The sequence below is a fragment of the Myxocyprinus asiaticus genome, chromosome 49, assembly GCF_019703515.2.
Source record: "Myxocyprinus asiaticus isolate MX2 ecotype Aquarium Trade chromosome 49, UBuf_Myxa_2, whole genome shotgun sequence".
Lineage (NCBI taxonomy): Eukaryota > Metazoa > Chordata > Actinopteri > Cypriniformes > Catostomidae > Myxocyprinus > Myxocyprinus asiaticus.
In genome coordinates, this window is record NC_059392.1 from 13,079,440 (window position 1) to 13,196,915 (window position 117,476).

General features: G+C 39.1%; 2 protein-coding genes and 1 pseudogene across 5 annotated transcripts; 1 reads left to right on the forward strand and 2 right to left on the reverse strand.

Annotated features, from left to right (window-relative positions):
• Window positions 1–865: 865 nt before the first annotated feature.
• On the reverse strand, window positions 866–47,512 carry LOC127438578 (TLE family member 5-like). 2 transcript variants are annotated; one of them, XM_051694263.1, is made up of 7 exons: window positions 47,077–47,512; window positions 17,067–17,155; window positions 14,878–14,941; window positions 11,979–12,023; window positions 6,212–6,274; window positions 5,498–5,572; window positions 866–2,057 (listed from the first exon to the last, which is right to left on the reverse strand). In XM_051694263.1, exons 1-7 carry the CDS (start codon window positions 47,101–47,103, stop codon window positions 1,830–1,832), a joined length of 591 nt encoding a protein of 196 aa, XP_051550223.1. In that variant the 5' UTR covers window positions 47,104–47,512; the 3' UTR covers window positions 866–1,829. The 2 variants fall into 2 exon arrangements, with proteins under 2 accessions (XP_051550223.1, XP_051550222.1); XM_051694262.1 differs by having other exon boundaries at window positions 866–2,060.
• Window positions 47,513–49,749: 2,237 nt separating this feature from the next.
• LOC127438574 (guanine nucleotide-binding protein G(q) subunit alpha-like) lies at window positions 49,750–92,047 on the reverse strand. 3 transcript variants are annotated; one of them, XM_051694252.1, is made up of 8 exons: window positions 90,921–92,047; window positions 70,060–70,244; window positions 68,144–68,298; window positions 67,335–67,463; window positions 66,474–66,602; window positions 58,117–58,246; window positions 54,425–54,578; window positions 49,750–53,908 (listed from the first exon to the last, which is right to left on the reverse strand). In XM_051694252.1, the coding sequence occupies exons 1-8, from the start codon at window positions 91,054–91,056 to the stop codon at window positions 53,718–53,720; spliced, it is 1,209 nt and encodes a 402-aa protein (XP_051550212.1). In that variant the 5' UTR covers window positions 91,057–92,047; the 3' UTR covers window positions 49,750–53,717. The 3 variants fall into 3 exon arrangements, with proteins under 3 accessions (XP_051550212.1, XP_051550213.1, XP_051550214.1); XM_051694253.1 differs by lacking the exon at window positions 67,335–67,463 and having other exon boundaries at window positions 90,921–92,039; XM_051694254.1 differs by lacking the exon at window positions 66,474–66,602 and having other exon boundaries at window positions 90,921–92,038.
• LOC127438082 (guanine nucleotide-binding protein subunit alpha-15-like) lies at window positions 92,031–102,538 on the forward strand (annotated as a pseudogene).
• The last annotated feature ends 14,938 nt before the right edge of the window (window positions 102,539–117,476 follow it).

Here is a 117,476-nt window from a genome sequence, read left to right on the forward strand (position 1 = left end):
GATTTTATTTTTTTAATTTTATTTTTAGCTTTACGGTAATGAGAATCATGTGGAAATGTCCTTAATTATCATGAAAATAATGTCGGAATCCTAAAAATCCTTTGAACATTCTTTGAGCAAAATAGAATTCCTGTAAATACAGTAATATTTACTGTACTACAGAAAAAATACATTAATAAAAATTATTCTATTAAAATCAACTCGAATTAAAGACAGTTCAACAAATACTACAATTAAATATACATTTACGATTAATTTTGTTTTTTTCAGTTTATTCGCATTAGAGTAATAAGATATATTTTTGCATTACGGTATTGAGAAGTGGGGGGAAAAGTCCTTAAAGGGATAGTTTCATTTTTTACTGAAAAATGAAAATTCTCTCATTTACTCACCCTCATGCCATCCCAGATGTGTACGACATTCTTTCGTCAGCTAAACACAAATGTAGATTTTTAGAAGAATATCTCAGCTCTGTAGGTCAATACAATGCATGCCAATGGTGGCCAGAACTTTGAAGGTCAAAAAAGCATATAAAAGGCAGCATTAAAGTAATCCATATGACTCAGTGGTTAAATCCATGTCTTAAACGATATGTTAGGTGTGGGTGAGAAACAGATCAATTTAAGTCTGTTTTTACCATAAATTCTCCTCCCTGCCCAGTAGGTGGTGATATGCACAAAGATTGCGAATTACTAAAAACAAAAGAAGAAGAACGTGAAACTGGAGACTGATCGTAAAAGGACTTAAATATTGATCTGTTTCTCGCACATACCTATCATATCGCTTCTGAAGACATAGATTTCACCACTGGAGTCTTATGGCTTACTTTTATGCTGCCTTTATGTACTTTTTTGAGCTTCAAATTTCTGGCCACCATTGACATGCATTGTATGGACCTACAGAACTGAGATATTCTTCTAAAAATCTTCATGTGTTCAGCAGAAGAAAGTAAGTCATACACATCTGGAATGATGAGAGAATTTTCATTTTCGGATGATCTATACTTTTAATTGTCATAAAATTGTCGGAATGCAAAAAACAGTAAAGGTCACAAAAAAACACTACATTTTCTTAAAGCAAAATATAATAAAATAAATTTCACTTTTGATTTTTGGGTTAAAAATGACCTAGACATTTAAGATTCACCCTTCTAATGTTTTCTCAAGCTACAACTGTGACCCACTTTGCAGTTTAAGGTAGGATAGATCTGCAACTTCTACAAAGGGCAACGCAACAACAGACATGTCTTCGAAAAAAACAACAATCCTTTAAACTCTAAATGGATTATGCTGCAGCTAAGTTTTTCGATTCAAAGTTGCTTTTAGAGTAACTGCCTGGAGCCAAAGTGCTTCTGACTAAGTTATTGTAGATTATAGCTTTAAAAGGTGAAAGATTTGAAGAGGGAGCGAGTGAAAAAAAAGAGAGAGGAAGGGAGGGGGATTTTAACACAATTATTACTGGAGGGAAGATGGTCCATTAACAGGTACACCATTTTCTAGACCACTCTCACTACGAGGATAAGAAATATACAATATATATATAGATATATATATACACGCAGGCAAGAAAGAGTGTAAATAAAATAAAATCAAGCATCCGTAACACAATAATAAGGTGGTGTAAAAATACATTTATAAAGCTGGTTGAATGAACTTGAAATAATGAGGTTAGGCATCTGAAGACAGTAGCAATGTTGAAGAAGGACAGAAAGATGGAGGGAGAGTGTAAAGGAAAAGAAAAAGGAATATAATTGTGTGAGTATCTGGAACAAGTGCCTCTACATTGAGCTCTGGATGATGATTGGACGAAAGAACGGATATGGCCGGCATCTAGTCGGACTTGTCTCCGTCTTCTTCGCGGTGGCTGTCGGAGGTCTCGCGCGTGCTCTTGTCCTCTTTGGCCAGCTGGGCCTGCGAGGCCAGGATGCTGGAGAGGGAGAAGAGGCCGGAGCTGGAGGTGACCGCAGGGAGGCCGGCCGGTTGGCTCAGGCCAAGGGGGAGAGGAGTCATGGGCAGTGCCAGTCCCTGAAGCTGGGAGAGCTGGTGAGCCTGGAGCTGCTGCTGCAGAATGGAGACAGAGAGAATGTGTTGTCACTTGTGTCAAATTTAATGATAGTTTTCTATATACTTAAACATATTGTTTTACCTTAATTGCTTCAGCTTGTATTATTCTCACAAATAATTTGCTTTGGGGAAAAAAAAACATCTGCTAAATAAATGTACATATAAATGTCTAATATTTAACTTGATGAACCACGTTTGAAGCCATTGTAAAATAGCTTACACATGTACATCTTAATGAGCCTAAAAACATCCTGTGGTAAATGACTGCACTTTTATTTTTATTTTATTTAATTTTCATTATTTTGTCAATATAACTTGTTAAACTAATAAGAACTGTTGTTATTATTGAAGTGGTCAAAAAAAAATATATTTTTTTTTTTTTTTTTGAGTGATTACCTCTATGTATTGGTATTGCAAAACCACCAGCTTTTAATTTGTATTTTACTTGGTTTAACCACGGCAGCCATCTTTGTGTCATTGCACACTACACACTTTGGTTATACAGATGTTTATGGAAACCTCAATATCTCAGCTCAGGATGGTCCTAGCTCCTTGGAACTAAAACTGATCTCAAGAGCACATTACAAGGTACATGTACATATAAATACATGAACATTTTGCACATTCTTGTTCCTTAGACTTAGAACTTTAGTCGTAATGTAATGATCAAGACTGCTGAAAGTTCCACTTTTAGGGTCCCAGTCCTAAATTCATTTAGGGGGTACCTATGCAAGTATAGTGTGCATGCAGAACATTTCCGGGTTGAGACTTCTCTTAATTTTTTGTATGGGTGCGAGAAAGTGCAATTGTTTTTAACATTTCCCCTCACTTTCGGGTTGATTATCTCTGGTGGGGGACCAGATAGGTACCTGAAATTTTCACAGAAATTAGTCCTCTATGGAAGCCTTCTACTGTAAAAAATGTGAGTTTGAGATTCCACTAGTTACAGAGCTAGGGCTAGTAGAAATCTGGGGAAAAGCCTACTTTATTCATGCATTTTGAGAAATGAACAGATGTAATATAAGCATAACAAATAATAAAAATGAACAGTATTTTACAGTAATTATGTTTTTGACTGATGTACAGAGCGTACGGTGGCAGTAGTCAACTTGGCAGGTGTCAGTTTTCTGAGAACATTGTTCATGATTTCCCACGCTTAGTCCTCAGTAGATATCTTGAATGATGTTCTTGGTCCAGGTGGGTGGAAGAATTTTACAAAAACATCAAAGTTTTCCCCCCTGATGTCCTCAACCAAGCCTAACCACCACTGGTCATCATAGACACAAGTGACACAGTCATTATTCCATAGGATCAGGGGGACAGATTTCATCACTGCATGTTCTTCAAACTCTTGCGATGCAGATGTAAAGAAGCACCTGATCGTAGTCTCTGACACCGCCTCAAAACGGTGACATTTTCTTGTACCCGAAATTCTCACTCTTATCGAACCTGTCCTTGAGTTTCAGTTCATGAAGTTCAGTTACTTCCTCGCTTTTGACGTAGATGTATGTAACCTCCTTAATCTTCTCATTGCAAAAGAGGAACATATCAAAAGGGGTGAGGTTTTGACCCTCTGCTGTCCTCTGCAAACTGGCTTTTGTTGTTTACGCTTAGTTGTTCCTCCAACCCAGTCACATGCATTTTTTGCCATGGGATGTTGCGAAGAAGTTCCATTCAGCTTTTATACCAAAGTCTAAGCAGAGCACTAGTGAAGGAACAAGGGATCCTTCCCGAGTTAGGAAAGAAGGTATCGGTATTGAGCTTGAATTCCAGGTACAAGAAAATTTCAGTTTTGAGGCTCATAAATCATTAGATTGGCTAAAAACACGTTAGCTTTCCTGGATCAGATGACATCATCAGAAATAATGTAGCACGTTGTCCAGCTTCATGGAACCCTAAACCAATCATATTAGGATTCAGATCACTGCAACCAGAGGTGGAAATCATCCAAATATGGGCAGAGAGGATCGTTCACTAATTACATATGGCCACCAGGAGATGGCACCAAGTACATGACAGATTCAATGATGGCTCAATTGACAGAATGGAACTGAATGAAATCTCGTTACTCATGCCTGCATTCTTTGGAGAGAGAGCATACCTTTAGTCATTGTTGTAGTTGCATGTGTAATTAGTTCTTATGTACAATTATTATGTTTTATTTGTGTGAAGAGGCTTTTTAACACTTGGAAACATTTTTGGATTCTAGGATAAATTATTTTTGTAATGCTATAACTTTTGATTGCTTTGTCATATCAACACAAAGTTTTACTCAATTACGAGTGACATGATTGGAAACACCCAGAGATATGACAAGTCAGAAAAATAAGAAAACAAGTTGATATTTGGCTCTTTTTTTTTTTTTTTTTAGCAGTTTATTAGGCTGAGAGTCTCAGAGTTAATCATAATCTATATCATTAAAAATGTTGAAACTTTTCTTTAAAATGATACCAAACATGACCCTTCTTGTTATTTTGTCGAGTTATAAGCCTTTAATTTTGGGTATGCCACAGAAACACAAAAGTATAATAATATATACTGTACAAACAGTGAAATAAACAATAGATATTTGAATAGAACATATTTGAAGAAAAAGAAAATTCAAGGTAAATATCACTTATGAGCAGAGTATTTTTATTGGGCGTCATATCCAATCATGTTGTCATTTTGCAAGGTTATGCAAAAAATTTGAAAATATTACTTGGTGTGTATTTAGGATACATAAAATGTTAGTTTTTAAATTATCCTTGGCAAGCAAAAGGAGGCTGCCATTTTACTTAAACATTAAAAATGTCATTTCAACCATAGAATTTTTATTAAACACAATACAGAACTTGATGTGCTGGAAATTACACTGTGGTGGGAATTTCCATGACTTTCATAAAAATGAAATAAAATGAAATAAATCTCATGTACATCCACTGTTGGACATTGTTAGTAGATAAATAATAATAATAAAAAAAAGTTGTGTAAAAAACAAAAACAAATAAAAACATTTTAACAATTACTTTCTAGAAGTCCACAGTGCTAAATGTGCCCAAAGTTTAAGACACCCACATATTTAGGACTAGCATATTTTGTTTATTTAATTTTTTCATCTTTATTATTTTGTCAATATAGCTTGTTTACTTAATCAGAACTGTCGTCATTTTACTTCTATATATACAGTATGCTGCTTCAATACTGTGAGCACTTTGTCAATATAAATGCATAGTTTTTGTCATGCCAACAAAGCATGCTAACTAAAATTGGAAAGAGCCATACAAATACACAAATCAGTGTGAAAGTAAAACCCATGGCAACAACACACAAAACTCATCAATAACACCCCCTACTTTATAAACAATTAAATTGCCATAAACTCATTTATATTCATTTCCACAAGCTTAGCCTATAAACCTGTACATGTGCACCCACACACACAAAAAGCCTACCCGTATGATGGAGTTCATCTCTGGTGGGGTGACCTGTTTGGCCCTCTCTATCGCCCCCAGGACCTGCTGCTGGTGCTGAAATAGACAAATCGCATCATTTCATGGCACCTCATAGCATACAGTATGTAATAACCCACCCATTTTTACATTAAAATCATACAATGTACAGTAAGTATGTACAAGGGTACATATTTGCTCTGAAAATGATTAAATTAGATTACAATATTTAACTGAATGATTGAAGAATCATGAATGCCTGACTGAATCATTTGATCAAGAATTGGTTCAATTCAATTATTTTAAATGATTCATAATTTTTTCCAAAAATATGCTGAAAACACAAATGTAAATTGAGGGACAATTTACAGAGACAATACTCCAGGCTCAAGAATTTAGATAAAAAAAAAAAAAAAGAAATAAATGCACAATACCCCTCATTTAACTCCTGATTATAGACATTATAATAGGTTTATGGTTTATGTAATCAGTGCATTAAATTTTCAATGCAATCGATCTGAGAATGCATTTTACACCATAGTATTTACTATCTAATATAATACACATTAAAATAAAGTGTTAACTCTGAATGTACAGTAAATCAATCCAATAAATCAGAGATAATAAATATGCTCATTGTGACTCAATGTGAACATTTACAAAAGACATGCTACTAAAGCTGTAAATGTTCAGGTAACGGTGTATCTCTCTCTGTACCTCTTGAGACAGGTATGGCAAGACTTGAGCACAGATCCCGTTTAATCTCTTCACAATCTCTGCCTGCAGGGGGAGAGGCAGACAGACAGACACACACACAGTTCAGCAAATTCTTCCCTTTCAAAGCAGTCAAAAATCCCCACTCAGACCCCAAAATATAAGCAGTCCTCTACAATATCATTTTATTACATATGTGCACCTCAGTAATACTGACAATATTAAAGTGTGTAATTTCTGCGGTGCTAGCATCACCAAACAGAATTAAAAAAGCAATAAAAAAAAAAAAGTAAAATAAGCTAAGATAATACAATTTATTATAGCAATTAAGATATGCACATTTGTGCTGTACACATACACTGAAATTGAAATTTTTATTTATAATTTTTGGACATTTTTATATTATTTGAAATATTTTGCTTACAGTTGTGCTCAAAAGTTTGCATACCCTTGGGAATTGGTAATATATGTACCATTTTTAAAGAAAACATGAGTGAGCAGGCAAAACACATTTCTTTTATTTCTTATGGGATTCAAGTGTAGGTTATAACAGAATGGCACAATCATAAAACAAAACATGGCAACAAAGAAAAAAATTAAATGACCCCTGTTCAAAAGTTCTCATACCCTTAGTTCTTAATAATGTGTATTGCCCCCTTTAGCATCAATGACAGCATGCAGTCTTTTGTAATAGTTGTCTATGAAGCCCCAAATTCTTGCAGGTGGTATAGCTGCCCATTCATCTTGGCAAAATGCCTCCAGGTCATGCAAAGTCTTTGGTCATTTTGCATGAACCGCACGTTTGAGATCTCCCCAGAGTGGCTCGATGATATTAAGGTCAGGAGACTGTGATGGCCACTCCAGAACCTTCACCTTTTTCTGCTGTAACCACTGGAGGGTCAACTTGGCCTTGTGCTTAGGGTCGTTGTTGTGCTGGAAAGTCCAAGAACGTCCCATGCGCAGCTTTCGTGCAGAAGAATACAAATTGTCTGCCAGTATTTTCTGATAACATGCTGCATTCATCTTGCCATCAATTTTCACAAGATTCCCAGTGCCTTTAGAGCTCACACACCCCCAAAACATCAATGAGCCACCAGCATGCTTCACAGTGGGGATGGTATTCTTTTCACTCTAGGCCTTGTTGACCCCTCTCCAAACATAGCACTTATGGTTGTGACCATATTACAAATTACAGTATGCCAGAAGCTGTGAGGCGTGTCAAGGTGTTGTCGAGCATATTGTAACCGGGCTTTTTTGTGGTATTGGCACAGTAAAGGCTTCTTTCTGGCAACTCAACCATGCAGCTCATTTTTGTTCAAGTATCGTTGTATTGTGCTCCTTGAAACAACCACACCGTCTTTTTCCAGAGCAGCCTGTATTTCTCCTGCGGTTACCTGTGGGTTTTTCTTTGTATCCCAAACAATTCTTCTGGCAGTTGTGGCTGAAATCTTTCTTGGTCTACCTGACCTTGGCTTGGTATCAAGAGATCCCCGAATTTTCCACTTCTTAATAAGTGATTGAACAGTACTGACTGGCATTTTCAAGGCTTTGGATATCTTTTTATATCCTTTTCCATCTTTATAAAGTTCCATTGTCTTGTTACGCAGGTCTTTTGACAGTTCTTTTCTGCTCCCCATGGCTCAGTATTTAGCCTGCTCAGTGCATCCACGTGAGAGCTAACAAACTCATTGACTATTTATACACAGGTACTAATTGCAATTTAAAAAGCCACAGGTGTGGGAAATTAACCTTTAATTGCCATTTAAACCTGTGTGTGTCACCTTGTGTGTCTGTAACAAGGCCAAACGTTCAAGGGTATGTAAACTTTTGATCAGGGCCATTTGGGTGATTTCTGTTATCATTATGATTTTAAAAGGAGCCAAACAACTATGTGTTAATAAATGGCTTCATATGATCACTATCCTCAAAAAAAAGTTTTTTTTTTTCATGATCAGTCATATTTTCAAAATCAATGCCAAAATTTCACAATTTCTGCCAGGGTATGCAAACTTTTGAACACAACTGTATGTTTAAAAAATTGAAAATTTTTGAATGACTAGGTTGTTAATATATTATAGAATTGAAACTAGAGATAGTTAACATTTCCTATTAATCGGCCAAGCAGCTACAGTTCTCAGCCAATGATCTCCAAATATCGACCAAACATCTGCCAATTTATCAGCATGGCTGATATACTGGTTTATGATCACAAAAAAACTATTGGTAGATTATAGAATTCAAACTAGGAACAGTAAACATTTCCATTAATTGGCCAAGGGGTACAGTTCTCAGCCAATTCTGATCATCTCCAAATAGCCAAATATCAGCCAATTTATCAGCCTGACCGATAAATTGAGAAGGGTATAGCTGCAGGCATTGCTCCAAAAAGGGGTGTGAGCTCTAAATTGCCACTGAAGATATAGGGAGCCCCTAACCTAAACCTTTCCCTAACCTTAGCCATGACTGGAAGTGATGCCCCCTTATGGAGTTGGCGCAACCCCCTTTTGGAGTAACCCTGCCCTCTTTTGGAGATAACGCCCCCATTTGGAGGTCTTCGGCCTGCCGCTATACCTACTTGGATAAACTGGTCTATCATTACACTATAAAAATATATTGATAACCATAGAATCTAGGAATATTTGACATTTCCGTTAATTGGCCAAGCCTGGCTGATATATTGGTCTATATCACACTAAAACTACTGGTGGATTATAGAAATGGAAGTAGAAATAGTTAACATTTCCATTAATTGGCCAGGGGTACAGTTCTCAGCCAATGCTGATAATCTTTAAATATCAGCCAAACATCTGCCAATTAATCAGCCTACCCGATATATTGGTCTATCATTACATTAAAACTATTAGTAGATCAAAGAATCAAAACTAGGAATAGTTAAAGTCTCCGTTAATTAGACAAGCACATACAGTTCTTAGCTGATGTTAATAATCTTCAAATATCGGCCAAACATTGTCCTATTTATCAGCCTGGCTGATATATTGGTTTATGATCACACAAAAACTATTGGTAGATTATAGAATTCAAAGCATGATGTTAATATTTCCATTAATTGGCCTAGCGGTACAGTTCTCTGCCAATGCTGATAATTTCCAAAAAGCCAAATATCTGCCAAATTATCAGCCTAGTCGATGTTTTGGTCTATCATTACACTAAAACTATTTGTAGAGAACAGAAATGAAACTAGGAATAGTTAACTTTACCATTAATCGGCCATGGGGCACAGTTCTCAGGAAATGCCGATAATTTCCAAATATTGGTCAAACATATGCATATTTATCAGTCTGGCTGATATATTGGTCATCATTACACTAAAATGGTAGATTTTAGAATTAAAACAGTTTTCTTGCATTTAGTTAATAAAACTAAAGGAGAAAAAGGGGAGAGCGCGCTCATGTCAGAAAAGCATGATTTATCCAAGTACTGAAAAAGCCTTCAAGAGCTAGAGAGCAAAGTGTAGTGAGACAAAGAGGGAGAGTGAAAGAGATAGGCAACAATAACCCTGTTTCAACAGCTTGCCATGCTAACACTTCAAATAGCATGCAAGAGAGAGAGAGAAAGAGAGAGAAGAGAGTAGTGTGAAATGAAATGATTGTATACCAAGCACTGGCATGGCTTATTCTTTGCATTTATACCCTGCATTTCCCCCTCTCTCCCCTTTGCCGGCTGATGTTTTTAAGCATATTTAACCTGGGTCACATAAAGGGGCAGGGACTGATGAATTGTGTACGTGAGACTGGGTGAGGTGGCAGCAATGGCGCGTGCCTAGATTTCTGCGATGACATGCAGTCTGTCAATCTGTGTGCCCCTGACATTGAAAATCACATCCAGCCACTGTTTGTGCAAGTGGTCACTTACTGTCTGGGTTATATGTAAGACAGAAAAAAAGGATGGCTGATAGGATACTCTTCTTTTTTTTTTTCTTTAATCAAATATGCAACATTTCAAGAGGTTAAATGCTATGTAAACAAAAGGGTTTAAAGTCACATTACAGCTGAGAACATAAGAAACAACAATAAACCAATTTTTGTAGATATTCATTGTTAAGGTACAGTTTTGTAACAGATATTATAATAATAAACCGAATTATAAACATGATAAACAAAATAGCATGTAACTATAACATGTTATATAACTAAAGCATGTTAGTTTACATGTTTGCACAGCATGTTAAATTAACTACTAAATGAAAAATAACATCAGCTGTGTGAGCTTTTAAAGTAATGTCCTATGATTATTAACAATTAACATGTACTGTAGGTGCGTGACAGTGCAGCCAGACTGCTCCTGTCTGTACCTTTAACTCAGTGGTTCTCAACAAGTTTTGCTTCAGACCCCAGATTTTATGTTGGAAATCAAATGGCGACACACCATAGTACAAACGTAACCTGTATTTAATGTATCCTGGGTCGCATTTCCTTTTATGTTGCATAGTTTTGTTCATGGTTTTCAAGTACAAGGACATGCATCAAGTGACATTTTTGTTGTTTTCTCTCCCCCCCTTTTAAAAATTGAAGGGCATATTTACTTATATGAGCCCATTATTATCCCGTTTGTTTCCTAATTTCAAACATAACGTACATATTACACAGGAGGAAAGGCTCCTCATTACCATGGTTAGGTCAGTGCAGCTAGTCTTAAATAATATTAATAATAAATTGTATTATTTATGAAAAAATAAATACTAGCTGAAACACATCTTGAAACATTAACTACAACTGCCACTGTTGATATAAAATGAGGTCTAATAGATTCTACCTTTAGATTATTTCATATGAAACTATAACATTTTGTCAAAATATAACAGTTACTTTTACTCGTAAAATCGTGAAACAATTTTGTAAAGGTGATGATGTGTAATGATTTTATTTAATTTTTTGGCGCATAGCACATTGTTGCTCTTTTCCTCAGTGCTGTTTGGCATGTCAGGGCTGCCTACTGTTTGATGGGTTTGACTTGACTTCCTCCATAACACTTTAAACTCAAAGTCTTACTAGAATTGAAATTGGTCACATCAGTTTTGAGGTCTGAGCTCCGCAATATCGAGGGAAGCCCAGTTGTTGTACGTACGCGCCAGAGAGAAGAGCAGATCATGATCGCGAGCTGGTTCCGTTACACTCGTGCGAAAGTGCAGATGAGAAGCCTTTAGCTGATTGCGAGATTATCATTACATCTGCCTCGGCAGTCCTAAATAGGCTATCACTTGGGCGGCCGCCGAAATATCTTCAATGGGAGAACCATGGCATTGTTCTTTCCCTGCTGTTCGTGACCCAGTCTGAATAGACCTGCGACCCACCAGTTGAGAAACACTGCTTTAACTCACACACACACACTCACTCACTTATGTCAGACCCCCTCACCTCACTTCTCTCTGACATTTTCTCCGCTGCATGTGTGTGTGTGTGGTGCAAGTTGACGAGTCTGACAGGCAGTCGAGGAGGAAAGGAGATGCGCACGCACAGGTGAGATTCTCCGTCCGGTTGCATTTTTTTCTCAATACCGTAGATAAGCAAATGTACATGGTATGATAACCGTCAATTTTTATACCGTGGTATACCGTGAAACCAGTATACCGCTGCAAAACTAGGTACAGTAAATACAAGTGTGGTACACCGTTGACACTTCTGTGTGAAGACAGTCTATGTACTAGGAAATGCATTCAATAATGTTCAGCAAATATGATGAAACATAAAATGAGTGTGCATGAAGTGCAATTTGTTATCTGAGATGAGTTAAGTGAGAGAGGCAGACTCACCTGCTTGTGCATTTCAATGTTCAGCCCATAAGACATCTCATAGTACTGCAAAAAAAGAAACAAAGTTAGACAAGAATACACCATTTAATTTTACAACTTGTATACAAAAAACAAAACAAAAAAAACTGGGAACTGGGCCCAAACATAACAGATGTGCAGGTGTATGGGTGCATGTACTGAGTGCTTAATCAGAGGTTCTCAAACATTGGTGTTGCTACCATGGGGTCGTGGGAGAATTCTATGTACTTCTTAATAGTATTTTTTTTTTTTTCACTTCAGCATTCAGGAAAAAGGTGGATATCCATAGGCTGCACGTACACATAAAATATGCAGCTTGTCTTGTGCTTAAGATATTATGTAAAATGTAGGCTTCAACGTAACCTGAATGCAAAGGTAAACTTAAAATATCCACTCCCGTACACACCTGGAGGAATTTTGGTTTGCCGCAAAAGCGGAATACACAAAAATTGGTGAGAGACAGGATTCAGCACTCTTTTTGCATCAAGACCAAATACCAATTCAAGCGGTTATGTAATTATTCCTCTGAGATACTAAAGTGTACAATTCTGTGACATAGTCAGGGATGTGGGGAAACCATGGTTTTAATACAGTAACCTGACTGTATCCATATAGTAATTTTACTATGGATTAACAATGGTTAATCTATTGCTTACTATGGTTTTACCATGTTATTTGTAGTAATACCATAGCCATAAAATTATTACTTTTATTATTACTACTATAGTTTTTCATTTTCCTGTATTATTACTGGTTTTACAATGTATATCAAGTTTAAAATATGGTTAATGTAGTAAAACTATGTAAAACCATGGTAAATCTATTGCAAGGGCACGCAATCTATTACGAGGTCACGCAAACTACTGCAAGGGCATGCAATACCCTTGCGAGGGAATGCAAAACTTATTACAAGAGAATACAAACTATTGCAAGGGCACGCAAAACTTATTGTGAAGGAAAGCAAAACTACTCCAAGGGCACACAAAACTTTTTGCGAGGAAATGCAAACTATTGCGAGGAAATGCAAACCGCGAGGGAAAGCAAAGCTTATTGCGAGGGCACGCAAACTATTGCGAGGGCACGCGAAACTATTGCGAGGGCATGTGAAACCTATTGCGAGGGAACGCAAACTGTGAGAGAACGAAAAACGTATTGCGAGAGAACACAAACTATTATGAGGGAACACAAAACTATTTCAGAAAAAAATTCCCACACTGTCCTCTATGGGGCTCCGTAGGGTCACAAGAAATTTGTAACAGAAACGATGGGTTGCGGAAAGGTTGAGAACCTCCTGTTTTATATCGTAATTTTCTTGCTGATCACCCAAACGTCTACAAGCAGACTCAACTATAACACAACCTCAGCAACTAAATGAGATTGTAGTGCACCAGAGATGGAGCCAGAGTTGAATTCAGAGTCGGCTTTGCAAAGCAGCAGTGGGTCTCTAAAGCAATTACCACCCACGCAAAACAGACGCCCACTCTCCCTATCTTCAGTGGGTGCGGACAGAGCAGGGGAACCCGATAGGCTATTAGAGGGAGGGGGGCGCTCTGGCTGATGCACGTGAGAGCTCCGCCGCACAGATTAAATGAGATTAAGCCGCTCAACGGATCAATTAGAGGCGGAATATCAGACGGAAACATGGGGCCCGGGCCGGAGACAATGAGGTTAGAGGAGGTGGAGAGAGGAGGGGAGGGAAATATCACAGGGGTGGGGGGGTGGGGGTTTGTGTAGAGAAAGAGAGAGAAGAATATGGACAAAAGGAAGAATGATAGATAAGGTAAATGGGGGAGAAGGGGATGGGGAAGTTTATATAATAAAAATACAACTGTTCATTGTTAGGTCAAGTTAGTTCATAGTGAATTAACTAATGTTAACTAATACAACTTTTGATTTAAAGATGTATTAGTACATGTTGAAATTAACATTAAGATTAATAAATGCAATAAAAGTATTATTCATTGTTAGTTCAGCTCAAGGCACATTTCAATCTATCAGCAAAGTTGAGCTCATACGCTGAAAAAAATCATGCAATAATAATAATAATAAAAAAAGAGGCTCTAGGGTGCGAGCAAATTGCTTATACATCTGAATCAAAGTCCCTATGCATCACCTTATATACAAATTACGTTTCAAACTGCAATTAAATAAACTAAAATCGTGGATGGCTTACAAGTGCGAGTTTGGTAAAACAGATTGTACCGATTGTACTAGCAATCACTCAACTACATCACCTAGCAGTACTTGCATCATGTTTGTTGTGCACTCAAGCACATCGTACGCGTAGATGCATTTTCTAATGGCAAAAAATAGTTTCACTGCATGCTTTTTATCTGACATTTAGGAGACGACCATTTTGGTATTTCTACACTAGATGGCACACAAAATCATTTTTTGCCAGTGAGAAATACAAACTCAGTAAGAATGTTATTTTAGACATAAAAATGGTAAATCTCAGATTTTTCTTCACGTACCCCCATCACCTCCTCACATACCCCCAGTGGTAAGCATAACCCAGTTTGGGAAACACTGCAGTAGACTACTTAAATATAAAGTTTTTCTTAATAGGCTACACATTTTTTATGTAATCCCCCCACCCCCCCCACCCCTATTTTATAATGAAATAATTTGTAGTTAAAATGTTTGTTTCTTTACATATAAGAGAATACCTCCAGTCAGTTCCAAACAGTGAGGTGTAGATATTCTAAACTGAATAAGACAAAAATGACACTGGTATCAGATTGTGATCGGTATTGACTGATACTGGGAGTTTAGGTATCAGTCGATAGGTGCATCCTTAGTTCCTTGTGGATGTGAATACTTCGGCCACATCTAGCCTAAGGCACATTCCTCTAGAAGAGAGTGTTCTCTGCAGACTTACCATGATATAATGACGCTGCATTTCTGACTTCTCGCTGGCCAGCTTGTCACATTCGAGTTTCAGACTAGAAAGACCAAACAAAAAACACTGGTGAAACAAGTATACACTAGACATCTACTATATAACTAGAGTCTGAAGAGGTCAGACAGCTTGAGACTTTTATTTTTTTGGGCTTCTGCCACTTTTTATTGGCCAAGACAGTAGATGGGTACAGGAAATTAGTGATGCTGTTGCAACTAAGAACTACTCTGATTATCGATTAAAGCTGAAGTGTGTAATTTCTGCGCCACTAGTGTAACCAAACGGAATCGCAAAAGTAAACGATTACAAAAACTTTTTCTAACAGGCTTTTCATTATAGATTTTTAGCGATTAGTTGTTGCAGCCCTACACTAAATAAATGAAGGAAAAAGTGGGTGGAATGGAATCAGGACATGACACAGGCTGGAATTATATCTGTTTCCCACATGAGCACCATGGATCAATGTGCCTTGAGCATGTGTGCCAACCACTAGGCCATTGCTCCTGTCATATTGGAATGTTTCAGGTTCAATACAAGTAAAAAACAAAAACAAAAAAAATTATAAAAGGAGGATTTATAGGCCTCATTGCTCGCACACGCTTTTTCAGTTCTGCCCACAAATTTGGATTGAGGTCAGGGCTTTGTGATGGCCACTCCAATACCTTGTGAAGTTATAATAACTCTGTTAAAATGTGTTTTATTTGCGCTATAAAGTTGTTTAAAATCATAATTTTGTATTCATCATGGCAAGTCGTAAAATTAGATATACTATAACTTTACACAGAAAAGGTTAGCAAGCGATTTTATCACACTAAAATCGTGTTAACACCCAGACTGTTTATGTCTTGTGGCTATACTTTTGAAACTGAGTATTTTAACTTATACGAATTGGCCCCATTCACTTCCATTGTAAATTCCTTACTGTAACCTCAATTTTTGCTGTTTTAAAAAAAAAAAGGAAGGAAAAGTAAAAAAATATATATATTTTTTGCGGTAATATACATTATGCCACAAATGCTGTCACTGAGCATAAATTGTATTAAACCCAGAAAATTCCTTCAAGAGACCAAGTCAATGAAATACACTCCATTGGGTTTGCCATTACTTATTTTGTTCCCAAAGAAAACAAAAGACATGGAATTTCCATCATAGTGAAAAATCGAAATCAATTAGCAGTTCCATATGGAAAAGGATTATGCTTGGTGTCGAACTGGAATGGATCCAGTGTTCATGCGAAAGCAAGCCAAGAGAAAGTATCTCATCTATATAAGAACAAAGTGACAGCCTCTAAATTCAATACTAGAGGGTTCAGTGGCGTATGACAGCATGGCTGTGTTTCTTCATACCTCTCCAGACTGCTGCCTCCACTTATCCCAAAAAAAAAAGAAAAAAAGAAAAAAAAAAAACCTCTGCTGCTATGACTGTGTAACATATATTGGGGGTTGTCATGGTGACCATCCTCCCTGCTGCCAGGCTACCTGTGATTGGCCATGCCAGCCACTGATTGGCCGAGACCTCCTGAAGGTTCCAAAGATGCTCTCCGAATAAAAAAAAAACACAAAAAAAAACAAAAATAAAAAAAAACCCCCAGACACATTGGAGTTTTATTGCCGTTTCTTTCTGCCTCCAAATCGCTCCTGCTGTCAACCTTATTTTGATTTATGTATTCCCTGATCTATTTATGCATTTGTAGACAGGAGCGACAGCTCAGCTAGGCTCTGGGGACTGCCTGCAGTACATTTCCTTTAAAAGGCAGAACACAGCACCAAAAAAAGCCCTTGTCTTTTGAATCTCAATTGAAGTCAATGGCGGTGAATGCGCGCTCTGAATACACATACAAAATGTAGTGCCAATTCTTCTATGTACCAGGGTTAAATGAGGGTTCGCTCGTTGTCATGGGAATAGGCAGGGAAAGACATGTTGCCTTAAAGACGGGGTCGTGGCTGCGTCTGTGTCTTTTAAAGAGTCTTCAGTCACCTTATAGAGTCAAGGCATCAGACAGATCATAGTAGCCATTCCCTGTTAATCGGCATGGGAAACGAGGCACTGGGGGCCGCTTGTTAGATTCAATTAAAGCGATGAAAATATACACCAGCTAATAGCTAGTTTAGTCGCACAGCTTTGTAGAGCACTGCCTTAAGGTATTGAAAGCATGTGTGTGTGCTTACCTGTGGTATTGTGCTTGGAGGAACTGGAACTCGTCCTTTATGCGGTCGCACGAGTCTGATGTTGTGAACTTTAGCTGCTGTGATGAAGCCTGCAATGAAACAAGTTTACAGTAGTCAATCGCATTATTCAGTGCACGAATATTATAAGGATAGTTCACCCAAAAAGTTTTATTGCTAGGCAGAATGTTAGCCTATATAACAAAGTGTCACATAAACAGTCGTAGTGTGCACGTGTCGAACGCTTAACAGCCAAAAGAGTATACTGTAAAAAGGCTGAGCGTTCAACCATGTGCAAGACGGAAGAACAAGTGGAAAAACAAAGTATACCTTAGGCCGAAACAATCTGGAATAGCATACCGGATCCTTGGATTAAAAAAAGAAACTGCCAGTTTGTCAATCTAATACATCCATGTAAATCGATATATATTGTGCATGTCAGATATTGCCTTGGGTCCCAAAATCACGACACAAATTTTAAGCCCCCCCCACCACCACCACCTCCAATATCCCAATTTAACCCCTGTATATATCACAGCATCAGCTGGGCATTCAGGGTTTGGATCACTGCCCCATTTCAATGAGAATGCCAAGACCGGCAAATTCCGGCCAAAACAGATGAGGCCTTTGAAATGCAGAGAATTTTGCAATCAAGTTTGAATTCACCAAAGTGTAACTCTTGAAAAAGCACCAAATAAAATGTTGTAAGACTTTATGCAACATTCAAAACTCATAATTTAGTGCGTCTGTCATGTTTGGAGCTTGATGTCATCCAGGTTTTTGAATAACATGTATTCCACTTGCAGGCAAGCTTATTTCCCTTGTGTGGGGGACCACACCTGCAGGGAAAATGCAGATGTTATTGAAACCAGGTCTTCCAGATTTCAGTGTAATTCTAGTAATGCTGAAAAAAGACAACCGCTGCTATTGCTACCCAATTTCAGGCTGCAGAAAATGAACCATAGTAGGGATGTGCATTTTAGTCATTTTGACTGCTGGAGTACTTGACAGATAATGGTACAGGGAGTCCATGTGATGGATGTTTTTGGCCATTGCATTGTGCCTAGATTATTTTTTTTGGTGTTTCTTGCTTTTTTCCATGTTTGTTTGTATTTTTAAGACAGTGTGTCAAGTTAAAAATAGTTCAACTTTTCAAAACGCATCCCTATGTTCAGTTCCATTCCATTCTATCAGCTGATATCCATCTAGCAGATTTGAATGCAAGAATGTGTCGTTTGTGTCACTCCAAATAATTTCCAAACAGTGCTGAATGCTGTTGCTGCCCAGCGCTGGAAGTCATCATGTACAGTATCCATGTACGGTTTCTCCAATCAATCGATTACACAAAACACAAAATGCCACGTTAACAAACAGAATTTTAAAAATGAAATTAGAAGCTGAAATAGAGTTGAATATTTATGCCCATTCCTAAATCATAGAGTAGGGCTCACGATAAGATACGTATCGCAATACATATTTCACGATTTATCATGCAGGTTCATTTTTCATCAATCTCACACCTCATAAAAGATTCTATGACCACTAGGGATGGGAATCGTAAGGAATTTACAAATTCTGATTCATCTTAATGACTACGTTTACGTGGACACCAGAATGCGGGTTATTGCGAGAAAGTGGTGTTCCTGTTTAAATGCACTGTATAAGCTGCGTACTTTTTTACTCCCATATACTTAATGCCGCTCATGCGCTTACATGACCACATGGCCATGTTCTCAAGAAGAAACCTGGATGTGTTATACCGCTTTCTCTTAATCCCTTAAACGGTGTAAGGAAATCTGCGTTCTTCTTTACATGGCGTTTCAGAACACCGCTTTCTGCAAAAACCCTTGAATAAACCTTTTTCTGAAGTGAATATAAACATGGTCCCTTAATTAATCTAGTTCCTTAATTCGATTCACGACACTTTTAGTACTTTGGAGGAAAAAATATTTGGAAATATGAACAACCAGTCAGTAATTAGTCTGATTTAAGGCTCACGAATTGGACATGTTGAAATGAACAACTTGCGGTTCAGTAAGTTTTTGATTCAGTGAAAAGAACTGCCTGAAAAGGTCATTCGTTCTGAAGGTAACATTGTACGTTTTGTGGTGTAGAATCAAAGGAGCTGCCTTATAAAAGTAATTCGTTCATGAATCGAAAAACACTGGTCGCTAATTACGTTGCTTGTTGTAGATTCAAAAAACTGGCTCATTGGACTACACTGATCGCACATATAGCACAGTGTTCCGTCCATATTGGCAGAATAATGCTTGTTCGAGAATAGTTAAAACCGTAAGTTATGAAAATCATATCCGGTTCCGGTATTTTTTTTTAAGAACACGTTCTCGGTTCATTACTGAATTATTGGACATAATATGAACACACAGATTAATAAAAATACTGATACAGGGATGTAAAGTATTGATACAATATAGTGATTAAAAGGTACCGTGATCTATCTATGATTGTATCTGCACAGCCCTACCATAAAGCCCTAAGAGTAAAGACAACTTGCACAAGAAGATTACAAAAGAAAAAATCAACCCCAACATGAGCACTAGTCCATCCAACAGCATGCTAGATTTAATCATGTTTTATAGAGGTGTCTCATGCCTCCTGAACAGTCAAGCAGCTGATTCATCGTTATTTTCCTAATCGCCAACACGTTCTTGACTCCTTTCAAGTGTTTGTGTTTTTCCGTTTAAAAAAATCCCACTCTACAGGTGATAGCTTGGCGGATGAAAATCTCAAAGCCTGCAGTACAAGCGGACCAACCTTTAACACAAACTGTGTACTTAGTCCGAGCTCTCTGCACTCTGCTACATATGAAAGAGTGGCTTGTGTCAACAGCGAGCACTTAGTGCCCAAACACTTGATCTTTTGCATTTGGCATTAAAAGTAGTCCTCATATCTTTGCGTGGCCACAGGAGATCTGGTTTCCTAAGGGAATACTAGGCAAAGGGGCAAATCGGGATTGGAAACGTTGTTGAGTCAATAGCCTCTGGTGGAGAGTCCGGCAATGGAGAGATCACGGGTGTTACGTATGCACAATAGACGCTTTCAACGGCAGCCATATTGACCATCTGGATGTAGAAAGTTTTTCAGGCAGTGTACAGTGTTAGATGTGTGAAATTGTGAGTGGACTTAAAAATGGTCATAATACATTAGTGTGATGAAACAGATTTACACATGCGATGTGAATTTAACAAGCACTTTTGTGGACCTAAAGCTGTACTATTGAGGAAAGTCCACATAAAAATAATTTTTCTCTATGAATTCAATGACTACGAATTTGGCAAGTGATGAAGACCTTCAAGGTTGCAAGGTTTAGTCTAATGATTTTAAGCTTAAGAGCAAATACCATATTCACTTAAGAAATAACCCACACTCACATGCACTCATGCGTGCAAACACATAAGAGCCAAAATATGGGACAATCCCTAATTTGACTCTGCTTCTGTATGCTTCTCCTTTGAGATGCAATTAAACCATTAAAAGGCTTTATACGCTGGTGGGCAAATCATCTTCTGCGGGTAAATGGGATTCATCATTCCTGTAATTTACAGTCGGGCTTCCCACCGAATGGTTAACAGAAAAATAAATGTTCTCGAAAATTCTCTTTTTCACCCATAATGACAGTAGTTTTTTTTTTTCATCCCAAAAGATTTCAAACAAAGGCCCAGATGTAGTTATCTGAAGAGAAGAAAGACTTTCAGTGAAAGATGCCAATGCCAATGCCATACCAATCGAAGAGGCACAAGGACCACTAAGGCCAAATCATCATCCCAAGTATTCCTGTGTTTTTATAGCTATGTTCGAAATAGCATACTATTTTTTCAGGAATATATAGTTTATAGTATGTATATGGTGCAGAGCATGTGAATTTTCTGGATGCATGGAATACCCAAATGACCTACTACATTTGTCAAAATGAGCAGTATGAAACTGTGCACAGTATGTCCCACAATAAGCTAGACTTGACCTTACATATCCAATATAATGAATGATCTTAAAAGTAATATCAGTCACAATCTTTTTCTTAACTCATTATTTAAACAGACTGCAAACAGTTAGGCGGTTTTAACATAAAAGTGGATTAAAAATGTGAAAGAACCGTTTTTATTTACGCAATGACAACTGAATGCCACTTGCACAACTACTGTTGCAAAACTATTGTTTCCCATCAATGTACAGTTGAAGTCAGAAGTTTACATACACCTTTGCGAAATACATTCACAATTCCTGACATTTAATCATAGAAACTTTCCCTGTCTTAGGTTTGTTCACTGATCACTACTTTATTTTAAGAATGTGAAATGTCAGAATAATATTAAAGAGAATGATTTATTTCAGATTTTATTTCTTTCATCACATTCCCAGTGGGTCAGAAGTTTACATACACTTTGTTAGTATTTGGTAGCATTGCCTTTAAATTGTTTAACTTGGGTCAAACATTTTGGGTAGCCTTTCACAAGCTTCTCGCAATAAGTTGCTGGAATTTTGGCCCATTCCTCCAGACAGAACCGGTGAAACTGAGTCAGGTTTGTAGGCATCATTGCTCGCACATGCTTTTTCAGTTCTGCCCACAAATTTTCTATTGGATTGAGGTCAGGTCTTTATGATGGCCACTCCAATACCTTGAATTTGTTGTCCTTAAGCCATTTTGCCACATCTTTGGAGGTATAGTTATGCTCAAAAATTTGCATACCCTGGCAGAAATTGTGAAATTTTGGCATTGATTTTGAAAATATGACTGATCATGCAATAAAAACTGTCTTTTATTTAAAGATAGTGATCATATGAAGCCATTTACTATTACATAGTTGTTTGGCTCCCTTTTAAATCATAATGACAACAGAAATCACCCAAATGGCCCTGATCAAAAGTTTACATACCCTTGAATGTTTGGCCTTGTTACAGACACACAAGGTGACACACACAGGTTTAAATGGCAATTAAAGGTTAATTTCCCACACCTGTGGCTTTTTAAATTGCAATTAATGTCTGTGTATAAATAGTCAATGAGTTTGTTAGCTCTCACGTGGATGCACTGAGCAGGCTAGATACTGAGCCATGGGGAGCAGAAAAGAACTGTCAAAAGACCTGCGTAACAAGGTAATGGAACTTTATAAAGATGGAAAAGGATATAAAAAGATATCCAAAGCCTTGAAAATGCCAGTCAGTACTGTTCAATCACTTAAGAAGTGGAAAATTCGGGGATCTCTTGATACCAAGCCAAGGTCAGGTAGACCAAGAAAGATTTCAGCCACAACTGCCAGAAGAATTGTTCGGGATACAAAGAAAAACCCTCAGGTAACCTCAGTTGAAATACAGGCTGCTCTGGAAAAAGACAGTGTGGTTATTTCAAGGAGCACAATACGACGATACTTGAACAAAAATGAGCTGCATGGTTGAGTTGCCAGAAAGAAGCCTTTACTATGCCAACGCCACAAAAAAGCCCGGTTACAATATGCCCGACAACACCTTGACATGCCTCACAGCTTCTGGCACATTGTAATTTGTAATATGGTCACAACCATAAGTGCTATGTTTGGAGAGAGGTCAACAAGGCCTAGAGTGAAAAGAATACCATCCCCACTGTGAAGCATGGTGGTGGCTCACTGATGTTTTGGGGGTGTGTGAGCTCTAAAGGCACAGGGAATCTTGTGAAAATTGATGGCAAGATGAATGCAGCATGTTATCAGAAAATACTGGCAGACAATTTGCATTCTTCTGCACGAAAGCTGTGCATGGGACGCTCTTGGACTTTCCAGCATGACAACGACCCTAAGTGCAAGGCCAAGTTGACCCTCCAGTAGTTACAGCAGAAAAAGGTGAAGGTTTCTGGAGTGGCCATCACAGTCTCCTGACCTTAATATCATCAAGCCACTCTGGGGAGATCTCAAACACGCAGTTCACGCAAGACGACCAACGACTTTGCATGACCTGGAGGCATTTTGCCAAGATGAATGGGCAGCTATACCACCTGCAAGAATTTGGGGCCTCATAGACAACTATTTTTTTCCTATGTTGCCATATTTTGTTTTATGATTGTGCCATTCTGATATAACCTACACTTGAATATGAATCCCATAAGAAATAAAAGAAATGTGTTTTGCCTGCTCATTCATGTTTTCTTTAAAAATGGTACATATATTACCAATTCTCCAAGGATATGCAAACTATTGAGCACAACTGTATGCTTGGGGTCATTGTCCATTTGGAAAACCCATTTGCGACTGAGCTTTAAATTCCTGGCTGATGTCTTGAGATGTTGCTTCAATATATCCACATAATTTTCCTTCCTCGTAATGCCATCTATTTTGTGAAGTGCACCAGTCCCTCCTGCAGCAAAGCACCCCCACAACAGGATGCTGCCACCCCCATGCTTCACGGTTGGGATGGTGTTCTTCAGCTCGCAAGCCTCACCCTTGTATCTCCAAACATATCCATGGTCATTATGGCCAAACAGTTCCATTTTTGTTTCATCAGACCAGAGAACATTTCACCAAAAAGTAAGATCTCTGTCCCCATGTGCAGTTGCAAACTTTTGGAGCAGTGGCTTCTTCCTTGCTGAGCAGCATTTCAGGTTATGTCGATATAGGACTCGTTTTACTGTGGATATAGATACTTGTCTATCTGTTTCCTCCAGCATCTTCACAAGGTCCTTTGCTGTTGTTCTGGGATTGATTTGCACTTTTCACACCAAATTACATTAATCTCTAGGAGACAGAATGCATCTCCTTCCTGAGTGGTATGATGGCTGAGTGGTCCCATGGTGTTAATACTTGCATACTATTGTTTATACAGATGAACACTGTACCTTCAGACATTTGGAGTATGCTAAGTTGCGAGAAGCGGGATAAAGTTAGTTTTTAGTTCGATATTCCTATGGTGATTTACTTTTACCATCTGAAAAGTCCACACACTGTGCTAAAACTTTGCTAGCATCCAAGCATTCATTCAAATGACTTGCATGTTAGAGGTGAATAGGGTTCGGGTCAGTTTTTCAAGTAGGACTTTGGGTTTGGATTTGTAATTAATGAAAAAAAAAATAGGCCTACCAAACTTCTTTTGCGCACATGCTCTCACTCACAAACGCGCAAATGGATGAGCTAGGGGCCGTTCACACCGAACGTGCGTCTCCTCTTTTTTCCCCATTGTTTTCCTACGTAAACATGCTGGACGAACGTCTTTGACTGTTGACCGCATCTAGTTGTTTCTTCAGCTTCTCGCTCAGGACCGGAACATTTTAAACACTGTGTCAAGTTAAAAAGAACTTCAAGTTTCAAAAATGCATGTCGATACACCTACGTTCTATTTTATTCATTGCGCTGCATCTAGATTGTTTTTAGGGCAGGAGTCACAAAAACGTCCTGAACAATTCAGGCTGCAAAGAGGTGACCTTTACATTGCTTAACATTATACCAGATTGTTCTGCACCAAGCAAAGTTTCAGCGGTTGATAAATGGTAAGGCAATGATTTTTTCCCTTCTGCTCTAGTGTACTGAGGGGCTTCCGTGCCTTCTTAAAACTGTGTATGTTTAAGAGAATGTATCTTAAATATAAGTGTATGTTGTATACAAGTGTATTTTTTCACTTGGTTATACTTCTGCGAGTGCAGTAAAGGCAAAATATACTTATATTCAAGATCTATCCTCTAAAAGCAAGTCTAAATATCGTATATGCTGCTTCTTCGGTGAATGCATCTTTTTTTTTTTAAGGATTTTTGGATATTTTACAATATTTATATTTTTAATATTATATTCAACATTCTCAGATCATTTTTTCTTCTGCATTATAGCTGCTAAAGAAAATGTATGTCGTTTTAAAGGAGTTTTAGATATTTATATTGGAAAACAAGCCAAAACAAAAACAAATCAAAAACGTATTTTGTTGCAGTGTATAATGGGGCAAAGACTACCCTCTCTCACCTGTCTGTTCACTTTAATCCATCTTTAACTCACAAAAAAACAAACTCTCTCTTATTAATAAAGCTGCGTATTGCCAGTTTTCTTCACAATAAGAAATGCACAGTGACACATATATTATGATTCAATAAGTCACGAGACATCACGTTATAATCTAGCTGCAGCAAGCGCGCGCTCGAGGGATGAACGTCCCCACAACAGAGTGCATCAGCCAGGTGCAGTTTCAATCTCTCCCCATTAGATCGGGACATTCGCGCAACTCATAGAAGAGGCGCTGACCGCACAGAGAAATGCCAGTTTCGGAGTTTGTAGTTATTTACGTGACCTGCTTCTGAATTATTTGAACTTTAATAAAGCTCTAACGCATTTAATATATAATTAATATTTCATATGTAACGCTGGGGTGTTTCCTTTAAAGACTCTTGACATGCAAGTTTTGCTTCAGTGGGGCGGCAGCTCTGGCTCCACTTATTCCACAACAAGAGTGCTTCTGTATTTACTTTTTTGTATTTTTGTAGAATTCCCCTCATACTTTGCGGTCTACATCACCTGAAGCTGTTTGGAAAGTTTAGAGTGCATCTGGACTGTGAGCTGTGTAATTCTTCCTTTCCTCAGTCAGGCGCGTGCTGCAGTAATGCTCTCACGCGTCATCTTTAGAGTTTAATCTGATCTCATGTTACATTAAATGAGATCAAACGATTCTTCGACAAAAAACATTTTTGTTGACATTTTTTTTTTTTTTTTTTTTACTGTCGACGTTGCCGATAATGTCGATTAATCATTTCAGCCCTAGTGCCTACGATGCTTACATTAAACACAACTTTATAAAGGGTGTAAGTGATTTCGGATTCGGGCTTAAAATCTGACAGTACCGTTTGGGCCAGATAGGGCTGGGCCACACTGTCTCGTGTATGGGTCGGGTTCGGGATTAATTTTAAGGCAGGTGCAGACCTCTATTGCATGTTCTATATAAACAGCTATTTTTATTTTTAAAAAATATTCTAAAGGTTGTAGTTTTTTTATGTATAACATACATGTCAATTGAATGAATGCTTTGACACTGTCGATGTTTTAGCACTGTTGGTAGAATTTTCAGACAGTCCTTTACGTACGCTAGTATAAATTCTAACTAAAAATCTTGAAGTTAATGAGCGCATTATCGGTGTAAGAATAAACCGGTCGACAGAGGTAGATTTTTGCCCATTACGCCGATATCGTGTGACATGTAAACACCAACACCGGCGTTCTCACTGGCTTATTCAATGTGCGCATGTTGAGTGCATGTCTCTTCACGGATTGACGTCAAAAGCGGAGAATAACGTGATTATTTCAAATCTCATGTTAACACGGTTTTCTTGTGTTGTCAGATTTTTTTAAATAAGCTGATTTTTGGGTGTAATAAGCATATTGGTGTGCATGTAAACATGCTCATTGATTCATTTTTACCGCATTTGTCATTCTAAAAAATAAAAAGGCAAGATGACTTAAGAGTTTGTGGGCAAACCCAAAATATTAAGGTGTATTAATCTGTCATGAGCCTTTTTGTTCATCATTTTAACTCAATTTTGGTTGGTAAATCTTTACAGCAAATAGTATTATGTTAGCAAACATTTACATACCAAATGATATTTTATACTTGTACAGAGAACAAAATGGTGTAGACCCACCAGTGGCCCTTTTTAATCTTTCAGTTTGCACAGTTGCACCATTTTTTTCATAAACCATCTGCAAACTCATCAACTTCATCGATGTTCATTCTTAAAGAAGTGCAAAAAGCTTTGAGCAACATTTGTTTGTTTAAACTAAAATACTGTGTTTTCTCAAAGTGGCAGAAACAGCATGGGGGCTTGTAAACTGGAAGCTACCCTGCAGTTCAATGGCGCGGTGGAAGCTAATCATGTTTGGGGCAGGAATTTGATTTAGATGATTATCTAGTCATCCAACCTTAGTCACTGCAACCCTCACCCCCTTTACTCCATGAGGAACAGCGTCATCCCACTTCCGAGGCGAGCCAATCCGACCGCTTTAAGACGTTTGAAAGTGGATTATTCACCCTTTATCACTTCAGGCGCAGCGCACTCCCAAACACAAGCTTCCTTTCACAGGAAAGGCCGATGGTGGCAGTCAAATTACAGACAAATAGCTGTAACACAGCATAAAGAATGCACATCACAGCAGGTAGGGGGTAGTGTAAGAGAGGGAGAGAGGGACAGAAAGGGCAGGGCTAAACATTAAACAGAATGGTTTAACCAAAAATGAAAAATCTGTCAATTTACTCACCCTCCAAAATTAGTAGTTTCCAAACCACTATGATGTTCTTTCTTGCAGAACACAAAAGGAGATATTTAAATGAATATTGTGGGCCATCTTTTCAATACAATGGCAGTAGATAGTGCCTAACTTGTTATTGTTATTAAGGCATAAAAACACGTGTACATAACCAATAAAAGACGCAACACTGGTTCTGTCAACTGACCTGAAACTCTCTCACACTGGTTCCAGGCCAGTGGGCCATCTGTATTGTCAAGTCCTGATCGGGAATATCAGTCACAAGAAGAGGCACAAAAAAAAAAAAAAAATAGCACAGTGTAGACTGCTAGCAGGTTTAGAGCACACGTTTGAAAATTAAAAACAGAAGGGTCAAGGTTATTGTGAGATTACAGGCAGAACAGAAGTGATTGTGATTGATGCCGTGTTGGTAAAGAGCTTGGTGCGGGTCAGAGACTCCAAAAGACAGCCGATTATTCCCGAACCTGACACGGCCATGGGAGATGAGGAATTGTCCGCAAATAATCACACCTCAAAACTAACCTTCCAGATTTCTAGACTTAGATCATGTTTCAAAAAAGAAAAGAAAAATGGATGATTAATATTCTACTCTAGTCTTTAAAAGAGGATTCCACTGCAAAAATTACTTCTAGTACTTATAGTAGCCATTTAATGGAATATTTCAGGTCATATAGAAGTTAAGCTGCATGAACAAAATCTGTGGCATACTAGTGCTGGGAGATATGTAAAAAATATTTTTGCGATAATTGCCTTAAAATATATTGTGATATCCAATTATATAATCAACGCCCCTGCTGAGGGTTGGTGAATTTTTTTGCTTTATTGATTTTGCTTTAAAAACTTAATTTATTGAAACACGAAACACGAACAAAAAGACATTTCTAAATTCAAACTGCACTTTAAACCAAAAAGCAAAAAATAACGAAGTGATCAAAAAATCTTATTTAAACACCTCTCCAAATCCAAACATTTACCGTCTCCAATGGCTCCATTTGCCATCACGCAAGCATCCGTCAACACAGATGGAAAATTACTAGGGCTGCCCCCAATCAAAGATTTTCCTAGTCGACTAGTAGGAGTTAATTTAAGCCATTAGTCGACTAGTCACATGTTTATGATATTTTTTGGGGTGGGGGGGGCATCAGAAAATGGTTTGCGTTCCAGGGCTGAGAAAAAATGTTATAAGTAACATTGCTAACACTGTTCTACATTACAGAGAGATACTAAACCGTAATAATGAGCCTTTAAAATATACATTTTACAAGCGCACACACGAAGCGAGCCACATCAACACTGGCAAAAGCGGTAATGATTCTGAATGTGTCAAAAAAACCAGCAAGGCGACTGTCTGAACATTTTGTTAATTTAAAGAGAGAAATGCACATTAGGGTTGTGCCAACAGACGATGATCTCAGGGATCGACGATGGTCAGAGTGATCGCCAATACTGATGCCTTTGATGATGCCAAGACGATATTTGGCTCGTTTTCCCATGTATTAAATTATTATTATTATTATTAGGCTATTATTAACAAATTAATTAGAGCCTGACCGATATGGGATTTTTGAGACCAATACCAATTTTAGAGAGGTTAAATTCACCGATTACCGATATGGGGCCGATATATTTAATTTTTGAGCTGGAATAAAAACAAGACTTTTTCTATGTGGATTTTTCACCGATTTTGCACTGATATGACTATGCAAAAGGTACTCAGAAGGCTGTTTTCTTAAATATACAGAATATTTGACATTATTATTATACATTGTCAAAAAATTCTAGAAATGAACACTGAGAAAATAAAGAATAAATTAATATAATAAATAGCTAAATAAACATCAGTACTGTATGTTTAGTATAAGTCAGTTGCTGACCATTTAAATAAAGAATAAAAATAAAACAGCTAAATAAACCAGTACATTTTAGTATCAGTCAAATGCTGACCATTTAAATAAAGAATAAATAGCTAAATAAACAGTACTGTTTAGTATCAGTCAAATACTGACCATTAAAATAAAAAATAAATAAAAATAAAATAAATAGCAGTACTGTTTAGTATCAGTCAAATGCTGACCATTAAAATAAAGAATAAATAAAAATAAAATAGCTACATAAACATCAGTACTGTTTAGTATCAGTCAAATGCTGACCATTTAAATAAAGAATAAATACAAATAAAATAAATAGCTAAATAAACACCAGCACTGTTCAGTATAAGTCAAATGCTGACTATATTAATACTGCCTAGTCAAGATAAACAGATAAGCAGCGGTGTTACACCCTATTCTGCTACACAAGTTCAGGGGAAACTTTGAACGGTGGAAAACCAGACTTCTAAATATTACATATAAATGCAACGACTGGAAATGTTCGGTTGAAGGGGGTACCAAACTGTGAATCCTGAACAAAACAGTTTGGTGAATACGTTTACTCATTAGCTTCCACTCAGCTGACAACAAAAGTAGCTACGTGATTAGCTAGTTAGCTATAAGCTCGTTGTCATGGAGAGTAAAAGACGGACAATGTTTATTTTACTTTCCAGCATTGTGTCTCACCAACTAGGTAACAACGTAGTGTGAAATCAACAATCATCAGACACATTCCACCACCGCACCATTGTCTGTTGAACTTCAAAAAGGTGCCCTGATGTTTACCTTTCAATCTGCTACATTACTGACTGCACTGACAAACTATAGATTCGGAGCGCGCTCTGTTGGACAAACTACGCTACGACACCAATTCTAAAGCATTGTTTTCTGCATTACATGTTCTGAACAAAAGTTTTCATATCGGCGTATATCGGTAAAATATAGGCCGATACCTATATATCGGTGAAAGGCTAATATCGGTCAGATATATCGGTCAGGCACTATTACATACAATTACTTTTCTTTGATGCTTGCATTTATTTCTTCAAAGTATAGTTTATTCCCAACTTTGCTACATAAATTAGATATCGTTTTCCAGCATAAGTGCATGGTTTGTGGTAAAAATGAATGCTCACTAATGTGACTGTTTGGACAGTTTACTTATTTAGTATACTAATTCAGTATAGGCATCGATAATTTGCACTCAGTTGATAATGTATGTTCATGCTGTTAGACCTAAAAAAGAAAACAAATCGCAAGCAGGTGCATACACAATACAATGGGGAAAAAAAGAGAAAAACTGTGCACACTGTGGTATAGCTTGCAAATGCAAATCTTTATTAGTTTTGGTCAAAGACCTTCTTCAGGCATTCAGTTTATTTATCTGAATATTCTTCCAGTTGTAAGGGAAGTATATCACAATTTACTCAAGTAGTTTCACCAGTGATACTGGTTATGCGCTCAACTGAACCAGAGAAGGTGGTGAACAATATTTTTAGACTAAAGCTTCATGTCAAACCATTTTTCTTGACCTCTTGGACAATTCAATTCACAAAAGAACCTCCAATGGCAGCCAGAACATGCGATGACAGTAAGTTTCTCACTTTCTTTGAGACCGAACACACTAAGAGTGTTTGCTAAATAAAAATTATATGCAATGTGATGCACAAAAAACAATTTCATTACTGTTCTGCATTAATGTTAAAAGCTTTCTATTCTCATTTCATAGCGCAACTGATGCCTTTCTTATAGGGCATTTTCATGGGCATGGATTATGATCATTGTAAACGAACAAGCATACGCCCCCTATTTACGAATGTTTGGAATTCACTAACTTACACACGTTCAACTAACAAATCTGGGGAGTAAGAAGCGTTTGTGAATCCGGAGGAAAGTTTTCTGGAATTGGTTTATTTTACATGCAGTTTACTCCAAATTAAATGAAAGTTTCATGAATGAGGCCCAATCTGTTTTCAAACGAAAACCTATTAATGTGGAGGTGGCCTAAGACATTAAGTACTATACTTTATGCGGTTTTCCTTCATTCAAAACTGAGAGATGAGTAAAAACTATTTTCTGTGGTAATAGACAGATGCTATCAAAATAGATTAATTTGCATTTAACCCAGGATATTCCTTCAAGGCACACAGTTCAGATCATTAGCCACCATTAACCTAATTCTTCCAGCAGGACACTGCTAACAATCAACATCCAACAAAATGATCAACAAATCTTTAGTTCTGGAAGGTTTTGAAGATGGAAGTGCTTCAGGAAAGTTTCTTTAGCCTGGTGTGTCTCTCTACAGGCAGGTCTGAGCAAGGTGCTGCCACATTAAACAGTCCCCCACCAGGCTGCTTTGTTCCAGACCACTGCTTTACTCAGGGGCACAGCTTTCCCACAGTGCAAGTCCATCACTGCCAAAGAATACTGATGCAGCCCATCTGTCTCACCACACACACACACACACACAAACACACAGATACATATGTGAAACATACAAAGCCTCTAACGCCTGTTTTACACCGCATGCTGAACCAGGACAGAAGCAGTGCATATTTTTTTCTGCGTCTGTGTTAACAAATGAATGTATTTACATCGGAAGCAGAAGCACCGCTTCTGCAGCGGGAGTTTCGGCGTCGAGTCTATTTTCGTAGCGCAGATCACACTGAATTAAAGTGACACTGCACTGTTGAAGGACATCATGAAGAGGAGTTGATACGAAAAAGTAGATATTGCACAGAATAAGCATATATTTGTAGTCTAGTGTGTTTTTAATTACAGCTCACAGGAAAACCAAATAATAATAATAATAATAATAAAATAAAATCACACAAAACAAAATTCTATTATTTCAATTATATACACCGGCGGCCAAAAGTTTGGATAATGTACAGATTTAGCTCTTATTGAAATAAATTGGTAATTTTATTCTCCAAAGTGGCATTCAACTGATCACATGTATAGTCAGGACATTAATAACGTGAAAAATTACTCTTACAATTTGAAAAAAAATTACTTAAATTACTTGTTCTCATCAAAAAATCCTCCTCGTGCAGCAATGACAGCTTTGCAGTTTTACAGCCTTCAATCCTCAAAACAATGATCGACTGACGAGTTCCCTGAGAAAGCTGTTTCTTTTTTGCCATTTTTGACCTTAAGACATGCCAGTCTGTTGCATACTGTTGCAACTCAAAAACAAATACAAAGACAATGTTAAGCTTCATTTAACGAACCAAATAGCTTTCATCTGTGTTTGATATAATAGCAAGTGATTTTCTAGTACCAAATTAGCAATTTAGCACAATTACTCAAGGATAAGGTTTTGGAGTGATGGCTGCTGGAAATGGGGCCTGTCTAGATTTGATCAAAAATGACTTTTTTCAAATAGTGATTTTTTTTTTTTTTTTACATCAGTAATGTCCTGACTATACTTTGATCAGTTGAATGCCACTTTGGTGTATTAAATTACCAATTTCCTTCCGAAACAGCAAAATCTGTACATTATTCCAAACTTTTGGCCACCACTGTGTGTATGTATGTGTGTGTGTGTGTGTGTGTGTGTGTATATATATATATATATATATATATATATATCTCCACACACACACACAGTAAAGTGCAAACGTTTTAGGCACTTGTGAAAAATGTTGCATAGGGAGGATGTCTTCAAAAATAATGCCATAAATAGTTTTCATTTATCAATTAACATCATATAAAATCCAGTAAACATAAAAAAGCTAAATCAATATTTGGTGTGGCCACCTTTGCCTTCAAAACAGCCCCAATTCTCCTAGGTACACCTGGACACAGTTTTTCTTGGTTGTTGGCAGATAGGATGTACCAAGCTTCTTGGAGAATTCGCAACAGTTCTTCTATCTATTTAGGCTGTCTCAATTGCTTCTGTCTCTTCATGTAATCCCAGACTGACTCGATGTTCAGTGGGGGGCTCAGTGGGGGCAATGCCATCTCTTGCAGAGCGCCCTGTTCTTCTATTCTAATCTTTTCTATTTGCAAAAGTACTGTTTGGGAGTCTAACATTTTTTTTTCCTATTGACACACTAAAGCTGAAAATATAAATAACCATCTTAAGACAAATGTTTTTATGAAACATCTTAAATGCCTAAAACTTTTGCACAGTACTGTATCATTTAAAACTACAAGTCATAGGCTTAAAAAAACAAAATAAAACTGCCCTTTTATATACTATTACATTGAGAGCAGGTCTAAAGGGTTAACAGCAATACCCATATACAGCTGAGTGTTGCCAAATGTAAACAAATGCACGCACAGCACGTGTAGTCGGTAAATTCAGAACTTACCTCAGTCTCAGAACTTACCTCAGATTTCATGACGATCAGTCTTGTTACACTTATCAATAGCTCACTCCTGATAACCATTTTATAACTTTATTTTCTGTACAGAGCACAGCAGTTTCTGCAGCAGAAACGCTGCTGGTGTAAAAGCACGTGTTGTTTGCAGCGAAACTGACGTGACGCACTGCTTCGTTTCGTGATGTAAAGCAGGCATAAGCCACAAGCAACTGGCAAAAAACCTGCACTAGTAAAAATAATCCTGCGACGCAATTATCCCAGCATACGTCCTTCACACCAAAGGCCAGGAGGAACACAAACAGCCAGACAATCTAATTAAGCCATCCAAACCTTGTCCTTTCACCACAGTACAGGCCTGGCCTATTTGTGATGGATGCTGTATTGTCAACGTCGAGTCTTTTGAATTAGTCCGAAATTTTCATTCTGCTGTCAAATTCATGGAAATACAGAAATCAGCATCACTCGAACACTTCCTCATCCTCTCCATATTAATTTTCGTAGTCCAGAAAGGTGCTTAGAGATTTATTTTTGATGCTAATCAGCGGTTATGCTATCAACGACCAAGACTTCTGCTTCAGTGCGTTTTTGCAGCTGTGGAATTGAACACTGATTTTGTTGCTGCTATGACTATTTACCAGCTTCTTAGCACTAACTGATTCTTTGAAAGTCATTTGTTGTGTTTGCTAAGGCAAGCATCACTTTCATTATTGCTCATCCATAGGATTTTAACTAGTGATGCACCGAAATGAAAATTCTAGGCCGAAACCAAAAATTCTGGACACTGATTATTTTAAATAAGACTTTGTTTTGAATTACTAGGGATATACTGAAACAACAGAGCAGCACTCATTCACTGAAGTGTGCTGTGCATGCAGATTATATATTTACTTTAAGCACAGCCTTTGCGATTCACAAAACTATTGTATGGCTTCAAGAGGCTATGAATACAATGAATGAGTCAAAGTACTTTAATGGTGCTTTTGTGCTTCTTTAATGTCATACTGGAGCTCGACAGTAACAGCCATGACACAGAATAACACACAATACCGGAGCACTAGATAACACTCTTTATTAATTACACAGTGGACTTTAATGTGCAACATAAACAATGCTTTTTCTCCATGATAGTGTTTTCGGATTCTGTTTAAATTTTATTTTCTTCTCTTTGGCCAAAAATCGTTTGAAACTTTTCAGCAGCTGAAATTTCGGTGCTTTCTCAATTTGAACAAACTCCTAACCCTAAATATTAAACTTCTAACTCATTCTGCACATTTGTGGTACAGACCAGAGGTTCCCCAACACTGGATTTTGCCAATACCGATAACAAAGATGGTGGAAGAAAGCCAATAGTGATTAATTGCCCAATAGTTTTTAAAATCGATATATTGAATGTGTTAAAAATGTTTCTTAGTCTTTCTTAACTGTGACAGGGCAGCACAGATATAGAGGCTAACAGAAGAGTAAAATATATGAAATACCAGAGGCCATTTTATTTTGTCCCAACAGCAAAAAATGTAATTACATTTTTTTTAATACGGTTGATAACGGTTCAGGACCTTAACAAGCCTGAAATACGCCAGGGACTCTGCACACACAAACAGATAAGGGAAACTAAATATTTTATATATTACCTATTTATTCACTAGATGAAGGGTTTTATACATTTCACCAGCTAACTTTGTTTTATTATTCACAAGATGATGTTGCACGCTAAGACGCAATATGCTGACAGGGCATAGTTCCATCTACTTGCATTTTTCTTTGCACGCGTTTGCTTCAAATTAGAACACGATGATTATTTAAATCAAAATCAAAATATGCACTAAAATTAGGATAAAAATTAGGGCTGGGTATTGATACAGATTTTCTGAATCTATTCCAATTCAAAAGTTCTCAATTCGACTCGATTCTGATTTCAATTCAATTGGAGTCCGATCTATGTATTCCTTCAATAAACATGTCTTGAAATTGCATATATTATACTGCATGTAGCCTATATATTTTGTTACATGTTTATTGTTTACATGCTTAATTTGCATTATTGACAAGTATTCACATTGATTTGTAGAACACATGCTAAAAACCGTCACTATCATATAGCGAGAAATTTGATAGCATATGCAAGTGATTTACTTGCATTGTAAAGGTTTAGCCGCATAGAGAAAAAGATCGACCTTGGGATTTAAGAACAGATACAGAGATTGCGATGCATCTGAAAAATCTACATCGTTACCCAGTCCTAATAAAAATATAGATAAATAGGAGCAAATATGATCAATTATAGCAGATATAGGCCTAGATACAGAAAATCCCCAGAAGTTGTCAGGGTTTGTTTATATTTCACCTCAAAAGGCTGCCGTTATACTCTAGAACCCTTCAACACAAAACAATCATCTAACTATCATCATTGATTTTTTGCAGATAACGGCAGTTCTAAAAGAACAACTATTGCCGCCGACTGATCAGAAAAAACAATAAATCGGTCAACCTCTAGTACAGACATGAATGATACCTTAAATCGTGCCGCTTATGATGTGATCAGAATTACGACTGACGTCTGGCGGACAAAAAAATGGCCAATAATTTAAAAAAACGCATAGACAGAGGGACCAGAGACATATCTAGAGACCAGAATGTCATAATGGGCGTGTCACTGTACAAGCACATGCCGTAATGTGTCAGAGCCTGTGTGCCATTGACCTCCAATGACATTTATTTTTTAAATCCATATTTACATTTAAAAATTCTTGCATGCATGAACATGCATATTTTTGCAATCTTGACAACAAGGGTTAAACTGCAAAGTGGGCCTCTTTAAATGCGCACGTGTGCATGCGTTGGTGTGTAAGAAAAAGAGTTTATTTAATGAGCAAGATGTGGGAAAACAGGGATTATCCGCTGTGTTGTGGGATTTGAGGGGAAAGACAGAGGTCTGTCCTGCTCACTCGAGCAGACTTAATAAATCTGCCCAAAATGCCCCTCCCAAAGCATCAGGTTGGGAACAATACACACACTGGTGTGTGTCTGTGCATGTGTGCATTTCAGTGCCAAATCTTGCGTCTCTTTCGAGCTATTACTGCAACAATGGCTTTTAGAACAGACTCCTTGAAAAGCAACAATCAATGGAGCACTCCAATTCACAAATCTCAACCATTATTACATCACTTTTCTGGATCTTGATTTAACTGCACTGTAAACAAAATGGAGGACAATATGCTATTAAATGTCATCTCCTTTCCTTCATGCCGCACAAAGAAACAATATATTGTGGCAGGTATTTACGAAGGCTGCATGATGACAAAATCATAATAGTTGATTATTTCCCTTGATATTGTAATTCCGATTAACTTCGATTAATGGAATTTACATACAAATACGCATTCTGTGTGGGGCATCTGCATGCCATATTCTTTATGTAGGCTACAAAACCAAAACAAGCCAAAAAACTGTGTTCCTGAATATAGCTGGTTTACAAAAACAAATGTGTTTTTCAAATGTTGAACAAATTATACAAGAGTGTAACGAACATCGAGTTCACCTAAATGGAAAGCTGTAATTGAAACTTTTCACGATTAGTTAATTTTGGCAGCTGTAATTGTAAACTTGATTCGGTTAGGATTAATGCAGCACTACCACGCATTACTAAAATGTTCGCACAATGCGAACAAAATATTTCAATTTTTTGAATGCAAAAACAGCTGAATGCGCCAAAATTGTGGCCTCTCATTGTGGCATCTCGGATGCGTGACGTTTAACCCATAATCCATACTTTTACATGATTTTAGCTATTTCCATTGGGTTTTTAGAGACTACTCCAATTAAAGAGCATAAAGCATGCGGTCACCCTATGCTTCACACTCCATTCACTTCAATTCAAGTGAACTTTCACCTGTGAATTTGGACGACGAGAAGACGTTTGACCAATAGAAGATCATAACGACACAATGAACTCTGGGTTCAATAAAAAGAATGCATTTTTCAAATATGCATGTGTGGCAGTGGGGGCGTAGTCGAGCATCCATCCGGAGAGAGGGAAAGCGGTAAGGGCGCTTACACCCGAGCTAGATTATGTCTATCACCTGTCTCTAATTCCAGTGAGCATGGGGAGAGCGGCATATAAACGGCCACGCCACCAGCACAGAGTCTGTCACAAGGGGGCCTACAGTGCTGGTGGAAGCTGATGTGTTTATGTTCGTGAAACTAATGAGTTTGAGTGCCTAAGTGCCTCTGAAACTGTTGAGTTTGTGAAGCTGTAAAGCATTGAAGTGGCCGATTAAAAGCCTTACCCGAGTCTGGAAAAACCCGCTTCCCTGTGTCCTCCTTCCCTTCTGTTTGTGGAGTCCTTCACACTGGTGCCGAAACCCGGGTTTGAAGTTGGAGGAAGTACACCCCATGGAGTCCTCGCAGTTGGTAGACATCCTCCAGTCCATCGCCGGCCTACACCAGTCCCACCAACAATCCCTGCTTGAGCTTCACCAAGACCAAGATCACCAGTTCTTCGAGATCCTACGAGCTCAAGCAGAGGACCGGCATGCGATCCGGAGCCTCCTCAGCCAGGAGAGAGCCCCGGCCATGACCCCGGACAACCACAGCCCCCTGCCCCCACCCACGCTCTTGAAGATGGGGGCGGAAGACGACCCAGAAGCCTTCCTCGATTTTTGAGTGCACCGCTGAGATCTGGGGCTGGCCGCGTGACCAGTGGGCAGCAAGGCTCCTCTCGTTGCTGTCCAGGGAAGCCCAGCTTGCTGCTTAACAACTGCCGGTGGCTAACCTCCTGGCTTATGAAGACCTGAAGAAGCCCATCCTGCAGCGGGTTGGCCGCAGTCCAGAGCAGTACTGCCAGCTCTTTCAATCCATGAAACTGGAGAGGACCGGCCACCTGTTTGCTTTCTCCCAACGGCTCCGAGATGCATGCTGCAAATGGCTGCTGGCGGGGGATCGCGACATTGTGGGAGTGATCGACCAGGTGGTGCTGGAGCAGCTAATCCATCGACTGCCAAAAGGAATGTTGGAGTGGGTCCAGTGCCACCGCCCGGCGTCACTGGAGGAGATGTCAGACTGGTGGAGGACCATATGGTGGCTTACCCGAGGGTGGAAGAGCCCTTTTACTCTCTCTCTCTCCCCTCCGCCTGTGTGTTCCCCGTTTTTTTCCACCTCCCCTCTTCCGTCTCACTCTGTTCTCTCTCCAGAGCCCGTTCCTGCCCCACGGAGGCGCCTTGCCACCAAGGCCAGTTCCCCATGCTCGGGGATTTGCACCACCCCTAGCATCTACAGTGCCCCGCCGCTCTCCCCCTCAGGTGGAAGTGTCTGACAATGCAGGTGTGGGCGTGGCTCCAGAGCCGGGGCCGTCTTTGTCAGGTCCACATCAGGATGTCGTGAAGGGGGAGAGGCTGCGGCCCCTCCCATCCTCAGGGGATTTCCCTTTGGAGCAATCGTGAGATGAAACCTTCAAGCATGCCTTCAACCAAGTGAGAGTGATCGATGGTCAACAGCTCCAGCCAGGTGTCGCACTTTCATATCCCTATTTCGCAGTTATAAACGAGCGGTTGTATAGAGTGACGGAGGATGCTCAAACAAAGGAAGATACAACCCAGCCCTTAATACCGCGGAGCTGCCGGGAAATGATGTTCCAGGTGGCTCATTATAATCCGATGGTGGGTCACATAGGGGAAAGAAAAACACTGAACAGACTATTAGCCCGATTTTATTGGCCGGGCATTGGCGGCGATGTTCGCAGGTGGTGTGCGGCATGCCGCGAATGTCAGCTGGTGAATCCACTGGCCACGCCAAAAGCGCCATTGAGCCCCCTTCCGATGATCGAGGTCTCCTTCAAGAGAATTGGCATGGACCTCATCGGGCCATTAGAGCGGTCAGCACGCAGACATCGCTTTGTGTTAGTCCTAGTGGAATATGCAACACGATATCCGGAAGCAGTGCCTCTACACAACATCTCGGCAAGTAGTGTTGCGGAGGCACTCTTCAAAATAATCTCCCGGGTGGGGATTCCGAAAGAAATCCTCACCGATCAGGGCACAACCTTTATGTCACGGACACTATGCAAGCTTTACGAATTATTGGGCATTAAGTCAATTCACACCAGCGTTTACCATTCACAAACAGATGGCCTAGTGGAGCGATTTAATAAAACTCTTAAGAACATGATTCGTAAGTTCGTGCACGAGGATGTTAGAAATTGGGACAAATGGCTCGATCCCCTGTTATTCACAGTACAAGAGGTCCTGCAAGCCTCCGTTGGGTTTTCCCCTTTCGAGCTGCTGTATGGGCGGTGCCCCTGTGGCATGCTTGATGTCATACGCGAAGCTTGGGAGGAGGGACCTTCAGCCGGTAAGAATGAAATTCAATACGTTGTTGATCATAGAGCAAAACTCCACACCTTGAGGCAACTAACACAGGAGAATTTGCTCCAAGCTCAAGAACAACAGAGCCGACTGTATAACAGGGGAACTCGGCTGCGGGAATTTGCACTGGGAGATAAGGTACTTGTATTAATCCCCACATCGAGCTCCAAATTACTCGCCAAGTGGCAAGGACCCTTTGAGGTCACACGACGAGTGGGGGATCTCGATTATGAGGTAAAGCGAACCGATAGAGGGGGCACATGTCAAATATATCACCTCAACCTCCTGAAACTGTAACGTTGGCTACGGTAGTTCCGGAGAGGGCGGAGCTCGGGCCGGAGGTGAATACAAAACCTAATCATATCACCCCGGTCACTTGCGGAGACCACCTCTCACCGTATCAGGTCACAGAGGTTGCCAAGTTGCAACAGGAATTTGCAGACGTGTTTTCCATTCTACCAGGTCGTACGAACCTCATCCAGCACCACATCGAGACCGAGCCGGGGGTGGTGGTACGTAGCCGTCCCTACTGTTTGCCCGAGCACAGAAAGAAAATAGTTCGGGAAGAATTGGATGCAATGCTCGATATGGGGGTAATAGAGGAATCCCACAATGATTGGTCCAGCCCGGTTGTTCTAGTTCCTAAGAGCAACGGGTCTGTACGGTTCTGTGTGAATTATAGAAAAGTCAATGTGGTGTCTAAATTTGACGCATACCCAATACCTAGCATTGGGCATTGCTCGATTTGATTCGACATTGGATTTGACAAAGGGTTATTGGCAGATCCCCTTGACACAAATTTCCCGTGAAAAAACAGCCTTCTCCACACCGTTTGGATTACACCAATTTGTGATGCATCTGTTCGGTTTGTTTGGGGCCCTGGCCACGTTTCAGCACCTCATGGATCGAATTCTCGGACCGCATACAGCTTACGCCGCTGCCTATTTAGATGACATCATTTATAGTAATGATTGACAGCAGCATATGCAGCATCTGAGGGCGGGTCTGAGGTTGCTGCGACGGGCAGAGCTCACAGCAAACCCCAAGAAGTTGGGCCACGGTCAGGTGCGTCCCCAAATTGACAAGACTGCGGCAATTGCGACCTGCCCAAGACCCAAGACCAAAAAGGGGGTGAGACAGTTCCTGGGGCTGGCTGGTTATTATAGGAGGTTTGTGCCTAATTATTCGAACATCACCAGCCCGCTGACTGATCTCACTAAAAAGGGAGCTCCAGACCCGGTCCAGTGGACGGAGCAGAGCCAACAGGCGTTTACGCAGGTTAAAGCCGCACTTTTACATGCACCTAATTTCTCTCTCCCTTTCGTATTGCAAATGGACGCTTCAGACAGAGGGCTGGGGGCCAAACTCTCACAGGTGGTGGAGGTGGAAGAGCGCCCGGTGCTGTACATCAGCCGCAAGCTCTCCTTGAGGGAAACAAAGTACAGCACCGTGGAAAAGGAATGTCTGGACATCAGGTGGGCAGTCCTCACTGTCCGCTACTACCTGCTGGGGCGGGCCTTCACCCTCTGCTCGGAACACGCCCCACTCCAATGGCTCCACTGCATGAAGGATACCAATGCGTGGATCACCCGGTGGTATCTGGCTCTCCAGCCCTTTAAATTCAAGGTGGTCCACAGACCATGGGCAGATGGCTGTCGCCGACTTCCTTCCCAGAAATGGGGGGTGGGGGGGGGTTGTGGTAGACAGGCTCCCCGGCCTGAGTTGGGTGGTGGGGATATGTGGCAGCGGGGACGTGGTCGAGCATCCGTCCGGAGAGAGGGAAAGCGGTAAGGGGGCTTACACCTGAGCTAGATTATGTCTAATTCCAGTGAGCATGGGGAGAGTGGCATATAAACGGCCATGCCACCAGTAGAGAGGCAGAGAGAGTCTGGCTCAAGGGAGCCTACAGTGCTCGTGGAAGCTGATGTGTTTGTTCGTGAAGTTAATGAGTTTGAGTGCCTACATGCCTCTGAAACTGTTGAGTTTGTGAAGCTGTAAAGCATTGAAGTGGCTGATTAAAAGCCTTACCTGAGTCTGGAAAAACCCGCTTCCCTGTGTCCTCCTTCCCTTCTGTTTGTGGAGTCCTTCACAGCATGTTTTTATTGTTGTAGGCAATTATGATATATTTTACCAATTTGAATATAAAATTATTTGTTATTTGTGATTTACTATTTATTAAAACCAGAAGCCCTTGAGCGTGACATCATATCCTGTCTGAACTAATTCGCATTCTCAAAGCCTAGTGTTACTGTGTCTTTATGGATCAAAACAAGGAGGTATGTCTCGTTATAAATACAATCACAAGGATACAACCATATCTAAAGAACCTTGTCATGGTGGAGTTTAAAGAAGAGGATGTTAATTCATCAAAAATGCTGATGGCACTTCCTTTGCGGCACTATATGATGGGGAAATGTTGTAACCTTTCACGTTACTGTACAACGTGAAGGCAAGACATAGTACTTTTGTTTTTCACTCTACGGTGAAAGTCTTCGTGTGAAATGGCTGTGGTGGGCGCCGACTTAACAAAAAGGCTGCATGTAAGTCTTGGTGGATGACTATGCCAGGGTGAACAATTCATGTCATTAGCCATTCAGGCTGGTCAGAGTAAACACCTTCTGCGTCAAGCCTGGTGAAAAGTCATTGCTTTTCAGTGCCGTGGCAACAAAGTAGTGCTGCTTAAAACTAAGGCCCACATTTTCACATGTTCCCTGTTGGTCATTCATTATCAGACTGTGAGGTGTGCAGTTTCACAATCTCAAATCAAACACCTGAAACAAGACAATTTAAATCTTTCCTCATTTTGTCACTGTAGCATGAAACAAGATTAGAAAAGTGAAAGGTGCTGTTATAGAAACCCAGATTTTTTGACAATTGAACTTCCATGACTTTCCCAATAATTTGTGATGGTACGGATTTCTAAACATTGCTTTACAGAGATCGCACTCACAAAAAGCAATTTCTATAATAAAGATTTATAGTCACTAGAAATTTGTGTTACTTTTCCCTGGCATTTTAAGATCTAACTAGATGTCGGCTTCTAGGGGTGGGGGAAAAAATCGATTCAGCAATGCATTGAGATTCATACTCAAACGATTCTGAATCGATTCTCAAAAGAATCAGAATCGATTCTGAGTTCAGTTTAAATCACGGCAGAGCAGTTGCGCACGCCAAAGACAGATGTAGAAACAAAAACACGAGTTAAGTGCATTCACTAAAGTCAAGTGCACAAACACTACTGTTTGCAGACCAGCTGTCTCAAACACATGACCATTTGTGCCCGAATGAAACTACGATCCCGAAATTCTTTCACAAACCCATGCACATAGCAACGGGAGAGTTTTTTCGTGATGAGAAGCCAACAAACAACATGAAAGATGAGCTCGCACCCATTATTGCACTGATTTGCACACAACAGGGGAAAACACAGAAGAAAATAATGACGAGACAACGGTTCGGGAGATGTTGGTGATGTTTTCATTCCCCGATGCCTTTCTCTACTCTTGCGCGCTCTCCATTTCAGGAGTGGTACACCCCTAATTTTTAAGAGTTGCTCCTAAATTTCCGTGTTAGGAGCTACTTTTAGCCTTAAGATTTTTTGTGAATACGGGCCCTTGCTTAAAGCAGATTGAAGGCCTTGTTTGGGTTTGTTTACATTTGAATTTTTGGACAATTGGATTTGAATAGTCTTGGGCTGTTTGAATGTTACGTCACTGTAATGTGGCTTGGAATTTTTAGAAAACCTTAAACCAAGTCTGTAGAATAACAGTATGGTGGCTTAATTAAGCCAACATAATTAATTTCTATGATTTTTTTCAAGGCCCTGAAAAAAAAACAATCACAATTTCAAAGAGCCCATAAATATGCTATGATGAGCACAGTTTTCTTTCCTGTGTTGGCGTATTTTCTATTGAAACAGAAACTTGGGACGGGACATATCAAAAAGGCTTGCTTCTTCTTAAAATAACCAATAGCCCTTCGATCACATAACAGCTGTGAACCATGATTTGTTACTTGTTATTACTAGTTAGAAGTCATGTTTCCATCCAAGTTATACAATTAATTTACATGCAAAATTTAACTAATCGCAAAAACAATTTGCAAATACAGCAGTGTTTCCATCCCATGTCTTTACAAGAACAAAATCGTCACTTCTGGAGGAATGGGCCCAAAATAGAAAAGTTAAATCCACTGTTGCCGTTTTATTAAATGTAATAAACTACTTGCTATGCGATGATATTGGCAAAGTCACAAGACTTTTTTGATGCGTATCTACACTCACTTAACACTTTATTAGGAACACTATGGTCCTACTAAAGTGCCAGACGTGGTCTTCTGCTGTTGTAGGCCATCCGCCACAAGGTTCAACATGTTGTATATTCTGAGATGCTATTCTGCTCACTACAATTGTACAGAGTGGTTATCTGAGTTACCGTAGCCTTTCTGTCAGCTCAAACCAGTCTGGCCATTCTCCATTGACCCTTCTCATCAGCAAGGCATTTCCGTACGCAGAACTGGATGTATTTTGTTTTTGGCACCATTCTGGGTAAACTCTAGAAACTGTTGTGCGTGAAAGTCCCAGGAGATCAGCAGGTACAGATATCCGCAAACCAGCCTGTCTGTCACCAACAATCATGCCACGGTTGAAATCACTGAGATCACATTTTTCCCCACTCTGATGGTTGATTTGAACATTAACTGAAGCTCCTGACCCGTATCAGCATGATTTTATGCATTGTACTGCTGCCAAACAATTGACTGAATAGATAATCACATGAATAAGGAGGTGTACAGGTGTTCCTAATAAAGTGCTCAGTGAGGGTATATTCCTATTCAAAATCATGTAGGAATACATTTGGTACACTTGTTTCCACTGTTTTCACGCATGTCTTCTTATGGAATAAAACATTTATCCACCTCATGCGAGCGTATTTGGTTTTTATGCTCATTTTGGAGATATTATTTGCATCCAGCATTTTTTATGCAATATTCCAAAATGTGCATACAAATAAGTGGATGGAAATCCAGCTAGTGGAAATTTGTATTAAATTAAGGGGCATTCTCATTCTTCAGAGCATTTTATTGGACAAAAATTTGGATACGCCCCTGAGTACAAGAGGAGTCATCAATATTTTGTTACAGTTCATGGAAAAGAAATACTGTAACGTTTAAAAAGCGTGTATCTGCTAAAAGTTCATTCTTTTAGGAGTGCACTAACTATTAGACAGTCTCATAATTAATTGTCTAAAAGCCACAAAATTCGAACCAGGATGGGCATTTCTAAACTATTCAATGAAAGTAGGGAATCTCAGGCTATGTTCAGACTGCAGGCAAATCAGATTTTATCAGGCAGACTGTCCGCACTATTAATTGCAAGTGATCAAATCAGATTTGCACATTCAGACATAACCAACCTATCTGCATGGGTTGCTTTGGTAACGACGTAGGCGTAACCACGTGACAATGCTTTCAAAACAGATGCGGAAACAATGGAGGTGCATCATCTCGCTCTCCAAATAAGTGCCCTGTCCAGTCGCGGTGCAGAACTCCTCCGTCGCACAAGAAAAACTCAGCGACAGAGGAGAATGGTAAATATTGTGATGTTCCGTGCTGCAGTCACAGATTTTTGACGTCATCGTTGTGTGTCGCGTTAAGAGTGACGCAAAAGACAATTTGAAATCCGATTTGAGCAGCCAGAGCATCCGGACTGAGACACATGTAAAAAAATCAGATTACAATCGCATTTGAAACCACCTCTCGATGTGGTTTGAATCAGATTCTGAAAAATCAGATTTCATGTGGTTTTTTGATGTCCAGACTATCAAAAACTCATCTGGATACAATCTGGATATGCAAAATATCTGATTTTTAGTGGCAGTCTGAACAAGGCCTCAGTGTAGCAATCAGTGGGCGTTTCCAAACCAGGATGGGTGTTTCTAAACTAACCAATGAAAGTAGGGAATCTCAATGGCTTCAAAATGCCCACTGATGGGGAAAAGCCCATTTTTGTTCTGCAGAGATACAAGTCTCCAAAATTCCAGGTTTTCCATGACAACCCTGGTATTCCTCTAACAACTAGCCTGACTGCGGTAAAATATGACAAAATAATACGTTTGCAAAGCACTCCAAATTATCTCGCTCAAAACCTCAAGACTTCTAAAAACCAATGTGACTGCTTCTAGAACTAACAAATATGGTACAACTTGAATTAAGAGAGCACAATCAAAATATCTGCAATGTTAGCTCATTAATTAGTAACAGCATGCAAGAAACTTGAGGTGTGGTAACCATATTGACTTACCACATGCAAAACTTTAACAAGCAAAGCTCTGAATATGTCTAGACATATCACGAATGGCCTGACCACAGATAAACCCACTTTCACTACTTACCAAGGTTAGTTAATGTAGGTTGATCAGAAAGCAACACTCACTATGTGCAACCCAATCCATAAATGAGTTTATAATCTTCTATACTAAAGTGATGGTTGCAGGCTCTCTCTCCTTTGGTCAGATGATCAAGTTTTCTGCTTATCTTGCATAATGCAAATATATGCCATAACTGATTTACACCCTAGATTTTTTGCCAAATGTCTAAAAAACTCTTGTATTCTGCCAAAAAAAAAAAAAGAAAAAAAAAGAAAAAAAGTACATTATTTAGCTTATCGTATGCTGACATAAGAATCTGGCATTCATCCATTTCCCTTCTGGCTGAAATTGTGTCTATTTACCATAAAAAACTAATTCAACATTACATACTGAAAGATGTCAACATATACCATGTAAATAATTCTTCTAATGAGTCGGGGTGCTCTGAAATATCGCAATACCATGCACAGTTGCAAAGCACAGAAAGGTTTAGCAGAGGAAGCGACTAGACTTAAGAGGTTTAGGATTTAGAACTGACTAGATTTAGGGGTTTTAACATATTTATTTTGCCAACTTACACATATCAACACAAAATTCACCAACTGTTAAATGTTACCGCCACTCCATTCACACATCTACATTGTTCCCATTTGCCAAATCACTCTGCCAAAACATGCATTAGTGGATTATTTTGACAAACGTTGTGGTTGATAAATGAGAAAAGACTAGCATAATAAAATGCATGATAAATATTTAATCTTCGCGATAAGTTTCAGCTTGCACACAGTTGCCTCTCCTGCCAATGCTAAGCTCAGCCCAGCTAACAACATCAACATAGCGCCACAAAACGGCTCGATTAACACTTACCGAGTGCCTGGATTGTGGAAACATCATGTCAGTTTTTGTCTTCGGGGTCTTGCCTTCTCCTCGTCAAAGAACAGTTAAGCGGTTTGAAGAGACGAGGTTTATATTTGCCTGTGTTTTCTTTGTTTGCTCGCTAGCTGAGGCTCTTGTGGCAGCTACATGCAGCTCGCGCTGCTGCTATGGCAATAAAGCAGCCTGGTGTGTGCCGCACTGAGCGCGCTCTTTAACACGCATTCGGTATGGAAAAGAAATCCGTTTTGCAAATCGACGATTTGCTGCAGTCGGGTGGGCTTATGTTGTATTTCTTCTCCGTTTGCAGGTTGGGAATGAGCTCAGATAAGGACTCGTCTCTCCTCCTTGGTTGGAGGAAATCAAGTGGCTGGCTGTGCAAAATATGAAGTGGAGTTTTAGGAGATGATGGCTGCTGCTGCTGTCTGTATGGATGGTGAGTAAATGTGGAGGTGTTTCAAATCCTATTGAACTGCCCTACCTAGGCCACATTCACACTAAAACTCCAGTTATCAGTTTCCTAACGTCATCGTTTTCCAAAGTATGCTAATGGAGAGCGTTTTCGAAACGCTCAGTTTCTGGTGCCGGATAACACCATTATAATGTGGATGAGAGGCGAAAAACGAAAATGTATTAGTGTGGATGTGGCCCCCAACAGCATTAGTACGGAACCCCTAGAGTGGGATTTTTGTTCTGAAATAGGTAACTATTGTTATTACAGTCTGCAATATTAGGCTACTATAGTAAAAATAGTTAAACTGTGGTATTTGTATATTAAAACCATAATAACTTTCAAATTAGGATGTTTATTGCCATAGTTTTTGTTTTCTTGTACTATCACTATGGGTTCACTTCAAATATCATGGTTTAAATATGGTTACTGTAGTAAAACAATGGTAAATTTATTGCAAGGGAACGCAAACTATTACGAGGGAACGAACACAAACTATTGTGAGGGAACAAAACGTATTACGAGGAAACGTATTCAGAGGACACAAAATTATTGGAAGGGAACACAAACTATTGCGAGGGCACGTAAAACATATTGCAAGGGAATGCAAACTATTGCAAGGGTACGCAAAACCTATTGTGAGGGCACGCAAACTATTGCGAGGGCACACAAAATTTATTGCGAGGGAACGCAAATCTTATTACAAGGGAATGCAAATTATTGCAAGGGTACGCAAAACCTATTGTGAGGGCACGCAAACTATTGCGAGGGCAGGCAAAACTTTTTGCAAGGGAACACAGACTATTGAGAGGGCGCGCAAAACTTATTGCAAGGAAACTCAAAACTTATTCAGAGAGGACGCATAACTTATTGTGAGGGAACGCAAACTATTGCGAGGGCACGCAAAACTTATTGTGAGGGAACGCAAACTGTTGCAAGGGCACGCAAAACTTATTGTGAGGGGACGCAAACTGTTGCGAGGGCACGCAAAACTTTTTGCGAGGGAACACAAACTGTTGTGAGGGCACATAAAACTATACTGGAGGGAACGCAAATTTCAGGAAATTTTTTTTTTTTTTAAAAATCCCGCCCTGTCCTCTAAGAGACAGTACATTCGCACATTCGAATATTCGATGTAAACGTTTAAACAGCATGTTGTGGGAATCGTCTGAACATTCAATTCAAAGTTTGATTAGATCGTTTGGAACGCGAACACGATTTTGTGTCTACCATTGCTCTTTTATAAATCGTTTTCAGACGTTTTTGACCGTCGATTTCAACTGTTTAAACGTTTAAATCGAACAATTGTTTTCCCCCCTCCCCCAGCACCTCGTGCTGGAGCGCTGTTTTTTTTTTTTTTTTTTTTTTTAACTGCGTGTCAAGTAAAATAAATAAATAAAATAAAATAAAAAAAAATTCAAAGCGCATATTGAGACGTCTATGATTATTTTGATCATAAAGCGATTCTATTGGCTAAAAGAAGTATTAATATCACATGGAATTGCTGTATGACTACTGTTGTCTTAATTGTGTAAATATAACAAAGAATAACTTTTAAATTATATGTCACATATCATATTATTAAACCGAAGATATAAATGGTGAAATTAAACTTTCTCTGTTCTGTTTTCTCCAGTTAGCTAAGCCTGTTAGCCTATTAGCATAGCCACTGCCGGCTTCTCCTATTCATCACATTTCACGCAGACAGGCCTGTGGCGTCATTTTTATATCACAAGAACTTGAATTTGAAAAAGCCTCCGAATTCATGATCTTGAAAAATGACTGGGTGTAATCTGATGTTAGCCTGTGTGTTCGTGCCTGTGGTGTTGGGTGACATTGTAAACCCATGCCTGGTGTCAAAATTTTAACTTTCACTCTTTATCTATTATTCTGTCCAAAAATTTAATTTATATTCATTTCATGATTTTTGGTAGACCCTTACAGAAACTCACAGTGGTAAACACAGTTTCAAGGCTCAATTACTTTAGTAAGCATAGTTTTTGATATCAAGAAAACTGGATCTCCTTCAAATAGTGTATGATCGAATCTTAATTTAATTTTCTGAAGATTGTTATAACTAATATCAAATAAAGTCGCAAGTTTTATTGTAGTAGCAATAACTGCAATGTAAACTATGGTAAATATCTATAAGATGACATCTTGCTCAGCTTTCATTAAGGTAATGCTGTAAATGAAGCCCAGCACAAAACCAGAAGTATAGGAACAAAGTTTATTCCAATTTAAAATTGATATTTTTTTCTTTAAAGGAGAAGGCTATGAAAGTCATTTTCATGTATGAATGAGGTTCAGGCAACAGTGGTTGAAATGAAAGATACAAAAAAGAAATATGTCTAAAATACTGTAATGAACAATAATTAAGCCCCTTGTCAGCAGGGTTTCACGTTAATACAGTTTCTCCTTTACCCAGCCCTCTCCACCGAAAACAACCACATGCAATTAAAATGTAATTTCTTTTAAAAACAGCAGTTTGTCATCTTTATTCTTGAATACAGAATAAAATTGTCCTTTTCCTGTTGCGTTATTTACCATAATCACATACTTAATGTTTATTTGTTTTAAAAACCGGACCATAAAATACACTAGTCCTTTTTTAAATGATTTCCACAACATTGGCACTTGTAAAGAGTCTGGCTCTACAAATCAAAGGGATTGGCACACTCAATATAGTACATCATTTACATTTGGTATGCTTTTTAAAAAAAAAAAAATTAAAAAAAAATAAAAATAGAGCAACCAACTGAACAAGAAATACATTACAAAGTAATACAATACTTTGATTTTATACACCACTACACAAGTTTATTTTTTAACCTGTTTTATCAAAAACAAATGTATTATATTAAAGTGTCCTACATACAATTGTTCAGGTAATGCATCGACATCAGAAAATAAAGTAAAAGATAGCTTCATATTGTACGCATCCATCACAACAGTGTGGACCTCAAGCAAAAGCATAATTTCTATTCATTAGTGTTTGCATCTCTCCAAGTACCAGGAACAAGTTTGGAGGAACAGATTCATCACAGGAGTGGAGTCAGTTCCATTACTTACGGCAGAGTAGGTTCAGTGCATTGACCCAGGGAGGAAAACATATCAACCTTCACCACAAACTTTTGAGAATGACAAAAATCTTAAAAACACTATGTTGATGGACAGCACTTCAGAAATCAAATCTATTTTTACCATCTGCGCAACAAATTCTAATGTTTTTGCTGTACTTCAGTACTTAATGGGTACAAAATGACTAGCTTCAGTGTTTTCTGCAGGATAATGAATGAATGAATTTGTAGTTTCTCAGGTGCAGATTAGGCCTAGCCCTTAATAATAAAGCCTGTATATACACAAGCGTCAAACTTCCACACGTTCAAAAATGCCGTCATAATTTGCAGTACCTCCACTTTTAAATTGCAACAAGAGTTCGAAATTGGCATATTGACAACTGACAGTACCATCCCATCCAAGTAAACGTACAGTTTAAAATGGAATATGAAGATTCACCCAGAAACATTACTGTATGCAATGGGATATTTGAGAAACGAAAAATAAACCAAAAAAAGCAGCTTAACTGGCCTGGTATGGGAGGGTTGTTCAGTTAAGAATTCGATGTTCTGACAATTTGGCAAAACAATAAATGCAAAATGCACTGTAAAGTTTCAAATGCATACTGTATGTAAAGAAAGCTTAAGTGATTATTTAAATGCAAAGAACGGCAAATATATACAGCTATGTTTGTGGGAAAATGCATACGAATTGCATCCTTTCAAAGATGTGCAACCCGACACTTCCAAACAGAACAAACTGTCACAGTTAGAGAAACTTCGTAAAATACATTCAATAACAGGTAAAACAAACTGGTGAAATTTTTTTTGTCAATAAGTGACTACGTTGACTGTGTTTCATATATTTTGTTAAAAGCGCGGCTTTTGTCTCTTCTCAGGTTCAATGTAGATTCATATTTTCTCAAGCTTCTATTTTGTCAAGATATAATACAAAGCCAATTCAACAGAATAAGACAGAGTCCCTCTGTGAACATGCGCCAATGTGCAATAAAACTCTCAAGTTGTCCAAAAACAGTGAAATGTACGGTGTGCCATAAAATGACTAGTAAACGAGCCTCAAGAGTAATATGTTCAACCGTTGTGGCCCCAAAACCATACATGCACGACACAACTGTGAAACAAACACCGTTTATCACAACCAAGGAAAGCGGTTAACACTTAACCTCTCAATTTATTGAATTAACTTGATTGTACTCTGGAGAAAGCAGTCAGTCCAAATGCATTAGCTTACTTGAGATAACGAATAACACTTTTTTTTTTTTTTTAAAAGGAGGACTTTATCCATTCCGAAGATCGCGAGGACCTCACATGACCAGAAATATCTTTAATTTCAAGGTGTTCCCTGGACGCATTGCAAGCTGAACCTATGGAAATTGCAGGAGTCACCACGCTGTCCCTAATTCTTATACCCACTTCAGCGTACCTATTGCTCTATAGTCTTCATAGAGTCCTTTCATTCTGTCAGCTCCGCCCAAAATTAGCCCTTATGAAAGTATGAAAACTCACCTGAATTACGTTGTAAAGACCAAAAAACCAAAACAAATTTATGAAACATACTAAGGAATCCAAACAGCTATCAAGCAAGAAGATAAGGTACTACGAAACCGAGAGCAAACTCTCAAATTACAAAAATGCAAGCAGAGACCAGTTAAATTCTCAATTTCCTATTTGCATAAAGCGACGTTCATGAAGTGGAAATTCAACTTCCCATTTAAGCATTTCAAATATTCAAAAAAAAAAAAAAAAAAAAAAAAAAAAAAAAAAACAGAACTGTGACAATCAATTACAAAATACCAAAAGTAGATCACTTGCCAATGGATTTTTTACAGCAGTACAGACTCAATCCCCGCTTTCATTGTAGTGCGGTCATGCGGAAAAGTGAGTCCAATTTTCCACATCATTATATATCTGGTCCATAAATTACATAAATAAACAAATTGATTTCACTCTATATAGCACTTTTGTACTGCGCTGCCCAAAGAATTAATGGAACGAACATATTTATGAACATCTGAATCACTGGATATTCCGATTTCAAAGTTCCTCACCACATCTACAAAAACTCCTGACAACAAAATCCACGCAAATATTCATGTTATACTGTGTAGAAACTTGAATGAATTGGCTGGGAAATCCTTTTTGATTTCTCTGTTCAAAGACCAAAAATTAAATTGATTTGTGACGAAGCATGTAAACAAATCACAATCTTTCGCAACCTTCCGTAAATATCTTAACATACTAGCTCTATCCCTTTAATTGTACTGATTATATACCCAATACTGGCAAATATCGAACTTAAGAAAACAGTATGCCTCATGAAGAGAACATTTGTGAACACAAGGAAGTGGGTAGCCTGGCAAATGTCGCAAACAATTTCGGGAAGGAGGAACTTTGTTAGAGTTGTAAAAACAAAATCCAATGACATTTAGAAAACTGGTGTGGTTTTCATTACTCATTTAATCTTCCTAGTATTACAGAAAAAAGTCATGTGGTGCATCATCTCTCTTTAAAGTATGCCAGTAGTAATGGATAAACTTGAATCTCTATACATGACCCCTAATATAGTATTAAATCAAATCTAATCGCCTCCACCTCCTCTAGTGTCGTAGCATCTAATGGCTAAACTTACACCTGGTTAAATTCAGTGATACGAGGTGAAGTTTAGACTCAATGAAGAGCACAGGATGTCCTTTAAGAATCTTGCCCACTCTTCATTACGGATGCGTGCATCTTCACCCAGAGTGTTTCCGTTAAGTTCGTACCTCAGTTCCACTCAGGTAGAGCTCACCTGCAGCCCATCTACCAAGCAAATTAATGCCATTTATCATTAGGCACCACTTAAATGGCCCAGCCCTCATGATAAACTGAGAACCAACAAGGGAGAGAAGATGATACATCTATTAACTGGAGGGGTATGCCAAGAGTCAACTCATCCAGAGAGAAAAACAGGCAAATAAAAAGGACTAAGAACATGAAGATCCAGTGGCTAATGGGGTGAAGCGGTCAATTATTGTGCATGTGTCTAATACATAGAAGTGTGTAGTGCTTTCAGCCATATGTGGGCTGCAGGTGTCTCTCTCTCTCTCTCTTTTGGTCTCTCCCTCTCACACCAGGTTATACTCTTTGAGGTTGTGCTGCAGGATGGTGTCCTTGACCGCTGCGAAGACGAAGCGGATGTTTTCGGTGTCTGTAGCGCAAGTGAAGTGCGAGTAGATGATCTTATCGCTGTCCGGGTTCAGGTCCACGAACATCTTCAGGATGAACTCGCGGCCTGCCTGGGCGTCCCTCTGCGGACCTGTGGGTTGGTGGAGAGGTTAGTAATAAATTCAACTAGCCCTCATCTAAGCTAGGCATGATGACCGAGAACCAACATGGAACATGTGCTCTTTAGGGGGCATTCAAAAGTAAAACTAAAAATTAAATGAAACTTAAAAGCTAACTCAAAAATGTGCTCTTTAAGGGGCGTCCACACAAGGGTTGTTATTGTATACGAAGACGAAAACTAAAAAAAAACTGAAATACCAAAACCAAATATGTTGTTTATCAAATGACGACAGTTATCTGCAAAATCCATTTAAGACAAATTCTGGAAGTAATCTGTTCACCCCTAAACAAGTTCACTAAATACAAAACTGAATTAAAAAAAAAGTGAATCTGGAATGCAAGAACATTTCCTGTGTGAATGCCACCTCAGAGTGGAGGAATCATCATGTTGTATTTTCATTTCAACATGTAATTGAGGTTCACATGTCTACCACATGGTGTCACTGCAGGCTTTATCTGAAACTTAAATTGTTAGAGAAATATTTACCATCAAATTCAGGGAAATAGTCCACCAAGTGAGAGTACATGATCTTCTCCTCCAGCAGGTCCTTCTTGTTGAGGAATAGAATGACTGAAGAGTTCTGGAACCAGGGGTAGGTTATGATTGTGCGAAACAGCGCTTTGCTCTCCTCCATTCGATTCTGTATGATTTAAAACCAAAAAGTCCATAATGAGAGGATGGCCCTGCTGTGCTTGCATTAAGGGCTAATGCATCATTGAGCATAACTGTGGTTTGATTGTATTATGGCTAATGGGGTTCTATAGTCATCATTGGCCACAGAGCTCTATAGGAAACTATTAGGAACATGGTTTTTCAGTTTTTAAACCATTTGCAAACTAATTATCAAAAAGACCTTAGGGAAACTGATTTGCAGAACTCTATCAAACTAAAAAAAAAAAGTATGATGGCATTACCATTCAATTTGGTCATGTACCAGTACACTGGTTTTCTCGACTCCTACCACAGTAATATCACATTTTTTGGACATGTACCATGGCAATACTATAGCGTTTTGGATATGTACCATGGCAATACCAGTTTATAGAACATGAACCATGGTAATGCCATAGTTTTTAGGAATGTGAACCATGGTTGGTTGGTTTGTTTGGTGTTTATTGCCATATCAGCTACAATGGTTATTTCATGGCAAATACAGCTGGCGATCAAACAATTAATAAATACAACACACCTTGCAAAAACAATACATAGAAAAAAGACTATTCAATCCAGTACAGTAAATCAATTCTATAAAAAGATCCTTTAGTTGCACTTTTGATAGAAATTCCAAGAACTTTCCTGGGCACATCTTACAAAACAAGTCTTTCAAGGTTTTTCCAGATAAAAAGCGTTGTCTCATGATGTTAAAAAATAGGGCAGGTCAGGAGCACATGCTTCACAGTCAAAGGGGTGTTACAATATTGGCATTTTGGTGGTTGTTCACCCTTCAATAAATACCCATGGGTCAGTCTAGTGTGGCCTATACGACACCTTGTGTACACCACTTGGTCTTGTCTAGATTTTAAGGGATAAGTGTATCTTATTCCAACCATAGGGTTTATTTCAAATAGTTTAAGACATCCTTCCCAATCCATTTGGCATTTATTTAAAATATAGTGGTTGAATAGGGGCTAAAGGTCCAAGGGTGGGATTCTGCACTCTTTAATTCTTTCTGTGAGAGCTTTTTTAGCGACCGTGTCTGCTTGCTTATTTCCAAGAAGATCGCCATGTCCCGGAATCCAACAAAATATTGTGTTGTAATTTTTCCTCTACAGCTGATTTGCTTTCATTAAAATATCAACAATAATGGGATGTTCCATCTTCAAAGATTCCAGTGCTTGAAGACAGGATTTTGAGTCAGTGAGTACAATAAAGTTCCGCTCTTTTACATTTTCAATATGTTCCAGAGCCAGAAGTAGAGCACGGGCCTCTGCTGTAAAAACGGAACTTTGGTCTGGGATGTGAATGCCATAGTGCAGGTGACATGAACCATGGTAATGCCATAGCTTTTAGGATGTGAATCATGATAATACAATAGATTTTAGGAAGAGTACCATGGTAATACCAGTTTTTAGGATGTGTACCATGGTAATACCAGTTTTTATGACGCGTACCATGGTAATACAATAGTTTTTAGGACTTGTATAAATAATTTTTAGAATGTGTACCATGGTAATACCAGTTTTTAGGACAAGTACCATGGTAATACCAGTTTGTAGGATGTGAATCATGGTAATACAGTAGTTTTTAGGACGTGTACCATGGTAATACCAGTTTTTAGGACTCGTACCATGGTAATACCAGTTTTTAGCATGTGAATCATGATAATACAATATTTCTTAGGATGTGAATTATGGTAATACCAGTTTAGGAAGTGTACCATGGTAATACCAGTTTTTAGCATGTGAATCATAATACAATATTTTTTAGGATATGTACCATGGTAATACCAGTTTGTAGGACGTGTATCATGGTAATACAGTAGTTTTTAGGACGTGTACCATGGTAATACCAGTTTTTAGGAAGTGTATAATGGTAATACCAGTTTTTAGGACTCGTACCATGGTAATACCAGTTTAGGAACTGTACCATGGTAAATGACAGTTTTTAGGATGAGTACCATGATAACAGTTTTTAGGTTTGGTACCATGGTAATACCAGTTTTTAGCATGTGAATCATAATACAATATTTTTTAGGATATGTACCATGGTAATACCAGTTTTTAGGACGTGTATCATGGTAATACCAGTTTGTAGGATGTGAATCATGGTAATACAGTAGTTTTTAGGACGTGTACCATGGTAATACCAGTTTTTAGTAAGTGTATAATGGTAATACCAGTTTTTATCATGTGAATCATAATACAATATTTTTTAGGATGTGAATCATGGTAATACCAGTTTTTAGGACGTGTACTATGGTAATACAATCGTTTTTAAGATGTGAATCATGGTAATACAGTAGTGTTTAGGACGTGTACCATGGTAATACCAGTTTTTAGGAAGTGTACCATGGTAATACCAGTTTTTAGCATGTGAATCATAATACAATATTTTTTAGGATATATACCATGGTAATACCAGTTTTTAGGACGTGTATCATGGTAATACCAGTTTGTAGGATGTGAATCATGGTAATACAGTAGTTTTTAGGACGTGTACCATGGTAATACCAGTTTGTAGGATGTGAATCATGGTAATACAGTAGTTTTTAGGACGTGTACCATGGTAATACCAGTTTTTAGGAAGTGTATAATGGTAATACCAGTTTTTATCATGTGAATCATAATACAATATTTTTTAGGATGTGAATCATGGTAATACCAGTTTTTAGGACGTGTACTATGGTAATACAATCGTTTTTAAGATGTGAATCATGGTAATACAGTAGTGTTTAGGACGTGTACCATGGTAATACAATAGCTTTTAGAATTGGTCCCATGATTCTACTAGTTTTTAGGAAGTGTATAATGGTAATACCAGTTTTTAGGACTCGTACCATGGTAATACAATAGTTTTTAGGACGTGTACCATGGTAATACCAGGGTTGCACTTTATTTTACAGTATGTGTACTTTCAGTATACTTTGTGTACTTACCAAAGAAAGTATGGGGTAATATAAGGTAACTAACTACATGTACTTAATATGGGTTAAGGTTAGGGTTAGTACTTTGTAATTACTATAGTTGTTGTAATTTTATAGTATGTAAATGTAGAACAGTACTGTAAAAAAAAAAAGTGCTACCATTACCAATTTTAGGATGCGTACCATGGTAATACCATGGATTTTAGGTTGTGTGGTAATGTAATACCATTTTTTTTTTTGTGTTTTTTTTTTTGTCTTCACAGACCAAGTGTTCAGTCCAGTCAGCAACAGTAACTTTCAATACCCATAAAACAATTAATAAAACAGTATTACTGGGTTAACCGGTATTGTTTAAAAATCCTATATTTCGTGTGGGGAAAAAAACAATTCAAAATTCACTGAACCACCTCAATATCCTTGTTCTTAAGATAAAAATCCATATAGACGCTATGAGAAATTAACCAGTTAAGGAAGATGAGGGTGTTAAGTCTAATCAAATCTTTTTGCTTCTGTACAACATCTGGGACAACTTTCTCTTCCACATACTCAAACCAGTTCAGACACAAAAAAAAAAAAAAAACCCCACACACATTACCTCATTGTCAGACTCCACGAGGACCTGGTCATATTCGCTCAGGGCAACCAAGAACATGATGGATGTGACGTTCTCAAAGCAGTGGATCCACTTCCTGCGCTCTGATCTTTGCCCTCCAACGTCCACCATCCTGAGATGGAGGTAAGAACGTATGAGTAGACATAAAGGGAACCATTTTCCACTGACACAGTGCTGGTGCCCAATCAGGCCCCATTCCACACATTTCCACTGAAAAGGTGGGTGTGATAACATGCCCATGTAAAGTTGAAAAAAGAAACACCAATTTCATTTGGTTAGGATGAAGCAAAACGTATCTAGATTGCTCCCATTATAAATCAACGAATCGTCTACACTTAAAAGCACCCAAATTGCATTATAAATGTATATAAAATTGTGTGTTGATTGATTAGTATGAACCCCAAGTAACGGTCATTTGGATTCAGTGGAAATGCCGGCTGGTTCTAAAACAGGTTTGCAGATCCCTTGGCCAAGCACCTGACGCAAACAACATTTTGGTGGAAAAGAGGTACTAGATTCGTCTTCAAGTAATAATGTTCCTGTTTACACTCTTAGCTGGTTTTAAAACATTTAGTTGCACAATTGAATTGGGAGTAATAATTGTTTGGACAGAGCTGATTCATAACCAATTGCAAATTAAATGTAGTGGCCTTGCATGCCACCAAAAACTAATAGGTCTTCTACTCAAAGATGGAATCACTTGTCATACAAAATTAGATACTTCTTAAAAATCACGCCAGTAAATATTAAATTAGCATTCTGCCAGAAAAATCATGAGGTTAATCTTATTACATTGGGAATTTATTCTTGCCGACATACACAAATTAAGTTGGGTCAGTGTGCGTTTTCCAGGTTATTAACCGTTTGGATAATAGAATCAAACTTCAGTGTTTCTTATGAATCAAACAACAGAAGCTCTAACCATGACAGCAGAGGCAGGATGTCACCAATCTAATGTCAAATTACAGGACTACTGAGATGAGAATATAGCATGCAAATATTATTTTATTTGCAATCGTGGTGCTGGAGAATTTGAGGGCGAATGTACTTCTCTGCAGTCATGTACGTAGCAGGGCAATAGATGAAATTTTCACAACATATTTGCGACTATTTTGCCGGCGATGGAACAATATAATCATTGTGATATTCACAATGGTGCGTAATGAATGATATTACATTTCCTAAAAAGTCTGACACTAATTTAGCGATACTTCCTTGTCTCGTGACTCGAGTTTGAGAGTCAAGACCGATATTTTAATAGCAACTTCGATTTACACTAACAAAAACAGCATTACAGTTGGTAATTTCGATTCATTTCAGTGAATCGGTTCAAACCGGCCATTTCATTTAATTGATTCAAAACTGAGATTCAATTATTTGCTTGCATCACTCAAATATTCACATCCTGCAAGTCCCTGCATGTAATTTCTCATGTATTAAAATGTTTCATATATTTGTTATTGAAAAATCTATTTGAAGGTCACATACAAATAGTCAAAAAGCTATACTGTACATACTGCAAAAAACATACTGTACATACACTTTTTTACAATATACTCGGAGCATTTTATTAGGTACACCTGTAAACCTTATTCTTGCCATTATCTAATCAGCCAATTGTCGCACCAGTGCTATTCATAAAATCATGCAGATACGGGTCAGGAGCTTCAGTTAATGTTCACATCAACTATAAGAATGGGGGAAAAATTTCTGTAACTGCTGATCTCCTGGGATTTTCACACACACAACAGTCTCTAAAGTTTACTCAGAATGGTGCCCAAAAAAACATCCAGTGAGCGGCAGTTCTGCGGACGGAAATGCCTTGATGAGAGAGGTCAACTGAGAATGGCCAGACTGGTTCAAACTGACAGAAACGCATCACAGAATGCACAAATGAAAGCGGAGGCTGCAGTAGGCATAGGCTCACCAAAACTGGACAGTTAAAGACTGGAAAAACATAGCCTGGTCTGATGAATCTCGATTTCTGCTAAGGTAAACAGATGGTGGGCCTACTGCAGCATCAGCTTTCAGTTCTTGGCTGATAGAATTGGAACCTGACATTGTTTTTTGCTGTTGTAGCCCATCTGCATCAAGGTTTGACGAGTTGTCCATTCCGAGAAGCTATTCTGCTCAACCGTACAGGGTTGTTATCCGAGTTGCCGTAGCCTGTCAGCTCTCACCAGTCTGGCCATTATCTGTTGACCATTATCATCAACAAGGCGTATTCGTCCACAGTACTGCCTTTCACTTGATGTTTTTTTTTTTTTGGGGGGGGTACCATTCTGAGTAAATTCTAGACACTGATGTGCGTGAAAATCCCAGGCAATCAGCAGTTACAGAAATACTCAAACCAACCAGTCTGACACCAACAATCATGCCACGGTCCAAATCATTGAGATCACATTTTTCCCCATTCAGATGTGAACATTAACTGAAGCTCCTGACCTGTATCTGCAGGATTTTACGCATTGCAGCCACACAATTGGCTGATCAGATAATCACATGAATAAGTAGGTGTACCTAATAAAGTGGTCGGTTAGTGAATATTTTATATATATATATATATATATATATATATATATATATATATATATATATATATATATATATATATACATATATATATATATACTACTCTCTCTCTCTCTCTCTCACACACACCAATCAGCCACAACATTAAAACCACCTGCCTAATATTGTGTAGGTCCCCCTCGTGCCGCCAAAACAGCGCCAACCTGTTCTTCTCACAATTGTACACAGCGGTTATCTGAGTTACTGTAGACTTTGTCAGTTCGAACCAGTCTGGCCATTCTCTGTTGACCCCTCTCATCAACAAGGCTATTCCATCTGCAGAACTGCCACGCACTGGATGTTTTTTTGTTTCTGGCACCATTCGGGAGTAAATTCTAGACACTGTTGTTTGTGAAAATCCCAGGAGATCAGCAGTTACAGAAATCCTCAAACCAGATCATCTGGCACCAACAATCATCCATGCGATTATCTAATCAGCCAATCGTGTGGCAGCAGTGCAATGCGTAAAATCATGCAGATACGGGTCAGGAGCTTAAGTTAATGTTCACATCAACCATCAGAATAGGGAAAAAATGTGATCTCAGTGATTTGGACCGTGGCATGATTTTTGGGGCCAAAAACAAAAAACATCCAGTGTGAGGCAGTTCTGTGGACTGAAATGCCTTGTTGATGAGAGAGGTCAACAGAGAATGGCCAGACTGGTTCGAACTGACAAAGTCTACGGTAACTCAGATAACCGCTCTGTACAATTGCGGTGAGAAGAATAGCATCTCAGAATGCCATTCTGAGATGCGGGTTGGCACTGTTTACACAATATTAGGCAGGTGGTTTTAATGTTGTGGCTGATCAGTGGGTGGGTGGGTGTGTGTAATATATATATGACTGATCATGCAAAAAAGTCTGATCAAGTCTTTTATTTAAGGATAGTGATCATATGAAGCCATTTATCATCACATAGTTGTTTGGCTCCTTTTTAAATCATAATGATAACAGAAATAACCCAAATGGCCCTGATCAAAAGTTTATATACCTTTGAACGTTTGGCCTAGTTACAGACACACAAGGTGATACACACAGGTTTAAATGGTAATTAAAGGTTAATTTCCCACACTTGTGGCTTTTTAAATTTCAATTAGTATCTGTGTATAAATAGTCAATGAGTTTGTTAGCTCTCACTTGGATGCACTGAGCAGGCTAGATACTGAGCCTTAGATTGTGCTCCTTGAAATAACCATACAGTCTTTTTCCAGAGCAGCCTGTATTTCTCCTGAGGTTACCTGTGGGTTTTTCGTTGTATCCCGAACAATTCTTCTGGCAGTTGTGGCTGAAATCTTTGGTCTACCGGACCTTGGCTTGGTATCAAGAGATCACTGAATTTTCCACTTCTTAATAAGTGATTGAACAGTACTGACTGGCATTTTTAAGGCTTTGGATATCTTTTTATATCCTTTTCCAGCTTTATAAAGTTCCATTACCTTGTTACGCAGATCTTTTGACAGTGCTTTTCTGCTCTCCATGGCTCAGTATCTAGCCTGCTCAGTGCATCCACGTGAGCGCTAACAAACTCATTGACTATTTATACACAGACACTAATTGCAATTCAAAAAGCCACAGGTGTGGGAAATTAACCTTTAATTGCCATTTAAATCTGTGTGTCACCTTGTGTCTGTAACAAGGCCAAACATTCAAGGGTATGTAAACATTTGATCAGGGCCATTTGGGTGATTTGTTATTTTGATTTAAGGAGCCAAACTACTATGTGATAATAAATGGCTTCATATGATCACTATCCTTAAAAGTTTTTTTGCATGATCAGTCATTTTCAAAATCAATGCCAAAATTTCACAATTTCTGCCAGGGTATGCAAACTTTTGAGCACAACTGTATATAATTATATATATATATATATATATATATGTGTGTGTGCGTGTGTGTGTGTGTGTGCGTGTGTATATTTAGCTATATCACCCAGCCCTAATTCGGAGACATTCCTCTTTAGTTCTGACATACAAATACAACATGAAATTAAAGTGACAGTTTTAAACTGTATATTTCTCAGTAAGGAAGCAAAAGTAACACACAAAAACATGTAGACATGCCACAAACAAAGAAAGAGAGAAGTGTACGGTTTCAGATATGCAACATCCACTCAAAGACAAGGAGAAAAGTGTACATGACAGAGCTAGGAGAAAGATGAGATGGCGTGAATGAGGGAAAGCTTGTTCAAAGACCTGGGCGCAGAATTAGTAAAGCCCCGGGACAGATGGAAAAACAGAAATGCAAAAAAAAAAAAAAGTATTAAAATGAGAAAGGATGTTTTCAATGAAGCAATAAAGGCCTATTCACAAGACCTTGAATCAAAACAATGCGTTTCTGGACATTTTCACACTGTGAACAAAAATTGGTTTAACAACAGAACAATGCTTTTTCCTGGAGGAAAAAAAAAAAAAAAAAAAAAAACCCTCATGGAAAGAAGATACAATCTTTCGAGTCATGTGACTGGAACCAGTATTCGAGTCAGGTGACTAGAATTGGTATTCCTGATAGACAGCTGTCAATGGGGCTAACAGCAGTTGATATTGCTAGTCTCCAAGTACAAAGACTCATAACAGTAACAAAGTGAGCAAAAAGTGATATGAAAAGCAATTTCTCATGCAATGGAACTGTGTGCAAGATACATTTATGATACCTACCAAGCAACATGTTATTGCAACAGCGGTACTAACTTCTAACAGTATACCTCTTATGTTGGCTTGACAAAGCTGTTATTTCTACAAACTTGTTTTTTCCCCCCAAAATCCTTAAACAGAGACCTACATTTCTAACACTAACTCATCCAAGAGCTTTCAAGCTACATTCACCAAATTCGGCAAAGATCTTCAGACAGTTCTAGAATAGTGTGCTATATCTTTCCTAACTGATCGGACTTAAGGTTTACACAGTGGATTATCAAATATAGAAAAAAATACCTTAGATTTACATTTACAGAATATTTAAATGAGTCAACGGAATGCTCAATTCGAACTCCATGTCAAATATTTAAAATGTAAACAAACCCACACAAGGCCTTTAAACTGCACTCTCTCTGTATAACCATTAAACTTAGTTTAAACTAGTTTTAAACATTCAAAGAAGGCTGTCAATCATCAAAGCTTGTCAAACTACCCATCTATTTGTCCCTATAAAACTGCGAAATATACTTATATTATACTATCACTATAGTACTGCATTACAGCAAAGGAAATTTGTATTAGATGCCTCGTATTTTGCATTACAGTAAGTGAAATCTTTGTTTGGCAAGCCGTAGGCCATTTTATTTTTTTCAAGCAAAAGAAATCTGTTTGAGAATGTTTTTTTATTTTTCGTTTCACTCTTGGTGTGAACAGAACTCTCGCCTGCATTTTGTTTTGCATTTTCATTTCATTGTTTAAATAGGCCTTAACACTACACCAAAAATAAGTGCATAGCTAGAATGTGGGCCATTCTAAGCTGAGACACTCATATAAAAGGGTAAAACTCACTGCTCCTTATTTAAATAAAAAAAATATTGACAAGACTAAAACAGAAGGGAATCATCACAATTCTCAGCTGTGCTATTTTTTATTTTATTTTTTTTACTACACCTGCACTACAGCTCACTCTGTGCAAACATCAGAGTAGGACTTTATGTAGGCAACAGTCTCGCTACCTCAGTCTCTAGTGACCAGGTATAAAGCTTTGATAAATGGACTCCTTCAGGAGCTACAACTGAAAATAAAGCCTCTTCAGCCAGCCTCCATTCCTGCAGGAGGTATAACTGACCTACTTACGAGGATAAGCTCTTTTATTCTGAAGGACGAGGAACCAACGAGAGAAAAAAGACGGTTCAACATTTTTAAAAAAAACGTTTCAACGGTTGGGGTTCAGGAGTTTGACCATGTATGTTACCTAACCAAATTACATAACCTTACTATTTCATAATATCACCTACAGCTTATTTGCATTAATGCTTATAGGTGTCAAGGTAGTACGATTAACTTGGCATTTACGTGGAATGTGATCTTTCCACCTCCTTAGCAGTTAAGCAGTTCTGAATAAAAAATAAAAAATACAAAAAAGCAAACATGTTAATTCAACGTGTCTAGCATGGAGCAAGAGGGAACCTTTCGAGTCTAACCATGTTGTAAGCAAAGTTATTTCTGGCGCCAGGGTGCGTAGGAGGGGGTTTGACACACTGGCTTCCAATCGATTTGCAGGCTTGTGTGATCACCTCTGTTCAGATTCTCGCTCTCTCATCTCTGCTCTACATAAGGAGGGTTTGTGGAGGGTTTCTCGCTGCCGCATCACCTGCCTAGTTGCGTTTTGTAGACATTCCCCTCTGCGGGTCTGAACTCAAACTCCTGCCTGTGTGGGAATGTTTTTTTTTTTGTATGGAATGTATTTGGCTTCCAGCCAATCAGTTGCAATGTTTAATGGGTGAAAGTACCTGTATGTCTTGTTCTTGCTATTGTCAAAGAACACAAACACTCTGGCATCCAAGATAAACTGACTGGTTAAAAAAAAACTCAACTGTGAGTGAGGTTTTGTGGTCATACTTCAAAGACCATCAATTATACGATTGGAATACAGAACAAAAATGTAACAATACAAAAGGTTTTATACAGTATCAGTAGTATTTCCAACCCAGTTGGGTAAACGAGTGGTGAAATAATGAATCCTTCAGGCTTGGTTCTCAAATATAACAACTTTAAAGACTGAATTATACAACAAGTCAATAAAAAAAAATAATAAAAAAAGTCAATACCACATTTGAAAAACAAACAACACTACAGGCTTTTGGTACAATATCATTAGTACGGGTGGTAAAATTACAAATCCAGTAACGGCGAAAGCTTAGCTCTCAAATACTGCAATTTTTTTAAACAATAAATAATCAGCCAAGTCTTCACTAAAGTAGGATTGGTAACTTCATACTCTGGTGCTGTCGGACTGAACTTGGGAACTCAGATGCAAAACAAAAATGCTGTTGGTAGTAATGCTTTTGTTGCAACAGCAATCGAAAATCAAAAAAACAGTACTGCGAGTTAAAAGCTAATTATCACCGTTTTAATTTAATTTGTGTATATTTTGAAAATTGTTATAATTAAGATTGCTTAGCGGCATCTCAGTTTTTGCTGTTGAATTAAATTCAAAGAATCGATTTTGGAACAAACACAAAAATAATTGGTGTATTGGTGTTAACTACAAAAACAATGTGACCCTAGAACCTGTTGATTGGGAGAACAAGGATGAACCATTATGGTTTAATAATCTGATGGCCACAATTTTAACCCAAGAATGTATTGAAATATATAGTACTTAAAATATATCAAAGACAAACTTAAAAATGTTAACTTTAAAAAGTGATAATCCAAAGAGGCCATTCTGACTGAACGTGTTCTTGCGCAAAAAAAGACGCACATTATATAGAACACTATAAAATTAAAACTTGCATTTCTTTAACTTGACACGGCATCTACAAAACGCAGCCCTCGTGTGAGATGTGGCGCAACGGTAAAAACGTCCGTCTCGTACATGTTTGCAAAAACAGACAGATGAAAAAAACACATTGAGGGAACGGCCCCCAAGGACGACCCTAATAGCAACATCACAGAGAAGTGGATGTTGTGCAGCGTCACAAACAAATAAGAAATAAAATAATTACAACATTGCCCAATTAACCAAAACCAAAAAAAAAACCCAAATCAACGCATAGATTTACAGCATGCAACATGAAAATGAAGAAATTAAAACTGGGGGAAGACCCATCTAACATCATAATGTTCTACCTGAAAATGATGCTTTGCAAGTCGAAGGGATATTCAATAATCCCTGTGGTTGGGATGCGAACCCTAAGCACGTCTTGCTGAGTTGGCAGATACGATGGGTCTGCGATACGATCCAAATCACTTAGATAGCTAGAGAGAAAGAGAGAGTAGGAAAGAGAGAGAGAAGAAGAAAGAATCAAGCATGGCAGCAGATCCCCCTTAAGGAGCCCGAGAGCTTTGAAAGAGCAGTGGTGTAAGAAAATGCCATTCACAATCCTTTTGTGTGACGGCACATCCTCCTGCTAATTCAACCAACAATCTCTTTCAAAAGGTTAGTCATAACCCTGACAGGACCTGAACGTTGTTCAACATTTTACTTGGGTTCTTTAAATGAATGGTTCACCAAAAAAAAAATTCTGTCATTGTTTACTCACCCTTATGACATTCAGAATGCAAAAATAGTGTGTAGTCTTTAACCACTCACGCTTTAGTGTGACTTACGGTGACAACATTTTTGAATATGGACAAGATGTGATCTTAGGCAGATGGGATGATTCAGTTGTTAAAGACTTAATTCAGTCAGTTCTTCATAGAAACCTATTGTATGACTTTAAAAGACTTGGAATATAGTGTGCAAGTGGGCTACTTTTATGGTGTTTTTGTAGTTTTTAGAGCTTTTGCCTTTCACGGGAATACAACCGGTTTAGACCTTCATGGAAGGGGTGAGTAAATAACAGTTTTTGGATGAACTATTCCTTAAAAGATCAAGTTAAGCCCTGTGTGTGAGAATGCGATTAGGAAAGGCAGCAGCGCAGTTGCAACAGCAGGTTAAAGGTCAGGAAACAGCAGCGACAGTGAGGGTGTGCCGTGGATCGGCGCTACCTGAAGATTATATTCTCCAGGTCAAAGGGATACTCTATGATGCCAGTGGTTGGCACTCGGACCCTCAGCACATCCTGCTGGCTGGGCACATATCCCGTAGACGATATACGCTCTAAATCGCTAAGGTAACTGTGGAATGAATCGGTGAGAAGACAGAGGCATGTACATGTGTATATATACAGAACTACACAATAATGAGACCCACATGGAATTTGCACTCACATTTTCTCTGTTGATTGTTTGGAAAAATTTGTCAAATGGACTGAAATATGTAAAAAGGCTAAGAGTACTGCACTCTTATTTTGGGCAAAAATATTCAAGTTTTGCCTTTTAAACCTTTCATGGCGCTCTGCGATACTTGATTCTGATTGGTCAGTTGCACCAGTCTTACAATGTTAGCTAAACCATATAATTGACAGCTGTCCCAAGCAAGCCAGTTTCTTAAACAGCTGTGCTATTTTCATGCCTTGCATATCCATTTTTTCTCACAAATTTCAACTCAAGGGTTGGGGTGTGTGTAGAATGTTTTGAATGACAGGGACTCAAATTGTTCAAGAAGAATTATGCAGGTGTAGATTCCGTGTGGGTGTAACTATAAGGTAGCTATGATGCTATTGTTGACATAAGGGTGATTTATTATTTCTAATTGTGATACTACCAGTATAAATATACAGCTGTGGCTTATTACATGTCTGACAACAAAAACTTGTAACTGACTCAAAGTAGAGATTTAGCATTCAAAAGAACTCAATAATTCAAAGCAATTAAGTTAAACAGTTAATGGCCACTGACAGCACAAACACACTTACTATTTAGTGGAGTCAGAGAGCTGGTACTCTCGTCTGCGGTCGTAGGCTTCCTGGATACCTGGATCTGTCCAAAGCATCTTTATTGCACTGATGTAGGGCTGGTCAAATGAGCAAACCTTCTCCACGTCAACCTCTCGAACCAGAAGAGCATTGGACTGTGGATGAAAACAGCCCATTTTTTTACTTTAAGGGACAGTTATTCCAAAAATAAAAATTGTCAATTTACACCCTCATGTTTTTGAAATAATTGCTGAAATAACAAATTGGGTTAAGAACTGTCCAATGCATTATTAAAACCTGGAAGGATAGTGGTGAACCTGAATGTGGTCGAAAAAAAGTTGAATGATCGTCACATCGTGTATAATAAAAAAAAAAATATTCGGCAGTAGAACTGACGGCTATGTTCAATAGTCAAAGTAAGAGCATTTCCACATGCACAATGCAATCACTCATTTGTTAGTGAGGCTAATCGGAAAAAAATACTTCAGTTTGCTAGGGAGCATAAAGGTTGGGCAGTGGAGCAAAGGAAAAAGGTCATGTGGTCTGATGAGTCCAGATTTACCCTATTCCAAAGCGACGGGTGTGTCGGGGTAAGAAGGGAAGTGCATGAGATGCACCCATAATGCATAGTGCCCACTGTACAAGCCTCTGGAGGCAGTGTTATGATGTGGGGTTGCTTCAATTGGTCAGGTCTAGGCTCCGCAACATTATGCGGCAATAAAATGAAGTTAGCAGAGTACCTGAATATACTGAATGACCAGGTTATCCCATCAATGGATTTTTAATTCCCTGACGGCACGGGCATATTCCAGGATGACAATGCCAAGATTCATCGGGCTCAGATTGTGAAAGAATGGTTCAGGGAGTATGAGGAATCATTTTCACACATGAACTGGCCACCACAGAGTCCTGACATTAACCCCATTGAAAGTCTTTGGGATGTGCTGGAGAAGACTTTACGGACTGGTTCAAATCTCCAGTCATCAATACAAGAACTCGGCCAAAGATTAATGCAACCCTGGACGGAAATAATCTTTCCGCTTTGTTGACTTGTTGCTGTGCTCCATCCAATGACGTTTGATATCTGGTCTGTTCTCGCACATATGCACTCTTAAAACCCTATAACAATGCCGCTGGTGTGTTTACATGACCACATAAGCCACGTTTTCTGTGAGAATCCTGTGTGTTAAACCGCTTTCTCTTAATCCCTTAAACGGCATAAGGAAATCTGCGTTCTTGTTTACATGACGTTTCGGAACGCAGCTTTCTGCAAAAACCCTGGAATAAACAGTTTAAGTACATTTAAATGTGGTCACTTACTTACATTTTGGGTTGTTTCTCACCAAAACCTATCGTATGCTTTAAGACATAGAAAGTGATGCACGAGCCACATGGACCACTTTTATAATACTTTTGGATCCTTTTTCTGAGCTTTAAAGTGAGACTTTCAACTGCATTGTATTGAAAAGACAGATTGGGACATTCATCAAATGTTTTCCTTGTGTGTTCCGCATAAGAAAGTAAGTCATACAAGTTTGGAATGAGATAAGAGTGAGAAAATGATGACAGAATTTTCATTTTAGGGTGTACTCTCTCTTAAATGGCTATGTAATACTAATACAGAAAGGATTAGAACCAACAAGGTCACCAAAGTTGTCAAGTTAAAGTTCAAGGATCGTCGTTAAGAAATGTTAAAAAATTTTTAAAACCAAAACATGAGAATAATTAACTGTAATTCTGCACCCAAGACAGACAGCTGACTATGGTGTAACAGCAATAAAATGTACAAGCCAGGCTTGTAGTTCTTTTTATAGCCACGTTTAGAGCCTATCTGGGTATGATTTGCATATCAGCGTGCATTGAAAGCATGATTACAGTACAGTGAAGATAGTGATTGCTCTGAGTGCAAGAGTCACCTTGTTTTCTTCGTATTTGAATGGGATCTTGAGGTGCTCGGTGGCACGGATCATGGCCTGCATGGAGGTGAAGATGTTCTGGTAGACAAGTTTGGTGAAGCCACGTTTGTCCTCGTCAGTGTAGCCCGTCCCATGAATGATGCGCATCTGTTTGATGAACGTGCTCTTGCCGCTCTCTCCTGTGCCTGAAGAGAAAGTTTTACAAAAATCTTTGTAGAGTTCAGGAGTACAAAGAAACTGTAAATGAGAACTCAAAGGGGGTATTTATTATAGCTTTCAGGTCATGAAGTCTAAATGTAAATGCCCAAGACACATTAGAGACAAATAGTAATCTGATCCCTCAAACCACCTCAGGAGAAGGCATGAATACAAGACTCAGAATACAAGTTTATAATGCATTTGGTTGTTCAGGCCACATACGCAAACTTAACTTCTTCCAAAAAGAAATTACGCATGCACAGACGGACCAAATAAATTAAATAAAATATATATATATATATATATATAAAACACCCAGTTGTCCTCTATAAATCTCTCTCTACTGTTTGATTTGATTTGGCAAATTTAACACTGTTGTCTTTTGTACAGGAATCAAAGTAATTTTAGCCATGTCGAATTAAGCATAATTTCACTACCTACCATTATCAACATGGAGCAAGGTATGAATTTATAAGTCAGGGCTCTATAGTGCAAGCATTTCATTCGCATTTGCGAGATAAAATTACTGTGCGAATGAGAACAATTATTTGGGTACACCAGTGTGAGTGACATCTGACACACGATCAAAACCATATGCAACTTACACATGGTCTACACAGGACGAGCACGATGTTGTGCCGCAAAGCCTTGAGGCTATCTACGTTAGACGCGTTAAAACGAACATTTTAATTTTTATTTGACTTGTTGCCAGGAGTAGTGCCAGCATGTGCAGCACAAAATAGAACAGGGTACCCGTTTACTGTCAGCACGATGGACGCCACTGATTATAATGGGAGCGATTTGCTTTTGTCGAATCGCGCCATGCCTCTCGCGTTTGGTGTACACAGGGCGTTACATTTAACAGTGCTATTGTCATCTTTTCATAGATTTAAAAGTTCAGAAAAGGGTTCTGAAAAGCTTTTTCAGTTGTTGGTCTTCATCGTTGTATTTGTTTAGTATTTTAGTGCTGAAGCTTTTAAAGGGGTCAACGTAGAGGCGCATCTGACAGCGCACTGTTTTACGTGCCCTTATAGCGACACTGAACACTGCAATCAGACCAATTATGCTTTAATAAATACTTTCAGTAGAAAAAGGCTCCAAACTATATTGAATGATGTCAACTGGATGTTGCGCGCCAACAATATTACTAATCTAACAGGTACTGAATGCAGAGTAAGACCGAGGATCGTCCTGTGAATCCAAGGACTTAGTTAAGGGCATAATTTTGCGCCAGATATGCGCATAAGTGGTTTTGTGCGATTGCGCTTGCTAGCAATCGGATCAGAGTGTCTGATCAATGTCTAGTGGACATGCAGCCTAATTAGCCTACATAGGGCTGCCTCATCCGACTAGTTGACTTTGAACTATGTTATGCACATCCATACTTTAGCCTAAAAAAAACATTAAGCTTACTGGGTGAATATCATGTAACAATTAATATTCATGAGCAAAGCATTTACCTTAGTAGGACTAAATCACAGCATTGAGATATCTAATAAAATATGTAGTTTATAGTCACCTCAATGAAGGCATATTTCATATATTTGACTGTATATTCATATTTGAATGTTCATAAACTGATCTGTTAAGCAATATTTAATGTTTACAAATAACTAATCAGTTACTATAAAGCATACCCAATACATTTGTGTGGTAGATGATGTTCATAAGATGATCAGCCACATCTGCTGCTGCATTTTTGACTGTGCCCCTAAAATTCGGACTTGGGGCATGAATGCTCCAAAACAAAATTGTTAGCGTACAGCTCTGTAAGTTTGTGCACCACGAGATTATTTGCCCACTGATCTAGGCCAATTAACCGGACCTTGCATTTAACAGAACTAACAATGCTTAAACTTTGCACAAAGCAGTAATTTGAGAACAAATTTCACTTGAGCTTCACCTTACCCTGGTTGTAATAGAAATTCTAAATTGGAAAAGTTGTCATTAGACTTTTCCAAGAAAGCTTTTGTATTTCCTTGGTCATGAGGTCTTTGAGTAAAAACTTTAAGCCACCCCCAAAGTTCAACAATACGACTTCTCTGGAACTTGGGAGGTCTTGGGTGGATAGAGGGAAAAACAAGTCGAGCAGCTTTCCAGTTTTCAAAATTCATCACGTCCTTAACAATGGTGTCAACAGTTGAGATAGTTATGCTTCGATTGGTATGATAACCAGTTCTGCAGGTTTTATCTTGGTGTAAATTAAATTCACGTACTGACATCCTTGACAACTTATTTAATTCAAATAAACAAAATTTGCTGAACTCAAAACAATTATTCTTGCATAGCTACATGAGAAGCCCTTTTCCAGTAAGTGAGCATATTTAAACTACTCAAATCAAGCATCCCTAGTTTTTGAAACCTTAAACATAAAACTAGATTTTTACATTTTCTGAAGAAACATGGTGCTTGCCTGTGCAAAACTTGTAGCTAGGGGTTTGGGTTAGACCCCTAACCCTTAATATGAACAATAGTGAGGCTTGCCTTAGCAAACACCACTAATTTAACTCATCTTCACCAATTAATCCTCTTCACAGACTATTTAATTTCTTAAGGCATATTTCTGCAGAATCAGCTGTCTTTGTAAAAATGTAATGGAATATCCCACAGTACTGTGATTTCAGCGGTGTTTCTATTCAGTGAAAGGTGTTCTGGGCTTTATCACATTTCACAAAACACAAAAATATTTTAAATTAGTCTCAATTACTGTATATCACCAGGCTCCCATTTACAAATTTTTTTTTTTTACACAAATTCTAGTGGTTAGTGCATACAATCCAGATATGCCGAGATCATGTTGGAGACGCAGGTTCGATTCCTGTCTGCATAGAGTCCAGATCCCACTTCCCCCAATTATTTCCTGTCCCATCTTTACAGTCTCTCCCTCAAGCTAACTCGCTGGTAGTTTTATCTTCAGAAGCTGGACTGTCATGTCCTTTTCTCCTTGCGAACTATCTGTTTCCTGTCTGTCTGCCTCTCTGAACTGCCAGTGGTTTGCTGACAGGGGACGCACATAAAACAGCCTGGTTGCATAACCGCTGCTATCCTGGCTCCCTCGGATTGCCAAACAACTGCACTTCACTGCAAGTTTACAACAGGACTGTTGCTCCACAGAAGCTGCAATTGAAACTGTTTTCAGTTTACCAGTGCACCTTGATATTTTCAGAGGGAAAAATAAAATACGTTTTGTTGCTTTTAGTCCATGTGTGTTAGCTTTGAGGGGCCATCAATATGCTAGTGTACTCCTAAACTGAGAAAATTCACTTTAGCAAGATATATACATTTAAAAGATAGTCTCTTCATGAAAATGGACCCAAAACTTTGATGCACTAAACAGATTTGTCCAATCAAATGCTCTCTAGACTAAGAATGTCCCTCCCATTAATACTAGAGACAGACCGATATATCTGTTTTACCAATTAATTGGTGCAGTGTGTTGCTTTTTGGAACTATCGATTAATGGCAAAAATCTCTGCCGATAGTTGTCGATTTGTATTTTTGAATTACTTTTCAATAAACCTCATCTGGTGATTGATATAGTGTGTGTGTGTTATATAATATATATATATATATACACACACACACACACACACACACACACACACACAATATTTACAAAGATTTTCACCTGGTAAATATTCAGGTAAATACTTGTATATACAGCATTGTAACGGAGTCAAGTCCCCGGTGTATTTCAGTTTGTTTATAGTTAAAAGTCCAGCGTTATGCACCAAAACTTAATTTTTCTGGTTATAATAGGGACTTAGGTTGCACACTAACTGCTTCTGGGATTTTATTAATTTTGGACTCTTGGAGCCTAAATATCTGTGCCTGTCATAGTAAAAGAAAGACTAAGAAATGTTTCATCATTATATAAATCGATAATATTAATAATTAAAAAAAAAAAAGCTTTCTGCTGATTAATCGGTTATCGGCCTTTTCCACCACTTTGGTTACTGGTATCAGCAAAATCCACTATAGGTCAACCTCTACTTTATACCATCTGCAACCAATTAGCAAGTAGCAAGTCACAGTTCAGGACTGTGAAAACTAAAGCCTATTGGTTATTTATTTTTTAAGCTTTTTAAGAAAAAAGGATGAGCCTTTCAATATGTCCTGCCCAAACTTCCTGTTTCAACAGGAAATGTGTCAACAAAAGAAAAGAAAGCAGTTTCATGGGGACTTTATTTACGTTTGTTATCTTTTAACATTCTTTTGTCGGAGGTCACGTGACCCCATGCAAGAAGCAGACGTGTGAGCGACGAGCTCTGCGCACTTTGCTAATTTTTAATTATTCTCATGTTATAATCTGGTGAAATTCGATACACATTTGCTCTGAGGTAAAACATGGCGAAGAAGTCAAAATCCTTGGGCTCTGGAGACATTAAAAGACACTTGCGTGTTCAGGATGAAAGCCCCGACAGGCCTACAGACCGGGGACTCGATTAAGATGGCGCGGCGGGAGAGGAGATCCAGCGTCAGTTGTCCAACATGTCGGTGATGCTGAAGAAGGTTCTTGCGGACTTGGAGGATCTCGCTGTAATACGTCGATTGATTACAGCGATGGAAATAAAATTCTCCGAGTTAGTTACAAGAGTGGCAGATGCTGAGAAACGAATAGATTACTTGGAGTCTTCGGAGAGGGAATCATCCACTAATCCGCCCGCGACCAAAGTTGATTTGGAACGGGTTCTTGAAAAGCTTGAAGATCTTGAGAACAGAAGCCGCAGGAATAACATTCGAATAGTTGGAATTCCTGAGCATGAGGAGGGCATAGATATGGTGAAATTCCTGGACGAGCTCGTCCCGAGACTGCTCAACATAACAGGCCACAAGCTGGAAATCGAGCGAGCTCACAGAGTCCCTGCTCGCAGATCTGCTGAGGGAGACAGACCCCAAACAATCCTGGCCAGATTCCTGAGATCAACCGATAAAGATCGTGTTGCGCCAGGCGAGGTGCAAAGGAAAGCTTTTTTGGAAGAATTAAAATATTTTCTTGTTCCCGGACTTTGCGAGTTCAACAAGAGAGAAACGTGATCGGTTCAGGGAACACAAGAAACTCTTGCATCAATGTAAGATCACTTTTGCATTGATGTTTCCGGCCAAACTGAGAATAGAAGGACGGTCGCAAAGTATTTACATGTCCCAGTCAGGCAATGTCTTTTATAGAATCAATGGGCAAGTAAACCATCAGATGTTTCTCATGCGAGTGGGTCGACTCGCTGTACTTACTCTGGCTTTCGAGGAAGCTGGGCGTCATTTTGGTTTCTTTCTGTGTTGGCTCTGCCTAGCGGCTGGAGTTTGTTTTTTGAATAACACGTTTTAAGGAAAAGTTTGCATTGATGGAAGATCACTTTTACATTGAAGTTCCCGGCCAGTTTGAGAGTGGACACTACGAATGACCGCAAAATATCTACATGCTGCTCACACAAAGGATGTCTTTTATAAAGTTGACGGATTGAGTAAGTCATGGTATATACTTTTATGCGGCCTCCGAGTGAATTGAGTTGATCATCCGGGGAACCGGGATGCCGGATTTGTTTCTTTTTGCGTTGGTTCCGCCTAGCGACTGGAGTTTGTTCTGTTGAATAACACTCCTTTGGAACAGCTGGGGATTAATCTTTCGTTCTTCGTGCTAATGCCTCCTGCTGGCTGGAGTTTGTTTTGTTGATTATTTTTACGGAACACTGGAATGATTACGTCATCTGCTGAACTCATAACAGCTGGCTCACTGTTCATTCGTTTGTCTGTCTGAGGAATCTGAACGGTTTTATATCGGCTGGAATTTGTTTTGTGGCGGATCACACCTTTGAGACAGTTCTGTGAATGAATCTACATGTTCTTTGTGTTCATTCTGCCTATTGGCTGGGGTTTATTTTACTAAGTATTTTCTGTTATGTAATTTTGCCTCACAAATTTGTGAGGCAAAATTGTGCATTCCGATGGCAAAGTTGTCGTGGGATCGTTTAGAGGGATCGTCACCGGTTGGCGCTATCGTGTGCGGGGTTAATGCACACGTTTTTTTCTTTTTTCTGTTTGTTTTGGGGGGAAGTTCGGGGTTTGATTGTTTCACTAATGGGGAATGTGGTCTGTATTATTTTATTTTTGACACACAATTTATTTTTTCTACTATATCAAAATGTCAATTGTTAAAATGAGTGGATTGTCTCTCTCCACATGGAACGTAAATGGGTTGGGCCACCCTATAAAAAGTGGAAGGTTATTACTTTTCTTAAACGTAAGAAATATGATAGTGTTTCTTCAAGAAATGCAGCTTTCCCTGCAGGAAGCTGAAAAATTTGGTAAGATATGGGGTGGACATTCTTTTTTTTAGTGCTGGCTCAAGTAAGAGTCATTATATTGGTAAATAAGCATCTACAATTCAAAAGTCTCAAACAGATTAAAGATAAATTAGGGAGAGTAATTATTGTTTTAGCTGAAATTCAGGGGCAAAGGTTTATTTTGGCTAATATTTACGCACCTAATGCTGATGATCAGGGCTTTTTTTTTTTTTTAAGATCTTGAAGGGATGCTGCAAGCCACTGGCACCGCTCATGATATAATATTGGGAGGAGACTAATCTATTGATGGACTCAGTCCTTGATCATAGTGAAGCAAAAGTGTGTAAGCCCCCTAGAGCAACACTGACGCTTCACAGGATGTGTAAAAATCTTGGTCTTACAGAAATGTGGAGACTTTTGAACCCATCTGGTAGGGACTATACATTTTTTTCATCAGTCCATAAGATTTATTCTAGAATAGATTTTTAAATTTTTTTTTTATATCTAAGTCCCTCATTCTATCTGTTGTTGATTGCTCAATTGGAAATAGTCTCAGATCATGCCCTGGTGAGTTTAGAGGTGTTGCCACATATAGAGTAAAAGGAAATCATATAGTTGGCGCTTTAATGTATCCCTTTTGCAAAATCCTGATTTCCAACAAATGTTAAAGACTGAAATCAATGTTTATATGGACACCAACTGGTCCTCAGTATCCTCTGTGGGCGTGGCTTTGGAGGCACTTAAGGTGGTTCTTAGGGGTCGGATCATAAAGTATGCCTCATTCATCAAAAAATTATAAGCACGAGAATTCGTGGAGTTGGAAGGAAATATTAAAAGTGCAGAGGCAGAGCTGAAGCGCCGTTTGTCGTCTAATGGCCTCAGAGAATTGACCCAATTGAAATATGGATATAATACTATTTTGTCGCAGAAAGTGGAGTTTTGGTTATTCAGGGCAAGACAGTCATACTTTGAGTCGGGTGACAAAGCAGGAAAACTTTTGGCTAGATATATAAAGCAGAGAGAGTCTTTTTCTACCATCCCTCAGTGAAATCTGCTGGTGGTTAAATATTTACCTTGGCCATTGATATTAATAATGCTTTTAAAGAATTCTACCTAGATCTCTATAGTTCCACTTCTTCGTCTACTGATGCAGATATTAGAAACTTTGTGGAACCATTAGAACTCCCTAAATTGACGATTCTGAGATAACCTTGGAGGAGCCTGATGAGGTAATTAAGGCCCTGCCTACAGGCAAGGCTCTGGGGCTTTGCCGCAGAGTTTTTCAAATCTTATGCTACAGAACTGGCTCCACTTGTTAGAAGTTTATACGGAATCATTAAAGAATGGAAAGCTCCGCCAACCATGACACAAGCCCGGATCAGTCTGATTCTTAAAAAGGACAAAGATCCAAGCGAGTGTAAAAGTTACCATCCAATTTCCCTGATCCAGTTAGATGTAAAAATTGTGTCAAAAATTCTGGCTAACCGATTAAGTTATGACATCACTTATACATATAGATCAGGTGGGGTTTATTTGGGGCCGCAGCTCTTCTGATAACATTAGGCGTTTCATCAATATCATGTGGTCAGTAGCGAATGATCAATCTCCGGTCACTGCCATCTCACTTGACACCGAAAAGGTTTTTTGATATGGTGGAATGGGATTTTAAGATTTTGGAAATGTATGGGTTTGGGAGTATTTTATTGCTTGGATTAAGTTACTTTATAGACACCCTGTAGCAGCGGTACTAACAAATGGACTAATTTCAGATTATTTTACTCTGGATAGGGACACCCGGCAGGGTTGCCCTCTTTCCCCATTATTGTTCTGTCTTGCCCTGGAACCATTAGCAGCCGTGATAAGAAAGGAGGATGATTTTCCAGGGGTGATTGCGGGAGGTGTGGTGCATAAGCTTTTCGCAGACAATATTTTATTATTCGTCTCCGACCCCACTAGATCTATGCCTTGCCTCCACAGAATTATTAATTCCTTTTACAAGTTCTCAGGATACAAAGTCAATTGGTCTAAATCCGAAGCTTTGGCTTTGACAGCGTACTGTCCAGTAACGGCCTTCCAGCTGGGCGCCTTCCATTGGCCCAAACAGGGCATTAAGTATTTGGGAATTTTATTCCCAGCAAATTTGTCTGATTTAGCCAGAGTTAATTTTGATCCCTTAATAAAAAGGTTTTCCAATGATGTGGACAGGTGGGCTTCATTACACTTAAATGATTGGGAAGGTTAATGTAATTAAAATGAATTGTATTTCAAAATTAAATTACCTGTTACAATCTCTCCCTATAGATGTCCCCCTCTCTTATTTCAGGCAATTTGATGGCATAACGAAGTCCTTCATTAGGAATGGTAAGCATGCCAGGTTAAATTTCAATAAGTTACATTGGCCAATGGACAAAGGTGGGCTAGGCCTAACCAAGATTTTGTTTTATTATTATGCATTCGGTCTGACATTTGACTCATTGGTCGCTTCCAGCTGAAAGAGCCCCTCCCTGGTTTTGCATTGAACAAGAACTCCTTGCCCCTTTTTTGCCATTGCAAAGCCTTTCCATCAAACTAACCAGAGAAGTTAAATCACACCCCGTTGTTTCACATTTGCACTCAGTATGGACAAAAGTGTCCAGTGTGTTTAATTCAGATATTTATCTAAATGTTGCCTCGAGCCTATGGCTAAACCCCAAACTATGCATTAATAAGTTCCCTTTTTGTTGGTCTGAGTGGACTGCGAGGGGGGTTAATACACTCTGTGATCTTTATGAGAGTGGTGTGATGAGATCCTTTGAAAATTTGGTTCAATATTTTGGGATCCCCAGATCTGTTTTTTAGGTATCTTCAGCTACGACACTTGCTCTGTACTATTTCTGGGAATAGCATACACCTCCTAGAGCGGCAGATACTCTGGGAGAGGTGATCTCTGCTTTTGGAAAAGGCCATGAGGCATCAGTGTATTACTCCTTATTAATTCAGAGTCTGGGGGACGGAGTCTCAACCGCTCTCAAAAGATTATGGAAGAGGGATTTAGACCTGGAAGAGGAGGAGGGAGAATGGGCTAGGATTTTAAAAAAACAAAAACTGCATCTATTGATGCAAGGGTGCACCTTATACAATTCAAGATTTTATATTGGTTCTATTGGACACCCTCTAAATTGTATAGGCTTGGTCTTAATGACACATCCACCTGCTGGAGATGCCAATCAGAGTATAGAGGCTTAACCCATGTTTTGACACACCCACCTGCTGGAGATGCCAATCAGAGTATAGAGGTTTAACCCATGTTTTTTGTGGGTGTGTTGAAATTCAAAAGTTTTGGTTAAAGGTGCAGAGTCTGGTATGCGAGGTGTTAGGTATTCAGGTATTATTCTGCCCCAGACTCTGTATCTTGGGTGATGGGGCGGTCATTGACATTGTAAGTAGACACATAAAGAATTGGGTCTTAACCAGTGTCATGATCGCCAGGCAGATCATTCTGAGGGGCTGGAGTACCCTCTTTTCAGGAGTGGTGCTCGGAGATGGGAAGGGTGGCAGCCTTTGAGAAAGTGACATTCAGAGGAACGGGGAGGTATAAGGTGTTCGTGGAGAAATGGGGCGGGTATTTGTCATTTGTGGATGTGATTATTGTTGTGTTTTTTTTTTTTTTTTATTATTTATAATGTTTTTTTTTTTTGTGTGTGTGCATGTGTGTCTATGTCATTTAAGACCACTGTTATGTTGCTGGGGTTAGGGTGGGATTGGGAGGAGTAATAGTTGGGGTTAAGTTTGATTCTATGTATATATGTTTTGTTTTATGTGGTACATTTATGTGAATCAATAAAAATTGTTAATCAGAAAACATTATCTTTTGTCCTTGTGCAGCATTAGTTATGACGGCACAAAAGTTTCAGAAGATATTACATTTTGATGAAAGATGAGAAACGTTTCTTTGGAATAATGTGCACTGATGATGTGCGCACAGTAAGACCAGCGACAGTTAAGAAAGTAGCCTAAATTGAGTCAATTTTGATTCAGCGCAATTCTTTAAAGCCTCCAAGGGCATTAACATGCAGTGAGTTCTTGTATGAAGAGATTTATAGACAAAAGTTCAAAACAGCAGAGCAGTCAGGCCCAACTATGGCTCAAATTCTATTTCCTGTGTCTCTTTATTGTGCAAGTACGCAGCGTTTGACGGCAGGGAGACATGATCTATCCTACATTCATGTCTGTGAGCTCACAGTGCAGCAAGGGCGGTTGCCATGGCAACATTTTTTACAGCATTTAGCACACCGCAATGATTCAAAGAGGGGCCATACATTAGCGAGCGCTGCTCTCCTTCATCCATTAAATGTGTCCATCCTCAAAACGGAAAAGAAATGCAAAACGCCATGCAGTAATTATCACATTTGTAATCTGCTAGAAACCAAGATCATTTATACTTTTCCTGGATGCAGTAATAAGTTGCAGATGGCTATGCAGTAAAATAATCAGCACAATGCACATTTTGTTTTGTGAAATATTAAAAGGAAACAGTGTGAACTAGACACCAGAAAATAAGGCCTAACACTTCCTTTGAGCCACAACTGTTAACTAAACAACATGGATAAAAGGTAGTAAAAGACACATTTCAGTTAGGCTGATTAAACGGCCAATATTCAGGCCTTTTGAAGTTATTGGCATCAGCTGATATTGGTATGCGCTTGAAAGATAAAGTAAAAAAATAAATAAATAAATAAAAAAGAAAATCACAAGTTATTTTCTCTGGAATAATGTTAGTGACGGGAATCTTAAGGAATTTAACAATTCCAAAGTTTTGTTGTAATAAGTTGAATTTTATGACAGCATAAATGAAACATGCTAATCACATTTCTTGTTTGTTTAGAATTTTTATTTTAAAAATAGTTAGGACCAACTATTCTATTACATTTATGCCTCTAAAAAGTCTGCAAACTCAATTTATGGAAATAAGAAATGCAATCCTCTTTGGATTTACCAACTCGAGTAATTTTTTCGGAAATCACATTATACTGGTCACGCTGTATGTTTCGTGCTGTAGATTCAAAAGAAACGGCCATCTTTGGAATGCTCCCGGCAGCTTTTTCGATGTAAACAAGCGGCATACAAGTGCAGCTCCTATAGGCTTGAATGGGGAAAGACCAAAATCTCCATAACAGTTGGTCAAGATTACGATAAAAGAATGTTTCAAATCAGCAGTAAAATCAGCCAACGCTGGTTTCATAATTTGTGCTTTATCAGATTACGAAAATAAAATAAAATAAAAACAAATGCACTTTTACCGGCTTGTATAGCATACATGTTCTCAAGTTGATTAACAGGTGATGTCTGTACCTAAAAGGTGATTTGCTAAGGCGGGACTTCCTTTCTACATCTGTTGAGCACTGGGCATTCCAATTTCTCCCATTGATTTTAATAGAAGTGGCCCGTCACTGCTAACAGTCATGAAAATCATTTGGGTCGTTTTTATTTTTTTAAATGGAACCAGTTCTGAATAAAAACTAGTTCTCATTTCCTCAACCCTAAACACGTGCACTGATGAATCATGCACAACAAGACCAGGAACTTGCATTAATGGAGTAAATGGGGTCAATTTCGATTTCACCTAGACTTTAAATTCGGCCATCAGCCACACTGATATACTGCTATACACACTGCTAGATGTCAGCTTCAGCATCATCCATTTAAAAAAACCCATATCTGTCGACCACAAGATAAAAGCAGCCAAGATCATCAATAAACTGTTTGAGAAACTGTTGTGCTGTATGGCAGCAATTTAACTAATGCACATCTTGTAGAAAACCTTAAATGGTTAGATACAATTAAATAAAATTCCAATGTGGGGTGTACGCTATAAAACTTACTCCGCTATCCAATTACTCTCCATATTTTATGCAGGATCAATCAAAAGTTCCAGCTCTATATTAGCAGTTTCTCCTGTTAATATTAGATGGTGGATACCCACAGAAAATCAGCTCATATCAGCTATTATACCCATGTCAGGATACAAGTGTGCGTGAGTGCTTGCCAAACACATACTGGGAAACTGGAACAAAGCTTCCACTGTTTCAAACGATGTAAGATTTTAATCTCACACTGAAACCAGATTCTAAAATGCATCCTAGGTGGGAGTTTTGTTTGTGTGTGTATTTACCATTGAGTGCAACCATCTAACAAAGGCAACAATATGCACCTATACACACACAAAAAGAAAAAAAAAAAAAAAAGAAATACCACTTAACTAGTGGCAAGACGATCCTGTGTTTTGCTTCAACCGAAAATCAGCTACTCTCACTTTGCTGGTTCCACCTATTTCACAAGATCAGCTCGATACTCTAATGCTGTTGAACTAACACAATCACTTTCTGCAGTCTCAGAAAATACTCTTTGGTTTGAACATGAAAATCATGAGGTGGGTATTAACAGGGTATTTGCATGGTTTTAAACACGCATACAAATATGGAAACCTTATCGCTATGTGGTTGCAAATGTTAACCTGACATTTCATAAACACCACCACATAGGACAGATTGCTTTGCTTGAGTGAGGAGCAGAGTTTTAAATGAACTTACATCATTTTGTCCATATTTTGAGTGCGATTTAACAGGTGAGATAACAAATGGGACAGGTAATACTAAAAATTCTGACATCTGTCTAGTTGACAGTTGATTCTGAACAGTTTACAGGAATAAATCTTTAAAAATTCATAAATATTCAGTAAGTCGCTATAAATAAATTGACTAACTTCCTTGCTCAGCAATATTCTCTTTAAACTCTTGCTTCGCCATGGCTGTACTTGGCTTGAATGAGTAAACTTATGGTAGAAGCAGACGATTCACACTGATATCTGTTATAGACCATTTAATAATGATATTCATTGGTTTGTAATGACATCAACATTAAAAATGGACAAGATGCTTGAAACTAATGAAAATTAAGTGTTGATTCTCCCCCCCAAAAAAAAAAAAAAAAAAACACAAATGGAACTCAGCAGTGAAGCCTGATGGTCTAAAGCACAATTTGCGGCAATGTTGAGAACGCAGTGTGTACTTGTGGTGTGTTATGCATTGCGGCCTGACACATTTTGGAGCACAACACAAAAATCGAGCTTGCGTAGCTGGAAACATTTGTGCTCATGTACTTCTGTAGAGTATGTTTAGGCCTTAATACACAAGGTTAGGGATTTGTTCGAATCACTAGCTCATAAGTATGAGCAAAAGTAATAGTGATGCTACAAAATTGGTAAAAACCACACACAAGCATCATGGACTTTGAATATAAGTGTAAAGTGAAACGAAACATAGGCCATATGTTAGCTGCATGAGAACAGTGTCAGCTTTGTTATAGGCGTGTTCAAAAAACAAACATTCTGTACAATCTTCTACAGTCATCAAGCTCCTCCGCAACATTCAGGTCTTATAGACTATGCTCGACTCAGCTAGGTAAATATTGGCTAGAGCCGTCTGTGTGGCGTAACAAGAAACCTGGAAGTCCGGGTTGTCATTCAGACGAGCCCGTGCCAGACAGAAGTTGCTTAGTAGCACAATGTTGTGTGAATAAGATATTCAAGTGATCAGATCCTTTTCCTTCCTTTCTTTCTTTCTCCCGTCTCTGGATCTCTGCATCCGGATCATGTGAAACAGCAACAGTGTGCATTCATGTGTGCAGCAGAGGTATGGGCTAAAAATGAAGAGTGGTTCCTCGGCTCAAGTCCCTCCAGCAGAGAACACCAACACACACCCTTTTACATACACAGGCTCTTCTCTACCTCAATCACTTTGTATCTTCAGTATCTGAACAAAACAAGCTTATATGTGCAACAGCTGCATCAAATAATGAAAATGTATAAATATAATGGACTTCATTGCGTAGTTGATCATGCTCATACTGTAACTTAACATGTTAGTTCACCCAAAAAAACTTAAATTGTCAATTTACTCATGTTGTTCCAACCCTCTACATTGAGAGTTAAGCACTAGGTATACTTCAATTTTGATGCGATTGCTCATCGTCTGCATACAGTTGAAGTGAGCCTGTCAAAGTATACTCCATAGAACTGTACGCGCATACACAGGCGGTTGGCGCATGCGTGCTACGACTACTGAGACACCAGACTTTCTCTTCAGGAGTTTAGACCCATAAAGATGTCTTTATATTCCTTCTGACTCGAGTTATACAAATACAGTTGTCTCCAGAACACGCACGCTCTTGACTTGCACATCCACTGTAGCTGTTTTCACCTTCATCTCCTGATGTTTAGCGGCATCTTCTAGCGCTTCTTCGTGACAGAAATGGCTCAAATGTGAGTGTTGCCACCTTGTGGACCTACTAATTAGTGTAAATTCCAGGCACATGCACATTCTGCTCGTTAGAAGACACACAGTTAGAAAAAAAGGCTGCGCGCGTTCAGTGCTCGAGCACTCTGCTGATGATGAGATTCGTGTCACACGTCCTGTAAGCAGATGCAGATATAAAGCACAATTTATGAAACCAGCGTTGGCTGATTTTACTGCCGATTTGAAACGCTCTTTTATTGTAATCTTGAGCAACTGAATGGATCACATGACTGCATCACATGACAACAAATTTGTCATTGTTTTCAGAAATCTCAGTTGTTTTCCCTGTCCACATTACAACGCAAAGATGCTGTTTTCAAATGTATCCACTTGGGAAAGCATTTACGAAAAGCTCTGTTTTCGATGTCAAAAGGGTAATGGAAGGCCAAAACGTAGACAAAAAGATCTTCTAGCTTCAAATGTATTCGTGTGGACCTGGTCTGAGTGTTGGAATACACAAAGATTAACATCAAGTGTTTAAACAGTGATCAGATGCAGATGGAAAAAATCTGTTCAAATCAACTGAAGTCTCACATACAGCAAACTTAACCAAATGGAAATAAGCTACAGGGAGCCCAGTAGGTAGGGTTGGGTATCGAGAACCAGGTTTTTGTCCAAAAACCTGTACTTAGCTGACAGTCCTCAAAAAGTTAGCCGTTACCTTTAAATTGTCTGGTTAAGCTAAATGAAATGTCGTGCTGCGCTGTTGGCTGTCAAAATCGCAATGGCAAAAACTGAGGGCTTCACTTTTATTGGATTCCTTCAACAGAGCTGACTGGACTGAGGAATTAGTTTCCACCTCATGGCTTTTCAGCGAACAGTTAGGTAGGTTAAGTCAAGTCATATCTTTATAATAATAGTATAGCTAAAAAAACTAATCTGTACTTATGATGGCTGTGTGTCATACTTGCATTTAAATCAATGATTATAACTAACTGTGTTACCAGCAAGTGCGCCCAAACCTAGCTAGCTTTTAAGCTCAAAGCAAATTTTATTCTACATTACCTTTTAGCGATATTTAGAGGTGCTAGCTAGCACTAGCTGTCTAATCTGTCAAATCTTACACAACAGTTTGCCGGCTTTCTGCATGCAATTACTCGCATGTGCTGCAATTGTAAACAAAAATTGTCTATGTGACAATGTGTAGTCAAAGATGCAAAGTTTTGTTGTAATAAATGGAATTTTAAATGCATGATTGAAATATGCCATCACATTTCTTGTTTGTTTAGAATTTATTTATATTCTGCTCTGTAGAAACTTGAAATGATCTCAATTTGGCTACAAGCTGCTGAGGGCAGTAAATGCATTAAGATTTGCATCCATTATTTCCAAATAATTCTTCATCAATTACTAAAGAATCATTACTGGAATTGGAATAGTTAAATTCCAAACGATTCCCATCCTTGCCAGTATGTTAGGAAAGGTAGTCATGGTTTAGAAAACATTATCAAACTAAGAGCAAAAGGTTTGAATAAGTCAATACATATGCCGAATTAGCCACAGTTTAAGAATCTGGTTTAACCTGATATCACACAGGTTTGTTTTTATTGGAACAAGTTTTAAGTTGTTCAATAACTTCTAAAGAACCCCACAAGGAAGAATTTGAGAAATCATAATCGTAAAAATGACATGACTTATATTTGCACCCCTAACTATAAGAATATTTGCACGTTAAAGGGAAAGATCTGTCATCATTTACTTGCCCACAAGTTGTTCCAAACATTGCTCTTCAGTAGAAGACAAAAATAAATATATTTTAGAGAGTATGTTAGCCCTCAGTAACCTTTCACTTTCATTTTATAGAAAGAAAAATGCAATGAAAGTGAATAGTGACTTTGGCTAACATTGTCAAACAAGAAAGTCAAATGGGTTTGGAATAACATGAGCAGAAGAGAGCATAATCACAGAATTCTCTAAACTATTTGGGTTACTTTACAACGCTGAAAGTGTAGGTGGGTGAAACCAGTCAAGAAAATGTCCTGCGGGGGCCTGGGTAGCTCAGCGAGTAAAGACGCTGACTACCACCCCTGGAGTCCAGGGCATGCCGAGTGACTCCAGCCAGGTCTCCTAAGCAACCAAACTGGCCTGGTCACATGGGGTAACCACCTCGTGGTCTTTATTATGTGTGGTTTTTGCTCTCAGTGGGGCGTGTGGCGAGTTGTGTATGGATGCCGCGGAGAATAGCGTGAAGCCTCCACATGCGCTACGTCTCGGCGCTAACGCGCTCAACAAGCCACGTGATAAGATGCGCGGATTGCTGGTCTCAGACGCGGAGGCAATTGAGATTTGTCCTCCACCACCCGGACTGAGGCGAGTCACTACGCCACCACGAGGACTTAAAGCGCACTGGGCATTCCAAATATTAAAAATAATAATTTCCTGGGCTGCATTTCCCAAAAGCATCGTAAGCTTATGGTCAATGGCCTCTACGATCAACTTAAGCTTACGATGCTTTTGGGAAATGCAGCCCTGGTAGTTTACTTCAAAATAAAAAGAAACAATTACATTTTGAATATAGAAAATTAAGCCTATTTTAGGGCCATTAAACTTTCTTACATGGTGACATCTTCATGACAGTTACTCACATTTTACCCCCCAATTCTCATTTCTGCAATGTGAAAAAAAATAAAAAAAATTAAAGTATTTCTACATCATAACTGTGCTCCCTTGGTCTTGCTTTCATTTTCACTGATTTTAATAAAAAAAAAAATTATATTGTACACGATTCAAGAATACCCAGGTCTTTGAGAGGACCACACTGCAAGCATAGATGAGGATCGGTTCATGACAATTACGTCTCGGCTTTAAGACCAAGCGGTTGAGGGTCTACCAAGCCCGACGCAGAAGGTTTACGACACTTGTTGCTCATGCAAGACTTTTTTTTTCCACCGAGGTGTATCTTATTGCCGTCTTTCCTCTGCGAGTCTCGGCACGAAGGCTGTTTGTGTTGCATGTGGCAGGGCTTGAGCTCTCCGAGGACACACGTTCTACGAAGAGCTTTTATGGGTCATCCTACACTACACAAAAAGTCCCCGTGACCGTGTCTGTTCATCTACGCAGTGGATCCACACTGTTTTTAATAGTAGGCCTACTCCTTGTTTGCATGCAACTGCAAGGCAGCCAGAATAATAGTTTTTGCCATTTTTGGGAACAGGATCAGCTTGTGAAACCACAACCTGGCCAGAATAAGTTTCATTTTCCAAAGCTTGATTGACATGTTGGAACGCCCTATTCCCTTTTTCCTTGTCCAAGTGCCAAGGATTGGTTAAAGACAAGATCAAACAAGATAAACCCCCTTTTTGCCCCTTCTATCTGGACGGACATTGCATTCACCAGTCATAAACTCAAAACTGGGATGTAAACACAGCCCTAAATATATTCGCAACCCGAGTTTCGAATTAAGCCACTGATCTAATTATTCTGAATGCTGAGAACAATGTAAGGACCTCTCCAGAAACGCTCTACAGTACTGAAATATTCAGATACAATCCTTTAGGCTTAAACTGCTGACAATCTTGCTTTGAAAAGCATGCTGTCAAAAGTATCTGATGGCTGTGATTCCAAAACTAAATAAAAAAAATAAAAATAAAAAAAAAGACCAATCATCAGATTAAACAGTTACTAATGTTGATTTCTGTCCTAAATGAACATCTAAACATTCAGTAATAGTTTCACTAGCCAAAATACCACTACAGTAGTTCGACATTGCCATACCTCTGCAAATTATGGTATTTTTTATAATTTAAGAAAACACTTTGGAAACAAAAAATATCCTATTAGGCGAGATTAAATTCTGAAAAATAAAATGGGCATCAGACTTGATATAAATTCCATTAGCACAAGGGTATGTTGGAATTTTCGAAACATGGAATGTGGTATAGGTTAAAGCATGATTTTAAAACACTTTTTCCTAAGTGTAATTAAGAACTGAACCAACATGTCAATAGCTAGATTTCCATCTAAATGTTTTGCATTTAAGCGCATATCTAAAAATTTGACTAAAGAAAATACAAATCATTGCACGTTTCCATCCACTATATCATGCGCATTATCTTGAGGGAGTCAACTTGTCTTGACGGAGCAGCTGAAAGACCTCCTTGCTTCTGGGAGTTTTATTTCCAGGATTGGAGCAACTGTACCTCTTTTTTTTTTATGCTGGAGACACCAAAGAATAAGTGTAATATCTGATATAATGAGTACTGAAATGGCTGCGATGACATACGCCGCCAGCCTCCGCAAACATGGGAGTGCCCGCACTCAAAACTGTTCTGGCGGACTGCGAGTAGAGATATACTGATATATTGGTTTTACTGATTAATCGGTGCAGACAGTTGCTTTTTGGATCTATCGGTTACCAGCAAAAATCGTCGATAGTTTTTTCATCATTTCAAAAATAAGAGTCCCCAGTGTGTTTTGGGCTTATTTATACTTAAGTCCTGCGTTATGCACCAAATCTTCATTTTTAGATTTAGTATTGTACAAAAAACTGCATCTTGGATTTTATTCATTTCATTATCTTTGCCCACCATTGTATATATATAAAAAAAAAAAAAGACATTCTATAAACCATTGGCCTTTCCCACCACCTTACTTATCAGTCGACCTTTAATTGTGAGGACCCACTTTAATGATCAACTGTTGGTTAAACATTTCTGAATGTCAAGCGATGTTCGAAGAATTGTGTGCCAAGGTCTGACCTTTTTGCGCAAAGGTATTTTTAAAAGATGATTTAGTCAGGGGCCTGGGTATCTCAGCGAGTAAAGACGGTTACTACCTCTCCAGGAGTCGCGAGTTCGAATCCAGGGCGTGCTGAGTGACTCCAGCCAGGTCTCCTAAGCAACCAAATTGGCCCGGTTGCTAGGGAGGGTAGAGTCACATGGGGTAACCTCCTTGTGGTCGCTATAATGTGGTTCTCGCTCTCAGTGGGGCGCGTGGCGAGTTGTGTGTGGATGCCGTGGAGAATAGCATGAAGCCTCCACATGCGCTATGTTTCCACGTTAACACACTCAACAAGCCATGTGATAAGATGCGCGGATTGACGGTCTCAGACACGGAGGCAACTGAGATTCGTCCTCCGCCACCCGGATTGAGGCAAGTCACTATGCCACCATGAGGACTTCGAGTGCATTGGGCATTCCAAGTTGGGGAGGGAAAAAAAGAGAGATGATTTTGTCCTCTTTATTATTAGTAAGCACATTTATTACAACATTTTAAGTCAAGGTACAAGCTGAAAAGTCGGTTAAGAGCTAATGATTAATCGTAATAATCGACCGAATAATCGCTCTAAAAATCATTAGTCGATTATCAAAATAATCATTTGTTGCAGCCCTAGAGGTGAAATAAAAACAATCAGTGATAAACTATAGTAATCCATATTCTTATCCTCACTTCAATGCAATGTAACTTGGTTAGATAACTCGTGTTAAAAATTGAAGTGTTTTTCAGGCTTGTTCATAGTTCCACATTATGTTTCAAATCTTCAATTTTTTTCTGGTTATTACTGGGATTTTGGTTTCACAAACAGCATATGGGATTTTATTAGTTTTGTAATCTGTAGGTTTTATGTCTGTGCCGTCATAGTAAGGAAAGGCTAAGAACGTTTTTTTAATATTCTATAAATCTAAACTTTTAAACTAACGTCCGATTAATCAGTTATCTGCCTTTTCCACCACCTTAGTTATTGGTATCAGCAAAATCCACTATTGATTGACCTCTATTATATACTAATATCTGATGAAAAGCATTTAGCATGAAACCTCATGTTTTGGTCAATTGGTGAGATCATTCAATTGATTTGGAAGTAACAGTGTGCCAACTTTGTTTTGTGCTTACATTATATGAACTCATATATAGTTTAATATAAATATCGATAAAATATCGTGAGGAAAAAGTACCGCGATATATCGATGTTTGATTGCATCAACACAGCCTAAACAACACCATGCATTAAACACTGCTAGCCACATACAATTCTGCTAGCCTATACATTTATCTCCCAATTCAGTACACTTACTTTTTACTGCATTTAGCTGTCAGTTCAAGTACATACCCAGTAATAGGAGTTTAAGCTCTCGTCTCGCATCTCGTTTGTCTCTCCGGAGCTGTTTGTCGATCTCGGCGTTGATTCTTTTGGACTCCTTCGCCTCTTCACTCATGCAACAGGCCATCATGGACTCGAGAGTCATTACCGCAGCGTTTGGAGATCCCAACCCTAATCTTGACGCAGTTCTACTCTCCGCTTCCCTTTTGCAAGCGTGTCGAAAGGGTAACAGGACCGGGATGGACGCACTGGTGATTGGGGGGTAATGTTATTTAAAATGCAGCATGCAATCAAGGCCTTTTTTACGCATGAACAAAACAATGACTGGGCCCAGATATGAATCAAGGGCCTTGGTTGTTTCTGCACTGAAACGAAAGAGCTGGAGAGGGAAACCAGGATGCCTTGTGGTACACTTAAATCGATAAGGCAAAAAAGTACCCAAACAGATCTGTCACACCAGGCCAAAGACTAATGAGACTGGAGGCCGGGCCGGAAACAATACCTTCCTCAAAACTAAATATCTCCTCTATTAATATACCTACTCAAACTCTGTTTTTATCATTTGAGATGACTACCAACTAGAGTCCCGGAGGGACAAACGAGCCTGCCACGACATTCGTGCTGCCTTCAGCTGTCTCGCTAAGCTAACCGTCCCAGTGCCCAGATTTACCGCAACGCTGTCCATTAGCTGCCGGATCCCTATCTAATACACGTCGACAGGTGGCAGAACACAGCCATCTGAGCTTTTAAAGACACTGACTATCGTGCAAACATTTGATTTTGAGGCTGCAAAACGCGAAAAGTTAATTAGCTGAGCGCACTAACTAGGTTAATTGGGTAGGCTAACCCGCTAGCTAGCCGGATCCGTATTTACACTCCACGCGCTGATTTTTCCACTCATTTCTTTGCATTCGACTAAGGTTTGTGGATATCTAAAGCTTAAAATCGTAGGTTCGAGCCTGACGACAGAAATGACAAGGATATTGGACTCCTAAAAAAAAAAAAATCGACGGCGTGAAAAAATGTCCAGATAATCGCACGTCACCCCCGTCAGTCTCTCCCAGTCCGGTGTGAGTCGCACACAAACCTGGAGCTGCGACAGCTGGAAAATGAAGCGTGATGGACAGGTCGGAGAGCCAATCGGGAGAGGAAGCGCGCGAGGGGGCGGGTCTTGTAATGGGGCAAGGTTGGTGGAGGAATGGCTCTGGAGCTCACGGGGCGTGTCCCGCCACAAACCCTGCTATTCGACTGAATGGACAACGCCCATTCCAAGTCAAACATATCTGGTGAAGTCTCATCTTAATAAAATACGTCTATCTAATAGTTTCCTGAGTTGTCAACTAAGTAGCTGGTGCGGTGAACACAGATACGTATTTGTTCAAAGCCATAAATAAAGGCAATGAAAAGACTGTACATGATCCAATTACTATCAGATCATCTCAGTCAGTGTTGCCATCTGTTGAAATTACAAATATATATACTCTGGCAGCCAAAAGTTTGGAATAATATACAGATTTTGCTGTTTCGGAAGGATATTGGTACTTTAATTCACCAAAGTGGCATTCAGTTGATCACAAAGTATAGTCAGGACATAACTGATGTCAAAAACGGCACCATCACTATTTGAAAAAAGTCATTTTTGATCTAATCTACACAGGCCCCACTTCCAGCAGCCATCACTCCAACACCTTATCATTGAGTAATCTTGCTAAATTGCTAATTTGGTACTAGAAAATCACTTGCCATTATATCAAACACTGCTGAAAGCTGTTTGGTTCGTTTGTTTGTGTTGTTTTTGAGTTGCCACAGTATGCAATAGACTGGCATGTCTTAAGGTCAATATTAGGTAAAAAATGGCAAAAAATAAAAAAAAGAAGAAGAAGAAAAAAATAAACAGCTTTCTCTAGAAACTCATCAGTCAATCATTGTTTTGAGGAATGAAGGCTATACAATGCTTGAAATGGCCAAATACACTGAAGATTTCATACAAAGGTGTACACTACAGTCTTCAAAGACAAAGGACAACTGGCTCTAACAAGGACAGAAAGAGATGTGGAAGGCCAGATGTACAACTAAACAAGAGGATAAGTACATCAGAGTCTCTAGTTTGAGAAATAGACCCCTCACATGTCCTCAGCTGACAGCTTCATTGAATTCTACCCGCTCAACACCAGTTTCATGTACAACAGTAAAGAGAAGACTCAGGGGTGCAGGCCTTATGGGAAAAATTGCAAAGAAAAAGCCACTTTTGAAACAGAAAAAAAAAGAAAAAAGAAAAGGTTAGAGTGGGCAAAGAAACACAGACACTGGACAACAGATAATTGGAAAAGAGTGCTATAGATCTTAACCCCACTGAGCTTTTGTGGGATCAGCTAGACTATAAGGTGCATGAGAAGTGCCTGACAAGTCAGCCATATCTTGTCAAATGTTACAGGAAGCGTGGGGTGAAATGTCACCTGAGTATCTGGACAAACTGACAGCTAGAATGCCAAGGATCTGCAAAGCTGTCATTGCTGCATGTGGATGATTTTTTGATGAGAACTCTTAAATAGTTTAAGAAGTTCTGAACATTTTTTTCAAATTGTAATAGTAATTTTTCACATTATTAATGTCCTGACTATACATGTGATCAGTTGAATGCCACTTTGGATAAAAGAACCAATTTCTTTCCATAAGAGCAAAATCTGTACATTATTCCAAATTTTTGGCTGCCAATGTATGTATATTTATATACTCATATGTAAAGTGATACTCTTATACCATTATCAGACTAAGCAAGTGGTGGTTTTTATCCATACAGTAGTTGTGATTAATTTGAGAAATGTTGTTACCATGAAATATGACAGAAAATTAATGCACAGATTTGCAGCAGATTCTTAGCTCTTTATCGACACCATGTGGACATGTTTTGAAAGGAAAAAGCCTAAAATTGTGGATTGAGGTCAGTGACAGAATTGTCAACAAGTTTCAGAAATGAACTTTTACATTAAGGGCAACATTTGCCAGCTACATGTGATTTTCAGGGGCATTTTTACCTTTGTGAGTGCTTTTTTTACCTTTTGAAACAAAAACTGTCTCATACAGTATGTTTAGTAAAATACTTCAAATTAATTGATTCATCAATAGAAATGATAGAAATTAATACAGTATTTATTACCTCTTACCCTAAGAATTAAATCAACATTAATTCACGTTTTATGGCATAATATGTATAACTAGGACTATCATATTATATTAAGAATGATATCAGATGTTGCAAAAAAAAGAAAAAAAAAGAAGAAGAAATCATTACAACTGCATTTTTTTGCTCCCACATTTTACATTTTGGGGGCATTTTTTATTTTATTTTGGTAGCATTTTTTCCCCAGCATTTGAGGCAGATGAGCTACAACAGCAGAAGACCACGTCTGGAACTTTATTAGGGCTGTAGTGTTCCTAATAAAGTGTTCATACATACATATATACAGATATATATATATAGAGAGAGAGAGAGAGAGAAATGTATGCAAGTATTAATTTTGTGGTTGCTAAATAGTTCATATATGAATTCTTTTTGGTATCTGTTCCAATTATCACTATTGTAAATAAAAGTTCTAAAAAAAAATGTTTACTCAAGCTTTATTTTTTACTATTCTTACTAGTTTTTATGAAGTTACAGTTACTCTCTAAAAACTAACGTTGTTATTAATAAAAATAATCAAATATTCCTAATTAAACAGTACTTGAAATGTTTTGGAATTTCAAATAATGTTTTGAAACTTGAATATTTTGTTATCATAACTCAAATATATACATTCTTTAAACTTTGGCTTCGAGTACTACTTACTCAAAATTAGTGCTGCACAATTTATCGAAAAACGAATCGCGATGACGATTACAGCTGCCACGATTATGTAATCATGAAAACTGATGATCACAGCCTTCAATTTAAGTCTGCTCCTGTTGCGTCAATGGTTTCTATTTACAACGTGTTTTTGCAGCGGCTGAGTATTCTAACCAATCACTAACATGTCTGTTGAGCAATGAAACGGCAATGGCCAATCAGAGCCGCTTAAATTAGTCCTCCGTCCTATCAGTAATGACAACTGATCCTAATGCGCAAGTTTTAAACCGTCTGAATGCCCAGATGCTTGCTCTATGTTCCACCTCTGTTTGTGGTGGCACACGAAAATTAATACTGGAGAAACATCACCTGACACTCGAAAAGAAGCTGTAGAACAAGAGCGAAAAGCACTTTGGAATTATTTTGAATTCATTGCATATTGCACCACTCGCTTTGAATGTAGATGTTAAATACACTGCAAATGAGCAACACAACCAGGGGCGTAGATTCCGGGGGAGATGGGGGAAGGTAAACCCCCCCATAATAAAAACAAGCAAGTACAACCCCCCCTGATTTCTGTGTACAATTTATAAAAAATCTAATAACAGTTTTGTTTTGTCATGTTAATAAGTAGGCCAATGTGAATTTGATTTGTACAAAATAGCAATAAAGTAATTCAGCTTAACTGTTCTAAGTGTGTTTTGGAGGTGTAGCCAACAAAGAATATTGCATGAATAGCATATTTCAGGAATCACCGTCATTGTTATCGCATCTGCTGTAATAAGACCCATTTGCCATTCAGCTGGTATTAGTAGATTTAACATTTTTACGAATTGCACAAACTCTGATTACAAATGACTGTTTTAAATTTCCAAAGTGCAACCAATGAGGCCAAAAATGATCTAATGATGATCTTACATGAACAAGATTACCACTGAAGATCTAACGGGATGAATGGTCCCCTGTCTTGCCACCAAAGGGCTTACTGAACGCATTAACTTCATTTTAAATCGTCTGTTAATAAGTCTGAATATTGAATATTTAATATTATTTGCTGTACATGGACTAATAATTTAAGCAGTAATTTAGCAATAATTTAATTTATTCTATACCATAGATATCCATTTAAAATATTTTTTTATTTGGCCTAACATTAACAAATATTATTACAATATTTAATGCTTAAAAGATGCTTAAAAGAAACAGGAGTACAGCTCATATCCACCATTGAAATCTGCTACTCTGTAGAACCGCAAGGTTGCTTACTTTGTGACGTCACGGTAATTTCATACTTTAATCGACTTTAATAATCACGATTACAATATCAAAGGCAATAATCGACAATTATGATTTTTGCTATAATCGTGCAGCCCTACTCAAAATTATCAAGAACAAAATTGTGGCTGTGTGGAACACCCATAAGCCCTTGTGCTTGAATAAATTATGTATGTTTGGTCAAAACAAGGGAACTTATGTAGAAAAATAATAATTGTTATTTAAAAATGTATATAATTTTAATTCTTATGACTATTGTTTTTGTTTTGTTGTAGCTAGTTGATAGTTGTGATTTGTGTGAAGTCACCATTAGGGTGATTAGTGTTTCTTCTAGTGAGCTTGGAGCCTGTAATACTGTATATAAGTCATTTTTCTTTACTCAGTATGTGCATTAAGAAGTACTGAGGAGAATCCAATGTGTTATATGGCTAACCAAGATTCAAGTCATAATTTCCCTTACGCCGGGTTCACACATTCTCCGTGAGTGGGGCGGTCGCGTTGGACATTCACATTGGCCACGTCTTTTCCGCAAGAAACAGCAGCGCCTCTGCACAGAAAATAAAATGATCTATGGGATCCTACAGCAAATTTATTCTTTAATAAGGTCATAATAAGCGGAGGTTATTGCTGCTTCAAGGAAAAAAGCGGTCAGTCACCTTGCGACTCACGCTTGCAGTGGGAACGGTGTGATCTGTTAATATGGGCGCCGAAACGAAAACACGGTGCTCACGCCTCGCTCACGAAGGATGTGTGAACCCGGCGTAAAAGTCGTGCTATAACTACATTTAAATAATTACATAAAAACAAAGATACTTTAATCACAGATTAGTTAACTTTTAACTAGTAAACTGTACTTAAATAATTAAGTTCACTTTACTTGAGCCAAATAAGTTTGTATGTAGGCAATAAGCTTTTATGTAGGCAAATCAAAAAGTGCTGGTAACAAATTTATGGGCCAATCTTTGACACTATTAGTATCAAATGAACAATAATGAGTAGTGTCTTATGAATAGTTACCAGAAACACTGAAACAGGGATTCTCGGAAGATGAAAGACATAGCTTCACTAAATTAGTTTTCCAGAATATCTTCACAGCTGTAAGGGCAATGACAGAGGCTATGAACATCCTAAAGATTCCCTATTGCAACCCACAAAATGAGGTGAACAAAGGCCTCAGTATATTTTTAAATAGCTTTAGTTATAAATTTTTATATCAATCAGTTAAACTACTAATACAAAAATATTATTTAACATCACTAAATCAACCTGACGTAATCACTCACCGAGCAGTTTATAAGGAACACCTGTATACCTACTTATTCATACGATTATCTAATCTGCCAATTGTGTGGCAGCAGTGCAATCAGGAGCTTCAGTTAATGTTCACATCAACCATCAGAATGGGGAAAAATGTGATCTCAGTGATTTTGACCATGGCATGAATGTTGGTGCCAGACAGGCAGGTTTGAGTATTTCTGTAACTGGGATTTTCACGCACAACAATCTCTAAAGTTTACTCAGAATGGTGCCAAAAACAAAAAACATCCAGGTAGCGGCAGTTCTGCGGACAGAAACTTCTTGTTGATGAGAAAGTTCAATGGAGAATGGTCAGACTGGTTCGAGCAGACAGAAGGGCTACAGTAACTCAGTTAACCACTCTGTACAATTGTAGTGAGCAGAATAGCATCTCAGAATGCACAACATGTTGTACCTTGAGGCGGATAGGCTACAACAGCAGAAGACCACGTCGGCACTTTATTAGGACCTTAATGCTCCTAATAAAGTGTTAAGTGAGTGAAAATTAGGTTGCACCAACAAAACAAATTTTAGGGAAGGTTATATCAGATAGAAACAGCTACTTGCAGGTTACAATTTACAGTGTATTTGCAAGTCAGTGTAATCCACTCTTTGTGATATCCATAGATATATGCCCAGTGGTTCCACGGTCAGGAGATACATCGGACAGCTACAAAGAAGTTACATAGAGGCTATTCGTAATCTTTGGGCAGACCAAGGTTTCAAGATCTACTATAGATGGCGCACAGAGTATCAACTACTGGACTCCACTAAGTAGTAAGTGTGTTCAGTACTGTTGCTTAAGTTTGGAATAAACAACACATTCAATAAATGACATCATACAACATTTTCTAAGTGCAAATACAAATACATTGGGACAGAAATTGTTTGTAGGACCAAGGAGTCGAGTGTTCGGAGAAATAATACATAATGCATATTTTTGCATTATAACATTGCAATGCTGAAATTACACACTTTACCTTTAATGTTTATTAAGATCACTTCCAAACTAATCCCTGATAGCACACATACATCACCCAGATGTCTATTTGATGTGTGTGTTTACATCTGGAATACATATTTGTTTAGGTTGTTTGCTCATCTGCAATACATCTGTAAGATGTGTCCTTTCAGATTCAGCAGATGTCTCTTTATGATTTAAAATGTTTGTAAATCTGATCTTTTTAAAATGTTTAGCAGATATTTATTAGAATGCAATGCTTTTAAGATAAAACACACCTAAACAGACATCTTGGAATTTAACATGTGCTATCTGGGTAGTTTAAACCTACATTTTCAGTTTCTTAATGTCATATTTTTTTTTTTAAAGTATGCTGTTTTGGTAAAACATTTTCGAAAGTCTCAGTTTTCGGTGGAAGAAAATGCCATTCCAGTGTGGATAGGAAGTGTAAACATAGCAACAACATAAAAATGCATTTTCAAATGAAAACGTATTAGTATGGAAATGGCCTAACAGTGTTTATTTCTGTTAGAAAATCAGTACAAACTACAAATTTACAGTTTTGTAAAAAATGTATCTGTGGATTGATTTTATTATTGCTACTCACTATACTTTTTCTTTTCTGATCTATATCCAATGAATTGCAAAAAGGTGTTTATTTGAAAATTTTAATTACGTGATTTATAATTGGAAAACTGTAAAAATTAACAACATTTTTTTTTTAATCAGTCCAAATTTTCATTGAAAAAATTAGCATTTCCTTGTCTTTTACTGACTTCGTATCTTTGTCTCTGCCCTCTTTCCTTTTCCTGATGTCAATGACAATTCAAGCTCTTTATGCAAATAAGGCACTGATAAGCAAAAAAAAAATAAAAAAAAAAAATAAAAATAAAAAATAACAAATAAAATAATGGGGGATTTTTAAAACCTAATTTCTCTCTGTGTCTTTCCAGGGTTGTAGATGTCAGAGGACAGAGAGGACAGAGAAGAAAGTGGATCCATTGTTTTGAGAATGTGATGTTGCTCATATTTTTAGCATCCCTTAGCAAGTATGACCAGCTTCTTGAGGAAAATGACTCTGCCTCTCTCCTTTCCTCTATCAGTGGCATTATGCATGTCTGCGGAGGGTAAATCCCATCAACAAGACTCAGACTATGATGACATCTGCTGGTAGTACTAGGAATTTCATGCTTGGACAAGACGCTGGTCCACTCCTCATCCTGTACTATTTCACTGTATAAAATATGTAAACTGTGCATAGTATGCACATTTTCTCCATTCAATGCACAGAATACCTCGATTACCTACTACATTTGCCAAAATGTGCAATATACAACAGAGCATACTGTATAGAATAATTAGTTACTGTAATCTTATTACATTTTAGACAATAAAAAGTAGTGTAACACATGGCATTTTAAATTTTAGTTATCAGATTAAAGTCACTGAATTAATTAAATTAATTTTAAGTAAATTATTTGGGTTAAACATTTCTAAAATAGTATTATTTATTTATGTTCCTAGGAACATCTCTTTGTGTTTCTATTTTCCATTTCCTTTCTGTATTTTGTAACTAGTAGCACCTAATAAACATAAAATAAAATAAAATTACGTTTTTATAAAACCTGATGTCCACATATGTGTTCAGCGGGACTAAGTTGTGAAATTTTAAATAATGCCAAGCCATAGGCGGCGCATATCGCAACTCGCCCGCCGCCTCCTCCTTTGGAGTCAGCATATGTTGAAGTCTCTGCGAGCCACTCGCTTCCCGGGCATCCTCAACCATGTGGCGGACGTGCTCTCATGGCAGGTAATGCTCCGTGGGGTGTGGAGACTCCACCCTCACGCAGTCCAGCTGATTTGGGAAAGATTCGGGGAGGCGCAGGTAGACCTGTTCGCCTACCAAGAGTCCTCTCACTGCCCCCTTTGGTACTTCCCGTCCGAGGCCCCCTTCGGCATGGATGCCTTGGCACACAGCTGGCCTTGGGGGCTATGCAAGTATGTGTTTCCTCCTGTGAGCCTCATTGCACAGACTCTGGGCAAAGTCAGGGAGGATGAGCAGCAAGTCCTGTTCATTGCGCCGTACTGGCCCAACCAGACTTGGTTCTCGGATCTGATGCTCCTGGCAGTAGCACCTCCCTGGCGCATTCCCCTGAGGCAGGATCTTTTCACTCAGGGGCAGGGCAGGCTCCAACACCTGTGGCCGGATGTCTGGAACCTCCATGTCTGGCTCCTGGATGGGATGTGGAAGACCTAGCATCATCCTGGGCACTGGCAAGGGTGGCCTCTCTAGCAGACATATGCAGAGCTGTGGGTTGGGCTACACCCAATACCTTTGTGAGATTTTACAACCTACGCATAGAGCCGGTTTCGACCCGAGTGTTACGCGGTAACAGCAGGTAGGCCGGGCAGCTGGTTGGGTGTACCGCTTGCATTGCACCCTTCCCCTTTTTCAAAGGTGATAATGTGTGCCTTTTATCTACAACAGTTCCCTGTATCCGGTGAACCCCGGATGCCTCTTTAATTCTTAAGCACTGTTCGGTGACGAACTCGATGGAGGAGTTACTGCACCAGGTCCAGTACTTGTGGTATGCCCCTTTTCAGGTGAGCCAGTGTGCTTGGGCTCAGTGCTCCATATGTGGTGATTCCCCTTGGTAATCTTGTATGATGACTTTCCACTGTTTGGTTTCCCTGTAGGTGATCCCTGTGTTTCCCCTCGCCAGAGCTTTCTCTGCCTCAGCCACTGTTGCTGCGTACCCTCTCTGTAGATAGGGTCCTCCGGTGGTATCATTCCATATGTGAACTTCCCCTTTGGTAAGTTCATGTGGGGTATTCTCCATATGTTAACCTCCCTCTGGTAGGATGTGGTCTCCGTAGTGCCCTCCCTCCTGGAGAGGGAAGAGCACTTCCCAGCACTATTCTAGAAAGTGCTCGGCGGTAATTGCTTAACAGCAATCAGGTAAGGCTCTGCCAGTAGCCTCCTTGGGTAAGTGCCTCCACCCCCCTTAACCGGACTAGGGAGACGCCTTACCTAACTCGCTGGAAGGTCACAACGTGGTTGAGCGCTCGCTGCGAGGCATGCAGCAGCTTGCCCATGTCCACTCTTCCATACCTCGTGACACGGTTCAGCACCTGCAGCGTTTCCTATAGGAACCCCTAGTGTAACTACATCGACACAACATCGAATGAGTGACAGACAGGGAAAATTTTGGTTACTGATGTAACCTCTGTTCCCTGATGGAGGGAACGAGACATTGTGTCCCTCCTGCGACGGTGCTGAACTGGCCGCTGACATCGGCTCCTCAGTATAAATCTGAATGAGTGGTGCACGCCATCTCCTTTTATACCCGTATGTATGGGGTGAAGAGTGGCATGCAAATTCCACTTGCCAATTCTAATTGGCCTTTTCTATTTTAAGCAAAGGTGATTGGGGCTCTCAAGGTCGAACCCCTACATCGACGCAATGTCTCGTTCCCTCCATCAGGGAACAGAGGTTACATCAGTAACCAAGATATTTCTGACAAAGTAATCGGATTACAATTTTATAGCAGTAATTAGTAATTTGTAGTGAAGTACTTTTGAGTAACTTACCGAACACTGGACATGGCCCCTTTCTATCTCAACTTGACTGGCTCTTAGGTTGGCTTGTCCTATTACTGTCTATCTCCTGTCCTTCTTTTGTATTAGTGATACATTTTGTACTGCTATATAGGTTAATTAACAACTTCTGTGTTCCCTTCCCCTTTCTTGCTGCAGAACCGTATGATAGAGAGCTTGTCACTGTTCTAAACAACCATCCACTCAATGTGGTTTGCTAATTCCACTGTCATCCTCTTCCTGAACAAATTGGACATCCTGAAAGAAAAGATTCAGATCTCAGACCTGAGAGCACACTTTCCTAAGTTCAAAGGTAGTGTGGTGCACCTGCACCCTAAATACTGTAGAATGTTACAATGGTTTGCAAATGGTCCCATTATGAGATGGATATCCCCCATATTTGTATGTGCTCTTCCAATTTTACTACTCTTACCACTGAACAAATTACTTACCCTTTCCTTCCTCTGTGATCTGGTGTCATTATCAGGCAAACGGCGGGACATGCAAGACGCCATGCTATTCATCAGAAAGTTATATTTAAACGAGGCGGTTTGCCATGAGACAAAGAACTCCAAAACCATCTACCCTCACTTTACCTGCGCCACAGATACCAGCCACATCCGGAAGGTTTTCAGCGATGTGAAAGACACTGTCCTCATGAAGTCTATAAATTAATGCCATTCCATTCAAAAGCACTCTTTTCAGCTTATGAGCCTATGATATTTGTTGCAATTAGGACCAGACTTTATGCTGCAAACCAAAGGTCTGGCTACAGGAAACTAATACATTTCTCAATCAAGCATGCAAAACACTACTCCAGACAAAAGGAGGAATGGGCATATGTTGAATGTAGGTTATACAGTATTTCTATTAGTGTTCTGTTACTATTTACAAATAATGTTTTGTCATTATTTATAACAGAGCATGCTTGAAAAAATTTAATGAAATGTAATTAAGGCTTAGAGTTTTGCCTAAAAATCTATATTTACATGCTAAATTTGGATGATATTACAGAGGAAGATTTTATAATACCTTTTTCAATAAAACAATCGTTCATGCTGAATAACGTACAATTACGTGTACATGTGTTGTTATAGCAGAAGGTGAAACCAAACAGTTGCGTAGAAGGAGAATTTGAGGGTGAGCATACCCGTATTAGCCGGGACATCCTGTATTTTGGCCGAAGTCGTTCCGTACAGGATGCTATTTTCCCGTCTTTTAGCAGTAAGTCGACCTATTGTCATTATATTTTAGCCTATTTTTAAGATACGCTTTCTAATTTCATAACAAAATTCCATCATAATTTTTAACAATTTAAATAAAATGTAAAATATTTACAGTAGTTTATTTTTAAGATTACTCAATTCAATTTGATGGAATTTTGTTATGAAATTGAAATGTATGAATATTTAAATGTTTTAAAAATATATAAATATGTATGTACAAAGTATAAAGTGTTGTATAAAGAGTAAAAAAAACATTCGTACATTTAAACAAAAGGAAATAAAATAAATGTACATAAACATTAACTCTAATATTAACATTAATAAAAATATTTTCAGATTTACTCATTTCAGTTTTATAATTTCCATCAAATTGAATTGAGTAATCTTTAACAATAAAATAATTTTAAGTTTTATTAATTAAATTTAGTTAAAGATCACAAAATTCAATTTGATGGAATTTTGTTATGAAATTGAAAAGTGTTAAAAAAAAAAATTGTGTACTTTGTTTTGTACAGGTTTAACAAATTATTTACTTGTGCCCTAATCAGTTTTCTTGAGTTATTGTTCACTTTGAACATTTAAATGTTTTAATATGTATAAATACTATATATATGTATAAAGTATAAAATTATGTATAAAGTAAAAAATAATAATAAAAAAAAAAACATTCGTACATTTAAACCAAAGGAAATCAAATAAATTTACATTAACTCTACATTAACATTAATAACAATAGTTCCAAGATTTACAGAACTCATTTCAAGATTTAGGAATTGAATTGAGCAATCTTTAGCAAAATGAAGTAATAAAATCTTAGATATGTTAAGTTTTACTAATTTAATTTTGTTAAAAATCACAAAATTAAATTTGATGGAAATTTGTTATGAAATTGAAATGCGTACATTTTAAAAATTGGTTTTGTTTGTTTGTTTAGTTTTTTTAATGGTTGAAAGAGATCTTAAAAGGAAGGACTTTCCTTTTTTAGACATGTTTTCCAGAACATTAAAGCATTTTATATATATATATATATATATTATCTATTGTGTATTCTATATATACTTTTTTCTTTTCAATATTTATCTATTTTTATTCCATTTTAATTATTTTTTAAAAGTCTTGTTGCTGTTTTTGTATTGTTGTGTACTGGAAGCTCCTGTCACCAAGACAAATTCCTTGTATGTGTAAGCTTACTTGGCAATAAAGCTCATTCTGATTCTGATTATATAGTAAGTAAAGTTTAAAGGATTGTTCACACAAAAGTGAAAAATCTCATTCTCAATCACCTGAAAAAAACAGTTCACTAAAATTAATCAGACTTTCTTATGATTCATATGAGAATGCATTTCATTCTCCTCCTTGCATAGGATGCTTATAAACAAGGGTTCATATGTGTGAACGCGTCTGGAAATCATTGAAATTCCAGGACATTTTTCATCCTGGAATTAAATAAACATTTTCCAGGACAGATGGCCAAAAACCAGGACTATTTTGGAAAATCCTGGACAGGTGGCAACCCTAGTTATTCGAGGTCGACTACATGTTTACATGCACATTCTTACATCGATTATTCTTAATAAACCTACAACTGTATAAGCTCATGTAAATGCCTTAAACACCATTCCTTTATCGGGGTAAGAGTCCACTAAAACTTGGTTTGGCATATAATTTCTGCCCAAGGTGTGCTATGAAGTTTTGTTTTTTGTAAATGTTATACTACTTAAGACATTTAAAATTAAAGTTTTAAAATTCCTTATTGATTTACGTAGAATGTTCAGATAAAGAACAATAATACAGAGACTTGGGTGGGCTCTTCTGACTAGGGCCAGTAAATAAACACCTAGCAACCACCTAGAATGCCCTAGCAACACCCTTTGCCAATTTATACTTAAAAAAAAGTATAAGAAAGTAATTAAGATAGTAAGTTTGGCATTCAAAATCATATTAACAGTGACAACATCACTGTAATATTTGCATACTGAATTGCAATTGGTCTTTCTTCTTACATCTATATGCATGCTGAATTGTGGTTGGGTTTTTTATTTCCCTTCTCACATATATTTAACCATTTATAGCCGCCTTTTGTCTGTACAGTGTCTATGTGTGCACTGCAGCCGACTGAAAACAAGAAGAGTGTCATGACAATATTTAAGTGGATGATGCACCATTTCATTTACCGGTATGCAGAACCAAAGCCTAAAACCTGTTAACAAATTTTACACTATTTATGGCATCTTTGCAAGCACTGGTATTTCCTTACGGGGCGTAAGCCCCATCTGGCGATCCGAAGTTGTTGTACTCGGAACCATCAGATCCTGCCGGAGATAGGAGGCAGGGGCGAGGAGCCCACCCCTGTGCAGGACGGGACTCAACTGGTGGCGGTGGGGTGGTGGAGGTTGCCGTGTTAGCACACTGAAACAACAATGTGATAGATTGTGAGCAGACTTATAAGGCAATGGCTTACATGTGATTGGCTAGGCGTTACCTAGCTAATGGTGCGATGATGTACAGCTGCTAGTCTTCCTGCTAGAACTACGCTGCGCTTACATTTCTAATGTACAAACATGAAATGAAATAGTGATACTGTACCTGTGAATTTCTCAGTAATAACAAAAGGGAAGCAAAACTAACCCATACATGCTTGTAGGTCTACCACAAACATAAAAGAGAGAACTGTGCTGTTTCAGATGCCTTCTTTGGAGTTAGTAACATTCAGACAAAGAAAATGAGAAAAACGGGTGTTATATGGGACAAAGACTGAGGTGAAGAAATACAAGGGGATAAAGTTTTCAAGTGACATGTCAATCATAAACAGATTCTGTCGCTATAAATCACAATATCAAGTTGTGACTAAGCAGGAATAACTGACTGTGCACACTGCAATGAATGTAAAACATTCACCATTAAGTCACTGTTCAGTTCTAGGTTCAAGAAAAAATATATACACATACAGTACATGTATCAGAGATCCCTAGAAAACAAAAGGGAGTGGAATACTTAATATCAGAATACCTTGTTAGCTGTGTTTACTCCAACACAGTAAGAGGGAGCATGTGAGTTGGATTTTTATTTCACTAGATAGCATCTCCTGTCAGGGAATGCTCTGACTCTGCAAAGGAACTGTGGATGGAACCACTGAAGAAATACAATGAAGTCATGTAATTATGTTCTTATACAGGCTCCATAGTGAGACATGTATATGCATATGTATATGCAGATATAGTTTAGAAACCTCCTTCAATGTAAATCTATGGGATTTCATCCCCCGATCTTAAATCTAAGCTTTAAAAGTAATAGCACCTCTCCTGGGACATTCAGAAATGCGTAACGTGAAAAACACTTAAATTGATCCAAGTTCAGCTCAATTATCAGCATTTGTTGCATAATATTGATTACCACAAACATTAATTTTGACTTGTCCCTCTTTTCCTTTAAAATAAAAAGCAAAAATCTGGGTTATAGTAGAAGTGAATGGGGCCAATCCGTAAATGTAAAAATTAGAGGTCAACCTCAGTGGATTTTGCTGATAACTAAGGTGCTGTAAAAGGCTGATAACCGATTAATCTGTCAGTATTTTTAAAATTGATTGTTAGAATGTTTTTTTTTTCTCCCCTTTTCTCCACAGTTTGGAATACCCAGTTCCCAATGTGCTCTAAGTCCTCGTGGTGGCAGAGTGACTTGCCTCAATCTGGGTGGCAGAGGACGAATCTCACTTGCCTCCGTGTCTGAGACCACCAATCTGCGCAACTTATCACGTGGCTTGTTGAGCACATTGCTACGGAGACATAGCGCGTGTGGAGGCTTCACGCTATTCTCCACGGCATCCATGCACAACTCACCACGCACTCCACCGAGAGCGAGAACCACACATTATAGTGACCACGAGGAGGTTACTGTCAGGGTTGTCTGTGTTTTTGTTTCATGCCATGTTAGTTCCTGTTTCCTTGTCATGTGATCTTGTCATGTGTTTCCCATGTTCTTGTGTCTTGCCCTCATTGGGTCATTGTTTCATTAGGTTGTTAGCAGTCTTGTTATCTTGTTTAGAGTTCTAAGTGTTCATTGGTTTTCATTGTCATTTGTTCTCCCTTGTCCAAATATTTAACCCTCTTGTTTGCCATTGTCCATTGTCAGGTATTGTTTGTGTAACGTCGTGTTATTGTTCTAGTCAAGTCTAGTCAAGTCAAGTTCATGTTCATTTTTCTGTTTTGTTTTATAGTCAAGTTTAGTCAAGTTCATGTTTGTTTTGTTCACATTTGGACAAAACACACAGATGGTTTTTGGATTTCACTTATGTAAATAAACTGCACTTGGGATCGTCGCACTTCATCATCGTCTCTTCGTTTACCTTGTTGCCAGCCAACATTACAGAATACCTGACCGACCTAAATGAACCCAGCAATCCAGCTTCTTCGTTTTCACCAGGGGAATCGATCCCTGGAAAATTATGTGGAGGACTTCTGAGCTCTGGCCTACCGGGTGGACTTTAATGAAGTCGCCCTCAAGGACATTTTACGGGTGGGATAGAATGAGCCAATCTCTTCCCTGATGCCTGGCAGTTGCAGTCCCCTCAATCTGGCTCAGTATATTGACCTTGCCCTGCAGATAAGTGGTTCTATGTTCACTGTGGGGGAGGCGGATGCCGAGCCGGAGTCTTACGTCATGGCCGCCAAGCCCAAGTCCCACGTCATGGCCGCCAAGCCTGAGTCCCACGTCATGGCTGCCAAGCCAGAGTTCCTCATCATGGTCACTGAGCTAGCGCCATCTTTTGCCCCGGATCCTGAGTCTGCTCCATGCCATGTCACAGCAACGCCTCAGCCTGCTCCATGCCATGTCACAGCAACGCCTCAGCCTGCTCCATGCCATGTCACAGCAACGCCTCAGCCTGCTCCATGCCATGTCACAGCAACACCTCAGCCTGCTCCATGCCATGTCAAAGCTGTACCTGAGCCTGCTCAATGCCATGTCACAGCCATGCCTGAGCCTGCTCCATGCCATGTCACATCCACGCCTGAGCCTGCTCCATGCCATGTCACAGCCAAGCTTCAGTCTGCTCCATGCCATGTCTCAGGCTCACCTCTGGTCAGTGAGCCAACACCCATGTCTTCCATGGCCAACTAACCAGCGTTGCAAGCCTCGTCTGTCCCAGAGCCAGCATTGCAAACCTCATCCATTCCAGAGCCATCTCTCACTAGGGTATTTGAGTTGGAATTGGTTCCCGCCCTTGTGCCCACCTTGAGTTCTCCTGATCAGCCGGTTCCCCCCAAGCCACCAGCTCGATCATCGCCCTCTGAGAAATCCCAGACACGGAGAACTATCGAACCTCCAACTCCGCCTAGACCCTCCGAGCCCTGGACTCCGCCTTGGCCTGTCGATCCCTCGACATCACTTCGGCTCTACGTTCCCTTGGCTCCACCATGGTCCTTCAGCCTTTCAGCTTTACCAGGGTCCCTCATCCCTCCAGCTCCTCCTTGGTCTGTCAGTCACCTGGCTCCGCCTTGGCTCTCTGGTCCTCTGGCTACACCTCATCTCTCCAATCCTTCATCTCCACCGGGGACCTCCTTCCCTATGGCTCCGCCTTGGTCCTCAGCCCCACCGGCTCCGCCTCAGTCTTCCGATCCCCCAACTCTGCCTTGCTCCTCCAAACCTCTGGCGCCGCCTTGGTCCTCCCTGCCCCTGGCTCCACCCTAGACCTTTGAGTCTTCAGCTACTCTCCGGGTATCCAGTTCTCCATGGTTTCGCCCCTCGAGGCTCTCACAGCTCCACCTTCCATGGGCCCCCCCCATGGGCTCCGCCCTGGTCTCATGCTCCATGCCCCACACCTTGTTTCACCATGTTTCTATGTCATGCCACGTAACCACATCAAGTAGCCATGCCCCCCCCCCAGCTCCCTCTTGAACTATATGTTTTTTTTTTGGAGCGTCGGGAGCCGCCCATAGAGGGGGGGATATGTCAGGGTTGTATGTGTTTTTTTTCATGCCATGTTAGTTCATGTTTCCTTGTCATGTGATCTTGTCATGTGTTTCCCATGTTCTTGTGTCTTGCCCTCATTGGGTCATTGTTTCATTAGGTTGTTAGCAGTCTTGTTATCTTGTTTAGAGTTCTAAGTGTTCATTGGTTTTCATTGAGTTCTCCCTTGTCCAAGTATTTAACCCTCTTGTTTGCCATTGTCAGGTATTGTTTGTGTAACATCATGTTATTGTTCTAGTCAAGTCAAGTATAGTCAAGTCAAGTTCATGTTCATGTTTATGTTTATGTTTTGTTTTTTAGTCAAGTTTAGTCAAGTTCATGTTTGTTTTGTTCACGTTTGGATTTACGGTTTTTGGATTTCACTTAAATAAATAAATAAATAAGTAAATAAACTGCACTTGGAATCATCGCACTTCATCAAACGTCTCTTCGTTTACATTGTTGCCAGCCAACATTACAGTTACCCCATGTGACTCTATCCTCCCTAGCAACAGGGCCAATTTGGTTGCTTAGGAGACCTGGCTGGCGTCATTCAGCACGCTCTGGATTCGAACTCACGACTCCAGGGGTGGTAGTCAGCATCAATGCTCACTGAGCTACCCAGGCACCCCTGATTAATAGAATATTAACCAAAATGTATAAGTTTTTCATTACTATGACGGGCACAGACACAGAGTCTACAAGAGTCCAAATAAATGAATTTCCAGATGCAGTTTATTGTTCAACCAAAATGTTAATAATAATCATAAAAAAAAATGAAGATTTGGCGCATAACGTGGGACTTTTATCTATAAACCATACCGTAACACACCAGGGACTCTTATTCTGAAATCATGGAGACTTGGCTCCATTACAATGCTCTATATTTAAAGATGCTGTTAGCAATTTTTTTTTTCTAGACTTTGTAAAGAGAAAACAAAAATGTGTCCACATGCAGCAGTCTCTGATGCTTTTGACCTGTCAATCATTTTGCACATTCTCATAGTGCGGTTGCAGTGAATGGACTCTACGCACGGAACATAGCCTACATATTTCCGGTCAAATCTCATGGGCTAACAATCTTCCGGTATCGTATCTAGCTAAAGCGAAAGTGTCAAGAGTTATAGCAAACTAATATTCTTTCTAAAATAAAGCGATTTTTCACAACAAATGTGATTTTATTTAGTAAAAGTATAAAAATGATCTCCGTAATGAGCTTCAAAAGTGTAAATACATATGTTTTGAAGCTTGCAGAATGGCCGAGCACTGCTATACCGTTGTGTGAGGCTTCCTTTGTGTGCAGAGTTTTTACATCCAGCGATTGTACAGTTATTTACAAGTGAGAAATACAGCAACACATGTGATTCGAGAGCACAATCACCTGAAGACGATGTGGGACATTTGCTCCATTACTCAGCTGAGGTTTTAGTGCCATCCGCAGGGCGATGAAACATCAAGAGCACTACACACAGTATTATTATTATATTTTCCCCCTAGTCAAAGAATGAGATTACACATGAGTAAAGCATTACTGAGAAAAAATTTACGGTTGAGGATTAATTCGTTTTTATTCATATAATCTGTAATATCACACCACAATATTCATAAATAAAAGTTCTGATACAATAACACAATTGGTAACACTAGGTTATTTGTTAACATTAGTTAACAACATTAGTTAACATGAATTAACAATGAACAATACTTTTACAGCATTCATTAATCTTAGTTAATGTTAATTTCAACATACTAATAGATTTTAAAAATCAAAAATTTTATATATTAACATTAGTTAATGCACTATGAACTAACAATGAAGAATTCTATTTTTATAAGCTAATATTGACAAAGATAAAGAAATACTGTAAAAAAAAACAAAAAAAAAAAAAAAAAAATATATATATATATATATATATATATATATATATATATATATATATATATATATATATACTGTTAATTGTTTGATCATGATACCTAATACATTAATGCATATTAATGAATGGAACCTTATTATAAAGTGTTAACACACAATTTAATCTATATTTATTGTGTCAAATTACTGCTCATTGTTACCTGTCCTTTTTTTCTCTTTGCAAATAAAATAAAAAAAGGAGAATAAAATGTTCACTTCTCAAAAGCATTCGTCCATCATCAGTGTTCTTTTCAGTTTGGCAGATCCCTGCACAGGCACATGACAAATCTCTCAAAAATGGAACACACAAACACATCTTCATGCGTCTCTCTCTCTCTGTCTGACGCTGTCTCCTCTCCTTAAATACTCCCACCACCCCTCACTGGAACGCGAGACTGGTGTGGCACACAGGTGGAACTCATTCACCACTTATCTTCCCGGCCTCGCTCCGCCCATACGCCACTCAGCCCCGCCCTGCTCGCCACATACCCCATCGCCAAACTCAGGTTGGGGAATTCTCCGGGCTGTGACCTACTTCCCCCCATTTCAGGATGGTCTCCGCTTCTGACCCGTATGTGCCTGGGAGTGGGAGCAGGACGAGCAGTGGTTCCTCCGGCCCCTGGCGGATGGCAACGGCTCCTCCGCTTCCTGGCAGACAGCAGCGGTTCCTCCAGCTCCTTGCAGATGGCAGCGACTCCTCCATTCCCTGGTGGACTGCAACGGCTCCTTCCTCTCCCGGTGGATGGCAACGGCTCCTCCCTCTCCCTGTGGATGGCAGCAGCGAGGACCCCATGACAGCACATCCTTCCTCCTTCCCGGGTTTCAGCACCAATGTAATGAGTTCACAAGATGGGCAAGGAGGAAGCTGGGACCAGTTTGACAACACGTATACATTTATTTTACACTTAAACATAACATAAAACAACTCAACGTGCTGCTTCCCCGCAGACATGTCGACCACAAAAACACATCTTCATGCATCTCTCTCTCTCTGTCTGCCGCTGTCTCCTCTCCTTAAATACTCCCGCCGCCCCTCACTGGAATGCGAGACCGGTGTGGCACACAGGTGGAACTCATTCACTACTTATCTTCCTGGCCTCGCTCTGCCCAGGCTCCGCTCGGCCCCGCCCTGCTCGCCACAGTGAAAGTTATATTATACTGCATAAATACAATACAATAAATTAATATTGACCACTATTAGATAAATTGTATGGATAAAGTAAGAGTCACTATGTTAAGAAATATATCAGAATCAGAATGAGCTTTATTGCCAAGTGTTCTCATGTAAGGACATTTTTTTTTGGTGATAGGAGAAACAAGTGCACACAGAACATTACAGTGAGACACAGAATATAAAACAAGGTAAAAGCATAAACAGACATACAGTACTGTGCAAAAGTCTTAGGCACATAAGATGTGTCACAAAAGCATTTGTCTTAAGATGGTTATTTATATCTTCAGCTTTAGTGTGTCAATAAGAAATATAAATGTTAGACTCCCAAACATTACTTTTGCAAATAGAAAAGATTAGAACAGAAAAACAGGGAGCCCTGCAACAGATGTCATGGCCCCCACAAAGCCCCCCACTGAACATCTTGTCTGTCTGAGATTACATATAGAGAGAGAAGCAATTGAGACAGCCTAAATAGATAGAAGAACTGTGGCGAATTCTCCAAGAAGCTTGGAACACCCTATCTACCAACAACCAAGAAAAACTGTGTCCAGGTGTACCTAGGAGAATTGGTGCTGTTTTAAAGGCAAAGGTGGTCACACCGAATATTGATTAAGCTTTTTTATGTTTACTGGACTTTGTATGACATTAAATGATAAATGAAACTATTTATTTCATTATTTTTGAAGATATCCTCACTATGCAAAATTTTTCACAAGTGCCTAAAACTTTTGCACAGTACTGTACAAATAATAGGACATATCATAGAATGGCATATGTACATGTGCAAGTGGTAATGTATGTGCAAGGTAGGGGTATGTACATTTATTGAATTAAATATGTGCATTTACATACACTATATTGCCAAAAGTATTCGCTCACCTGCCTTTAGACGCATATGAACTTAAGTGACATCCCATTCTTAATCCATAGGGTTTAATATGACGTCAGCCCACCCTTTGCAGCTATAACAGCTTCAACTATTCTGGGAAGGCTTTCCACAAGGTTTAGGAGTGTGTTTATGGGAATTTTTGACCATTCTTCCAGAAGCGCATTTGTGAGGTCAGACACTGATGTTGGACGAGAAGGCCTGGCTCACAGTCTTCACTCAAATTCATCCCAAAGGTGCTCTATCGGGTTGAGATCAGGACTCTGTGCAGGCCAGTCAAGTTCTTCCACACCAAACTCACTCATCCATGTCTTTATGGACCTTGCTTTGTGCATTGGTGTGCAGTCATGTTGGAACAGGAAGGGGCCATCCCCAAACTGTTCCCACAAAGTTGGGAGCATGGAATTGTCCAAAATCTCTTGGTATGCTGAAGCATTCAGAGTTCCTTTCACTGGAACTAAGGGGCCAAGCCCAGCTCCTGAAAAACAACCCCACACCATAATCCCTCCTCCACCAAACTTCACAGTTGGCACAATGCAGTCAGACAAGTACCGTTCTCCTGGCAACCTCCAAACCCAGACTCGTCCATCAGATTGCCAGATGGAGAAGCGTGATTCGTCACTCCAGAGAACGTGTCTCCACTGCTCTAGAGTCCAGTGGCGGCGTGCTTTACACCACTGCATCCGACGCTTTGCATTGCACGTGGTGATGTATGGCTTGGATGCAGCTGCTCGGCCATGGAAACCCATTCCATGAAGCTCTCCACACACTGTTCTTGAGCTAATCTGAAGGCCACATGAACTTTGGAGGTCTGTAGCGATTGACTCTGCAGAAAGTTGGTGACCTCTGCGCACTATGCGCCTCAGCATCCGCTGACCCCGCTCTGTCATTTTACGTGGCCTACCACTTCGTGGCTGAGTTGCTGTCATTCCCAATCGCTTTCACTTTGTTATAATACCACTGACAGTTGACAGTGGAATATTTAGTAGCGAGGAAATTTCATGACTGGACTTGTTGCACAGGTGGCATCCTATCACAGTACCACACTGGAATTCACTGAGCTCCTGAGAGCGGCCCATTCTTTCACAAATGTTTGTAGAAGCAGTCTGCATGCCTAGGTGCTTCATTTTATACACCTGTGGCCATGGAAGTGATTGGAACACCTGAATTCAATTATTGCACTATGGGGGAGTCCTGAGGCAGTTTAATTGTTCATGAGGAAAATGGCCTGAGGGTAAAAACTGTTCTGGTGCCTGGATGTCTGGGCACTTAATGCTCTGTAGCGCCAGCCAGAGGGTAAGAGTTCAAAGAGGGAGTGGGCAGGGTGTGGGGGGTCCAGAGTGATTCTACCTGCACGTTTCCTCACTCTGGAGACATACAGCACTTGGAGGGTGGGCAGGGGGGCACCAATAATCCTCTCAGCAGTCCTAACCATCTGTTGTAGTTTCCTTCTGTCTGATTTGGTGGCTGAACCAAAACAGACAGTTATAGATGTACGCAGGACAGACTCAATGATGACCGAGTAGAACTGTGTCAGCAGCTTCTGTGGCAGGTTGAACTTCCTCAGCTGGTGAAGGAAGTACAACCTCTGCTGAGCCTTCTTCACAATAGAGTCTATTTGGGTGTCCCACTTCAGGTCCTGAGAGATGATAGAGCCCAGGAACCTGAATTACTCAACTGCTGTCACAGTGCTGTTCAGGATTGTTGGGGGGGGTGGAGTTGCAGGGGGATTTCTCCTGAAGTCCACTATCAACTCTACTGTTGAGCGTGTTCAGCTCATGGTTGTTGTGACCGCGCCAGAAAGCCAGCTGATCAACCTCCCATCTGTATGCAGACTCGTCACCATAGCAGATGAGCTGATGGTCATGGTGTCGTCTGTAAACTTCAGGAGCTTGTCAGTGGGGTCTTTTGCAGTGCAGTCATTCATGTACAGGGAGAAGAGCAGTGGAGAAAGAACACATCCCTGAGGAGCAACAGTGCTAATAGTAAGGGTCCCGGATGTGAGTTTCCCCAGTTTCACTAGCTGCTGCCTATCTGTCAGAAAGCTGGTGATCCATCGACAGATTGGGGTGGGCACGGAGAGCTAGGTCAGTTTGATTGAGTGAAGATCAGGCATGATGGTATTGAAGGCTGAAATGAAGTCCACAAATAGGATCCTAGCATAAGTCCTAGGTCTTTCGATATGTTCAAATCAAATCAAATCACTTTTATTGTCACACAACCATATACACAAGTGCAATAGTGTGTGAAATTCTTGGGTGCAATTCTGAGCAACATAGCAGTCATGAAAGTGATGAGACATATACCAATTTACAATAAACATTAGATTAACACAACACAATTAAAGTCTAAAATACACATAATTACACACAACACAATATACAAGTAATAACATACACTGTACAGTATACAATACACACAATACAATAAAAAAGTATATATAGTATATATAGAATGTACAGTAGGTTGTATTGTACTGTATTGACATTCAGGCTGTTGGTTGATAGTGAGTTGTTAAGAGAGAATCTAATATAATAATAATATAATTTATGACAGTCCGGTGTGAGATATAAGAGTAAGAGTAATAAAGTGCAGTGCTGATGTATTTTGATCGTGGGAGATCAAGAGTTCAAAAGTCTGATTGCTTGGGGAAAGAAGCTATCATGAAGTCGGCTGGTGCGGGTCCTGATGCTGCGATACTGCCTGCCTGATGGTAGCAGTGAGAATAGGCTCGGGTGGCTGGAGTCTCTGATGATCCTCTGAGCTTTTTTCACATACCGCCTGGTATATATGTCCTGGAAGGAGGGAAGCTCACCTCCGATGATGTGCCTGGCAGTTTGCACCACCCTTTGCAGTGCTTTGCGGTTGTGGGTGGTGCTATTGCCATACCAGGCGGAGATGCAGCCAGTCAGGATGCTCTCTACAGTGCAGGTGTAGAACCGTGTGAGGATGTGGCAGTTCATTCCAAACTTCCTCAGCCATCTCAGGAAGAAGAGGCACTGATGAGCCTTTTTCACAATGGCTTCAGTGTGGATGGACCATGTTGATGTGGACACCAAGGAACTTGAAGCTGCTGACTCTCTCCACTGGTGCTCCATTGATGGTGATGGGACTGTGTTCTCTGTCTTTTCTTCTGAAGTCCACCACAAGCTCCTTTGTCTTACTGACACTGAGGGAGAGGTTGTGCTCCTGACACCAGTGTGTCAGAGTGTGCACCTCCTCTCTGTAGGCTGTTTCATCATTGTCAGTGATCAGACTTACCACCATCGTGTCATCAGCAAACTTAATGATGGCATTGGAGCTATGTGTTGCCACACAGTTATGTGTGTACAGAGAATACAAGAGTGGGCTGAGAACACAGCCCTGCGGGGCTCCAGTGTTGAGGGTCAGTGATGAGGAGATGTTGCTGCCTATTCTGACCACCTGGCATCTGCTTGACAGGAAGTCCAGGATCCAGCTGCACAGCGAGCTGTTTAAGCCCAGAGCCCGGAGTTTCTCATCAAGCTTGGAGGGCACTGTGGTGTTGAATGCTGAGCTGTAGTTTACAAACAGCATTCTCACATAAGTGTTCTTTTTTTCCAGGTGGGAAATGCAATGGCATCATCAATGGAGCGATTGTTGTGGTAAGCAAACTGCAATGGGTCAAGTGAGAGAGGCAGCACAGAGCAGATGTAATCTCTGATTTGAGCAAATCTCAAAGCATTTGCTGATGTTGGGGGTCAGAGCAACAGGACGCCAGTCATTTAAGCAAGTGATTTTGGATTGCTTTGGGACAGGCACAATGGTGGATGTTTTGAAGCATGTGGGGACTACAGACAAAGAGAGGGAAAGATTGAAAATGTCCGTAAAAACACCAGCCAGTTGGTTCGCGCACGCTCTGATGATGTGGCCCCGAATGCCGTCTGGACCCACGGCTTTGCGGATATTCACCCGTCGGAAGGATCGGGTTACATCCGCTACAGAGTTTGGAGAGTGAACTAACCTCTGTAGCTTCGGCCATGAGAGCTCTCTCCACGAGGGTGGTGTTATTTCCCTCAAAACGAGCATAAAAAGTATTTAGATCATCCGGGAGAGAGGCAGCGGTGTTCATGGCGGAGTTTTTATTCTCTTTAAAGTCCGTGATGATATTAACTCCCTGCCACATGCTTCTAGAGTTGGTGGTGTTAAACTGTCCTTCAATCTTGTTCCTGTACTGGCGTTTTGCTGTTCCTCTGTTTTTCGGAGGGCATAACTGGCTTGTTTAAGCTCCTCCGCGTTCCCGGAATTAAAAGCGGAGGTCCGCACATTAAGTGCCGTGCGAACATCGCTATTAATCCATGGCTTCTGGTTCGGATAGATCCGTATTGTTTTGGTCGGAACGACGTCCTCTACGCACTTTCTGATGAAACACGTTACGCTATCAGCGTAAAGCTCGATGTCGTCATCAGAGGCGGGCCGGAACATCTCCCAGTCCGTGTGATCAAAACAGT

Bases quoted from the DNA above. Each gene is read 5' to 3' on its own strand.
- LOC127438574 (XM_051694252.1), bottom strand. From the start codon at position 91,056: ATGACTCTCGAGTCCATGATGGCCTGTTGCATGAGTGAAGAGGCGAAG. The intron at 70,245-90,920 runs GTATGTACTTGA...CTTTCTCTTCAG, and splicing joins GCTTAAACTCCTATTACTGG to GCACAGGAGAGAGCGGCAAG. The intron at 58,247-66,473 runs GTAGAACATTAT...CCTCCATCTCAG, and splicing joins TTGCAAAGCATCATTTTCAG to GATGGTGGACGTTGGAGGGC.
- LOC127438578 (XM_051694262.1), bottom strand. From the start codon at position 47,103: ATGATGTTTCCACAATCCAGGCACTCG. The intron at 14,942-17,066 runs GTAAGCACACAC...TGGTCTTTCTAG, and splicing joins CTCCAAGCACAATACCACAG to TCTGAAACTCGAATGTGACA. The intron at 6,275-11,978 runs GTGAGTCTGCCT...CTCCCCCTGCAG, and splicing joins ACATTGAAATGCACAAGCAG to GCAGAGATTGTGAAGAGATT.